The sequence below is a fragment of the Schistocerca gregaria genome, chromosome 4 (genome assembly GCF_023897955.1).
Source record: "Schistocerca gregaria isolate iqSchGreg1 chromosome 4, iqSchGreg1.2, whole genome shotgun sequence".
Lineage (NCBI taxonomy): Eukaryota > Metazoa > Arthropoda > Insecta > Orthoptera > Acrididae > Schistocerca > Schistocerca gregaria.
In genome coordinates this window covers 564,888,881-565,033,059 of record NC_064923.1, presented here as the reverse complement: position 1 = coordinate 565,033,059, position 144,179 = coordinate 564,888,881, and the positions used below count along the sequence as shown (strand labels likewise).

Here is a 144,179-nt window from a genome sequence, read left to right as displayed (position 1 = left end):
TGAAAGAAAACTGCCACCAGAAGAGTTTGTGCATATGAAACCCTGAAAGATTCAAAAATAGTGCAATGTAGAACATAGCCCACTGATAGAGAGAAAAAACACCACACTTGGGTAAAAAATAAATTACTACATTAGAAGAATGAAATGAAAAAGAAACTTGTCCCATAATACCATAAGGTAAAGTATAAACTCGCCCAGAAAACCCAATAAAGGATAGACATGAATTTTAGACCAAACCATCTGAGATTATGACATTATCTCAGAACTTTTGGAGATATACTAAAAATGTGAACCCCTCCCCTACCTACTAGCAAAAAACTATGCTGACGGATAAATGAGAAAATAAACCGACTGCAAGAAAGAAATTGTAGAAAACCTGTTATACTCATTCAGCCAACTTGTAAATTCTAAAAACTCACTGAAAAATGTTTACTGTAAATTTTGACACATTCGCTGCAACCACCCATGATCAAATAAATACTCCAACCACATGCAAGCAAAAATCGCAATTATAGAAGTAAGGAATTAAAAAGTAGATGTTGAAGGAATAGTCTGTGTGCTGAAATCTAGGAAACTACAGAAATATCTATGATTATAAAACTCCACCATCAACTAATTCAAATTTTATTCACGGAGAAAAATGTGGAGTATTGGAGTTCAACAATAATCCATCCAACATTGAAAAAAGGATATAAGACCAACCCATTTAATTGTAGAGAAATTCTCAATCTGGACTGCACATTGTAAATTTCATCTCAGATAAAAGGCAGCAACTGCAACTCTGAGAATACAAGAAGGATTTAGCAATAGAGACGCTGTTCAGACCACATTTTCAGCCTGAAACTAAAATTGGAAATCACAATTATAAAAATAAACAGTTCTATGTCTAATTCATAGCTTTAAAAGTGTCAAACGTTTGTATCAATAGATACACACTTGTAAATAATCCTCAGAGTATATGTTTTTACTTTCAAAGAAATAAAAAATAGTGAACTGATTTTAAGTGACACAAATTCAAAAGTAAAGTGCAAGGAATGTGAGCCAAAGCGCCCACAATAAAGTCTGGCTTAAGGAAAGGTGACAGATTATCCTCATTACATTTCAACATGACCCATGTACCACATGAATATTTGGCAGAAAGAAAATCCACCATAAGTAAAAATTGTGGCAAAACATTCTATAAGAATAATCTGTCTGGAATTTGCTGATGATATAATCTTCCTAGCCCTCATTAGTGTAGGTGTTTGTGCTCAGATTACCAGTCTACAAAAAAATCACCCAGAAATGGGGTTACAAGAATCACGTGACAAAACTGATATCTTGTTTATGAAACCTCCCTATATAATTAAAACTTTCATAAATGTTCAAACATGGTACTGAAATTTAAATGTCTAAGAGAAATATTTGTGACCAACAAGGATAAATAGAACCAAAAAATGGAAAAAGCTCTGTTTTTAATCTGTCAATGTAGAATGAGAAACACACTTGCAGGTGCAATACTATAAAACTGTAACTCTCTCAGAAGACACATTTGAAAGGCTCTGTTCCAAATTAAAAAAAAAAACAAATAAGGAGTGATCAGCTCCTCAAAATGGAAAGAAGCATCATTAAAACTTACATAAATAAAAATTGAAACTCTATTGACACTGTAACGTAATCTCTAAAAAGAAAAGAATTGTCTTTTTCTTTCTCATCTTGGGACTGCCAGAAAATAGGATCTTATAACAACCAGTGTTGAGAATCTGGGGAAGATGACGGTAGGTCAGCGGATCTGAGGAATCCAGCAATATCTCAAAGCAATTAACTTGATGTAGCAGATGCAAAGAATAAAGATAAAATTTATAACATTATGAAGACTCCTGTATTTTGAGCAGGAATCATACGAAGACTATATAGTTTTCACAGACAGAGCAAATGAGAACGTACTGAGTGGAACACAATAACCAGACGGTAAAAACTTCAAAGAACAAGTATGTGGAATAACTCAACTGGTCTAATGTGTATTTACAACTTTTTCTTCTCTTAGGGTGGTACACATAGGTTATTAAGTTCATACAGTGTTATTTGAACTAAATCACCACTATATGTTATGTCAAGATGTAACATATCTTTGTACAGGATCTACAATAGAGTAATATTAAAAAATTATAAATGTTGTAACTATTAGAACACAAAAGTAATGACAACAAAGTGTATCGTAAGAAAATAAAGCAAGTTGCTGGTTCTTGTATACCACAGATGTTTCTGGTTGATTCCATGTCTAAAACTGCTTAACCAAAACCCATCATTATAGGAAACTTTAAAATATTTTTCTGAATTAGTTCAAAGCCAGTTATTTGTATGGAAGAACTTGGAATTCTCAATGTTTTCTAATAAAATAATGTTGATGTGAAATAAACAGTGATTGACCAATTTTGGGAAGTTTTTATATCTTGCACACATTGCAGGAGGCTTTGTAATATCTTATTTCTGCGTTTGCATCTACATATATACTCCGCTAGCCATCAAGCGGTGTGTGGCGGAGAGCACAATTCGCACCAAAGTCAAATTCCCCCCCCCCCCCCCCCCCCCATCCACCCCTCTGTTCCACCCGCGTATTGCATGAGGGAAAACGACTGTCTGAAGGCCTCAGTATGAGCTCTAATTTCTCTTAACTTTGAATGTTGAAGATTTCGCTATGTGAAAGTTGGTGGGTATGCTCTACATCCACGACGCGGCGAAGATCGAATTTCGGAATTTAGTGAGGAGCCCCTTACGTTTAGCGCGTCGTCTATCTGTAAGTGTGTCCCACTTCAAACTTTCTATGAGATCTGTAACGCTCTCGCGATGGCTAAATGTACCAGTCACGAATCTTGGCACTCTTATTTGGACTTTCTCAATATCTTGAATCACACCCGTCTGGTAAGGGTCCCAGAAAGACGAACACTACTCGTAAGACTGGACGAACTAACCTGTTGTAAGCAATTTCTTTGTTGAAGGACTGCATCGCTTCAAGATTCTACTAATAAATCGCAATCTAGAGTTCGCCTTGCCAGCTACTTGTGTAATCTGATAATTCCAGTTGAGATCATTTTAATAGTCACACTCAAATACTTGAGGGATGTTACCGCTTCCAAAGACTGGGCATTTATTTTGTACTCGTACATTAATGGGGATTTTCGCCTTGTTATACGCAATAGGTCACACTTACTAATATTGAGAGGTAACTGCCAGTCATTACACCATGCATTTATTTTTGCAAATCCTCATTGATTTGTGAACAATTTTCGTGTGATACTACTTTCCTGTAGACTACAACATCATCGTCAAACGTCGTTGTCTATACCAACCATATCGTTTATGTAAATCGTAAGAAGCAGCGAACCTATTACGCTGTCCTGGGGCAGACCTGAAGTTACGCTTGTTTCTGTTAAAGTCACCCCATTCAGTTCGACATACCGCTTTCTGTCAGAAAAATTTCTATCCAACCGCATATGTTATCGGATAGACCGTAAGCGCGCACTTTTTGAAGCAAGCGACAGTGTGGAACTGAGTCGAACGCGTTTCGAAAGTCGAAAAATATGCCATCAACCTGGGAGCCGGTATCTAGAGCCTGTTGTATATCATGCACAAAGAGGGCCAGCTATATCTCGAATGACCGCTGTTTCCTAAAACCGTGCTGGTTTCTGCAGATGAAATTCTCAGAGCTTAGAAAGGTCATTATGTCGGAACACAAAATATTTCCCATGATTCTACAACAAATCGATGTCAGTGAAATTGGCTGGTAATTATGTGCATCCCATTTTCTACCCTTTTTATGGATTGCTATGACCTAGGCCTTCGTCCAGTCCCGTGGAACTTCATTTCATTAGTAGAGATATTGTTTCATTATGTTTTGATCTGTGTGATACTATTCTAAACAGATCTTGATTGATGGTGTGATGAGAAGATTTCCATTTCTTTTAAATATTGATTTGTGTTTTATTAATAATATCTTACAGAGACAAGGCATACTGCCTTGGCAACAAAGGGCTCATCTTGTAATTTTCTTAAAATTACGTATTCAGTTTCATTTCATACAAATTGTTACTTGAATCAAAAATATTTAATAAAAACAATACCACTTTTTTCATTGTTAATGTGAGCATTGACTATGAGATAATGAACTTTCAGTTAATTTATGAATGATACAGTGTTTTTTAATTTGCTTCTTTTATGAAATGCTATCATTCTTTATACCCGAGGAAATTTCTCTAGATGTTACATACAGCTGAACTCTGCATGGTGTACATTGTAACGATTTATTTTTGTGCATATTTTGAGCGTTGCCTCAAGATCTTATTTCATGACAGATGTCATCAGTAGGGTGAAACAGAAAATCCAACTGAGACATCTGTTACAATTACAAAGAATTACGTCTTGCCAGTGCTTACCGTCATGATTCATAGTATTACCGACAGTAACCCTTAAATTAGAAAGTACTAATCAAAGTTTTAGAAAAAACAGATTCCTCCTTCAGGAAGGAAAGAGATATTGGTCTCTAACCATTCATGGTGGTGTCTGATTGTACTATATCGTGTCTCCCTACCACTTTCGCACAAGACGCTCTGAGCATGTTTTTTAGGGAATTGACTAGTTTGAACCTGGGACCTGTTGCTGGTAAGGAGACGCCAGACCACACATGACATGTAGAATTCAGAAGAGTTCAGTGAGACTAGCGATGATATAACCAAATACTAAATGATCTCAGCATCAGCTCCACTGCACTCCCTGTAAAAGAATCTTAATACTAACTAAATATAGTGGAAAGGGTTCAAGGCTTTCCTATTTTTAGTTAGCTGGTAAAATAACGTCGAAAAAGCAGTTAAGTTTACCATTGGAAATTTTATTCTACTCACAAAACATCGTTAATAAATTGCACTATTGATAAAAGGAAATGTTTTAATACAGGATGGTAAAAACCAACTTCGTTCAACAAAAATGTGAACGAATATTCCCTGAGTGGGTTTCCAAGTTCTACAATCGATCGAAGGATGACCTATGCCATATCACATCTATAATCTAGGTTTAAATTAAGTTTCACAAAAGAGAAAATTATCAAAATGGTCCACAGTGACCCTCAATTATCTTTAATTACTTATCTAACCTGTCGTAAATTACAGTGGCTGATGTGGCTTCTCAATAACTATAAAACAGAAAAATCATCGCGTTTCAGATCTTTACTTCAAGTGGCAAATGTGAACACCATGAGTTTTCATTAACGATCGACACTAGTATTACGCAAAAAAAGGGGTGTAATAGAGGAGACTTCTGCAGTTCTGAGTGAAGCTTTATGCGCTCAAAACTGCGGCATCGCGTGCGTTCATTACCTTGTCGGTGTTTAGGCAGCGTCAGGGTGGCAGCGGCCGGCGGCACAGCTCCGCTCACATCGCCATCTCGGAAGCAACTCCCTAACTTCTCCTTACTACAATTTACCGAAGTTAGTTAAAAAAACTATCTGGCTATGTTTTCATCTGACCAACCAGTGTCTCAATGTTAACCTTAAGCTCCGCCTACAAAAATTCTGTCAATCCAATGAGAAACGTTATACTTCTCGTGGTGGGGCAATGTTTTTAAAGTTTGCAACGTAACAGAGACGCTAAAAAGTTTCACGCTAAAACCTGCAGCTGGTGTGGTCCTATTAGCGTTATCGTGAGATCTATACTGCTCTTCTGGAGGGCTCTATCTTTTAACATGGGCTGGGGAGTGGTCCTTGACATACGAAAAAGTCTCAAGCTAAAACTTGAGGGTGGTAGTGGCCCTTTTTGTGTTATCGTAAGATCTATACTGCTTTTCTGGAGGGCTCTAGCTTTTAACATGGGCTGGGGGTTGTCCTTGACATACCTGAGACGCGAAAAAGCCTCACGCTAAAACGTGCGGGTTGTATAGTTGTACAGGTAGGCTCGCGGCGTGGGTGCCCAGCCCCTCCCTTTTGTAGCTTAACACGGTTCTGCTCTCGGCTTCTGTCCTCGTTTCTCCCCTCGGAACTGCGTCTGCCTCACGGTGGGAAGGTACGACATGCGTTTAGGCATTCTTGTATTAGTCTGTGGTATTCCATTTGCTCACTCGTTACTCGTATTACTTTGGTTAATTTAATGTCACGATTTATTCGGAGCTATGTGACATACTACTAGATTTGCTTATCATGTCAGGGTTTTCATGTAAGGTGTTGGATTTACCTGACACCTTATAGGTCAGGTCAGTTTTAGAAAGGAGGCAGGAGGAGAGTACATCTCTGAGACAGTAGGAAGAAAAAAAAACCATCTGCTATCATTAATCTGTGTTTTATTGAATCTAATTATCGATAGTAATTTGTAAGAAACGTGTGTCTGCTATTTCGTCTAACTTTGTCTGCATCCAAACCACGTTTTTTTTCTTTGATTATTCTCAGATGTTCGCTTTTCCTTTTTTCCGAAACAGGTGCAGTCTTATTTTTTATTTATAATCCAGTCATGTTCCACAAAGCATTTTGCCATTACTCTTCAGAACGCTGTTCCAGCTGTCTTCATTTTAGAGATGTGCTCAAAACGTTACCGAAAAGTTTGTAATTTCGCGTGTTATATTCGTCCTGCCCCGCGATTTTTTCGTTGCTGTGTTGGTAAACATACGTAAATAGTATATGTACATTATTAGCCATATCAGATATTTATTCTGTTGTCAGCTGTAGGCAAGGTTCCATGTCTTCTGGTAGTACCGACAATTATTTATTTTATATAAAAATGGATCCAAAAATGCATATTAAATTTTGTTATACGAACAGAATTAGGCACAGCCAAGTTTTAGAAATATTAAATATTACCTTCGGCGAATCTGCTACGAGAAAATCAAGGTTTTACGAGTGGTAGAAGTGTTTCACGGAAAGCCGTGAAGACGTTGAACATGAGCCCCATGGATTCCCCAGTACATCAACAACAGTTGAAATCGTGGAAAAAACGAAAGAAATGATTTTAAAAATTCCTGATTATATTGGCACATCAGTTACCTCTTGCTGTGAAATGTTTTAGGATGTTACGTGTATGAAACGTGTGACAGCAAACTTCCCTCAGAAACTGCTGAATTTTTAGTAGAAACAGCGGCTGATGCTTGTTCGTGACATTTATTTTGCGAAAAACGACACCGTAACGATGCATCAGCCACCATATTTGCCAGAAATGGTTCGACATGATTTTATTCAGTTCCCAAAAATAAAGAAAACAGTTGACGGTGTAGTAATAAAGATAATAATAAGCGTATGGCATTTGGCGGTGGCGACGGCGACGGCGGTGGCGGACACGTCACGTGGCGGCCGACAGGGCGTCCTCGAAGGCGGCGGTCAGCGGGATCTCCAGGAAGTTGTGGAAGGTCTCACGATATTTGGCGTGTTGTTTTGCCTTCTTGTGCTCTTCCGACAAGTCCGTGAGGAACTGCACGCTGTCTGACTGCTTTTTGGTAATGACTGCGTGTGCAGTCTTGGCGAGTATCTACATCGTGGCCGTCCGTTTTGGCCTAGGGAACGGTTTCGCATCAGGGACGGTGAGAGCCGTGATTTGGATGTTTCTTGGGTCGCTTCTGTTTATGTGTGCTATTATTTTCTTGTTTGTCTCCCGTATGTTGCTGGTTGCCCTGCATAGGAATCGGTGTTCTACAGTGTCCATGACTGCCGCGTCGAATATGCCCCTGCCGAGCACTGGAGACGTTTGCTACGGGCTGATCGCCTTCATTAACGCAGTCTTGATGTTATTTGCGAGGCATTTCGCAGCAATCTTGTAGTCTGCATTCAGCAAAGTTATAGGCCTGAACTCCTCGATGTGTTTCGCTGCCTGTGTTTTTGGGAGAAGGATTACCGTTCCTTCCAGAAAGGACGCCGGTACTGCTGTCCCATTTAGGATTTCGTTCACCACTTCTGTCACATATCTTCCTACTAGGTCCCAGAGCTGACTGTAGAATTCCTTGAGGATGACGTCGGCTCCTAGTGCTCTGCCGTTTGTGCTGTCTTTGAGGACGGCTCTCACCTTATCCTCCGTCACGTTTTCGGTCAGTAGCGCCCGGTCTTGAATGGTCAAGAGCCGACGTGTCTCCAGCAGGATGTCTGCCGTTTCAGCATCGTCCGTCTCTTCGCTTCCGAAGAGCTTTTCGAAGTGGTTTTCCACGTGGTCCACAATTTCCCGCTTTGTGGACAGCTTGTTTCCGTCTTTATCGAGGAGTTCGGAGATAACCTTGCTGTTGGCCCTTTGCCTTTCCCTGACTAAGTGGTGCAGTGTGACAGGCTCATCCTCGACGACGCCGTGCGTTTGACTGCGAGCGATGACGCCTTCCATTCGCTGCCGTTTCATGTTGAGCAGACGTGCTTTTAGTCTTCTCACGCGCGTCAGGTACTGTGGGTCGTCAGCAGGGGCGTTCAATGCCTCCTTAAGATAGAGTGCGTAGAAGTCTGCTGTGCTTTTCTTCCAGTGTGCTTTTTCCGCGCTGTATCTGATCACTGCTCTTCTGATCGCTGGCTTGGCAAGTTCTGTCCACCATTCCATAGTGGAGTTGTATGCGTGACGTCTTTCTGAGCATTTCCCTACTGTCTCAATTTCCGACAGTAGTTTATCGTGTTTGAGGTGTTTTACGTTTAGTTTCCATCTCGCCTTTTGTCCAGCGGTCTTTCTTCTCGGCAGGTGGATTTTGGTTTCGTATGCGCAGTGATCGGAGAAAATCACTGTGCAGACCTCTACGTGTGATACAGAGGCGGCCAACTCTCTGCTCACGTAACCTCTGTCTAATCTGCTTTTTCCCCTGTTGTAGTGAAAAGTGAATTCTGTTTTCTCTTTGTTAAGCAGACGCCACGAGTCGTCCAGTTTTAGACGCCTTATGAACTCTTGCAGCTCCACGCATAGATTCGGTACCAGGATCTGATCTCCTGGCGCAGCTACGCAGTTAAAATCTCCTCCTAGCACAATGTTGGTGTCATTGTGCGTGAGAAGTTCGCAAATGCGTTCGTTGAAATATTGTCCTCTCGCCCTCTTGTTCTCTGAGCCCGACGCTGCGTATACGTTTATGAACAATCTTCCTGATATTTCTACTGCGATCCCGCTTCCATCTACCATTAGTTTTGGCTCCCCTGTCTCTATTTCTTCTCTTATCATAATCGCTGTCCCTCGTCGGGTTTCGGGGTCAATGTTGCTGATAATTTTGTATGCGGGTACCTCTTCTATTTGTGTCGTTACCACCTCCTGCAGGAGAACTACGTCTGCAGTTCTATGCTGCAAGAATTCTAATAGGGCTTCTAATTTTACTGAAGAGCTCATTCTATTGACGTTGCATGGGAGGATTGTGTGCGTTGTTTTACTTTGTATTTAATTTGAGGGGCGTCAGGCGCTTTGCTGGGGCGGGTCGGGTGAGCACTGTGGCCGGTCAGGCCGTAGAACGACGACCTCGGGTTTGCTGGTGTGCGTTATGGTTTTTGCGGGTGGTGCGTCTGATGATTCTCCATCAGATGTCTCCATCCGTTCTGCGTTATAGTGGCTCTTCCTGGCGCCTTTCCTTATCGGTTTTGTCGGCTTTTGCCGCTCTGTGTTGGTGTCCTTCCCCTCATCGTCCGACTCTTTCGGTTGTTGTTGTTGTTGTTGTTGTTGTGGTCTTCAGTCATGAGACTGGTTTGATGCAGCTCTCCATGCTACTCTATCCTGCGCAAGCTTCTTCATCTCCCAGTACCTACTGCAACCTACATCCTTCTGAATCTGCTTAGTGTATTCATCTCTTGGTCTCCCTCTACGATTTTTACCCTCCACACTGCCCTCCAATACTAAATTGGTGATCCCTTGATGCCTCAGAACATGTCCTACCAACCGATCCCTTCTTCTGGTCAAGTTGTGCCACAAACTTCTCTTCTCCCCAATCCTATTCAATACTTCCTCATTAGTTATGTGAACTACCCATCTAATCTTCAGCATTCTTCTGTAGCACCACATTTCAAAAGCTTCTATTCTCTTCTTGTCCAAATTAGTTATCGTCCATGTTTCACTTCCATACATGGCTACACTCCATACAAATACTTTCAGAAATGATTTCCTGACACTTAAATCTATACTCGATGTTAACAAATTTATCTTCTTCAGAAACGCTTTCCTTGCCATTGACAGTCTTCATTTTATATCCTCTTTACTTCGACCATCATCAGTTATTTTGCTACCGAAATAGCAAAAATCCTCTACTACTTTAAATGTTTCATTTCCTAATCTAATTCCCTCAGCACCACCCGACTTAAATCGACTACTTTCCATTATCCTCCTTTTGCGTTTGTTGATGTTCAACTTTCAAGACACTATCCATTCCATTCAACTGCTCTTCCAAGTCCTTTGCAGTCTTTGACAGACTTACAATGTTATTGGCGAACCTCAAAGTTTTTATTTCTTCTCCATGGATTTTAATACCTACTCCAAATTTTTCTTTTGTTTCCTTTACTGCTTGCTCAATATACAGATTGAATAACATCGGGGAGAGACTACAACACTGTCTCACTCCTTTTGCAACCACTGCTTCCCTTTCATGTACCTCGACTCATATAACTGCCATCTGGTTTCTGTACAAATTGTAAATAGCCTTTCGCTCCCTGTATTTTACCCCTGCTACCTTCAGAATTTGAAAGAGAGTATTCCAGTCAACATTATCAAAAGCTTTCTCTAAGTCTACAAATGCTAGAAACGTAGGTTTGCCTTTCCTTAATCTAGCTTCTAAGATAAGTATTGCCTCACGTGTTCCAGTGTTTCTACGGGATCCAAACTGATCTTCCCCAAGGTCGGCTTCTACTAGTTTTTCCATTTGTCTGTAAAGAGACCGCGTTAGTACTTTGCAGCCGTGACTTATTAAACTGATAGTTCAGTAATTTTCACATCTGTCAACACCTGCTTTCTTTGGGATTGGGATTATTATATTCTTCTTGAAGTCTGAGGGTATTTCGCCTGTCTCATACATCTTGCTCACCAGATGGTAGAGTTTTGTCAGGACTGGCTCTCCCAAGGCCGTCAGTAGTTCCAATGGAATGTTGTCTACTCCGGGGGCCTTGTTTCGACTCAGGTCTTTCAGTGCTCTGTCAAACTCTTCACGCAGTATCGCATCTCCCATTTCATCTTCATTTATTGTCGTCAAGTACATCGCCCTTGTATAGACCCTTTATATACTCCCTCCACCTTTCTGCTTTCCCTTCTTTGCTTAGAACTGGGTTTCCATCTGAACTCTTAATATTCATACAAGTGGTTCTCTTTTCTCCAAATGTCTCTTTAATTTGCTGTAGGCAGTATCTATCTTACCCCTAGTGAGATAAGCCTCTACATTCTTACATTTATCCTCTAGCCATCCCTGCTTAGCCATTTTGCACTTCCTGTCGATCTCATTTTTGAGACGTTTGTATTTCCTTTTGCCTGCTTCATTTGCTGCATTTTTATATTTTCGCCTTTCATCAGTTAAATTCAATATTTCTTCTGTTACCCGGGGATTTCTACTAGCCCTCGTCTTTTTACCCACTTGATCCTCTGCTGCCTTCACTCCTTCATCCCTCAGAGCTACCCATTCTTCTTTACTCTTTGAGTATGCGGGCAATTTTGTTAACAGATTTCTTGATGCTGGCCTCGCGCATCTCGCTAAACGTTTGTGGCGTGTTGCTGCTGGGTGAGGCCGTCCGGCTGGCCACAGCTGCTTCCTGGACGGGGGCGTCGACTTCCGCTACCTTCTGCCGGCGGGCGGCAGGGGAGGGGGCAGGTGCCAGGGCTGCGTCGGTCTCCATTGTGCTGTCGCCCTCCGAGTCCGAGCTGAGCTGGCGTTTCTCCCCGCGCTACCTGCCGTGGCCGGGACGGGGGCAGGGGTTGGCGAGCCGCTGGGCTTTGCGTGGCGGCGGCTAGCGGGGCTCCCGCTTCCGCTGTCGCTTCTGCGGCTACGACCGGCTCTACGGCCCTTCTCCAGCTACAGCTCCGGAGAAGCTGCCAGTAATGTTCTGTTGCTCAGCATTCGTATTTGGTTGCCGTGGCTCGGGACTCCGTGTGCGGGAAGCGAGAACGCTACCGCAAGACCAGGAGCAGCGTACTGACCGGGTTTTAGATTACATTATATTAATACTAGTTCCATGGATCATGAATACGATATTACGTAATGATGTGGAACGAGTCAAATTTTCCAATACATGACGTAATTAAGTTAATATAACAAGTTTAATATTTTTTTGTTTTTTAAATTTTTTTAAATAATTTTTTTTTCTTAATTTATATCTAAAAATTCCTCTATGGACCATTCTGGGGTGTACTTAGCAGTCTTCAAAAGGGAGGTAAGAAGGAAATGACAAGTATTTTGGACAGGTCAGGAAAACTGCTGGTGAATCCTGTGGATGCCTTGGCCAGATGGAGGGAATATTTTGAAGAGTTGCTCAATGTAAGTGAAAATACGATCAGTAATGTTTCAGATTTCGATGTACAATGGGATAGGAATGATGATGGATATAGGATCACTTTTGAGGAAATGGAGAAAATGGTCATTAGATTGCAGTGCAATAAAGTAGCTGGGATGAAATTAAGTCGGAACTCATCAAATACAGTGGAATGTCAGGTCTTATGTGGCCACACAGGATAACTGAAATGGCCTGGGAGTCGGGACAGGTTCCACCAGACTGGACAAAAGCAGTAATCACACCAATCTTTAAACAAGAAAACAGAAAAGATTGTAACAACTACAGAGGTATGTCTTTAATAAGCGTTGTGGGTAAAATCTTCTCAGGTATTGTTGAAAGGAAAGTGCGAGTATTAGATGAGGAACAACTGGATGAAAAACAGTGTGGGTTTAGGCCTCTTAGAGGTTGTCATGACCAGATCTTTAGCTTACGGCAAATAATGGAGAAGTGTTACGAGTGGAACAAGGAATTGCATCTATGCTTTATAGATCTAGAAAAGGCATATGACCGGGTTCCTAAGAGGAAGTTATTGCCTGTTCTACGAGATTATGGAATAGGAGGCCATCCTTTTCAAGCAATTAAAGGTCTTTACATGGATAGTCAGGCAGCAGTTAGAGTTGACGGTAAATTGAGTTCATGGTTCAGAGTAGTTTCAGGGGTAAGACAAGGCTGCAACCTGTCTCCACTGTTGTTCATATTATTTATGGATCATATGTTGAAAACAATATACTGGCTGGGTGAGATTAAGATATGTGAACACAAAATAAGCAGTCTTGCATATGCCGATGACTTAGTTGTGATGGCAGATTCGATTGAAAGTTTGCAAAGTAATATTTCAGAGCTAGATCAGAAATGTAAGGACTATGGTATGAAGATTAGCATCTCCAAAACGAAAGTAATGTCAGAGGGAAAGAAATATAAACGGATTGAGTGCCAAATAGGAGGAACAAAGAACAGGTGGATGGTTTCAAGTACTTAGGATGCATATTCTCACATGATGGCAACATAGTGAAAGAACTGGAAGCTAGGTGTAACAAAGCTAATGCAGTGAGCGTTCACCTACGATCTACTCTCTTCTGCAAGAAGGAAGTCAGTACCAAGACTTACGTTATCTGTGAACCGTTCAATCTTTCGACCAACTTTGTTGTATGGAAGCGAAAGCTGGGTGGATTCGGGTTACCTTATCAAGAAGATTGAGATTACGGATATGAAAGTAGCTAGGATGACGGCAGGTACTAGCAGATGGGAACAATGGCAGGAGGGTGTCCACAATGAGGAAATCAAAGAAAAACTGGGAATGAACTCTATAGATGTAGCAGTCAGGGCGAACAGGCTTAGATGGTGGGGTCATGTTACACGCATGGGAGAAGCAAGGTTACCCAAGAGCAGTAGAGGGTAGGAGGAGTCGGGGCAGACCAAGGAGAAGGTACCTGGATTCGGTTAAGAATGATTTTGAAGTAATAGGTTTAACATCAGAAGAGGCACCAATGTTAGCACTGAATAGGGGATCATGGAGGAATTTTATAAGGGGGGCTATGCTCCAGACTGAATGCTGAAAGGCATAATCAGTCTTAAATGATGAGGATGATGATGATGATGGTGTTAATGTCTTATATGTATCTACTACTTTCACAGTAAATTCGATACATGTATGCTTCAGACATTGTACTATTAATTTCACGAAAGCCTGCCTTTATACTGATTTCCACTACTGTATTAGTAACGTAACTCATAAACTCATTCACATCAGTCAGTACGTCCGACCACATTGAACCCTAAGATGTAAAATTTATGATCTTCATTTATATCGTAGTATGTCCGTTTTCTCTGAGGTATTCATGACACCTTCTAGGTCGTCACCAAGGCACAAGTGCCCAAATCTATTGTAGCAAGTACTACTGCGCTCACCAGGCCGCGCCTCGCCCCTGCTGTGAACCGTCGCTGCAAACGCAGTACCAGCAGAGATCATATCGGAGTGCGCACAGTGGATTCCCTCTACATAAAATGTTTGTAATACACACGGCCATCTTTCGCCAGCGTGAACTTCCTCAATGATACATAGGTCATTCTTAGGAACAACCATGTTACACTACATTGCATTGATGAATTAAATTTTCTAGATCTATAAAGCATAGGTACAATTCCCTGTTCCACTCATAACACTTCTCCATTATTTGCCGTAAGCTAAAGATCTGGTCCTGACAACCTCTACCTGGCCGGAGTGGCCGTGCGGTTCTGGGCGCTACAGTCTGGAGCCGAGCGACAGCTACGGTCGCAGGTTCGAATCCTGCCTCGGGCATGGATGTGTGTGATGTCCTTAGGTTAGTTAGGTTCAATTAGTTCTAAGTTCTAGGCGACTGATGACCTCAGAAGTTAAGTCGCATAGTGCTCAGAACCATTTGAACCATTTTTTTGACAACCTCTAAGAAGCCTAAACCCACCCTGATTTTCATCCAATTGGTCCTCAACTAATACTCGCACTTTCCTGTCAACAATGCCTGAGAAGATTTTACCCACAACGCTGATTAAAGAGATACCTCTGTAGTTGTTACAGTCTTTTCTGTTTCCATGTTTAAAGATTGGTGTGATTACTGCTTTTGTCCAGTCTGATGGAACCTGCCCCGACTCCCAGGACATTTCAATTATCCTGTGTAGCCATTTAAGACCTGATATTCCACTGTATTTGATGAGTTCCGACTTAATTTCATCCACCCCAGCTGCTTTATTGCGCTGCAATCTATTGACCATTTTCTCCACTTCCTCAAATGTGATCCTATTTCCATCATCATTCCTATCCCATTCTACCTCGAAACCTGAAACATTACTGATCGTATTTTCACCTACATTGAGAAACTCTTCAAAATATTCCCTCCATCTGGCCAAGGAATCCACAGGATTCACCAGCAGTTTTCCTGACCTGTCCAAAATACTTGTCATTTCCTTCTTACCTCCCTTTCGAAGACTGCTAATTACACTCCAGAATGGTTTTTCAGCAGCTTGACCCATAGTCTCCAACCTGTTTCCAAAGTCTTCCCAAGATTTCTTCTTGGATGCTGCAATTATCTGTTTGGCTTTGTTTCTTTCTTCAGCATAACTTTCTCTGTCTACCTGAGTTCTAGTATGTAGCCATTTTTGATACGCTTTCTTTTTCCTTTTACAGGCTGCCTTGACTGTATCATTCCACCAAGCTGTTTGCTTCATCCTACTTTTACACACTACTGTTCCAAGACATTCTTTAGCCACTTCTAGTACTGTGTCCCTGTACCTTGTCCATTCCTTTTCCAATGCCTGTAATTGTCTACATTCAACTAACTGGTACCTTCCTGAGATCGCTGTCATGTACTTGTGCCTGATTTCCTTATCCTGAAGTTTCTCCACTCTTATCCTCCTACATATGGACCTGACCTCCTGCACTTTCGGTCTCACAATCCCAATTTCACTGCAGATTAAATAATGATCAGTGTCATCAAAGAATCCCCTGAATACACGTGTGTCCCTCACAGCCTTCCTGAATTCCTGATCTGTTATTATATAGTCAATGACAGATCTGGTTCCCCTGCCTTCCCAAGTATACCGGTGAATGTTCTTATGTTTAAGAAAGGAGTTTGTGATTACTAAGCCCATACTGGCACAGAAATCCAGGAGTTGTTTCCCATTCCTGTTGGAACCGGTGTATCCACTGCGGCAAGGCCTTTGCCACAACTGTTGAAGAAAAGGAGAGAAAATGTCATACTCTGTTTACATCACAATAATATGTGTTGTGTTCAGAGAATAAAAGGAAGGTATTTTTGCAAAGAATTTTAGTTTGCCATTAAAAATGTTATTCCCTTAAAAATAGTCCGCATTAGATATACACAAATGCCAGCGCATTTTCCAATCCCTAAACACTTCAGGAATTCAGTCTTTGAGATAGGCATTAGCTCTCTCGGCTTTGCGTTTTGCTATCCCCGTAAAACGACCGCCCTTGTCATGTTTGGTTCTGTGTGTGTGCGGTGACTTGGCTGTAACTCTATGAGTACAGAACATCGCACGGCAGATCTGTCAGTGTGATGTGGTCTGAAGTTACCTTTGATCGTTCTTCTTTCAATACAGAGACCTTTTAATTTTGTTCTCGTGGTCCAGTTACTTCATACAATAGCCGTGCGCGATTTTATTCCTCTTGATTTCATATCCGGGCCGGCCGGAATGGCCATGCGGCTCTAGGAGCTACAGTCTGAACCCGAGCGACCGCTACGGTCGCAGATTCGAATCCTGCATCGAGCATGGATGTGTGTGATGTCCTTAGGTTAGTTAGGTTTAATTAGTTCTAAGTTCGAGGCGACTCATGACGTCAGAAGTTAAGTCGCATAGTGCTTAGAGCCATTTTTTTTCAAATCCGGCAGGGTGTTTCACTATTTCCAACTTCTTCAACGATAATATTCTGTATCTTTCCAACTATTTACATCAGTTGTGAAGACAGATCCAATTACAGTGGTGGACATCAATAAAAAGGCATGAATATTTGCAAGAAAATTAAGATTGCCAGTTGGAATGTTTGTGCACAATGTATATGCAATAGTATGAGATACAGTCTACCGACAAAGGCAGTATAATGGATCGCATTTAATGTCAATAGTACAGTGTACGACAAGGCATCAATTATTCAGGTGGTAGAAGGTGCGGTATTAGTGTGTGCGTACATGCCGTTAGTGCAGATAGGGAACAGATACTATTAGTGATAGTGCATATTTTGTACATAAAGTACGATTGTGACAGTGCCACGCGGAAAACAGTTATGTGTGATGGAAAAGTAACAGTGAAATGGGACTCTCTAATCGTCAAATAGCCAGGAAGTTGAACTGTTAAGTACAATGACTGATAATTTCGACAAATTGGGCGCACGATGTGGACAGAATGGAAAATATGGGCAAAATAGAAAATTTTCAGAGGCATAGAAATGGTTGCTTTTGTGCACAGCAAGGGCTACAAACCGCTGTTCATCGCAGTTTGTGCTGATTTAGATTTCCCATTAGCTGCCAGACGTGCAAGACAAATTTTGTCCCATGATAAACACCTTGCACTCAAGAAACGACTGCAGAAACCCGCTCTAGCACACAGACATAAAGAGGCTAGATTAGAAACTGATGTAAGACATACGTCACGAAATTCATAAGGCGATAAAGTGATCTTCAGTGGCACAAATTTTAATGTAGATGGACATGAAGGATTTCAGTATTAATGATATTATGCGAGAACATAACAGGTGATAAAAAGAGCAGAAACTTTAATGATGGAAGTATAATGATTTGGGCAGCCTTCTGCGTTAAAGTTAAGTCACGCATTGCTTGGTAGAATACTAGAATGAACTCTTAACATGTACGTTGAGATGTTAGAGACAGAACTGATTTCAGTGTATGAAGACATAGGGAACGATAGTCTAATGTTTCGACGTTATAATGCATCTGTGTATGTTTCTGCTACATCCGAAGAGTGGTTTGAAGATAAAGATCTCGATGTCTTGCCCTGGCTTGCGCTTAGGCGCGTAGATAGGATTTTAACCCTGTGGAGAACCTTTAGGGAATACTTGCAAGAAGTGATCATCGTAATAGAAGGCACTCTGAGGGTCTATATGAGTAGAATAAAGCAACACGAGAAAAGTGGGTTACAATTCCACTGTAAGAACTACTAACCCTAACAGAAGTACCAATAATGCAACAGTGAGTGCCTCACTGCAAGTTCTATCCAGGAAACGCAAATCCATATTTTCTACCCGTGTTATGAAAGAAAGTATGTAATTTCGTCATGATTGTTAATGTCATGTGGCCATGGTGTGGGTTCCTGTAGTCATGTCCTAGTTCATGAACCACGGGCAACGTATGAGTGGCCAAGTAAGTGGTCCCGACAGTCGAGATACCAGTTACTTTGGAACAGGGCTGGGCATCTCGGACATATTCTGAGTCGTGGTCACCTTTGTGCTCATACGGGAAAGACTATCAAATCCACCGGTTAGTCCCTCAGCCGTTGGGGGTAAAACCCAATGGGACTCGGGGCAAGTAAGGCTAGCAACCTGCTTCGCTGGTACTTTACATATGATGCTGGCAATAATCAGAACGAAATGCCTCGGACCTTTGGAGGTGACGGAGTTCCACCTCTAACTGGCAAACCAGGGACTCCTAAGATACGACTTGGCAAACAAATGGTAATGAAATGGGGAGCTATTAATATCAATGGAGGCTACTCTCGGAAGAAGGTAGAGCTGGCAGAGGCTGCAAGTAAGATGGGGCTGGACGTTTTAGCTGTTAGTGACATTCGGTTAAGGGGTGAGAAAGAAGAGGAAGTCGGAGAATACAAGGTCTACCTGTCAGGAGTCAAAGCAGGAATAGCAAAATGGGGCGTAGGGCTTTACATCAGGAAAGAAATGGAACCCAGCGTAGTTGCAATGAGGTATGTAAACGAACGACTGATGTCGATAGATTTGACAGTGTCTAGCAAGAAAATTAGGATTGTGTCAGTATATTCGCTTTGTGAAGGGACAGATCAAGATAAGATGGATACTTTTTATGGGGCGTGGTCGGCCCTTGGGTGGGTGACCATCCAGGCCGCCATGCGCTGTTGTCATTTTTCGAGGTGCACTCAGCCTCGTGATGCCAATTGAGGAGCTACTAGACCGAATAGTAGCGGCTTCGGTCAAGAATACCACTATAACGACAGGGAGAGCGGTGTGCTGCTGACCACACACCCCTCCTATCCGCATCCTCCACTGAGGAGGACATGGCGGTCGCATGGCCGTGGTAGGCCACTCGTGGCCTGAAGACGGAAAGCTTTTATTTTCTTCAACAGTTACTTTGTTTGAAATGTTGTTTAGTACTAACTGAATTACACTGAGGGGCCAGAGGGTGCTGGGGGGCAATAAAGTGATAATCTTTCATTTCTGATTTACATGTCTTACCCATTAACACATACTGGTTTGCGTCACTAACATGCGTTTGTTTTGTTCTCCTGACTGTCTTCGAATATTATAGTTTTCCAGATTTTTTTGTCAGAATGATATTGGTAACAACATTATACGTATTAAAAAGTTACAGAAACATTGTTGATACAGATTCCCTCGTCGTATAATGCAAGGCTTATGGTTCAAATGGCTCTGAGCACTATGCGACTTAACTTCTAAGGTCATCAGTCGCCTAGAACTTAGAACTAATTAAACCTAACTAACCTAAGGACATCACACACATCCATGCCCCAGGCAGGATTCGAACCTGCGACCGTAGCGATCGCTCGGTTCCAGACTATAGAACCTAGAACCGCACGGCCATGCAAGGCTTAATTTCGGACGGAACGCGCCGGAATGGCGTACTAACACCTCCTAAAGACTTTTCTTTTAACTCTCGAACACGCGGCACCGGATATTTGAAATAGCACACTTATATTCAACGGCAACGTAAATATGATTTGTCGCTGTGCCGGCACCAGTGAACGTGACAATGACTGACATATTATAGTGGCGTTCGTGTTCAAATATGTTGCTCATTTGTAGTAATGACTGTGAACTTAGATCAGTTCAATAGTAGTTGAAGGAAAATTACATTGAAAGCATTTACTAAACATCTCACTCCATGTCCCATATAGCATGATGCTTTTCTTTTCCTAACTCTTCAGAAAGTCTGGACTGTACGTGTGTACATGACCCCGAGGCCTAGGAGTATCTACACCGTCATCCCCCCTTTTCCCTCCCCCCCCCCTCCCCCTTGAGGACGCCTATGTGCCGGACATACGTTCACAGCGGAGCTACAACGCAACTCAAGGTCCGTACAAAAATAAGGTTGGTCAGAAAGCGCTCTGTGCTGCTATTAGCTGACGCTGTGACGTCACTACGGAACAGCGTCTGCCTCGGGAACAGCGCTATAACGTGTGCATTTGTGCGATGTATTTGTGGTACGTTTTAGTTTCTATTATTGATATTCTGCTATTGCTAGAATGTTACCTCTACATCAATAACTTAACCAGCTTTTAAACAGACACTGATGATTTCAAAACTAATTCAAGCATCTATCGAATCAAAACATCCAAAAAAAGAAGCGCATAGTACAGTCTGTTTTTGAAATTTTCTCTCAAAGTAAATGTTCGAAATGAGCTTTCAATCTTCTAAGCTACTCTACGAAAAATTTTAACGTGTAAACAAGACATTTGCAACGCTCATTTTCCTTTTGTGTTCATCACAAGTTCAAAGGAACTTCAACTAACAGGTAGACACTGTTGTTTTCACAGCAGAAATTACACGTGTTCCTTATTTGTAGAAGGCTTTTGAATCAGCGAAACTAAATAGAAAGTCCTTCAAAATACCTGGTTGCGACTGAAACTGCAGTTTAACCAAGAACGCAGGGTTGACGCTGCAGGTAGAGAATATTCGAATTCCTTACTGATAAAATTGTAACTTTGTTACGAAACGGTGCGCAAAGAAATTGACTCTCGGAATAATGTCCTGTTTGACCCATAGACTCCGTTTTCGCCACTGTAACAAAGTTCTGATTTGATAGGGTGAAAATATTTTCCCCAGTGTTCGACTAATTTCACGAGACACAAATGCATTTTTATTTCTTTCTTCATCGTGAAGACGCCGCTTCGTGGATGACAACAGACTTCGAAGATCTTGCAATTTTATGTACACGCTTTTCATACGAGCATTTCTCCCCTGTAATGCTACTACTTAATCTTGTGTACTGGCTTTATCTGAATCAGTAGAAATAACTTCATATTCCATCATCTTCATCTTCTCTTCAGGTATTAGACAGGAATTGCCTGTTACGGTACCCATCTCTGTCGTGGTCTTCCTGTCCTTTCTCCCACGGTACTTATAATTTCTTGCCTTTAAGGGAAGTCTCTCACTCTCCATTCTTTGTACATGTTCATTCCATTTTATTCTGTAATCTCGAATTTTATCATTGAGGCTAAAGATTTGCAGCTCTTCTCTAATATATTGATTTCTTAGCCAGTCTTCTCTTGTTCAGCCTTTAACACCTCTTAAGGAATTTCATTTCTTGTGCCTGAATCCGGCTTTCTTGCTTCCTGGTAATCACCCATGTCTCACTTCCATTGACGTGGAAACTGCAACAGTTTTGTAAAATTTAATTTGAGTGTCTTTCCTGGTTTTGCTTTTTAGGTTCCTGTTGATTGTTCCACATACCCGACTGAATTTACTAAACTTAATTTCAATATCTCTGCTGCAGCCATTTGTCAGTTCTCATCCGAGGTAACTGAAATGGTTTACTTGCTCAGCCAGCCTGGGTGGCCGAGCGGCTCTAGGCGCTTCAGTCTGGGACCGTGCGACCGCTACGGTCGCAGGTTCGAATCCTGCCTCAGTCATGGATGTGTGTTATGTCCTTAGGTTAGTTAGGTTTAACTAGTTCTAAGTTCTAGGGGACTGATGACCTCAGATGTTAAGTCCCATAGTGCTAAGAGTCATGATACTTGCACTAAAATCTTCTGATCTAGCACTATTTTGGTTCTGATTGGTTCTTTCCCCATGAAGGCCATTGTCTCAGCTTTTTCTTTTGAAATTTCCATGTTAAATTTTGCACTTATTTGTTTTAGCAAGTAGATTCCTTTCTGAACGTCATCTTCCTCATCTGTTAAGGTCATTCCATCATCAGAATATAGTAAATTATTTTAAAGAATCTTCCTATCTATGTAGATACCTTTCTGAAATTCTGATTTCCATATATGTATTATTGCAGTAGTGTAGATGTCGAAAAAAGTGGGAGAGATACAACAGCCTTGTCGTACCCCTTTGTTAATTGGTACCTCATTAGTTGTTTCACCATTGAGACCTGGAGTAATATTTGTGTCTTGATATAAACTTTTTATCGCAATTACTGTAAGCTTTGGATATACGCGATTCGTCATTATTTTTCGAAGTTTGTCTATTGACATTGCCAAAAGCTTTTGTAAAGTCAATAAAAGAAATGTGTGTTTCTTTATTATACTCTCTCCGTTTTTCTATTATTTGCTGTACAATAAAAATTGCATCTATTTTGAAGCATCCTTTCCTAAAACCCATTTGTTCCTCATGCAGTACTGCTTCTGCTATGTTTTTAAGTCGAGTATTTAAAATGTTAGCGTACACCTTGTATGCCGAGTCAAGTAAACTTATTCCTCTGTAGTTACTGCATAGGATTCTATCTCCTTTTTAAAAAACTGATATCACTTTAGCTGTTTTCCAGTTTTTGGGAATACTCTTCTTCTTCCACCATCCATTGAAGAGGTGTAGCAGTCGTTGGTGTAGCATCATTCCTCCATATTTTAATAATTCAGCATGAATGCCGTTTTTTCCTGTTGCTTTTCTCTTCATAAGTGATGTTAGTGTAGATGTTAATTCGTCAGACTGTATTTCATCTAATCCTTTCTCGTCTAGTTGTTAACTTCACAGTCAAATGTTCATTTATCAGTGCTCTTCTTCCGTGGTGGAAACTTTTGCAAAGTCACTATGCTTCTTCTACGGATCTCACATCTGTCGAAAGGTTCCTTTTTTTCTTCCGCCCTATGTGTGTGCTAGCATTGACACTAATAATACAAGGCAAATTACACGAGAGAAATGCAACACTCTTAAGCACTCGTTTCCGCAGTATGTTTAGCACTCCATAACATATTCAGTTTCTCTGAAACGTCGAGAACACTTGCAACATTCACAGCGGTTTTTCTATAGCATTTCGACAGCTAAATCCTTTGCAGACCTGCTTCACGTGGGAAAGCATGAAGCACTACTTCCGTACCTTTAGTATTGCGACTGTAAGAATTAGTCAAGAACAGCACAACCTGGTGTTGTTTGTACACACTAACAACACTTACACTTGCAGATAATCCGCTATGCAAAAGCAGCTAAACGAAAACGGCAACACTCACGAAACCACACAGCCTCCCCAACATTCAAATATGGGCGCGAAGTGTTCCACCCTGACAACATGCGTACAATGTCAGAAACGCATCTGCTTCCGTGCAGCGTTTGCTGCGCCGCTCTGAATACAACTGTTTGAATGTTGCAGCTGACAGCACTTGAACACCTGACATCATAGTCACGAAGACCACCGACTTGTGCCGATATGTACCGAGCGGAACCCCTATTGAGTTTATTGAATCATGTAGTTTTAGTATTTTGATTATAAGAAATTACTTTTGATAAAACTCAATTTCAGAACAGAATTTTGTAAAAAAATGATTTCTCATTTAAGTTTAACACAAATTTTCATAAATCGATAGTTGTGATTTATATGGCTGTAGGTGAAGGGGATAGGGAAGATTGTATGCTTGAAATGGTGTTTCCCGACACCTAAAAGTCTAGAAATTAAGAGCGGGTATAATGCCTGAAAAATACGTTCTGTCATGCTAGAGATTACTTTCTATGTCGAAATCCTTACGCTTCTGGAGCGAGAAGATTGTATTTGTCTGCAGAGCAATTACAGTGTTGCAAAAAGTTAATGACGACAAAATCTGTGAAAGTTGAACATATTCCTGTTATTTATTCTAAGTATGTATTCTTGTATGTGATATCTACCGTGGCGCCATAAGCTAACGATGCCAGACCGCACTGTAGCCACGGTAACAATGAATTTCAGACAAACTGCAAGGCAGTAGCATATAATTTAAGCACTCTGAAACTGAATCAGTAAAATTAATGACGTTGCAACTGAAAATTAAGAGCATGTTAAGAAATAAGAACTTTTCGCAACGTCTGCAAGATGATACTCATTTAATATCAGTTTTAACAATAGAAATAAGTCATAAATTGTCATACACCTTTTAACTAAACACACAATTATTCAAAACCAAGAAAAAATACATGTAAACAAAGCAAATGCAGTATAGGGACCATGGATACATCACTCTTAGTCCTACTGCAGCTTCACAATTTTTGTGACATGTGGTTGGCATATCTAGCTACACTTTGTAACATCGAACATAAAAATATAGTTTCTCAAACAATGCAGAAATGAGGACAATTTAACGCAGCCATGGAAATCTCACCACCTGAAAATTCTGTCTGCTGTCGAAACTAGTTCCGCCTCTTTGTTGAATCGAGACGAACGTAGTAAACATTGGCCACGTAAGTGCACGCCTGTTAAACGAACTTACAACATCTAGAAGCACTTAGAATAACAAGCATATGTCAACAGTAGGTTTTCCTTAAAGAAATGCTCAGATATGCCGCCATCTGCAATAAATGCAATTCTTACTGATTTTTTATTGGCAACACAGATAGTTACCTCGAATCCACTTGGGCAAAATATTCCAATAGACGCTAAATGAATCACTAAAACAGTTACTTAATTATAGTAATCGGCTGTGGCACGAGCGGAGCTGACAATTCTGTCGTATTGGCCACCGCTTGCCTTGTAACTCAACAACACAGTCTAAGAAGCAGTTTCGCCTTCCTGATTTGTGGATGTAAACTTGATACCAATAATAATGAAGCAATAGAGACTTTGTAGACTTCTGAAATCATTGATACTGACAGAATGGCCCGATTCTCTCGAGAAGACGAAAATGATACAATATTGCATCACTCACGTAAAAAGTGTCACGGAAATAAGAGAAGAACACGAGTATGATAACCTGGAACCCGAGGAAATGTTTCCTTCGCTTTTGTATGTTTCGCCCGGATCTAGTTGTCGCAGGGCAGGATAAGCGGCGTGAGGTAGGGTGAGTGCTTGATTCCGAAAGAGATGCCGAAGTCGTTGGTTTGGCAGCAGCGTATGGGCGGCGGCAGATACTTGGCCGGACCGGGGGTTTCAGGCCCGCCAGGGGGCGGGTACACCTTGTCCGGCATCGTGTAGGCGGGCGCCTTTGGCCTGATTAGGTTGACTTCGCCCACGGTGTAGTCGGCCGGGCCCGGCCATGGCCGGTAGATCCAGAAGCGTGGGTACTGCGACCTGTAATCAGAGGAAAGAAATATACTAATTTACCTTCCACACCTCAAGGATGTTGAATAACACAAAAAATCTTAAACATATTTTCACTTAAGAGGTAATATCAGATTCGTACCCCCCTCTCCCCGCCCTCCCCCATGAACCATGCACCTTGTAGTTGGTGGGGAGGTTTGCGTGCCTTAATGATACATATACGAGTAGCAATACCGTAGGTGCAACCACAATGGAGGGGTATCTGTTGACAGGCCAGACAAACGTCTGGTTCCTGAAGAGGGGCAGCAGCCTTTACAGTAGTTGCAGGGGCAACAGTCTGGGTGATTGACTGATCTGGCCTTGTAACATTAACCAAAACGGCCTTGCTATGCTGGTACTGCGAACTGCTGAGAGCAAGGGAAAACTACAGCCGTAATTTTTCCCGAGGGCATGGAGCTCTACTGTATGGTTAAATGATGGCATCGTCTTGGGTGAAATATGCCACAGATAAAATAGTCCCCCATTCGGATCTTCAAATGGTTAAAATGGCTCTGAGCACTATGGGATTTAACATCTGAGGACATCAGTCCCCTAGAACATAGCTACTTAAACCTAACTGGCCTAAGGACATCACACAAATCCATGCCAGAGGCAGGATTCGAACCTGCGACCGTAGCGGTCGCGCGGTTCCAGGCTGAAGCACCTAGAACCGCTCGGACTCATTGGGGGGCTCATTCGAATCTCCGGGCAAGGACTACTCAGGATGACGTCGTCATCAGGAGAAACAAAACTGGAGTTCTACAGGTCAGTTTGTGGAATGTCAGATAACTTAATTGGGCAGATAGGTTAGGAAATTTAAAATGTATAGGTTCAAAATAGATAGAATTAGTGAAGTTCGGTGACAGGCGGAACAGGACTTCTGGTCAGGTGAATACGAGGTTATAAACACAAAAATCAAATACCGGTAATGTGGGAATAGGTTTAATACTGAGTAAAAAAAAAAATAGGAAAGCGGATAAGCTACTATGAACACCATAGTGAATGCGTTATTGTAGCCAAGATAGACATGAAGCCCACACCCACCACAGTAGTATACATTTATATGCCAACTAGCTCTCCAAATGAGGAGGAGATTGAGGAAATGTATCATGCGATAAAAGAAATTATTCAGATAGTTAAGGGAGCCAAAATTTAATAGTCATGGGAAACTGGAGCTCAATAGTAGGAAAAGGAACAGAAAGACAAGTATTAGGTGAACATGAACTGTGGGAAAGGAATAAAAGAGGAAGCCGCCTGGTAAAATTTTGCACAGAGCATAATTTAATAATAGCTAACACTTTGTTTAAGAATTATGAGAGAAGGTTGTATATGTGGAGAGATCTGGAGACACCAGAAGGTTTCAGGTGGATAATATGACGATTAGACGGAGATTTAGGAACCAGGTTTTAAATTGTAAGACATTTCCAGAGGCAGATGTGAGCTCCAGAGGCAGCAATTTGAGGAATGGGACTTGGATAAACTGAAAGAACAAGAGGTTATAGACGGTATCAGACGGAGTATTAGGGAACGATTGCCAGGAAAAGGGGAAAGGAGTACAATAAAGAAGACTAGGTAGCTTTAAGAGATGAAATAGTGACGGTAGCAGAGGATCAAGTAGGTAAAAAGAAAATGGCTAGTAGAAATCTTTGGGTGACACAAGAGATATTGGTTTTAATCGATGAAAGGAGAAAATATAAAAAATGCAATAAATGAAACTGGAGAAAGTGAATACAAACGTCTAAAAAATGAAATGGACAGGAAGTGCGAAATAGCTGAGCAGGAATGGCTAGAGGACAGCTGTAAGGATGTAGAATCATATATCACTAGGGGTAAGATAGATATTGCCTACAGGAAAGTGAAAGATACCTTTTGGGAAAAGAGAACCACCTGTGTGAATATCAGGAGCTCAGATGGGAAACCAGCCCTAAACAAGGAAGGGGAAGCAGAAAGGTGGTATATACAAGAGAGATGTACTTGAGGGCAATGTTATGAAAATGAAAGATGACGTAGAGGAAGATGAGAAGGGAGATATAATACTGTGTGAATAATTTGAATTAGTGCTGAAAGACGTAAGTCGAAACAAGGACCTGGGAGTAGACAACATTCCGTTAGAGCTACTTATAGCCTTGGGAGAGCCGCCATGACAAAACTCTTCCATCGGATGGGCAAGATGTATGAGACAGGCCAAATACCCCAGACTTCAAGAAGAATATAATAATCCCAATTCCAAAGAAAGCAGATACTGACTAGTGTGAAAATTACCGAACTGTAAAGATCAGTTTGGATTCTGGAGAAATGTTGGAACACGTGAGGCAATACTGACACAACGACTTCTCATAGCAACTATTAATCAAACTGCGTGCATATGGAGTATCATCTCAGTTGTCTGACTGGATTCGTGACTTCCTCTCAGAGAGGTCACAGTTCGTAGTGGTCGGTAAATCATCGAGTAGAACAGAAGTGATATCTGGCGTTCCGCAAGGTAGTGTCATAGGCCCTCTGCTGTTCCTGATTTACATAAATGATCTAGGTGATAATCTAAGCAGCCCCTTAGATTGTTTGCAGATGACGCTGTAATTTACCGTCTACTAAAACCGTCAGACGATCAATTCCAATTACAAACTGATCTAGAGAGAATTTATGTATGATGCGAAAAGTAGCAATTGGCACTAACCAACGAAAAGTGTGAGGTCATCCATATGGGTACTAAAAGAAATCCGATAAATTTTGGGTATACGATAAATCGCATAAATCTAAGGGTTGTCAATTCGACTAAATACCTTGTTTGTTGTTGTGGTCTTCAGTCCTGAGATTGGTTTGATGCAGCTCTCCATGCTACTCTATCTTGTGCAAGCTTCTTCAGCTCCCAGTACCTACTGCAACCTACATCCTTCTGAATCTGCTTAGTGTATTCATCTCTTGGTCTCCCTCTACGATTTTTACCCTCCACACTGCCCTCCAATACTAAATTGGTGATCCCTTGATGCCTCAGAACATGTCCTACCAACCGATCCCTTCTTCTGGTCAAGTTGTGCCACAAACTTCTCTTCTCCCCAATCCTATTCAATTCTTCCTCATTAGTTATGTGATCTACCCATCTAATCTTCAGCATTCTTCTGTAGCACCACATTTCGAAAGCTTCTATTCTCTTCTTGTTCAAACTATTTATCGTCCGTGTTCCACTTCCATACATGGCTACACTCCATACAAATACTTTCAGAAATGACTTCCTGACTCTTAAATCTATACTCGATGTTAACAAATTTCTCTTCTTCAGAAACGCTTTCCTTCTCGTTGCCAGTCTACATTTTATATCCTGTCTACTTCGACCATCATCAGTTATTTTGCTCCCCAAATAGCAAAACTCCTTTACTTCTTTAAGTGTCTCATTTCCTAATCTAATTCCCTCAGCAGCACCCGACTTAATTCGACTACATTCCATTACCCTCGTTTTGCTTTTGTTGATATACCTAGGAATTACAATTACGAGCAACTTAAATTGGAAAGACCGCGTAGATAATACTGTGGGGAAGGCGAAACAAACACTGCACTTTGTTGGCAGAACACTTAGAATATGCGACAAACCCACGAAAGAGACAGCCTACATTACACTTGTCCACCCTCAGCTGAATAATTCTGCGTGGTGTGAGATCCTAACCAGGTAGGATTGACGGAGGACATTGAAAGGGAGCAAAGAGGGGCAGTTCATTTCGTGTTATCGCGCAATAGGGGTGGGAGTGTCACTGATATGATACGCGAGGTGAGGTGGCAGTCACTGAAACGAAAGCAGTTTTCTTTGCGGTGAGAACTATTTACGAAATGCGAAAATATTTTGTTGACGCCCACCTAAGTAGGGAGAAATGGTTATAATAATAAAATAAGAGAAATCAGAGCTCGACTTGAAAGATTTAGGTGCTCCTTTTTCCCACGCGCCATTCGAAAGTGGAATGGTAGAGAAGTACTATGAAAATGGTTCGATGAACACTCTGCCAGGCAATTCAGTGTAAATTGCAGAGTAACCATGTAGATGTAGATGTAGGTTAAGGAAAGGAAAACCTACATTTATAGCATTTGTAGACTTGGAGAAAACTTTTGACAATGTTGACTGGAATACTCTCTTTCAAATTTCGAAAGTGGCAGGGGTAAAATACAGGGAGCGAAAGGCTATTTACAATTTGTATAGAAACCAAATGGCAGTTATAAGAGTTGAGGGGATGAAAGGGAAGCAGTGGTTGGGAAGGGAGTGAGACAGGGTTGTAGCCTCTCCCCAGTGTTATTCAATCTGTTTATTGAGCAAGCAGTAAAGGAAACAAAAGAAAAGTTTGGAGTAGGTATTAAAATCCATTGAGAAGAAACAAAAACGTTGAGGTTTGCCGATGACATTGTAATTCTGTCAGAGACAGAAAAGGACTTGGAAGAGCAGTTGAACAGAATGGATGGTGTCTTGAAGGGAGAATATAAGATGAACATCAACAAAAGTAAAACGAGGATAATGGAACATGGTAGAATTAAGTCGGGTGATGTTGAGGGTATTAGATTAGGAAATGAGACACTTAAAGTAGTAAAGGAGTTTTACTATTTGGGCAGCAAAATAACTAATGATGGTCGAAGTAGAGAGGATATAAAATGTAGACTGACAATGGAAAGAAAGAAGAGAGATTTGTTAACATCGAGTATAGATTTAAGTGTCAGGAAGTCCTTTCTGAAAGTATTTTTATGGAGTGCAGCCATCTATGGAAGTGAAACATGGACGATAAACAGTTTAAACAAGAAGAGAATACAAGCTTTTTAAATTGTGATGCTACAGAAGAATACTCAAGATTAGATGAGTAGATCACGTAACTAATGTTGCGGTATTGAACAGAATTGGGGAGAAGACAAATTTGTGATACAAGCGGACCAAAAGAACGGATAGGTTGGTTGCACACCTTCTGAGGAATCAAGGGATCTCCGATTTCGTACTGGTGGGAAGCGGTGGTGGTGGGGGGTGGAGGGGGAGGGGGTAAAATCATAGAGGGAGACAGAGAGATGAACACAGTAAGCAGATTGAGAGGGATTTAGGTTGCAGTAGTTACTCGGATATGAAGAGGCTTGTACAGAATAGAGCAGCATGGATAGTTGCATCAAACAAATCTTTGGATTGAAGACCACAACAACAACAACATCTGTCATATTACAAAACAAGCACATGAAGAATACATTGAAGTGCATTGGTAACTCCAATACTATAGTAATAATTCATCAGCAAAGAGAAAAATCAGCAGACAACACTTACTTACACTGACTACATAACTGCACTGAAGATGTACAGAAGTTTGATCTTATGTTATACTCATATTATTCGATAGTATTAACAACATATCCATAGTAGTCGGTCTACTAAGAAATTCAACAGCGGCGTAGAAGAAGTTGGCCACCAAAAAATCCTTTAGGTTCCTAAAATTAACTTTGTTAGTAGTTTCATAGCTGTCACCAACTTATTGAAAGTATGTATTCTTGACTAATGGGACCTTTCTGAACCAAAATAAGTGGCTTTCATGTTTATGTAGGTTATTAATTCTAGTACTGATATTATGAGCTGAGCTATTGATTTGAAAAAGACATATTTACGAAAAGTTTCTTCACATAATAAATGTGTTGGGAAGCAGTGGTTCGTACTTCAGTTCCTTGAGCAGGCCTTTGTAGGATATTCTTTAGTTAATACATAATACATACCTTTGGATTCAGAGTTTAACTTGACTTGATGAGTTACCTATATCTAACAACACAGTTGGTTGAAGTTAACCATTGTGTTGGGTCAGTATAAAAAGAGTGGTACAAACTTATCCAAAAACTACAGAATTACTGAAACTGTAGAGTAAAACAAGCAATTTTTCCATTACATTAACAATTATGGCTACAATAATGGTAGTTCAAACATGTCATATCACTGGCTTGATACGGTTTTGAAAACAAATAACAGACTGGCGCCTTTTTACTGAATTATGGAAAACCATTTGACATTGTATTATGCAGTATCTTAATAAACTGTCACAATATGGAATTATGGGCAATGGAACAGTAGACAAATAGTGGTCAGAATTTGAAATAAAAAATCTGATTTTTCTTAATATAGAATAAGGTTTCGACAATGTTATGTGTTGGGATTTTTCCTGGTGTGCTTTTGACTTGCCAAGAATTTTACAATTTAAAGCTATGATTTTTGCAGATTAAGTCATTCTATGGAGAAAGACTTCACCATGAAAGGAGCAGGTAAGCCGTTCAAGGGTAACTCACCAAAGTTAAATTTTACTAAAACTGAAAATATACCCTTTCTCCCCTTCAAGACTACAGACAGTAATTTACATTTGAATATCCAGATAGAAATGGCTTGTAATAAATTAACAATTTTAGGGTACTTAATACAAAAACTAAATAGTTTTATCATTCAAGAAGTCCTTACTACTAATTCTACTTTTTTCATACACATTTCATTAATGAGCAAATTTTGCTGGTAGTAAGAATATTTTCCTCTTGCACAAAGAATTTGTAGCATACATTTCTGGTTTAAGAAGGACAAGATCTAGCAAAAAATTCTTCGTTTAAGATAAAATATTTTCTGTTCAATTTTAACACAACACAGTTTATCCTCTATGGCATATGGCAAAGAAAAAGCTCATGTGTGTGAAATCAGTGCCAAGTGTCAACAATTACAAAACCAATAATAGAAACACTATAATTGCTCCCTGGGAAAACTTCCCAAAACCAAAAACAATTCTGACGTGTTATAGCAAATTTTTTGCTAGCAAAGTACCACAAAGTGTTAAGGGGATGATAAGAACAAATTTAAAATGTCAACTGAACTTGTGTAAAAAGAAAGGCCTTCCATAATACCAAAAATTCATATTAAATTGTCTAAATGATGTAATTATTCAAGTGTGGTGCGAGTCAAATCTTGTACAGCCTAATTAATCAGTGCAATATTTAAGTGTAAACTGTCATATGCAAGTCAAGTGAGTTACATTATTGTGAAAGGGGAACCAGTCACCAAACTGATTAAAAGTTTTAATGATTTCATTCGTTACAGTCATTAGCGGTTCCAAGTAATAAGTTCAGCTTCAGACTGCCATAGCACATTAATCAGGCATACTGCTGATCATCTGTTACTTTTCTTTCCTTTTGTTGTCATAGTGTGCCACAGTGAAAAAGACAAACACTGGAAATCACAGTGAAAGCAAATCACAGTGAAAGCGATTTTAAGCGTGATGTAAAAATAAATACGAAAATATATGTCTTACGAACCTACTATGGAACTGATCTAATCGTTTCTAAGGAGAATATACACGCATGTAGCTCCAAAATACAAGACATGTTCAGAATGTACTTTTTCGATAAAACTGGCTGACTGATTTCAAGGACAAGAAGTTGGCAATAGAACGCACTCTCGTTTGTCTCAATTGGCTCAAAGCTCATGTTGAAATGAGTATCCTCCGACTTACGCCAACTCCGAGGTGAGGAGCGTTACCCAGGTTCTTCTTGCTATAGGAAACGGGCCGTTCCAGATTTTTAACGACATCAAAACCATTTAAAGGGATGGTGTGATGAATCTTACTAAAAGGTACAGGTGGAATTGCGAGTTTAAAGTTGGGAGAACGGATTCTCATGATAAAAAAGGAATGGACGCTGCTCAATCATGACTGATGAGATGGTGAACAAGATCAAAGAAATGATTCGTGGTGACCATCGATCGACTTTGGACGAAATGAACGCAATGTTTCGAGAAATCTCCACATCTCATCTACGGAAATCATTACTCATACAGTTGGTTCTCGAAAATTGTGTGTGAAATGGGAAACAAAGCACCCCACAGATCAACACATAGTCGATCAAAATCACATCTTCATGGGAGTTTCTCGAGTTCTTCTAACGGAAAAGTGAACGTAACTGACTTTTTGTGACTGGCGTCGAAACGTGGGTGCCTCAATACAACCTTGATACGATAAGGCAATCAATGCAGTGGCGACATCCTTCCTCCTCATCAGCGAAAACATTCAGAACCGTTCTCTCTGCTTGAAAAATCATGGCCTTTCTCTTTCGGTACCGTAAAGGGATTCTCTAGTTGAATTTTTGTTCTGGGACGGAAGAATTAATGCTGTGAGGTTCTGCAGAATATTAAAAAATCAAAGAGAACGATACAGGACAAAATAAGAGCAATATTAACGAAGGGAGCGTGTTTGTTGCATTTGTTGATCTGCCACCTTCAAATCTTCATCTTTTCACCTCTCTGGATTTGTTTATGAGTGGAGAAAGGTTGTCTAACGAAGATGACGCTCTGATGTCTTTAAACAATGGATCAAACTGATGGAAAGACACATTTTTTGTCGAAGGTATCATAAAGCTCATTCCACGGTTCACAATGCGCATCGAGAACGAATTCGACTACATTGAAAAACAGTGTCTGAGATATAGCTGTGAATTTGTATATTTTCGATTTTAAATAACAGTATTCTTCATTTCTCAACATGCCTTTCAAGACACAAAACTACTTTTAAAATGACATTGTCAAATAATATTTCAGTATCGAAAAACGGTACTATGTGTGAATGGTATCCAGTAACCATATTTTAGTGGTTCGCAGCAACATATGTACGTAGAGACCTGACATGACAAATACAGCATAGTGAACACAGTCAACTATGAACTGGCCTTCACTGCGACTGAGCTGTCACAAGGGAATGATGAGCAAGAGGTCAATGACGTACGAGAGACAATCTCGTCCATGCAGGTAAAGAGAGGGTGATTGGAGAGTACAGAATTTCCCAGGCACAACAGCAGCCATGAGTATACTAATGGAGTCTGAAGTGTAAACACTGAGAATGGCGGAAAACCGACTTCATCCAGAATTGATATCAATAATGTCTACCAGTCTACCATTAATAGCTAGCTTCAGTGAAACCAAGAACACTATTTCAAAGTGAATTACAAGCAAGAACTTTTGGTGTAAAGGGCTAATTGATCTCACAAAGATTTCTGGAGTTATTTGTATTATAGAATGTATAATTAGATACTTTACTAAGAAAGCAAATCAGCCAAACACAAATAGATACAGTAACCAGCAAGGCGTCAAGAAACATACTTCTGGAGCGCTTATTATTACTATTATTTTTATTTCTTAAGCAGCCATCAAATGCAGTAACCTGATAACGATCTATGATCATTAATCCATAACTAATTAAAAATAGAGAACATACAGCAACAGCATGAAGTACAACTGATACAGAGTGATAATAATAAAACTGTACATTTACATATTCGTACATGTTTTGTGTGACTTCTAATAGCAGAGGTTTTATAATGATATTGTTGTGGAAATGGGCAAACAATACAAGATACAACTGTGAGGTACTGAAAGATAAGGATATTTTAAGAACACTAAATGGTAAGTTGGCCTCTGCCAGTTATAAGATGCTCATTTCTAGACTAGAAATGTAACAAGTGTGAACTAATAATTAAGCTTTTTCTAGAGTACCTAATGTAATAAGAATTATGTTGTTGGTACGGTTTTCATCGACATATCAGTCTAATCATATTAATGTATTTAGAGTTATTGTAACGTCTGTTGTCTAAATTTCATGAAACTATTGTTTAATAATCTACTGAGAAGGTTAAACACTTGCATACATAATGAAAGAACTACAAGTATGAGGAATGTATGAAGGGACATGGAGAGACAAATGTTATGAGGGCAAATCTGTGTTCTTCTGGGTGGCATTACAACCACATATGTTAGCTTGACCTAGCATGAATCCTGTTTGTGGGGTGTAATAAAGTATATATTCTTCATTAATAACAGTCGTCCTCCCAAATGCTAGTCCAGAATGCTAACAACTGCACCACCTCGCTCGATTTGTGTAGAATTCTGTCAGCAGAAATCAGTAAGTTAAACCAAATTTTAAAAACTGCCTAATATTTTGAGTATCGTCTCCTCCCCCCCCCCCCCCCAAAGAAAAGCAAAAAGATCCAATCAACAGCTGCCTCCTGTTCTTTAATTTAAGTATCTCATAGACTTTCAAGTATTATTGTATTATTTCAACATGATGTCCGTTGCAGTAATTTTACTGAATGTATTTTGAATTAAATAGAAAGATATTGCATTGCTCTGTAATATTCAAAATTTATTCAACCAGAAGTACTTTTATTTAACTTAGTCTGACATTTTAGAATCATTTTAAAGTCACTGGAATAAGCATATTTGATTCGATTGCTACTTTTAGCTTGAGGGTTTTAGGTAAATTAGTTCTCCTCTTTCTTTCCATGAGCTTGATACCATATTTTCCTCTTTACCTTTTTCACTATATGTTTACCATGGATGACAAGAATGTTGATAAGATACAGAGTGTCAGTTCCTCAAGTAACACACTAATACTGTCATTCTTTGATATATATCAAATCTGGAGACTAAATTGTTTCAGTTTTCCACAATACAGAAGTCATAAACAAAAATGATAGCTGATTCTTTGTTTCATCGATGTTCCTTAGTGTGCCTCAAAATGTATAATACTTGGTAATTATAAGAGATGATGTGAGAAGACAGAACAACAATTTGGTATGAGCAGCAAATAAAAGAAATAAAAATACGAAAAAGTTATGTTGTGTAGATGTCATAGAACAATTTTGAATCTAAAGAAAAGTGTATACAAAAACTAAAATAGTATGTAATCAACATTTGGAAAAGAAAGCAACGCACATTAATGATGAAATTGTAGATTTAACTTGTACTGAGGACAGCTGCCACCTCTGGTTTTGTGAGTTGGCAAAGACAAAGAATGTGAATGCAAAATACGAATTGCAGCAACAGGGTGATCTGCAGTGTACCTCAGGATCTAAATTCGTTGTCAGTGATATACTCTATATTTAATACTTGTCATTAGGATTCCAAATAAACCCTGCTTAGTGGCTGACAGCCATTTATAATTATGTACTGAATCTGTTGTCGTCAATATTTGCATCAAATTTTAAAAAAATTCTAAACAAATAAGTAAATTCACTAGACAAATTCAAAGTTTTTGTATTAAATAAAAGATAAATATATGAAAAGTACTTTGGTACATCATCTATGAAACTTCTATGTGGGGTATGGTGGGGGGGGGGGGGATGATATTGTATATCTATTATCGCAGTACCACAGTGTAAAATGTCTGTTGTAGCTTCTCTAACAGGAGTTTGTTGACATAATCTGCGGTGAATGCACGTCGGTTAGCCAGATCCAGGACAAATTCAGAATGTAATTTTCACTCTGCACTCGGCAGTCGCTGATATGCAACTTCCCGTCAAATTAGAACCGTGTGCCGGACCTAGACTCAAACTTGGGACTTTTGCCATTGTCAGGCAAGTGCTCTACCGACATTTTTTTTATTTTTCATTTTGTTCGTAATGGTTCTTGTCATTTTGTCTGAGCAGATGCCACAGGACATCCCTTTATGATCATCGTTGATATATCATTTTTTTTATTTTTTTTTTTATTTTACAGAGGGCAGCCAGCCATCTGAGCGAACACGCTGAGCTGCCGTTCTGGCGTCCAACTGAGTTACACAAGCACGACTCACGACCCGTCCTCACAGCTTTACTTCCGCCAGTACCTGATCTCCTACCTTCTAAACGTCACAGAAGTTGTCCCGCGAAACTTGGCAAGACAGGCACTCCCCCAGGAAAGGATACGCAGAGACGTGGTTTAGCCACAGCCTGTGTGAGGTTTCCAGAATGAAACTTTCATTCTTCAACGAAGTGTGTGCTGATATGAATCTTCCTGGCACATTAAAACTGTGTGACGGATCTTGTTTCGAACACACGACTTTTTCCTTCTGCGGGCAAGTGCTCTACCGACTGAGCTATCCAAGCACGACTCATGACTCGAAACGTACTCGAGAGCTCAGTCGTAGAGCACTTGCCTGCTAAAGGCAAAGGTCCCAAGTTCGAGTCTCTATCCGGCACACAGTTTTAAATGTCAGAAAGTTCTATGACAAATTGTTTCCTGTACTTTGAATATTCACCATTAAATGTTCTAATGGTCCCATACTGATGAACAGTGTTCATGATCAATTGGAGAAGAGAGTTTGGTAAGAGTCCTTCTTAATGATATTATACAGGGTGAAAAGTATTTAAACCGACAAACTCTGGGAGGTTGTAGGGGACATCAAAACAAATATTTTTCCCTAATGTCATTTTTTCCTATGAGGAGTATTTAAACCGGTAGAGGAAGATTTCTCTGGCGGCAAATTAATTAAACCGACAAACACTTTTCCATTTTTTTTATGACCGAGAGACAACACATTAACACAACCCAATTTGAATTACATTAGATTTTTAAAACTGCCTCCATTGACATGTAAACAAAGTTTACACCGTCGGATCATGTTCTGTCTGACACAGGCAAAAACCCCAGGAGTATCCTGAATTGTTCCTGCTGCTGCTACTGTCCGGGGAACCAGACCCTCTTCTGTTGCAACAGGAGCTGTGTAAACAAGGTTGCGCATCTCTCCCCACACAAAAAAATCCAGAGGGGACATATCTAGAGATCGAGCAGGTCATGGTACAGGATCATCTCTGCCAACCCACGTTTTTGGGAACCGTCGGTCCAGGAATCGACGCACACGACGACTGAAATGTGCTGGCGCCCCGTCATGTTCGAACCACATGCGTTGTCTTGTACGGAGCGGGACGTCTTCCAGCAAGTCTGGAAATGCTCTGGCGAGAAAATTGTAATAGTGCCTGCTATTTAATGGCCTAGGTAGCAGATATGGCCCAATTAAACAGTCCCCAACAACACCGACTCACACGTTAACGACGAATCGCACTTGTTGTTGATCAATCCTCTGTGAGGCTCGTTCGTTGTGTTGCACTACGTAGTACGCTCCAACCACATCAGAGTACTCACTCCAGGTGTGTCGCTCCATTAGTAAACAGAGACAATGCACTACTACACTGGTGGACAGCAGTTGCCTACAACCGAAGAGCGTAATACGCCCTCTAACAATTAAAGATCGTAATACGGCCTCTAACAACTGAAGAGCGTTGTACAGCCTCCACCAGTTTGAGTAATACTCATAGGAAAAAATGACATTATGAAAAAATATTTGTTTTTTTGTCCCCTACAACCTCCCAGAGTTTGTCGGTTTAAATACTTTTCACCCTGTATATCTTGAAGTTTTCTTACAGGAATTTTTTTGGCATCTGTTCTCCCCACAATTAGGACCATACGGTTATCCCACCAAAGACGACTTTTGGGCGAATGTATCTCGTTATTTGGCAAGTGTGACTGATTACAGTATCTGCGTTTCAGACGTCACTGGTTTTCGTCCCCTGTTTATGTGATAAGCAGAAGATGCAGGCACTCACAGGGAATAGGAGGGGGCGTTGGGCTTGTAGATGACATTCTCGCCGATGACTACCGGCAGTGTGTAGGCGTTGGGCGCCGGTGGCTGCGTCAAGCTGCGCTGCTTATGGCGGTCGTTGAGGCTGTAGTGCGGCGCGCGGTTTGTCTTCAGCACTGGGACGTCCTCCACGCGGTACGCCATTGGGCCCGGGCTCTTCGGCATCGCTGCACACCAACACTATGTGGCATAAACACTCTTCAAATGCAATGCTCTCACACAATTCGAGTTTCATTCACAGGCTATACGCAATATACGATGATAACGAAATTAATGTACACATTGAGACATTGCCTCATCAGTAACTCTTGTAGCTAAGATGTTGTGCTCCTATTATGTTTAGAGATATCACAGAGGCATCTGTGTGGCTTCACTGGCATTAAAACTTAAATTTTAAACGACTTACACTGGCTTTACACATCTGATTACATAAATGGCTCTACAAGAACAACAACTACATATAAATGGATATGTGAAACTCCTTCGCCATAGCTACGAAATGCTTAGAAAAATTTGAACCAAGCTGGATACACATAAGACTTAATACCAGGGGACAGTTATGCAGGGGGTAAGACACGCCTAGCACCACTATTTAAAGGGTGGAGGTATGGATGAGAAACAAATAATATGTACGTATAACTCTGGAATGCCTGGAATAATTACATCCAAAATACACTACTGTCCATTAAAATTGCTACAGCGCGAAGATGACGTGCTATAGACGCGAAATTTAACCGACAGGAAGAAGATGATGTGATATCCAAATGATAAGCTTTTCAGAGCATCCACACAAGCTTGGCGCCGGTGGTGACACCTACAATGTGTTGACATGAGGAAAGTTTCCAACCGATTTCTCATACACAAACAGCAATTGACCGGTGTTGCCTGGTGAAACGTTGTTGTGATGCCTCGTGTTAGGAGAAGACATGCGTACCATCACGTTTCCGACTTTGATAAAGGTCGGATTGTAGCCTATTGGTCGAGATCCAATGACTGTTAGCAGAATATGGAATCGGTGGGTTCAGGAGTGTAATACGGAACGCCGTGCTGGATCCCGACGGCCTCGTATCACTAGCAGTCGAGATGACAGTCATCTTATCCGCATGGCTGTAACGGATAGTGCAGCCACGTCTCGGTCCCTGAGTCAACAGATGGGGACGTTTGCAAGACAACGTTTGCAGCAGAATAGACTATTAGCTCGGTGACCGTGGCTGTGGTTACCCTTGACACTGCGTCACAGATAGGAGCGCCTGCGAAGGTCTACTCAACGACGAACCTGGGTGCACGAATAGCAAAACGTCATTTTTGCGGATGAATCCAGGTTCTGCTTACAGCATCATGATGGTCGCATCCGTGTTTGGCGACATCGCTGTGAACACACATTGGAAGCGTGTATTCTTCATCGCCATACTGGCGTATCATCCGGTGTGATGGTATGGGGTGCCATTGGTTACACGTCTCGGTCACCTCTTGTTCGCATTGATGGCACTTTGAACAGTAAACTTTACATTTCAGATGTGTTACGACCCGTGGCTCTACCCTTCATTCGATCCTTGCGAAACCCTACATTTTAGCAGGATAATGCACGACCACATGTTGCAGGTCCTGTACGGGCCTTTCTCGATACAGAAAATGTTCGAATGCTGCCCTGGCCAGCACATTTTCCAGATCTCTCACCAATTGAAAACGTCTGGTCAATGGTGGCCGAGCAGCTGGCTCGCCACAATACGCCAGTCACTACTCTTGATGAACTGTGGTATTGTGTTGAAGCTGCATGGGCAGCTGTACCTGTACAGGCCATCCAAGCTCTGTTGGACTCAATGACCAGGCGTATCAAGGTTGTTATTACGGCCAGAGGTGGGTGTTCTGGGTACTGATTTCTCAGGATCTATGCACCCAAATTGCGTGAAAATGTAATCGCGTTTTTCCGATGAATACCCGTTTATTTCTTCTTGGTGTAGCAATTTTAATGGACAGTAGTGTAGTTCATACATGCCTTACAAAACTACTAGGAAAAAATAGTATGTGTAAAACACTCCTAAACCCTTTATAGTAGGAGCAAAGGAGAGAAGGTGATAAGAAAAAAAAATTGAAAACGACCAACATTAAAGTCGAATGTAGGGTCTTTGGTCTTAGCACAATTGGTAACAGATCTGTTAGTATAAGAAGTACCCTGTGCCACGACCCATAAGGTGGCTTGCAGGTCTCGTAAAATTTAAGGATAAGTCGCAAATCACTCGTAGGATCCCCGTCCACGTTCAGTTCTCCTGAGAAGGGTTTTACTAAGACTCCAGAGGTCGTCCAAATTCAGTTGTCGACGATATCTTATCAGCCTCCAAATCCCTCATGAAACTCTCCACCTTCTCAAAATTCTGCCCCAGTTACACTAACTGACAATAACAGTGGAGCACCCAACATAATCGGATGTCAATGTAATTTAGTGCATGTACACACCGCACGCAGGTAGGTGAATGTTATAATTCTCTGTAGCAGGTGAAACGACGATCGGAGTTAATTAGAACTGTCCGTGTTTAGTGTTGTTATTAGGCCTGGCAGGGTATATGAGAGGGCGTGAACAGCTTCAGATGTCGAGTCATTACTGTGAAGGATACGGAGATGCAAAGTTCTCATATGAGACAGCGTTATCAGCAAATGACAGAGTTTGAAAGGAGCCTCATTGTGAATCTTCATTTGGCCGACTGGTCGAATCTTGCAGCATCCAGATTTTTGGACCGATGTTGCACGGGAACGTGAGGGCAGGCATGCTCGCCATCAAGATTCCGGTCCACCACGTCTGACGATCGCTACGGAAGATCGCTGTATTGTGCACCAAGGTCATCGTAACACCTTCACATCCTCACCTGCCGTCCGAGAACAATTAATGGACTCCCTGCAAAATTCTGTGTCGTACCGCACCATTGGTTGGAGACTAGCAGCAGTTCAGCCGGCCGCTGGTGGCCGAGCGGTTTTAGGCGCTTCAGTCTGAAACCGCGCGACCGCTACGGTCGCAGGTTCGAATCCTGCCTCGGGCATGGATGTGTGTGATGTCCTTAGGTTAGTTAGGTTTAAGTAGTTCTAAGTTCTAGGGGACTGATGACCACAGCAGTTAAGTCCCATAGTGCTCAGAGCCATTTGAACTATTTTTGAACCAGTTCAACTAGGCGATTACCATCCAAAGCGCATGCTGTTCTAACACAACACAAACGGCTGCATTTGGAGTTGTGGCGTGACCGGGAAGCATCGACTGCTGGTGAATGAAGTCGCATTGTGTTCAGAGATGAATCGTGGTTCTACACTACTCCGAATGACCATTGGTGGCGAGTATGGTGGCGACCTGGGCACAAGTCCCATTATTTCAATGTTTTTGAGAGGCACAGCGGTGTTACTTCTAACGTCACGGTGTGGGGAGTCATTGGGTATGACTTAAGGCCACGGCGAGTAGCGACAGACGAAACTCTGACGTCGCAACGCTACATCACAGACATCTTGCGTTCTCACGTGTTACCTCTCACTTGACTACCGTGGTATTATTTTTAAAAGGACAATGCTCGCCCACGCATAGCGTGTCTCTATGAAGTGTCTGCGTGATTTTCAGGTACCCCCTTGACGAGATAGATCCCCAGACCTGTTCCTGATAGAACATGTGTAAGACCTGCTCGGTTTTCAGTTCATCCCAGTGCCCGTATCCAGTATATCATGAACCAGTTACAATAGTTGCGGGCCAGCCTGCCTCACGAGAAGAGACAATGGCTTTATGAACCCTTCCCAAAGGAATCAGTGCATGCATCCAAGCCACAGTGGGCACAACGTCAAATTGATAGTGGGTTTATAGTACTAAGTTCCTTGCGTGTTTCACTCTATTTTGTGATCACTGAAATAACGTCACATATCCTCACAGCCCCTGAAGTTTTAATTTCGTTTTCTCCTCCCCTACTGGGTGTTTCATTTTTTTATTTTTATTTTTTTCCCAGGCAGTGTATACTATCGTAACGAAGTACACCAGTATCCTGCATAATCCTTGGTGCTGTCCCCTGCATTCTTTGTAGCATTCCTTTACCGGTTCTGCTTCTATCCAGAGTCTTTGGGTACATGTGGCCTCTCTCCTAATGTTATGGAGCATTTCCACGAAACTCAGAAAAATTTTATGTTTCTTTGCATAACTATCTCAGACCGTAATTCTTCTTTTACTCTCTTAATCTTCTCAAAGGAGAGGTTTACCTGTTTAGAAGTTCGTGTTGAGTTGCAATTTACATATTGGCTTTGATATGCTGTTGGGTTTATGTGGCACAGAAAAAGAGAGTTCCAGGTTAGATCACAGATATATTAGAAGTGTTTTATTGTGATGTTGAGTGTGAACGGAAGTACACAAAACGGCTCACAAAGTTAACCTAAGTAATGTTCTTAATATTTATGAAAATATTGTTTAAAACACAACATGCACTAGTAATGTGCTTTCCGATGTTCAGTCAAGTTGTGGATTAAAATTTACTTGTACACCCGAAAGCACGCCATTTATCAATCACGCCGAGAAAATCAGAGATCACCACGTACACAGACTGTAGATGTGATGTTAATCGCGGGGACGTAGAACACTGAAACCCAACAATGTGAAACGACAGACAACATCCAAAAATACCATCCCTAAGGCTGGTCCTGCTCCAGCACGTTGTTTGCTTACTCTAGGTATGGGTGATATTAAGAGTCGACTAATTGACCATTTGGAGTCAGTAATAATATCGATTACTTGTACGTTAATAATTCGTTATTCGATCATTGTTATGCTAGGTCTTAATTTGTAGGTCTACAAAGCATTCACCTACAATAATTTTTGTGTGATGAAAAGGTTTGTTTTCCAAAAATTCGAGTGATGCTATCGCACTTATATTTGTCTTTCTGTAACGAACAGTAGTTGCTCATTTTCATGAAATACAACAATTTTTATTTCTGGATTTTAACTACTTTTACTTCTCAAATATTACCATATTTAATAATGTATACAATCGCGTAATTTAAAGAGAATTATCATAAAAGAACTAGTGTACATGTCGTCTACCAAGTGTACGCCTATTTGGCGAGTATGTGCGGGTATCAATCATCGATTTGGTCGTGCTATATCGAGCAAACGTGTTACTTGTACGGCTTCGGACCCAGCATGTGCGCAGCCTAGGGTGTGTCTATACTGTAGCTTCGCTGCACAAACATCGCCGGCGTGGCCAGAAGGTTATGAAGCAACCCCACTGATAAGGAAATGGTCGATCCGACATTTCGAAATCTGCCCTGAAACGTTTTATACAGGAAGGATACAGGAAGGCGTGGGAACAGGATCGATATTCACCTAGATGAATGGGGGAAACCGCCTGAAAACCACATCTACGCTGGACGTTTCACTAGCCCTCGTCGGTGCGTTCCCCTGAATCCCGAAAGCGCCGCATTAACGCGCTCAGCTATCCGGGCAGGCTCTCAACAGTTTTATTATGATAATGTAAATGTAGGCTAACTTAAACTGCATTATGAAGATAAAACATATCGGTTGTAGATGTGGCAGAGATGCCATACTTATAACATACATAAGATATTGATTGTAACTGTACAGCGACTGAAACATATGAAAATGTATGGTTGCAGTAATGTTACGCTAATTCTCACTCTCTGAAAACGGATCCACTTCTGTCACCTGAGAGAGTGAGAGAGAAGGGAGAGGGGGAGAGAGAGGGAGAGAGAGAGAGAGGGAGAGGGAGAGGGAGGAGGAGAGGGAGGGGGAGGAGGAGACTGCAACACGCACACACAGAAATGAATGGCGAATGCGAAATATTTTACCGGTTGCAAACTGCATCCCAAATAATTACTTTGAAACTAAATAGTCCACGTGCACGCTTGAACACAAGCGAAATTCTTTACAGAATGTGATACTGTAGCTCCTCACCTTAATTACGAGGGCCACTCCAAAAGAAATGCACACTATATTTTTTTAATCCACCTCTTATTCTACATGTTTGAAAGTCTTACTGTGTGTAGATACATGCCTTAGGAACAATATTTTCATTTCTCCACATAATTTCCATCCCTCTCAACTGCCTTACGCCATCTTGGTACCAGAGCCTGTATACACGCACGGTAAAAATCTTGACTAACCTGTTGGAGTCAATGTTTGTCAGCGTGCACAAGGGAATCATCATCTTCAAACCTTGTTCCACGAAGAGAGTCTTTCAATTTCCCAAAGAGATGATAGTCACATGGAGCCAGGTGAGGACTGTAAGGCGAGTGTTTCAGTGTTGTCCATCCGAGTTTTGTGCTCGCTTCCATGTATTTTTGACTGACATGTGGCCGTGCATTGTCGTGCAACAGCAAAACATCCTGCTTTTGCCGATGTGGTCGAACACGACTCAGTCGAGCTTGAAGTTTCTTCAGTTTGCCACATATGCATCAGAATTTATCGTGGTTCCACTTGGCATAATGTCCACAAGCAAGAGTCCTTCGTAATCGAAAAACACCGTAGCCATACATTTTCCAGCAGAAGGTGTGTTTTTGAATATATTTTTTTTTCTTGGGTGAATTTGAATGATGCCACTCCACTGACTGTCTCTTCGTCTCTGGTGAAAAATGATGGAGCCATGTTTCATCACCTGTCACAATTCTTCCAAGAAATTCATCTGTACCATTGTCGTACGGTTCCAAAAGTTCGCTGCATACTATTTTTCTTGTTTCTTTGTGAGCCACTGTCAACATCCGTGGAACCCACCTGGCACAAACCTTTTTTAACGCCAACACTTTCAGTATTCTGAAAACACTTCCTTCCCCTCTCCCAACTTAGCGTGACAATTCGTTCACTGTGATGCGTCTGTCAGCAGTCACCAATTTGTTAACTCTCTGCACATTGTGTGGAGTGTGTGCAGTACCAGGATTGCCGCTGCGAGGACAATCCTCAATATTGCCGTGCCCGCTTTCATCACGTAACCTGCATGCCCACCGACTAACTGTACAGCAGTATCTCCATACACCTTTTTCAACCTCTTGTGGATGTTTCCCACTGTCTCGTTTTCATAGCACGGGGGTTCTACGACAGTACGTTGCTACTGACGAACGTCAAGTGTAGCAGTTATCTTGAAGACATGCTGTGACGATGCCATTCACGGGAACTGGTTGAACTAAGTTTGAAAACAAGCGGGAAGGAAGTATCTACACACTGTAAAACTTTCACACATGCAGAATGAAAACTGTATTTTTACAAAAATAGTGTGCATTTCTTTTGTAGTAATCCTCTTATCAGCATTGGGTGCTAGACCTACGAGAAAGTCAGGACGGGGGTCGTACGTAACAGCACGTGACACTTGAGAACTAAAATGAGTGCCAGCGACCGTTTCCAGCGGGGAGCAAGTATTTCAAACGAATTTATAGTTCTTGACAACGTGTTTAAAGGCATACAAGTTCTCGATAGCACACGACAAAATTAAAACTTTTAGTGGGTATATTTTCAATTAAATACTGGTTTCTCGTGTGGCTCTCACGGAACGGGACGTTCGCGAATTGCGACTGATAAGCCGACTAGAGTGACGTCACAAGCCAGTTGCTGGACCCACATGTCTCGATGGTCCCGACTGGGTGAGAATGACGTCACTTTGCGATATGATGTACCAGAAAATAAAAACTGCTGTACGAATGAACTACCATATTCAGCTGAAATCCGCAATAATTTTTACGAGTGCGAGAATGTATAATTTTTTTTGACTGTTGTATTATTTTCTGTAAAAGGCGATGCGAGTGATAACAGTACGAACCAAGGATTTTTGCTGATTTAGAAATTAACTAGTACAGACGTTTTAGGAACTATCGAAGAGAGTACCAGTATTGGTAACCATTAAGGATAGTTTTTTTAAGTATTTTCCTTAAATATGAGGAGATTGTATTGGAAGAAGTCTTTCAAGAAAGCACCTGTATGATTTTCTGAATACATTTCAAGTGATTTAAAGGAACAAATGGACTTTATTTCCTTTTCCATATATTGGCTTATGTGGATATGAGATGTCGGAGCCTGTGTGATTTTGTTGCTGAAGTAACTTCTGTACGGAACCTGCTCATATGGTTAAGTCATTGAATGCTCAATTTCATCCATGATCTGCATTGCACCTACATTAAGAGCTAAGTCATTTTACCAACATTTTACGGATCTGCCATAGCGCTACTGATACGATCCGCTGTTTCCCTCCAGCGGAATAAGTTTTCTTACAGCCGAGCTGAGGCGAAAGAAGCCACGAGATCAACGGAGACTGCCGTCGCATCTTCAGCCACAGCCTTTATTTTTGTGAGCTTAAAGTACAGTTGTAGCAAATACTTGGTTCTATAAAAATTCAGAATAATAGTTGAAATCAGATATTGAGTCATTTGAAGGGCTTCGAAATAAACTTTATAACTATAATAATTAATCCCAGCTAACTTTCTTTGCGCAAGAGCACATCGAAATCATAATTCTAAATAAATTGATTAACTCTTTGGTGTTTTCCTCCATATATAATAATAAATTAAATAAATGAATAAATAAATAAATAAAATTTATAATAATCGTCCACTAGTTGACCTGCTCTCGCTTTGAATGTGCCGTATGCCGCAGTGAATATACCGAAATGAAACTCAGTGAAATAAAAGTTATTAATTTATTGAATATTCATTTTTACCTACAAATTTTCACATTAAATGTTGAAAGTGTCCCCCCTGTTGTGGAATACGCAATTCAATTCGTCTAATCATGTTTCGAAACACAAGCTGTAACATTTCTTCTGTAACAGAAGCAGTGAAAGTGGATTTGCAGTTTTCAATTCATCGATGGATTTTGGACGGTTCTTATACACAGTTGCTTTCGCTGCACCCCAGAAGAAAAAGTCAGGTGGTGTTTGGTCAGGCGATCGTGGACGCCAAAGTACCTGTGAAATTATACGAACACCAAAAACATCAGCAAGCAGTGACATTGAAACGCGAGCTGTATGCGCAGTTGCGCCATCTTGCTGAAAATAACCGTTCAGTATTTCACTTAACACATTTCTTACTGATTTTTTTTGGACTCATGGACATTTTATCGGAAATATCGAGTAGTTTATCCTCAGACAAAACGCTAGGTCGGTCACTTCTCGGTACGTCTGTCACTGAAACCGTACTTCGAAATTTGTTAATCAAATCTCGCACAGTATCGTGACGTGGGAGTCTTGCCTCCGGGAAAACTGAACTAAATGTTGAACGAACTGAAACTGTGTATTTACTGCCAGCTTTAAACACTTGTTCGACTAAAAACACACGTTCTTCAATGGTTAACATTTTAACAGTGACAAAAGCGGAACAAACGAACAAAGAAACTAAACTGAAACGTTCACGTCAACACGTAACGACACACACCAACGATACTACTGACGCTGGCTGAGATAAACGAAACAGAGGAATGTTGGGAGAGTCCAGTTGAAGGGAAGTAACCCAGACTGGCGAACAATCATACGGCACTGCGGAGAGATTTTTGATCACCCCGTGTATTAAAGCGAGTATTTATAATCACACTTTTTTCAAATTAATTATGAGGGTCAGTCAAAAAGTAATGCCTCCTATTTTTTTTTCTACGTTTAATTGTCAGGAAATTTAAATACAATTACATAGGTTGAAAACCACAACATTGAGGATCATTTTGTCATTTTTCAATGTAATCTCCGCCCATCTCTACAGTTTTGGTCCATCTTTGAACAAGGGCATGTATCCCAGCACGGTAAAAATCACAGCTCTGCTTCCTAAGCCATTGACGCACGGATGTTTTGACAGCCTCCTCATCTTCAAAATGAATCCCACGATGAGCTTCTTTTAGTGGCCCGAACAGATGGAAGTCTGATGGTGCCAGGTCAGGGCTGTATGGGGGATGAGGCAAAACTTCCCATCCAATTTTGACAATCTCGTCAGAGGTGTGACGACTGGTGTGTGGTCTTGCATTGTCATGCAAAAGAAGAACATCTGCCATTGATTTTGTTGGGCGAACTCGCTGAAGACGTGCTTTAAGTTTTTTGAGGGTTGTGACGTATTGAACAGAATTTATTGTGCATCCCTGCTCCAAAAAATCAACCAGAATCACACCCTCTGTATCCCAGAAAACTGTTGCCATAACTTTCCCTGCCGATCGCACAGTTTTGAATTTTTTCTTCCTCGGCGAGCTTGTGTGACGCCACTCCATTGACTGCCTTTTTGATTCGGGTTCAAAAAAATGCACCCATGTTTCGTCCACGGTCACAATTTTTTTCAGAAACTCATCTCCCTCCAAACGGAAGCGCTGCAAGTGTTGGGAGGCTATTGTTTTCCTTGCCTCTTTATTCTGATCGGTTAACATTCTTGGAACCCACCGTGCACAAACTTTTGAGTACCCCAATTGTTTAATAATCGTGATCACACTGCCTTTACTAAGAGAAATAATGCGACACACTTCATCTGCAGTCACCCGACGGTCACCACGAATGATGTCATCAACTTGCTGAATGTTGTGTGGAGTCACTGCACTCACCGGCCTGCCGCTCCGCTTTTCGTCAGTCAACGGTGTTTGCCCTTCAGCTTCCTTACAACGACGAACCCATCGTCTAACAGTGCTTACATCCACTGTCACAACACCATACACCTTCTTCAGCCTTTCATGAATGCGTATGGGCGTTTCACCTTCTGCATTCAAGAATTCAATCACACAACGCTGTCTCAAACGAACATCGATGTCGGCCATCTTACAAACTTCTGCTGTGCTGCCACCTGTTGACACAGAAAGTTACTACTGCAGTGGATTGCAGAAGGTTTGAGGAATGGCGCCAAATTCAAATTTTTCACTTAACTTAATTTTTTTAAGTAGAAAAAAAATGGGAGGCATTACTTTTTGACCGACCCTCGTATATTGTATTACTAAGTTACGAAATCCATTCTATCCTCTGGAAGTGATTCCTTGATCAATCAATCAAGGTTGGGGACATTGCCTTCACCAGACCTCGAAGCCAAGGCCTCGAGGTCCAAACAGGAAACTAAGGATCAATTCTTTACTAGTACCTACAGTGATTCAACAATGTTTACAATATACTGCGACGTTAGCTGATGACGTGGCTATGTACTTACAGAGCGGCTCGAGCGGCCAGCGCGCCGTGTACTGGGGCGTGCCATCCTTGCCGAAGCGCGTGTAGTACTTCTCGATGGTGTAGCGGTTGGGCGCGGGCCTCACTCGCCGGTCCACCAAGGGCGGCTTGGGTCGCATCGTGTAGTTGGGCGCGCGGTACTTGGTGGGGTCATGGCCCTCGTAGCCCACAGTCGACGGCAGCATCACCGCCGCCGGCCCGGGGCCTGCAAATAAACTAATAGTTATTTCCATTTCCCAGGAAGCAGAGCAGTCTCCTCTCCGAGAAACCAATTCTCGGATATGCAACCGGATGGGTGTATTTGGCTGACACAATAATTCGAAGCCTGTGAGCTGCTACTCAAATATAAAAGGGATGTAACAGGCTTAATATCCCCCCTCCCCCTTCTACTAGGTTGTCAGCAATGGGTCCGCTCACAGCGGCTCGTGAGTGTCCGCCGCTGAAAGAGATTCGAGGGTTGATGGCCTGTGTGAGATTCAACCGCACACCGCCTCTGCTCTAGTCGCAGGCGGAGTGCAGACTCCCACGTCTTGATGAAGTAGCATCCTGCCACCTTGTCAATGAGGTTTTATATCTGCCTTATGTCGACATCCTCCTTTACAACATTTTCTCAGAAAAATGGCACCTACACCATGATTCGAGCGTTTCATACCATCTCAAAAGATATGAGAGTCTGTGCTTAACCTTTTAGGGGAGCAGAGGCAGTGTGACGTCGAATCTAATACACAGTCCTCGGGGACCAAGATGAACTCTGGAATACTCTCGTGGATGGAAACGATGGACGCGACCTGGGGAATCTCGTGGGGATCTACAAAAAGGCTTGATCTTATTTTAAATTCTTTTTGAGGGTTTGTAAATAGGTTATTAACACTGCAGACATAAGAAGCAATGTTTTAGTACAGAATATGTCATTTAAGAGTAACGATACGTGCACAGAAAACAACACAGACGTTAGAATAGGCCTATAGGCAGCAAACTAGATTCCATATTGTTAGTTATCGATGAACAGTATTAAGTGTTTAGTACATAGAACTAGTGTTCAGAGAGGGGAGGGAAATCCTCGTACTTGGGCAACCTTGTTCGGTATCAGATTCATGACGTAAGTTTGTATCAGTGTTACTTCTCATCAGTTGTAGCAATTATCTGTTGGGATTCATGTTTACGTTTTTTCCCAGTCGCAATCGAGTTTTAATTTGTAGCCATGGAAGATGTAAGAGGTCTTAGTTACTTTATTGAGGAGCGCTTAGTGACAAATGTGTGGGTGCACTAACAACACATAAGGCAGACAATGAAACATATTATGGGAGTATGTGAGCTACCGCCCATTTGGCCTTCCGAAATGCCTCCACGGAAGAAGAAGAAGTAAATATGCCAGAATTCGAATCAAGAACAGTTGCCACCATGAGTAACATAGAAGTAAATATCCTCGAAGTAGTAAAGCAACTTAAATCACTTAATTAAAGAAGCAAGTCCTCCGGTCCAGACTGTAAAAAAATTAGGTTCCTTTCAGAGTATGCTGATGCATTAGCTCCACACTTAACAATCATATACAAGCGTTCGCTCGACGGAAGATCCGTGCCCAAAGACTGGAATGTTGCACAGGTCACACCAATATTCAAGAAAGTTAGTAGGAGTAATCCACTGAATTACAGGCCCATATTATTAACGTCGATATGCAGCAGGATTGTGGAACTTATATTGTGTTCGAACATTATGAGTCGCAGGTTCGAATCCTGCCTCGGGCATGGATGTGTGTGATGTCCTTAGGTTAGTTAGGTTTAAATAGTTCTAAGTTCTAGGGGACTGATGACCACAGCAGTTAAGTCCCATAGTGCCCAGAGCCATTTTTTAACATTATGAATTACCTAGAAGAAAACGGTATATCGACACACAGTCAACATGGATTTAGAAAACATCGTCCTTGTGAAACACAACTAGCTCTTTATTAGCATGAAGTGCTGAGTGCTATTGACAAGGGATTTCAGATTGATTCCATATTTCTCGATTTCCGGAAGGCTTTTGACACTGTACCAAACAAGCGGCTCGCAGTGAAATTGCGTCCTTATGGAATATCGTCTCAGTTATGTCACAGGATTTGCGATTTCCTGTCAGAGTGGTCACAGTTCGTAGTAATTGACGGAAAGTCATCGAGTAAAACAGAAGTGATTTCAGGCGTTCCCCAAAGTTTTGTTATAGGTCCTTTGCTGGTCCTTATCTATATAAACGATTTGGTACAAACAATCGCTGTTGGGCTAAGAAAAGCCTACCTATCATAGTTTAGGCGATTTGAGCTCATAAACAATGAGATACGTGAAAAACTTCCGAATCATGCATGACGCTTAAATATGTTATTCCTGTGCTACGAACTATATTAGCAATAAATTTCGCAGATGTTATCCACATATGCCGCTAAGTGCACCTCACAATTATATCCTGCTCCCACACATAGTTGAGCAGATGCTATGTCAAAATACAACTGTCTGCCTGTTGGCCTGAAATTTGGTAGTCTCGGTACATTTGGCGCTGTGGAACTCTAAATATTGAATTCCATGATAATTTTCGAAATAGAATATCCCATGCGTCCAGCTCCAACTAATATTCCGCGGTCAAAGTCTGTTAATACCTGTCTGGTAGCCATAATCATGTCGAAAACCTTTTCACATGGATCACTTGAGTATAAATGACGATTCCGCCAATGCACTGCCCTTTTACACCTTATCGAAACGATATTGCAGCCATCTGTATAAGTATATATCGCTATCCTATGACTTTTGTCACCTCAGTACAGTATCCCTACTGCGTCGCGTTTCCTTAACGCCACCACGTGAAATTTAGTATCGCGCTGAGCAGTGTATGACGCTAAGGTTCTATTCCTATTTAAACTCCATGAAATAATATGTGGTTTACTATTTTCTTAGACTTATTGCAGGAAGAAAGCAGTAAATATCTTTTATCGCTCAAGACTGGCCAGTATAACGAAAAACGTACCGAAACATAACAACATAAATACGGAATGAGGGGACTTTTAAGAATTCTGTAACAAAGTTAGCACACGAAACTCTAGGGAAGGTAAAATGATATAAAGACAGCGGATTAAAAATTTCTAACGAAGATACTGATAGCTTTTGAAGTAAAGGAAGCATCTTGTCTTCGAGTGTTGCAAAACCCAACGAATTGAAACGAAAGGAGCCATAAAAGAAAAATAACCAAAGAGAGAAGAAATAAGGAGTATTAAATGACAGACTTGGGTAAACACATGAATCACATACACGGTGTTTAAAAATGTTTCTCACATTCAAACAGGACAGCTCTAATCAAACCTAGAAAAAGTACTATAAACATATGTCCGAAACCAAATAATTGTTGAGGTATGGGCCACTTTGTCCTATGGTAGCTATCTACCTATTGACAAAACAAGAGGTGCTCCTTGTGGTTGCTGTGCACTCTTCAGATGCGTTTACACCTGCACGCCTTGCGGCTCCTCGTCTTGCGGCTGTAGCCCACCTCACACGGGAGTAGAGGCACGCATGTAGGTGCACGCCTCTTCCTCCAGAAGTGCGCGCGTGTGACTCCATTCACACCTGTGTTCACACTGGGCGCATCTACTTCCGTGTGGGGCAAGCTACACCCGCACGCCGATGAGCCGCAAAGTGTTGTAAGTAGGCTGTTTAGGTTTCTATGTTGGTAACGCCACGTAGCGCTCTGTATGAAAATCACTGACCGTGCTGTGTGCAGTCTGTGGCTGGTTTGCATTGTTGGAACGTTTACTATTGTAATGTTGGGCAGTTGGATGTGAACAGCGCGTAGTGTTGCTCAGTTGGAGGTGAGCCGCCAGCAGTGGTGGATGTGGGGAGAGAGATGGCAGAATTTTAAGAGCGGACGAGCTGGACGTGTGTCCGCCAGAAAGAGTAAATTTGTAATGCTGGATATCATGAATTGATATATATATTATGACTTTTGAACACTATTAAGGTAAATACATTGTTTGTTCTCTATCAAAATCTTTCATTTGCTAAGTATGCCTATCAGTAGTTAGTGCCTTCAGTAGTTTGAATCTTTTATTCAGCCGGCAGTATTGGCGCTCGCTGTTTTGCAGTAGTTCGAGTAACGAAGATTTTTGGAGGTAAGTGATTCATGAAAGGTATAGGTTATTGTTAGTCAGGGCCATTCTTTTGTAGGGATTATTGAAAGTCAGATTGCGTTGCGCTAAAAGTATTGTGTGTCAATCTAGTGTTGATCAGAATAAGTAAAGAGTGAAATGTCTGTGTACGTTCAGTTCTGCTCAGTTGTTTAAAAAATCAAATAACGTAAGGGGTTTATCAGCACAGTAATTCATAAACTTTTCTAAGGCGACGTTTCAGCGTACAGGTGTAAATACATCTTTACACATCCTTCAGCCCTCCTTTTGAATTATGGACTCGGAACGTACATGGTTACCCTCGGATTTGCTCACTTATACGGTTCACACACTTGTATAACACGTACACATTGCCAGTGGGCGTAGAATACACCAGTGCCTTTAAAAATCTCCGTAGCCAGCGATACAGACCAGGTGACTGGGGGGCCACGCTACTAGATGTCAATCGCTACTTAAACGTTTATGTTACGTTCTGTAGTACGAGGCGAAAAAATTCGTGTAGCGCCCAGTCGTGCAATAAATCACATCCTTTGTCTTTCTGTAAGGGTAGCTTTCACCAATAGCGGCGAATTTTGTAGGTCAGAAACTAGTAACAAATGTGGTTTTGTAGTTTTCGTTGATGACTTCCGATCATTCCGGGTTCAATTCTCAGCCAGGTCGGCGATTTTTTTCGAGTGGGAGCCGTGTGTGTGCGTGTGTTGTCACCGTCGTGGAAGTCGCCGAAGTAGCGTCAAATACGAGAAAGACTTGCATCAGGCGGGTGAAATTCCCCGAAGGGGATTCCAGACCAGGTATGTCATTCGAATATTTTACTTTTTTTGTTATAAACAACACCTGTTTATTTGTGTGCGTAGACCTGCGAGTCTGTCACCTAAAATTCCCGCCACGCACGGAATTAAGTCGGACCGAATAGTTTGCTTTCATGATCGCTCGAGAATTTGCGTCTGCATTGCCCATACGAGGTTATTGTGGTAATTTATTATCTCATTCTGTGTGAATCCTGCGTCGTTCGTAAATGAATTTCCAACTGTGAACTGCTTATCTACATCACTCTCGCTTAGAATCCATTGGCAGAACTATAGTCGGCAGGGTGATTTTGCGCTCTGAGACTGCACTGTAATCGAATGGACACAACAGCCATACTGCCCGTGCACAGCTGGCCACTCACGATTATGTTTTGTGCAGTTATAAGCTCCAGTTCTTCGCACAGCTGTTTCATGATCACCATCTCCTCGACGAAAGCCTCGCTCCTTCATATCCGGCGTGCGAACTGTGCTACGTTTATCGCAACTCCTCGTCCTTGTCGCTAATGATTACGCGCCTACGAGCCAGAACAACCCGTTCAAAATCTTTGTCGGAAGGTGTGCGTGGCTGAGGATGGTGTTCGGCGTACACGCCTTGTCATGTAGATTAACGCCGTTAGCTAAATCACAGCAGAATACCGCGAGGAGCAATAGGTCCGCATTTCATTGTTTACATTGTCCACATTCCATAGAATTACTAATGTTGTTCGCATGCCAGCACAGCATCAGAACGATACGTGCAGAATGGCTGATGTAGGAAACTGTAGTATTTACTATGTATGACAACAGCATGACAGCGACTGCGACCCTTAAACCAAATCTATTTTGAAGATACAGGGGCTGGACAAAAATGTGGAAACACCGCCAGAAATGTATGCTTGAACATGAACGCAGATTCTAACTAAGCCTGCAGGTTGCACTGTTGTGTTTGATCACGAACGGCATCTGTGCGATGTCCTCCATACTTTGAAAGTGTTAGGCGTGGTCAGAACAGTGTTCAGTTTAGTTGTGAGTGCATTATGTCGCAGCTAAGTGAATTCGGACGTGGACAAATTGATGATGATCGTATGATGAGAGCTTCAGTAATCAAGGGTGCCGAAGTGTTTGGTGTTTCAAGAGCACTATGTAGAAGGTTCGCACCGCGTACAGAGAAAACGGAAAAGCAATCCGCTAAGACGCAACGCGGACAAAAGAGTGTGCTGAGTGATCGTCACTAAGGTTGTAGGACTGTGGCGAAAAATAAGAGGACGATATCCGCAAAAGTTACTGCAGAACTGAATGTCGCACTCCAGAACCCTCTGAGCACCAAAACAACACAAAGTTGGAAATTGGTAGGCAAGATGGAATTCCAAAACCAGTCATCAGTGACGCCGATGCCTGTAACAGGAAAATATGGCACCGGAGCCATAAAACTTTTACTATGGAGCAGTGCAAGAATGTCACTGGGCCGGACGAGTCTTGTTTCACACTGTTTCCAACTTTTGGCTTAGTTTACGTCCCAAGGGTGAAACATGGCGTGGGTTCGGTGATGGTATGGGAAACGTTATCTTGGTATTCCATGGGCCCTATGGTTTCTCTACAAAGTCGCATTACAGGCAATGATTATATGACCGTTTTGGCTGATTAGGCCCCTCCCATGGCACAATGTTTGTTCTTCAATGGCGGTGCTGTGTACCAAGACCACAACACTTCTGTTCACACAGCTCGCCTTGTCCAGATTTGGTTTCGTGATCACTCACCTTATTTGCCGCAATTACCCTAGTAATCACAGTCTTGAGATCACAATATTATTAACGATTTTGTGAACTACTTTGCAGAGATGGGTGGCTGATCGTTATTCAACTCCATCCTTGTTACCTGAAAGTGACACCATTTTGCAGGAAGAACAACACTCCTGGAAATGGAAAAAAGAACACATTGACATCGGTGTGTCAGACCCACAATACTTGCTCCGGACACTGCGAGAGGGCTGTACAAGCAATGATCACACGCACGGCACAGCGGACACACCAGGAACCGCGGTGTTGGCCGTCGAATGGCGCTAGCTGCGCAGCATTTGTGCACCGCCGCCGTCAGTGTCAGCCAGTTTGCCGTGGCATACGGAGCTCCATCGCAGTCTTTAACACTGGTAGCATGCCGCGACAGCGTGGACGTGAACCGTATGTGCAGTTGACGGACTTTGAGCGAGGGCGTAAAGTGGGCATGCGGGAGGCCGGGTGGACGTACCGCCGAATTGCTCAACACGTGGGGCGTGAGGTCTCCACAGTACATCGATGTTGTCGCCAGTGGTCGGCGGAAGGTGCACGTGCCCGTCGACCTGAGACCGGACTGCAGCGATGCACGGATGCACGCCAAGACCGTAGGATCCTACCCAGTGTCGTAGGGGACCGCACCGCCACTTCCCAGCAAATTAGGGACACTGTTGCTCCTGGGGTATCGGAGAGGACCATTCGCAACCGTCTCCATGAAGCTGGGCTACGGTCCCGCACACCGTTAGGCCGTCTTCCGCTTACGCCCCAACATCGTGCAGTCCGCCTCCAGTGGTGTCGCGACAGGCGTGAATGGAGGGACGAATGGAGACGTGTCGTCTTCAGCGATGAGAGTCGCTTCTGCCTTGGTGCCAATGATGGTCGTATGCGTGTTTGGCGCCGTGCAGGTGAGCGCCACAATCAGGACTGCATACGACCGAGGCACACAGGGCCAACACCCGGCATCATGGTGTGGGGAGCGATCTCCTACACTGGCCGTACACCTCTGGTGATCGTCGAGGGGACACTGAATAGTGCATGGTACATCCAAACCGTCATCGAACCCATCGTTCTACCATTCCTAGACCGGCAAGGGAAGTTGCTGTTCCAACAGGACAATGCACGTCCACATGTATCCCGTGCCACCCAACGTGCTCTAGAAGGTGTAAGTCAACTACCCTGGCCAGCAAGATCTCCGAATCTGTCCCCCATTGAGCATGTTTGGGACTGGATGAAGCGTCGTCTCACGCGGTCTGCACGTCCAGCACGAACGCTGGTCCAACTGAGGCGCCAGGTGGAAATGGCATGGCAAGCCGTTCCACAGGACTACATCCAGCATCTCTACGATCGTCTCCATGGGAGAATAGCAGCCTGCATTGCTGCGAAAGGTGGATATACACTGTACTAGTGCCGACATTGTGCATGCTCTGTTGCCTGTGTCTATATGCCTGTGGTTCTGTCAGTGTGATCATGTGATGCATCTGACCCCAGGAATGTGTCAATAAAGTTTCCCCTTCCTGGGACAATGAATTCACGGTGTTCTTATTTCAATTTCCAGGAGTGTATATACGATTCTCTTGAAAATCATAAAAGACCTGTATTTATCCGTCCGGGCCGACTGGAAGCCGTTTAGAATAGCTACCAGCTGTTTTTTTTATCCCGTATTAGGCATGGTTGAGTTTTTGTTGTTTTCGTATTTTTGTCCACCTCTTGTATGTTGCCGATACTTTCATAGCATACTTTCATAGTGTTCCGTCACATAGAAGATAAATTAATGGAATATTTGCATCACCTTCATTCCACTCATAAGAGCATTTGCTTCACTATGGAAATAGAGAAAAATGGTTCTTTGACTTTCTTGCGTGTCTTGGTTAGACGAAAGAATAATGTCTCTCTGAAACATTCAGTTTATCGTACATCCATTCGTACCAGTCTGTATTTGCAATCCTAAAGTTGTCATCATTCGCCGCAAACTATGATTGTGCTTAAAACACCTGGACACACAGCTCACATAGTCTTCGATCCAGTGAATTTGCCTGAGAGGTCAGCCTCCTAAATACAGTACTCAGAGAAAATGGATATTCTACCCAACAGATTAACAGGCCACTCTAAATAAAGATAGGCAACGACCTTGCCGTCGTTCCCGTCAGATCACCGAAGTTAAGCGCTGTTGGGCGTAGCTGACACTTGGATGGGTGACCATCCGGGCCGCCATGCGCGGTTGCCATTTTTCGGGGTGCACTCAGCCTCGTGATGCCAATTGAGGAGCTACTCGACCGAATAGTGGAGGCTCCGGTCAAAGACAACCATCATAACGACTGGGAGAGCGGTGTGCCAACCACACGCCCCTCCTATCCGCATTCTCTGCTGAGGATGACACGGCGGTCGGATGGTCCCGATGGGCCACTTGTGGCCTGAAGACGGAGTGCAAATTAAAGACAAAAAACAGTAAGTGGATAAAGAGGCCAGTACGCCGGCAAAATCCTTAGCTTTTCTTCCCTTTGTTGGCAACATTTAATTCAAGATAGCAAGAATCCTCCAGAAATCTCACGTTAAAGTGGTTTTCCATCCACCATCTAAAATGTCAGAACTCCTGGGATCAGTGACGAATGATTTATAATTGCAGAAGGCTGACGCCTGCAAAATAATTTGACAATGTCGTTCGGCTTACACATATCAAACCACGTGCTGTATGAAAGAATACCACACTGTACTCATCTTATGGAACCAAACCAATCTGCTGTTGCTGAACACTGTATCTCCACCGGACATTCAATGGAGTATGATAAAACAGTAATTTTGACCACAACTACTTCATTTTGGAACTCCATTATTAAATAACGCGTGGAAACACGCACTGAAGAACATCAGAAGAATTGTGATAACGGTTACGAGTTGGATAATGTGTGGAACTCCATCGCTTCCACGGTTTGCACCAGACATAGAAGACAGAGTACGCTCAAGGCAACGGCGAACGACAACCCTCAGGAGAGCTGAGTTCCGCAAATTCCACCAGCGAGGGCGCTTCCCACCAGGCTGTGTGGTCAGCCACCAATGTCTTAATGGAAGCGAGGAATGCGTACAACGCGCTAACGGGACGGGGAAAGTCTTCTTTAGTCTCGATGGCTCATCTGAGAACGAATGGAAGGTGCCCAATCGAAATACCGTGGATTGTAGTTAACGATCTCTGTGAGCCCAAAACTTGAGCAAACTGTACCACAGTCGGAGGACTAAGTACAGAGACAAACAGTCAGTAAGGAATCAACAGTGAACGTGAACAAGAAGACAGGTTTACCGACTACTGGCAGTTGTGAAGACAAGTAAAACTGCCCATATTATTAGCAAGTACTTGTTTCCGAATTTTTGTTTGTTCTACTTTTGACCAGTACCCTTTCCTGCAGGATCTCCATGGGAAACAGAAGAGAGGATAGAGAACATGTAAGTCATTTATCATCTAGGAGAAGAATAACATCACCTTGAGTCCCATGTCTGCAAAAGAATGGTTACAATACTTCACTGATCTCTGGGCTAATAAGAATTAAAAGGGTCATTCCATGTCAAGTCAACCAGGCCAGAGACCGATGGCCCTAGCAGTCTGGTCCCTTCAATCCCACAAACCAACCAACCATCCAGGCCATGACACCCATTATCTAGTTGTGAACTGGGATTTTGTATACTGCTTTTGTATCTAATATCATGAGCTTCTACCAATTTTTATTGCTTTATTTACACTCTGTTGGTAGCAGTTACTGAAAGTGTGATGCAAAGCGTTACTTCAAAGCCAACTGTAGAAATTCGAAAACTGGCTGCAGTTTCTAAACAACAAATGGTATGCTGACAGTTTTTTCCCTCTTTCTGACATGTAGTTTCTGAAAACATGTTTGAATTCTCCAGTCAAATTTTTGCAAATTGATTTTATTTCATTTTATTGTTGAATTAGAAAAAATATTTTAGACTTCCCCCCCCCCCCCCCCACCTCTGGACAACAATGAAAAAATTAGAAAATGATCTATAAATAATAAAGTCTTATCACACAAAAAATCAGTTTTGTAAAATGAATGGCACTGGGAAAAAATTATATATATATATATATATATATATATATATATATATATATATATATATATATATATATATCCTGGAGGGAAATACAATTCCTACCCAAGAGACATTAAGAACATGAGTCAACATAACAATATCCAAATTGAACAAAAATTGCAATATATGAAACAAAATTACACATTATAAAATATAGGGCAACTTTTACATTACATGACATATGAACACTTTCTTACCTGTGTCATAACCAAATTAACTCAATGTAAAAATACACTGCGTTTTGTTCATAATATTTAAGCATTTTCCAAAGCCAATATTGTCAACACTGCACAAAACGCTGGGGCTGCAATCTGCATTCAAGTTGATTCGGAACTACACACGTGACGAGACACTTTGGTGCTTAGATAATAATTTTTAGTATGACAACCACTTTTCTTCCACCAACTTTGGGGACTCTTTGCCCAGAGAATAAGTACACCCTGTTGCTGTGGTGATATCAACTTCACACATAATATGAGAGAAAGAAACATCACAAACATCATTATTGGGCGAATAGAAGGATGGGGATGATCCATGAGGATGTTTAAACCTTACTGTAACATATCCTTCTTCACAATTCATCTTTTCAACAATTCGCAAATACCAAGAAGAGTCATATGCACATGCAACATAGGAGTTGGGCTGCACAGTGTATTCTCGCATTAGTGGCGGAAGTCCATCTGTGAAATCATACACTATATTAAAATGCATAATTTTTTTGCCCCAATCTTGGTTGGTGATATTGGTACAATGTGATGAATAGATTCTGCTCCAGGAATTGTTTTTGCACTTGTGAAGCGCAGAGAAAGATAATGTCTGACTTGTACTATTTCATCTTTTGAAACAAAGAGAACTGAAATGCCTCGCAGGTTCTCGAGACAGAATTGAAATGCCTGTGAAGCTGTAAGTATTTGGTTTTTATAAATTCTTTGCAAACTTGTTTTTGTGACAAGTCTTTTAACAGTTCCGACAATACCATCTCAGGGAGATTTGTCATGGCTGGTAGCAAAAAAGGAAGGGCTGCACTTTATGTCGAAGTTACGTACAAGGTAGCAGATATTTATGAAAATTTTACAATTTTTATATTGTGCAGTACAACCATCAGTGAAATATTCAACATACGCAAGATGAATTTCTGGAAATTCACACTTAAAAAAATTCAATACAGTCTTCTGAGTCTCGTACAGCAAACAATATTATGTTCTAGATCATCAGAAACAATACAAGTAGTTTTTGCATGTAACTGTTTGTCCTTTTTGTAATATGTATGGGCAGTGTGAAGAGTGCAGTTGCCATTGTTCCAATGGTATCCCTGTACTTCATCTTGAGCAACAAAATTGAGATCTTCACTGAAATTCATTAAAATTAACACTGATCCTTCATCAAGTGTTTCCTTCTTCATTTTCAGATAATCAGATTGTGATTGAGAAATTAAAGTGTGTGGAGTGAGTTTTTCAATTTTCTTAATTAGTGTGTCAAAGAATTCTGTGAGAGAAGTGATTTGAACACTAAACGTCATTTTATCAGTTGATACCCACAGACTGTACTGAACCATCACATCAGGATCATAGTCTTCTATTTCATTTTCTATGTGGGTTTGAAGCAATGAACTGGTGGGGCATTTTTCACACAGACGAAGCTTACAGGCTCAGTTATTTATATCAAATGTTATTACTTTAATTAGATCGTCGTATGTTTTTTTAATAGAAATGGAATTTAGAAGCAATTTAACATTTTCACCATGCACACACATGCGGTATGTGTTCCTGATGATCCTACAAGTATACACTGTTTTGGTCGAAGAGAAGTATATTTTGAGAATCCTATTTTGTCTTCAGGATACTTTTTATCGAGAGAATACAGTTCAGTTAAATTACTTAAAACAAGACGCTTTTGTTCATAGGTGCTTTTGCTGGTGCTCACTTTGTCTTTTTTCCCAGGCATTATTCTTGTGTTTTCGTCATCCAAATAAAAACTCTTTACTTCTTGAACTTTGTCATGTGGCTACGTCTTTCCCCTGTTCTCCTCAGCCATCGGTAAAGTACCCTTCTCCATTAAAAGAGCTCTTGCATGTCGTACCAAATATTCAGAAACCTGAAATTTGGAACTGACTTTGTTGAGGCCAAGTTGGCGGCACAAGAGTAAGTAGCTGCATTTTTTCACGATTATTTGTGTATTCAATTTTCTGTTTGACTTTGTTCATGAGTTCATAATGATGTTTTGCCTTTCCTTCCAGTTCTATTAAATCACTGGTCAGGGATAGTGCTCGCATCAGCAGCCAGCTCCACTTGATATGTATGATTCCAATTTTCGTTTGGGTGCTGCATACCGACTATGGCAAGCAACTGAGTGCAGCTTTGCAGGAGATACTACTAAGCTAGTTAAGCTAGTATTGAGCACAGATTTTTCAGGAGTCTGCACCTTTACATTACTGTTATTTATATAGTCTGGTGATGAGACGTCACTTGCTTGTTTTTCGTTAATAAGTTTGATACCGGCTGGGCACATTTTCTCCCCAGGAATAACGCTAAAGCCTCTCATTTTGAAGATCTTTGCCTTTTCTAAACTAAATTCACCCAACCCAAATGAAACAGATCGTTTATGGCACTTGAAAGGATCACAGCAAATTTTCTTATGTAGAGAGAACCTGCGCAGGTACCTGTTTTTGTGTTTAACACTTAAATCACAGTATCAATGACTGTTGCTTCGCCATAATAACAAGTTCTTGTTCTTCACTGGTCAGTTCATTCACACAAGTCAGGGCATTATCACATACAGGCTGTTACAAAAAGGTACGGCCAAACTTTCAGGAAACATTCCTCACACAAAAATAAAGAAAAGACGCTTAATTTTCATGTTAGAGCTCATTTTAGTTTCGTCAGTATGTACTGTACTTCCTCCATTCATCGCCAGTTGGCCCAATTGAAGAAAGGTGATGTTGACTTCGGTGCTTGTGTTGACATGTGACTCATTGCTCTACAGTACTAGCATCAAGCACATGAGTACGTAGCATCAAAAGGTTACTGTTAATCACGAACGTGGTTTTGCAGTCAGTGCAGAGTTGTCAGATGCCCATTTTATGTATGGATTAGCACGGGGCAATAGCCGTGGCGCGGCACGTTTGTATCGAGACAGATTTCCAGAGCGAAGGTGTCCCGACAGGAAGACGTTCGAAGCAATTGATCGGCGTTTTAGGGAACACGGAAGATTCCAGCCTATGACTCGCGACTAGGGAAGACCTAGAACGACGAGGAAACCTGCAATGGACGAGGCAATTCTTCGTGCAGTTGACGATAACCCTAATGTCAGCGTCAGAGAAGTTGCTGCTGTACAAGGTAACGTTGCCCACGTCACTGTATGGAGAGTGCTACGGGAGAACCAGTTGTTTCCGTACCATGTACAGCGTGTGCAGGCACTATCAGCAGCTGATTGGCCCCCACGGGTACACTTCTGCGAATGGTTCATCCAACAATGTGTCAATCCTCATTTCAATGCAAATGTTCTCTTTACGGATGAGGCTTCATGCCAACGTGATCAAATTACAAATTTTCACAGTCAACATGTGTGGGCTGACGAGATTCCGCACGCAATTGTGCAATCACGTCATCAACACAGTTTTTCTGTGAACGTTTGGGCTGGCATTGTTGGTGACGTCTTGATTGGGCCCCATGTTCTTCCACCTACGCTCAATGGAGCACGTTATCATGATTTCATATGGGATACTCTACCTGTGCTGCTAGAACATGTGCCTTTACAAGTACGACACAACATGTGATTCATGCACGATGGAGCTCCTGCACATCTCAGTCGAAGTGTTCGTACGCTTCTTAACAACAGATTCGGTGACCGATGAATTGGTAGAGGCGGACCAATTCCATGGCCTCCACGCTCTCCTGACCTCAACCCTCTTGATTATCATTTATAGGGGCATTTGAAAGCTCTTGTCTACGCAACCCCGGTACCAAATGTAGAGACTCTTCGTGCTCGTATTGTGGACGGCTGAGATACAATACGGTATTCTCCAGGGCTGCATCAGCGCATCAGGGATTCCATGCGACGGAGGGTGGATGCATGTCTCCTCGCAAACGGAGGACATTTTGAACATTTCCTGTAACAAAGTGTTTGAAGTCACTCTGGTACGTTCTGTTGCTGTGTGTTTCCATTCCATGATTAATGTGATTTGAACAGAAGTAATAAAATGAGCTCTAACATGGAAAGTAAGCGTTTCCCGACACATGTCCACATAACATATTTTCTTTCTTTGTGTGTGAGGAATGTTTCCTGAAAGTTTGGACGTGCCTTTTTGTAACACCCTGTATATGCTGGTCCAAGAAAACACTGCCTACTTGTACTTTCCATACTGCTTCACTCATAAAACCAATATTTGTCGTAAGTAATTCAAAAGATGATTGGTGTAACCTAAAAATATCTGTGTAAAACCATTCTATCCCACTGTTTCATTACAATAGTATTTCACATTATCATCGTAACATTTGGGGACTTACTTTTGTTTTGGAATGATAGTTAAAGACTGCAGGAATTGAATTTTTAACCAATAATTGACTCGGGTACAACTCAGTACAAGAGCTCAGAAGTGCATGCTTAGTGAACACCTGATTCAAAACAAAGGAACTGGATGATGCAATACGTGTAGTGGCAATAAAACCGTGTTCTCAGGTATGATTTGTTCCTAGGGAAATCCAGTGTAGCCAACTTCAGCAATTTACTGGTGACATGGTAGTCATGAATTAGCAATTTCAATATTTCTTTTACAATAATGTTGTTTTTCACACTTCCCACTATTTCTACAAACTGATTCTTTTTGTGTGACATAATGGAATATTTATAACAATATGGAAAAATTTTCAAAGGTATCTATGAGGAGGCAATACTTTAAAAAATTATAATGTCCATGCTTGGTTGCTGTTTAAAAGAAATTATTTACAGTTTTTCTGAGACGTTGATGAGGACTAAAAAAAACTAAAAATTCCTCTTTAACTAAAAAAAATCAAGCTTCCACTGCAAAAACTGTAGGAACTATTGCATTTTTAAATTATAAAGGAGCTCGTCTATGAAAGCCTGAATCTATACAACTTCTTTTTATCATAAGTGAAAAAGTAATTGACCTGCAACATTTACATTTTGTAAATGTGAATATATCTAAGTAAACTTCTACTGCTCAAAATTTCAAGGATTTGCATGACGATGGGTGTCATTTTCTAAAATTTCTGGGTGATTTGACGTGGAATGGCCCAAAATCCAATTGGAGAGGGTAAAACAGCAGATATAAGTACTAATGTAGATCAAATTACTACAAATGGATTAAATACAGCTTCACCAACACTAAGAAATGAAAAGGTCCCGGGATGTGATGCTGTAAGTTCTGTAGTGGTTAAGTATTTGTGAAAACAATGGAAGATACATTTGTAAGGTTTTAAACTCTTGTTGCAATTACCTATAGGTGGTGGAGAAATTAAATGCAGCATTAATGGGCCCTATATTGAACTCTGTAATACCGACGACAGCCACAGGATGTGGCTTCACGTGTTACCAAACGGTCCGCGCAAGTGACTCGCTGTACACGGAATAATGTGGCAGTCTTCGAGCGGAAGCAAGACGCAAAACTAGACGCTACGAAGCAAAGTACATATTCCCCGCCATTCTTTTGGATCTGCAGTTTGGACCGGCATTTACTAAGTTAAAAGTACGTATTTCTGTTTAGCTGTTATTCTGAAACCAAAGAAAAATCCGGATAATGAATTATAATTTCAGGGAAAAGAAATAGTACTCTGACTTGTGCCGAAGACAGCTAGGCATTTGAAAGAGTAATTGAACGGAACTAACAGTGTCTCTCAAGGAGGATATAACATGGAGATCAACTAAAGCAAAATATGGCTGCTGGAATGTAATCGTATTAAATCAGGCAATTCTGAGAGGATTAGACTAGCAGTTGCGACGCTAAAATTAGTAGACGAATTTTGCTACTAAAAGAAGGGATAGATTGATAGGACACATCCTGAGGAAAGAAGGAATTGTCAGTTTGGTAGTGGGAGGAAGTATATGTGTGGGTGTGGAGGGGAGGGGCGGGGGGAGGGGAGGAGTAGAAATTGTAGAGGGAGACAAAGGGGCGAATATAGTAAGCAGGATCAAATTGATATATGTTGCAGTAGCTATTCAGAGATGAAGAAGCTTGCACAGGACAGAATAGCGTGGAGAGCTGCATCAAACCAGTCTGCTGACGGAAGATCAGCACAACTTGTATTTACTGTTATGAGCGGTCTATTTTTAGCTACAATTTTGTTACAAAGCACGAGTGCTTAAAGAAACGGAATATCAACAGATGATACTTATCGTTTAAATAACACATGCTCTTACACCGAAAATCCAAAGAAATTGGTACACCTGCCTAATATCGTGTAGGGCCCCCGCGAGCACGCAGAATTGTTGCAACACGACGTGGCATGGACTCGATTTATGTTTGAAGTAGTGCTGAAAAGAACGAACACCATGAATCCAGCAGGGATGTCCATAAATCCGAAACAGTACGAAGGGGTGGAGACCTATTCTGAACAGCACTTTGCAAGGCATCCCAGATTTGCTCAATAATATTCACGTATGGGGAGTTTGGTGACCGGCGGAATTGTTTAAACTCAGAAGAGTATTCCTGGAGCCACTCTGTAGCAATTTTGGACGTGTGGAGTGTCACATTGGCCTCCTGGAATTGCCCAAGTCCGTCGGAATGCACAATGGACGTGAATGCATGCAGTTGATCAGACAGGAGGCTTATGTACGAGTCACCTGTGACAGTCGTATCTAGACGTGTCAGGGAATCCATACCACTCCAACTGCACACGTCCCACGCCATCACAGAGCCGCCACCTTCTTGAAGAGTCCCCTGCTGACATGCAAGGTCCATGGATTCACAAGGTTTTCTCCATACCCGTACACGTCCATCGGCTAGATACAATGTGAAAGGAGACTCATCCGACCAGTTTCCAGTCATCAACAGACCCATGTCGGTGTTGACGGGCCAGTCGAGGCGTGAAGCTTTGTGTCATGTAGGCATCAAGGGTACTCGAGTGGGCCTTCGGCTCCGAAAGCCCATATCGATGATGTTTCGTTGAACAGCTCGCACGCTGACACTTGTTGATAGCCCAGCATTGAAATCTGCAGAAATTATTTGTAGTCTTACCAGACAAAGCTACATTTAGCAAAAGTAATGAAAAGTATCTATGACAGAACATTTATTATAATTTTTAAATAGAGTGACGCAATCTGAAATGCGCAACGGTGGACTCTTCTCCTACTCTCTTTAATTTAAATGTTGACTTAGAAATAAATGACTACCAAATACTTAAAAAAATATCGCCACTCGAGACAATATGCTTTTTGCAGAACCATGTGATTTTAGGAGAGACAGAAGATGATTTACAACCTAGGCTGTACCTGCTTGTGAGACTGATAAGTGTCTACAATATTTCTACATCAAAAACAAATGTGACGGCATGCAGAAAATGTGAATCCGTTACGGTCAATGCAGTCATTAATAACAAAGTAATGGGGCAAGTTAACAGATTCCCTAAGCATGGGTATGACATAGTGACAAATCAAACGATGTTGTAACTACAAAGCTACTGAAATACCAGTACCTATTTGATGAAATAAAGTGACGTTTTAAAAATAGTGGAAGAGATGGGTTACTTACACTATATTACGAATGAAAGTACTAACGTTGTTGCTTAGATGTGGATTAAAGTCACTTACTAATCGACAGGTCAAAGGGAGAGAAAGTCCAGGGATGAGGTTTCCGAGCGCTGTAGTTGACTACACATTACTTGATAGGAAGAGAGATGAAAATATCAGAAAAGTAGTATATTTAAAATGAATGAAGAAACAATGAAGTACAGAAAAAGTGGAAAAAGCTTTTAAGAAGACTGCAAGAAACCAGAAGAACAAAATCACTATGGAACTATGAGTTAAAAGAAAGGAGATCGTGGAGCAAAGACAAGACAAACAGAGCACTAACATACTTGAGGGCGGAACAGACCAGGAATGGTTTAATTTTTGATGTTGTTATTGATTAAAATGATGAATAACATACAATCAGTTTACAACGGATTTGTGAACTGTTGTTCGTAGGGCTCCCACGAAAAAATGGAGCATAGGGGGGAGGAAATTCTTAAAAGTTATAAATTAGTTGCAAACAGCATAGCATACGTGCAACTAAGTATGAAGCTGCATACACATTGACTTCAAACTTTGATCTCAATCTGAAGTTTTCCAAGACTTGTGAAACACACTTGACAAATCGAACAAATGTTAAATGTATCGCTATTCTAAATTGAGCTATCCGAAAAGAAAAATGAAACTGTTTCTCTCCAATATGTAAGACGCCACAGATGAAATCACGGACGCATAAAGTAATGAAACTAAGGCTACGACAACTAAAATTGATGTTGAAATACAGCTATAATTATTACCCAATGATGATTTGCATCTACTTCATTAAAACATAAACAATACGCAGGAAAAATAGTACGAGAACATTCAATGGGCTTAGAATATATCAATGCCTTTGAAGATCCGCATAGGCAGACATTTAAGGGATTTAAATCAGACGACCGAGCGGTCATGGAGTGGATGTCCTCCACGAGTCAGAAGCTGATTAAACATTTGTGTTAAATATTGTCGTGCAAGACATAGAAAACCAAGTAGGCCCCGTCGTACATGAATTATACTGAATGTCTTACAGCTAGAGTAAAATTCTCCAACATTGGGGTAAATTAGGACATTAAGGTGGGAGCTGGATAAGTGGAAACAAGCAGACGTTATTGAAAGTTTCAAAAGGAGCAAAGATTGACTGAAAAAGGAGTAAGGAACACAATAGCATACGAATGCGTAGCCTTTACAGATGAAACAGTGAAGGCAGCGGAGAGGGTAAATTGGGGAAAAAGACAAAGCCCAGTAGAAATCCTTGGATGACGCACGAGATCGAAGTCGGAATGGCTAGATGAGAAATGCAAATATGTAGACAAGTGCATAAGTAGGGAAAAGATAGATGCCGCCTACAGGAAACTTAAAGAGACGTTGGGATAATAGAGAAGCAGCTGTGTGTCTATCAACACCGGAGATGCAAGCCAATACTAAACAAGAAATCTAAAAGTGGTAGGAATATATTTTGGGGCTATACGATGTAAATAAATTTTTAGTTCACGTTATAGAAAGGGAAGATAAAGTAGCGAGCAAAATCTGAAAGAGGAGGGAAAGACAGTCGAAAAAAGGTTCCTAGTGTAGTTAACATTCCCTCAGAACTATTGACAGTACCTTGGGAGAGGCAGCCTGACGGGGAAAAATTAAAAGCTTTGAGGTTTACTGATGGCATTATGAATCTGTTAGCTACTGACTTGGAAGAACAACTAAACGGAACAGATTGTGTCTTGAAAAGACGTTATAAGATGAAGATGAACATCAACGAAAGTAAAACAAAGGTAATGAAACATAGTCGAATTAATTCAGGTGAAGCTGTAGGAATTAAAGCAGGAAATGAGACACAAAAAGTAGTAGATAAGTTTTGCTATTTGGGTAGCGAAATAACTGAAAATTGCCGAAGTAGAGAAGACATAAAATGAAGAATGGCTACAGCACTTAAAGTATTTCTGTAAAAGAAGAATCTGTAACATCTATCACAAATTTAAGAGTCAGGAAGTATTTGCTGAAGGTATCTGAACGGAATGTAGATCGGTATGGAAGTGAAACGTGGATTATAAGCACTTCAGACGAAAAGAGAGCAGAAGCTATTGAAAAGAGGTAATGCGGAAGAATACTGAAGATTAAATGGGCGGATCGGATAACTAATGAAGTGGTACTAATCTAATTCAGAAAAAAGAAATTTGTGGTACAACTTGATTAAAAGAAGGGATCTACTGGTAGGACACTTTCTCAGGGGTAAAGGAATTGTCAGTTCTGTAGTGAGAGGAAGTGTGTCTGTGTGTGGGTTCAAATGGTTCAAATGGCTCTGAGCACTATAGGACTTAACATCTGTGGTCATCAGTCCCCTAGAACTTAGAACTACTTAAACCTAACTAACCTAAGCACATCACACACATCCATGCCCGAGGCAGGATTCGAACCTGCGACCGTAGCAGAGTCGCATGGTTCCGGACTGAGCGCCTTAACCGCGAGACCACCGCGGCCGGCTGTCTGTGTGTGTGTGTGGGGGGGGGGGGACTGAAATTATAGGCGGAGACCAAGGGACGAAAACAGTAAGAATGTTCAAATGGATGTATGTTGAAGTAGTTATTCGGAGATGATGAAGCTTGCACAGAACAGAGTAGCGTGGAGGCCTGCACCAAATTAGTCTTCGGACTGAAGACCACAACAAATTGTTAAACGTCTGTTACCTTAAGAAGAAATGTTTACAAAACAATCGAGTCATGTGTGATGTTAAGGATCCCATACACTTTCAGTATTTATTGCACATTAATATCGGATCAATATATTGCGTTAATTCGCTAGGCCAAGACCGGAAAAATATTATTGCGCAATACGAGTGCGAAATGCGACCGTCGCGAACATGTCGGCGCTCGACGACGTAGAGCTCGCATGTATTGTGACTGCAGTCGCTACGTGCTGCAGAAGAAAAGCAGGAGGAAGTGGCAATGTGCGGAAAAGGGTCTTAAAAGGCGTTGTACACGCGGCCGCACTAACATTATAAGAGAACTTGCAGCAGAGCCAGATCAGATTTCGTTACACCTTATGCATACTGGAGTGTGCGCTGATATCAAACTTCCTGGCAGATTAAAACTGTGTCACGGACCGGGACTCGAACTCGGGACCTGTGCCTTTCGCGGGCAAGTGCTCTACCAACTGAGCTACCCAAGCACGACTCACGCCCCGTCCTCACAGCTGTATTTCTGCCAGTACCTCGTCTCCTACCTTCCAAACATTACAGAAGCTCTCCTGCACACTCCGCTGCAGAGTGAAAATCTCATTCTGGAAACATCCCCCAGGCTGTGGCTAAGCCATGTCTCCACAACATCCTTTCTTTCAGGTGTGCTAGTTCTGCAAGGTTCGCAGGAGAGCTTCTGTAAAGTTTGGAAGGTAGCAGACGAGGTACTGGCAGAAGTAAAGCTGTGAGGACGGGGCGTGAGTCGTGCTTGGGTAGCTCAGTTGGTAGAGCACTGCCTGCGAAAGGTCCCGTGTTCGAGTCTCAGTCCGGCACACTAAATCTGCCAGGTAGTTTCAAGCAGTTGTAGTGTTATTTCTCTGCACTTAAACTCTTTCGTCAAATATCTCTACAGCTAGTCACTGAACAAGTATTAAATATGTTATGAAACTACATTACCGAATGCACTTCAACAGATGATTACTTTCACTTGTTTTTCCTGTTGTATTCAGATTCATATGGCGTCGCTGTATCAATTGTTTGCATGTTCGGCAGGATAAGACTTGTTCTGACCTGTATTGCACAATACCACCCTTACATGATGCAATATATTGCGCAATACATTGAGCGAGTGTCATATTTTTAAACCTCAGCAGGGTCCTTCGACATATTGTGCAAACCGTCAATTCCGCTCTCAGACGATGAATGCAATGCTCAGTATTGCGCAATAAATATTGAGCGTGTGTGGGCCCCTTTACACTTAGAATATGAGCCGACAGCTTGTATTGTAAACTTGAATTTACTCACTTGAAACGTGTAGTTCAAGTACAGTAGACCATTTAATTAATATAAACTTAAGGTAAATTATTGAAGATCAACAAATTCATAACCTCGGTATGCCCTCAGTATCGAAAATGTGATGAGCAGCCAACAGAATATTCCGTCACTGTTGCATAATAATTTCACAGGTATTATAGATTTGTACCACTACCATTCAATAAGTACGGTGGAAGTACGTCTTGATACGCTAATTATTCTATGAAACATTAGTGACAAAAAATTACCGTCCACCTGTTTATTTTACATTTTTAGATTTCTGACAGCCACCTACATAGTTCAGGAATAATGGCGGTTCAATATTGTGTGAGTTTCCTTTATTCGTCACATCAAAATTATTTAACAGTGTGCCAGAAATCTGTGCTTTGTACTCAAACGTGCGGTAAGGTTTGTAAAAGCTGACGATTTGAAAGGAAATTATTTTCCAACCTGGCGGTACTTACTCCGAGGGTTAATACAAAATTTCATGAGGGATAAAAACAAAATGACTACGAAACTAAATTATTAAGTTATTAAATTTTTAAAATATCTTCACTATTATTACTGTTTCATAAGACTGCGATTTACCAATAATTTTTCAGTATTAACGTCAACGGTGACACAATGTGGTGTATGTTACAGGTTGTGAACGAATGTATGGACAACATCTTCATCACACTGTCCACTCACTGTACACATACTTTGTACATTACTATTATTATTAGGGGAGGTGGTCAGATACAAAGCAACGGCAGCCTGACGTCTTCCAATTTCTGTCAGTTCAGAACTAAGGTCTAGCAGTGAACTGCTTTATAAACAATAAATGTAGTGCACACATTTTAAATTAGGTGATTTTAAATGGGAGTGCAGAGTACGGATGAAGCAAGTGTCGCTAAAGAGAAGGGTGGTGCAGAGGTAGCATATTTTATAAGAATTGTCCCTCCTCATTGTGGATAGTTAGGAGTTGTAGTTAGGGCTGGCGACGCACTGAGAACTGTTCTCTTTCAATCTAAAGTTTAGTCAGATGCTAATATTGATTATGGTGAGGGGAGGGGTACTAATTAATATCTGATTACACTAAGGAGCAGTGGAATCAGAAAAACTGAAAACCACTTAGACAGTCAAGGCTATCCTATTACCATGAATGCTTCCAAACGATCACCAGCGAAACTAAAAAATATCCTGCAATGTAAGGTTTATAAGTGAAACACCTACCAGCCACACGTATGGTTTAAATAGTTTTAGTTGAATCAAACCATGACCAATCTCGGATTCCTTACAAATCCATCTACAGATGTTTGTTACAGCTTCCGTCGTTTTCCTGATAGATTTATAGCAATCCGAAACCGGTTATGTTTTGATTCAAACAAATCTCTGTAAACCCCACTTGTAGTATTACAGCCACGGTTCTCAAAATGTATTTTCCACACTATAGCATCCTGCACCTCTTCTCGCTTTGGAATAGGGGTTGACCAAGCGGTATGTGGCAGATGTCCTGTAATTACAAGTAGACGTCCACTCAACATCAAGACTACACTATTTACAAAAGCAAGGCGCCAATAGGAAGACGAATACTAAGTATCGACGCACAGTAAAGGATAGTATTATGGGAAAACACAATCAAAAATTCCTTCTAAAACCACGTTTCACACAATTAAAGCGAAAAAAAATTGTGCTCTCTATAATACACATGAGCTTTATCTTGAGTCTGTACCGAATAAAAGAAATAATTTGTGTCGGAATAACAATAGGAGACGTATTACCTGCTGTCTTTTGTGTCTGAATCTTCGACCAATGTTTGTTAACAAAAAATCGTTAACGAAAAATCGCCTTCTGAAGATCCTGAGACAAAAGCTAACGCACTAGATGACAAGAAGGAGCAACGAAAGCCCAGACAATAGGAGACATAAATTACGTCTTCTTCAGATATTTGTTGTATTGAAACCAGCAAACTGAATCTTTAAAGCAGTTAATCAGATATGATCAATCATTACCCATAAATATGGCAATTTTCCTTCATCAAATTCATATATTAATTGAAAAGAAAGAACAATTTTTTTCTTAAAATTAATCTACTGTTAAACCCGTACAGCCACAGAAAATCTGTTAAATATAAAAACGTGTTTGTATGACCTATAGTTCAAAAGGTAATTTAAAAAATCCTGTAATAAAACGTCTGTTGCGCATTTAATTTTCTGAGAGTATTCAAATACTTCCTTGAAATACGTGATTAATTAATTTTCTGTTTGTCTACATGCTCTAAACCCTAACGTATATGTTTCACCAAGGCACATGGCAATAAAATAAATTTACCTCGATTTCTATTAACAGGTGGTAGTGGAGTTTTCTCTGGCGTAGGCATGATTCTCCTTAAATTTTCTAACCACGAAAAAATGAAGGAATACAGAAATTTTAACTGAAAGTAGCCGAAAGGTTGGACTGTGTTTGTAACCAGGGAAACTTCAAACAAACCAAGCCATTACCAAAGATAACACAATGTCGTTAAAAAAAAGATGGTATTATTTTTTGTCGTGCCCGAAATAATCTGTTGCTGCTATGGGTCGATGTGTGTAATTTACAAGATTGTACTTGTTGGACGCACATGTAACAGCAAATTGTTTTACGAATTAGATGGGAAATGTGCAAATCGTTAAAACCGGAAAAAAAGTTCACCGATTAATGTGACATCGAGTACATGCTTTGAATTGGATCTTCCTTGATATAGACACAAACCGTGTAACGCTCGTTTCACAACAATTCTTGGAAACGTGACGTCTTTCTGACGTCAAACAACATCGACGACCGCGCGATCGGCTATCGTTAGCATTCGATACGAGCCTCAAACAACATTTCAAGCGTGCATACTGGAGAACTATAAAAACACGCCATTCCTCGAATGATTTATTTTAATTATTATTATAATAAAAGATACGTAATGATTTATTAACTGTTAATGCCTTTATATAATAGCCCTCTCTTAGGAGTGAGTTATTACCGCCAATAATTTACAAATTAAGAGTGAATCACACTTGTTTTATAATTTTCGGTATGTCGTTTCAATGTAATGGAGCATTGAAAGTTTATCACAAACACATCACCATTATCATTAAATGTCACTTAATATCGCATCAACGATACAAGGCTTCAAGATAGAATATGATAACTAAGACAGGAGCGACACATTACATAGTTAAGTAATGAACAATGTCGTGGTTTCTGCAGCCAAAAGTTGTTGGTTCACATCCTATTAAATACATTTTTGTCAAGTTAGCATTGTTAACATGTTAGGTTTGTTTCTTATGAATGTAATACAAGTATGTTGTGCAATATTGGATATTATTTACATTGAGTCTGATCTGAGAACGAACGATGAAATAAATATTTAGCGATTTCCGAGTATGTGGTTAGGCAGGAAACTAAGAGAACAGATTAAATTGCTGCGAGTGAATCGAGGAGCAATAATACAGTATTCATATTCTTCCTTGGCACAAAGTCGACATCCGATCATGTAGTCGTGAATACTGCGCGTGATGACAAAATGATATCACGTTTGCGGAATCGTGATGAGACGAGCATTACCCACACAATTCATGAGCGTAAGCGCATAGTGCCATCCGCCTTCTTTTTTTACCTCCATGGCCACTACGCTGAAACGCCTACGCTTTCGGAATGACGAGAAAGGCACATGGTTTGCACTGCTGACATGCAGACATAAAAGCGTATAATACGTAAATAAATTGTTACACAGAAAAATATAAAACACAATTACAAAAAATAATTACATATGTTTATCAAATTTTCGATTCTACGTTTACATCTATGCAAATTGTTGGTGCTGCATTAATTCATCGTAGTAGAGTTTTGAATGACTTGTAAATTTGTCGTTTGAAATTTATAATAGCGCCCTTTGAAATTACAGTGCTTTCATTTTCACCTGAGAGTGAAACAGGTCCTTTAATTTATCTATATAAATCCGTCTAGTACATAATATCAATCTGAGAAATTTCACTATTGCTTCTGCAAATATTATAGCTCCAATTTTCCGCTACGTATTGTTTTATGTGTGTATTGTTTTCCAAACACCATAAATCGCAAACAAAAACTCAACATAAGGAACAGAAAAGAGAGAATCCAGAATCCAAGTACACATTCTCTACGTAAATAGAACTGGCCCGCCAATAGGACAAACGTCTAAATCACCTACGGAACTTTTGAACGACTTCTTGGGCAGATGTATGCATAGCACACATATTTCGGCTCTGCCGCATGGTCAGTGCGTTTTATTTTCCTTATTAAAAGTAGATTATATTGAAAAACGAATACATCAAGATCTTATTATCATTGTCAGTTTCACAGCATTTTTTTTCAACATATGGACCTCAGCGTCATATTTGTTTATGTGTGTGGTAGTCTGCCTTAACGACAAGGGTATTTACTTTAGGGAATACTTTCACTTCACACATTTTCCGCATCATAATCCTACGCTTATGAATGAGATTACTAGTGAGAGTGTTTCGCAAGTACACTAATCGAGATAAGTTAACTTTATACTTTTTCTCCACAGTCCACTACCACGTACTATGCTTGTTTTGCTTGGATCTCATCGTACCACAACAAGCTAATAACCAAATATAATTTTCAGATTATTAATCAGATTAATGGAGATGATACGGGGCAGAATTTTTCGTTTTGTTGAAATTATTATATCTATTGACAGCTCATCGGTTAAACTCTTATTTAATGGAGTGAAAACATTTATTTCTTGGACTATTAACAGCCAACACAACAGACAACTGATAACGAAATGGCGGTATCCCTAAAATGATTTAGTTAAACAGAATGTTGATGGCTGTGTCTGAGTCGGACCTCAGTAACAATATCGGTGGATAGTGCTTCTAAGCTCTCTGTACAGAGATTGGTTATATGTGGCAATATGGATACAGTACGCTGAATAGCAGAAGAATAGGAAGAGGTGTCCCGTTTAAAACGATAATAATTGTCGTCGAGGCTATATTCTAAACATTGTAAAGCGCGCTACTTTTTTCTGAAAACTTAATATGTTCTGGTAAATTATGTGTAATATGAATTCTAAGCTTCTCGATGGCTGAAAATGAAGAAAATAAGAGGCCTATGGTTGCTGCTGCCCAGAAGGGTAAGTCACTTCCACTAGCCAAGTTCCGTAGCAAGAGTGAGTTCCGTTATCGAGACCGTTAGATGGATTTGTGGTAGTATCGTTAAGGAAAAGTGAATAGTTTGGTTTCTAGCACCTGATGCTGTAATTTCGTTCGCTGGCAAATTTTTATTTTCAGTTTTAATTTATCTCTAAGAGGCTATACCTTTAGGATTTCTTTGGCGGGTACATACAATGAAGAATTGAAAAAGAAGCGTTTGGCAATTAAAGCCTTACAGTGATGAAGAGTGAGAACGTGCTCTTTTGTTTAACCACAAAGGAGCGTTACGTTCTATATGCATTATTGTTACTGTACGTCCGATGGTTTTCCCAGTGTCCTACCAAGGTATCGAAGCGTGCCATTAGTTTTACCCTCGACTTGGTCTAATTTAAACGTTCTACTTATTATTCCCACACATTAGTACTAGTAAGATATGTCTGATATAGTAGTTATGTCTCATTAATAACATAGTCAGATACAAGTTGCTACATTTTTCGTTTTATGAATTGCACTTCATTATGTTTCTCCATATTTAGCGTCAGCTGTCGACAATTACGTAATCCTGAATGTTTGTTTAAACCTAACTAAGAATTATTATATCAGATAATACATCGTAGTAGATAACACCCTCATCTGCAATAAAACTGCGATTGGAGAGACATTCACTTAGTCATCCACATACATTTGCCATAAATTAAATAAAAATCACGGAAAAAGCCATAACTGTGACGGACATTAGGAAGTTTCCTCAGAACCTCATGATCACAATATAACATACTTAGAAAACTGGCAAATACAAACTATTAGCGTTGCAATTCGCTTACGTCATCAGCAGGGTTGTTACAAATCTTTTTTATCCGTTATTGATTGCGAGTGGCAGGTGTTTCACAAAAATCGAAATACCGATTCAGTACTCCATGAGACGTTTCATCAGTTGTACTCGTATATTTTTTTCGTGTTCGTATTTCAATTTGTTTCTCTCACATAACGTCTCGCTACTCTTATGCATTCGTTCTCATAATGCACGTCTCAGAACACCGAAGATAAGGTGTTACAAAGAATACATGAAGAAATACAGCAAGTGACGAATTTTCAGCTATATTTACGCCGAAACGACCCTCACTCTTTTTCCAACTTCAGCTGTTCTAGTAGAGGCACATAGCTATCGTCAGTCTTAGTATGTCACCTGCCTTTAGAATGATGGAGTTGACCCGTGCAAAATACGTGGGGCATTCCAAACGTAAGGGTCATAAAAAATATATTCGTTAGAACAATTTTCGATTGCTTGTTTCAGTTTCCTACAAATCTGCTACAATATAAAGAACTTTCAGGTGTGAGCAACTACAGTTTAGAGACATTGTGAATAACAACAAAAACATTCAAACCTTGATGGACGTAAGGTCCAGCAGTTACGGAAAACACCGTTTTTTCCACGTTTTTAAACATGTTTCAATACCTCTGTGCCATCATCAGTGGGCTTCTGTTTTATTTAATCTGTAATGTGAACATTTTTGCTAAATGATTACAAAATTATGTCGATATTTAGTTCAAACAACAATTCGTTTCTTTTTGTTAGCACCTTGGCTGTTTTTCCGGACCACTTATGTATTATTTATTACAGGTAGCCTGTCATCTGCAACCAAACGATGTTGATGAGCAGTTTTGTAGGGAGTTAACCTATCTTTTTATGCTCTAAACGTAATTTAGTTTGTCACGATATTTCACACCTATATTCATTTTTGTGTGGCAATCCCTTTTATCTCAGCATCATGGTGAGGTACTGTGAAGCACACGTAAACTTAACACTCATTTTCACCAAATAAGATCGTAAAAGCACTTAACAATTCACCAAAACACACTGTAATCTTGTTCACCGGTGAGTTTGACACCAAATTTGAATTTTGTTTACATTTCATCTTTCTATGTGTGTGTGTGTGTGTGTGTGTGTGTGTGTGTGTGTATGTAACCTTTTTAGCTGTTTGTGTTGTCTTTTTTGTAAAGTTCCTTTAACATGTTAAATAGTGTGCCCTTGCAGAGTGTAGTGTATTGATTCATGACCTGTTTTCCTTCTGCTATTGCCTTCTGTATGTGGCAGTTTTGGCCAGTTTGCTGTATAGGCTGTGACTGGGGTTTAGTATTGTTTCTATTGTAGTTGGGTGATGATTGTGACCACCTAATAGTCCACAATCACCACCCAGATACAATAGAAACAGACTTGAGAATACTAAAACCCAGCCACAGCCTATACAGCAGACTGACCATTGAGAAAAACTTCTACAGACAGAAGGCAATAGCAGAAGGAAAACAGGTCATGCATCAATACACTACACTCTGCAAGGGCACACTATTTAACACGTTAAAGGAACTTTACAAGAAAGACAACGCAAACAGCTGAAACATCTACACACACACACACAAAGATAAAATGTAAACAAAACTCAAATTTGACGTCAAACTCACTGGTGAACAAATGAACACGGACTGGGCTGGGACACACAACAACCACAATTACAATGTGTTTTAGTGAAGTGCAAAGTGTTTTTACGACCTTATTTGGTGAAAATGCGTGTTATGTTTACGTATGCTTAACAATACCTCACCATGATGCTGAGAATAAAAGGGCCTGCCACACAAAAACGAAAGTAGAAACGAATATAGGCGTGAAATATCGCGACAAACTAAATTACGTTTAGATCATAAAAGGATAGGTTAATTCCCAACAAAATTTCTCATCAACATTGTCTGGTTGCAGATGACAAGCTACCTGTAATAAATAATACACAAGTGGCCCTCAAAAACCATGCAAACTGAGTGTGAAGGTACTAACAAAATGAGACGAATTGTCGTTTGAACTAAATATCCACATAATTTTGTAAGCACTTAGTAAAAATGTTTATATTACAGATTAAATAAAACAGAAACCCACTCATGGCACAGAGGTGCTGAAACATGTTTGTAAACGTGGAAAATGTGTGTTTTGCATAACTGGCGGACCTTACATCCAACAATTTTAACTGCAAACACGGTAAACACGCAAACACAAGGAGCTGCATATCCAGATGATGAATAGCCTTTCAACCCTTAGTAACAATCCAAATTATGATAATAATCTTAACAATTAAAAAAGTTTAGCAAGAATGATAAGGTGTCTCCAAAAGCCGCATAGCTGTATCAAGTTCCATTATTCGCAACTACTGGTGTCACGTCAGTATAGACGTATCTTCAGGTTTGTCTGCCTAGAATACACATCAATGCGTGAAGTCGAAAGGTCTTCTACAGCTAGTGTCTACCAGATCCTGTAATATATCCTTAGGGGTGTTATCCGTTAAGCTAATTTTCAATTTTTTTCCGTTCTCGACGTTTTGGTTCCATACTAGAGTATTATTTTTTGGGTGATATTTCCTATGTATTCATGGTGCTATCTCTAAACTTTAGCGAAATTTTAGCATTTCATCCCAATTTAAAGTAGTGTCCTATTCATTATTTGTTTGTACCCCGCTTTTTTCTAGGCCTGGCTCATTGGCAGTCATGCTTTGTACATTTTAATAAACATCTTTTGGGTGTACTCAATTTAATACGACAATCCGCCAATGTGGTTGACTTTTAACTTGGGATAACTTTCCGAATGCTGGGACTCTTGTAATTGACCATCTACATTATGAAAATATAACCATTGTAATTACCATTGTTTTTAGTTAAGTGTGAACACTATGTTTCTGTATTTCTAACATTTCAAAAGTTTCGCACAGTTATTTGTATTCTTGACAGATAAACCTGAAGATGGACGTAGAAACCGGTAGTAGCGAGTAAAGTACCTTCATGCGTCTATGCGGCTTTTGGAAACACCATCATTCTAGACTTTTTCAATTGTTATAATTTTTATGACAATTTGAATGGCTATTGAGTATTGAAAGCTTTTCTATTGTTTTATTCGGTATTCTATGTAATCTCCGTTCGGTTCCAAGTACTGTTCATAATTTTGCACTAGGTTTTCCAAACTGTCCACATAGAAGTTTCCTGCGTACTTGTCAGAAACTGAAGCAGCTGACGACAGTGATGTTGTGTTTCTCGTCAAGGTGAAACAGTTTACCACCAAACCATTGTTTCTAGTAGCGCGTGTCCGGGAAGTAAGGACGAATTTGAATTTTGCGCCATTTTGTCACATGACGGCTGGTAGCCCTAGTTTTTTCATGTTTGTTATGTGCGATCCTTCCCATTAGTAGCCTAATAGCTTTTGTGTGGTGAGCATTGTTATTTGATGTTTATTTTTGTCATGGAGCAGATGACAACTGAGCGAACTATCCAAGTGATGACAAAAACTGTGATTACAAAACCAGTGAAAGTCCCACGGCAACCGTTTGTGAACTGCATGTGACACTCGGACGTAATGCTGCTCCAACTGAATCATCAATTCGGGAGTTAATCCGGAAGTTTGAGATCACGGGTCCTGTCTCAAACGTTAAGGAAACAGGACAATCGTGTTCAGTTGGAACACAAGCAAACTTTGCTATCATGCGTGGCAATGTGAAGATCGGATCGCCAACGAGCTCATCACTGGAATTTATCACTAAGTTCACTGCACAGAGTCGTTTCAAAAGATCTGAAAATGCATGCGTACAAGATTCATCTTAAACAAGAGTTGAAGGGTGCAGATCATGGAAAGAGACATCGATTTGCTCAGTGAGTCTTGGCGGAGAACGAGAACTTCACAAAAAGAATAATTTTCTCATCAGATGAGGCGCACTTCCACCTAGTTGCGAACGTCAGTAAGCAGAATCCTCGAGTGACTGTGGAGAATGAGATGTACCCACAACTCACGACTGTGTGGTGTGCGTACTGGCCAGTTGTTTTGAAAATGATGATGATCTGTGAACAGCGACCGTTACTGAAACATGCTTTCTGATTAGTTTTTCCCTCTTATTGGGAAAAAAATGACGATTTTTGGTTCCAACAAGATGGTGCGACAAGTCACACATCCCGTGAAACGATAGCTCTACTGAATGAAAAGTTTCCTCAAAAAATTCTCTCTTTGCTTGTCAACCAGGAATGGCCTGCCAGATCATCCGATCTTAACGCCTTATGACATTTTTGTGGGGATTTGTGAAATCAAAAATGTACGCGAACAAACCACAAACAACACAGCAATTGAAGGATGAAATTAAAAGGGTTATTAACGGTATCCCACCAGTGTTTGTGAACGCGTCATCGAGAACCTCAGTGATCGCTTTGCTCGTTGCCGCACGGCCTAGGGTGGGGATATGTAGGATATAATTTTTCGTACACAAATGGGAGAAGTTACTTAATGCGTTTGTAAAAGAATAATTACATATCCAATAAATTTTGTATGCACTTTAATATTCGTCTCTACTTCCCGGCAACCCCAAAGTAAACGCCACTGACTGGCCGACTGCTGCCTACAGGGCAGTTCGAGAAGCGATCTATGATCGTGGACTTGGGATCATCAAGTTAACAACCCCTCCAGCTGTTAACGCCAGGAGATGAATCCTGGTGGTGCCGCTGCTTCTTTATTCAAGCAGCTTCTGATTTGGCCGAATAGAGCCCGTACCAGACCTTCCATCCCAGAAAAAGTCTGAGGACTTACGGGACATCGAATACTACTCCTTTCTCACTGGAGGCAGCAACGCTAACTTTTTTTTTTTTTTTAATGGCGTTTACGTTCCTGGCCCTTTAGCCACTCGGCTATAATACTGGCTGGGTGCTACCTTTGTAGAGTGGATGGTCGATACGATCCCAACAAAAATACTGAATCTAGATCCTGGTAAGAATTTTTGGTGCCCATCTCGCACATAATCTTTGAGTTCCGTGACATTCCTATAAATAGCAAAGCGTCCAACTCGAGGAAATTCATTAGCCAAAGCATTAATCGTGAACCACCGCTCAGGTCGCAGTTTTTCGTTCAATTGTTACAAGATTTCATATGTCTTGATGTTGGACCTACCACTCCGATCTTCATCTTGCATATTTGGACAACCGCTTTGAAAGTCTCGGCACTGTTGTTTGCTTTCACTCAGTCAGACCACTGAACTAAAACAATTCGCGAACAATCACTACATGGCGCTGCATTCGTGTAACTATTTTCAGGCCTGGCAACATATAAATATGAGCAAAAATTATAATGCCACATAACATTTTAATTAACCACCCTGGTTTCTGAGTCGGACACTGACGTCTAATGCACAGTGGAGGTGCATTTTCTATCACAGTGCGTGTTGATAGCTCACTATTTCCATTTTATTCGTGACAACGGTACACTGCTGCCAAAAAGTGGGTACTTCTTTTATTCTCCTTACAGCACGATCCCATAAAAACATGTAAAGTATGTAGCACTACTACTGATACTGCTTATGACAATCTGTTATGTTGCTTGTACGCAATCCAAAATCTCTGCGCCGTTGGCTCAGATAACTGTTCTATAAATTATGTCATATTACGTTTTGTGTTATACATGCAGTTTTTGCTCTGCTAATGTTGTCTTAGCTTAGCTTTCTTTCTGTTGGTGGTTTAAGCTATTAAAAGATTACTTTTAAAAGAAACTAATCCTATATATCCCCATCGTGGTATGCCAAACTACGATTATGGCACCAAGTGTCGTTTCGCTTAAATAATTCCATGTGGAGCTTTTACTACGAATTTTTGTGGGGATGACATCCCTTATCCCTACACACGTCTGTAGGCTCGTAAAGTTCCTAATGTGTTCTTCTTACAGAACTACACCACACAGCTACGTAGGCCTCGCTTCATTGATAAAAATTCAACGGCTGGCGTCGGGTTACGAGCCCCATCTGTCGCCCTTGTCACGTCCACCTCCAATATTCAGGGGACAGACAACACTCAGACACAGTTTAACTTGTTATTTCGCTCTCACTTGCTACCTTCGGAGTTGCTGGTTCACAAGTTCCATTTATTCGTGAAATCACTGGTTCACCATATAGGTTCCCAGTGAACCAAACGTGAAACAAAAACACGTTCGCAATGTAAACAACAAACATTCCGTTGACTTAAAAATACAGCTTCTATAAAAAGTGGTGACGACTATAGCAAATGTGTTCCGTGCAAAATACCAGGCCCAATTCATTTTTGGAAGTCTGAGCTGTTTTTTATCATGGTCAACTACTCCACGACACACTGAGCAGCATGCGTTATAAATGACATATTACTGGCAGAAGGCCAACTTCGGCAACAATAAATCAGAGTGAAAATTATATTTCTCATATAATGCTAGCTCTTTAGGTGTTAAATAATTGCTTATAATAATGTTGTTGTACCATTTGCTAGTGGCGGAGGGTGAATCGTTAACAGTACCAGCAACTCATGTTGGCAAACGTAACAAAAATCAGTAAATAAACGTCGGCCGTGTACCCTGAGACGACAACAAATGGATATAAAAGCCTCAACAATTTTTAGCAACATTGTTTTCCGTACATACTACGGAGAAAGATCTCTTGGATGTGGAGAGAAATGAACAGGCACTGAACAGGGAAGTGGCCAGCCAATGGGCTCATAACCCTCCACCCCTCCAAAAAAAAAGTTAGTACGAGCAATTACGTTTTACTTGTATCAATTTCTATATTTCACAGCTAACTTTCGGAGAATAAAATAACATGAAAACAAGGAGTCCACAAAATGCGGGGGAGTTCTACAACTTACAAGCTAGCTTCAACACAGGATAGTTTTCTGTTGGTTGCATGAGGGCGTGCCCATGTGGATGGGCTTGTGGCCTGAACGGTAATATTCCAACCAGTTCATGGAACACAACTAGTGATTAGTGTATTGCTTTGTCTTGCAAAGTATCGCAAATATAACTCGAGCGCAGAACTGTGGTAACAAGAGCCCATGGACATTTCGTTACATCACAGCTAACACAAACATGTGAAGTATATAATTTATTCAGTAATAATGATAAGAAGAAGAGTATCGTGTGAACAATGGCTGGGCGTAAGTCTCTCTATTGGACGCCACTTAGGCGACTTGCGTGTCCCAGAAGATATCCAACAGGGGAAAGGGGACAAACAGTTTAACGTGGAATCAGAAACATGTGCCGTTCCTGATGACTCCTCACTTCGTTGACGGATGAAGGCCAGATTAAAACGAAGGTAAAATTTCCGTGGTCTGACCGTAATTCGATCGAGCGACTTCTAGGTTTCCAGACGTCCTGGCGCACAATCACGCCTACAATATGTAGTAACAATCGATAGTTATCTACGGCTATTCCACTCGCATTCTTCCTAAACGTGATTCCTAAATGTCTCAGTACAGTAACTGGCAGGAGGGGGCCGACAGCGTCCATCCCGAGACTGCGTCCAGTATGCAGCACTGCCGACTTGTTGATGTTCAGAAGACTGCCCACAGCCTGTACATACAAATCGATCCAGTTTAGTATGCTTCATTGCAGCTTCGAACCAGCAGTAGCAGGTCGTCGGCGTACGCCTTATAGCAGAAGCTGATGTCTCACAGGGTGATACCAGACAGCCTGTTCTCAAACCCCCGAAGAGTGGTTCGAGTGCGACTGCATAAAGGTAGGTAAAAAGGAGTTAACCTTGTCCTAGCGACTTCGTAATGGGTATCTGGCCCACCGTCCATCTCTTACGTGGACGTGAGAGCTGGCAGCTACCAGAAGGCGCCACAAAGTGTCGATGAGCCCTGGGGGAAAATCCATACGATCCATCACGTGTAGAAGATAGTTACAGGGCACTCCATCGAAGGTCCGATACAAATCGATGGAGACATTCACCGCTGTCATGCCGCAAGCCGAGGCGATCGCTATTTAGTACCTGCAGCTGCCGGTGGCCTTTTGGATGTTGGCATCTTCCCACTGTGACGTATGTTCCGGGGCAAGGATCATCGGCAATGTCTTCTTAATGCGGCCTGCCAAAATCGTTGCGAAAATCTTGTAGTTGGTGCTCAAAATTGTAAGTGGCCAGTAGTCACTGACTGACTGCCCTCCCGCTGGCTTACGTGCCAGTATGAGAAGTCCTTCGACTAACGCAGGCGGTACAGTTCAGTTCGGGGACGTGAGTTCTCGGAACATGGTAACCGAGCGAGGCACCCTAATGCCACGGAAGGTCCTGTAAAAGTCGACTGGTAATCCATCGGGCCTTGGAGACTTATTGACTGCACTTACATCCAAGGCTTATCCCATCTCCTCAAGCGAGACTGCCTCCATCAATGCCGCCACTGTTGCCATGTCGGTAGTGTGTATCACCTGCTTCCCCTGTAGCCTCGTTATTTACTGTTCTTTTCCTTTTATTGTGGTTGCTTGGGTAGTACAAGAGCAACCGTCTCGCGTCAAAGGGCGTGTAATCAACTGTCCGCAGTGTCGGAACATGTTCGCCACAATGCGGTGCCTGGTTGGTACTTCTGTAACCGTTCAGTCGTGTCGTCACGAGCAGACTACAGCGCCTTCTAATTGCTGCTTCGTCAATGATGGCATGTGAGATTTCATTCGGTGTCGTTCTCGATGTTTGTATGGCAATGAGGATAGAGCGTCGAGGTCTCTGAGAGCCGCGTAGTAAGAGTTCAGGGTCTGCCAGTGCCACACAGATGCGTCTTTGCCAAACAGGGTAAGTATCTTGCGCATTGCTGGTTTGGTGCAGAGGAGCCATCACGCCCATGTCAAGAGATATCGGGTGTGACATTATCCACAATTGGCCCACGTTATGGCGACCTGCCAACGGCAGTCCGGGTCCTGAAAGTGCGTTAAATCTATCTTTCAAAGGCCGTTGCTATGCCAGACTTGTTAAGAATGGAGATGCATCGTGGAGGTACAGGCACTGTGATCAGAGAAGGCCAGAGGCCATGGTTCTGTGGAAACTCCCTAAGACATTGTTACACATATATACGATCCAGTCGGCTCGCTGAACAACTGATAAGATGCGTGTGTCCAGAACTTTCGCTGTGTATCTTATCCCATGTGTGCAAAAGTGAAGATCATGAATCACCTATACTCACTTCTGGACAAGGCGCGTAGTGCAGAATTTGGTTCTTTGGATGGAGGATGCAATTAAAATCACACTGTGTTGAAACCGTCCTAGCAAAAGGGAGACGATGTCAGCGGATAGAACCTAACCCATTTGCAATGTTTGGTGGTGCACAATGGTGCGTAAGGATTAATGAATCGGGTGCCGAGTGTCGTGGCCGCTACTCCTCGAGCGGAGGGGAGATATATGATGTCGATGGCTTCGATATCGCCATGCACTAAAATCGGCACGTCGCTTTCTGTCGTACCACCAGGCATCATGTACACTGCAAAGTCGGCTCCTGTGGCCCGCATTGTTTCTCTCGGGAACTGGATCTTGGCAGGAGAGCTAACCATGTTGACATTCATCGATGCCAAGCGGTAAGCGTGAGGTGCGATGGTTGGGCAGAGTTATCCACGATGATGGTGGAGAGAATCGGACATAGCAAGTGACGTCACACGCCGCCGACTGCAGCCCTCCCTGTGGTTCCGACTGGATGTTCTGGCGGCACTCAGCAGGACCCGGATCGGGGTTCTGCTCGGTCTCGGTGTCCTCAGCCCACGCTATGGGGGCGGAAGTCTGTTCATGTTTCATAAGGTTGTAGTGATTGGTAGGAAGGGACGGAGTTCCTTCACAGCCTGCACTGAAACCTTCGTGTTGATCATTGTTCGCTGCAGAGGACTGGAAGATGGACGGCGCCTGCCCCGCCGTCCGTTCTGCGGGAGTGGAGTCAGTGGCCATGGTGTCAGCCTTTGGTCGGCGTCCTGCAGCATCAATTTTTCTTCCTTCGGTGACTGGGAGCTGCCCTCTTCCGACATGGTTCTGCAGCTTCGCTTTTGACATTTCAGTGAACATTTTTTGGTGCGTGGCCTGCCGTGTTGGGCGACAGCATTGATTCACGCCTTTCTGGCAAAAAGGCTTCTGTCGGTACAATAAGTGCATCGATAGCTATCCTGCTGTCGGTGGTACCTGCTGTGTTCAGTGGTATCGATGGCTTTGTACGGAGGTCTGCTACTGGCCAGGCTGACTGACCAACCAGGCGTTAGTCCGCGTTTTTGGTACTGCAACGTCGGTGTGTTGTGTTTGAACAGACGCAGATGTCTTGAGTGCCGCCGCATAAGTTACTGGGATGATTGTCCAATTGGTGGAGACGCCACGTCCTGTAGTGGAGGTTGTGTGATCTAATGCTGAAGACACTCAGAACATAGGTGACCTTCCTTGCCGTGTTTGGAACACGTTTTAGGCTGACCGTAATAAATTACTATGGCCCAGCAGCTTCTTATCTGGAAGTATGATGGTACGTGTCGCCATAGTTCAGTGCACACCTGGCGTACTCCATCGAGGATTGAATACGTTTTAAATTTGGTCCACTTTTCTGCCACGTGTTCTTGTACCGTACTGTAGGCTCGGAGAGCCGCCATGACGTATGCCAACATTTCCGTCAAAGTGGCGGAATCGGGGTCCTTGTTTCGTCTCTCGAAGAACGTTGTCGAATGTAGCGTCGTTAATAAGTCCATATTACTTTCGATCGAAAAGTGGATGCCGACGATGTCGTCAGTCTGGATCTTGGTCTCCTCCTTTAACAAGCGCTCGACATCGAGTGCTTTTGATCTAGTAAAGTCGTTTCTAAATGAGAATTTCACAGTTTATTTCCTGTATTGATTCGCCATGATCTTGTCAAGCTACGGCGTCACATTTGGATCGGCCAGAGGAAGTAAACAAGGCGAGCGTGCTAGCGCTGCAGGCGGGAAAACGTTAGCACGTTCGCTCTTCTCGGCTACTAAAACTGGACTGATTTGATCTGTCAGCAGTCCCCTGGCTGGTAATGATAGATTAGCTATTCCATCTATCCATACACCGCTACATTCATATCAGCAGTGTAATGCAAATACCTACTTATGATAATTGCACCTACTATTTATATTTACCTATCTATATCTATCAGACTGCATCGTCGTATGTTGTATCTAGGGTGATACGTGACACTTCCGATGAGGAGATGAGGCAACTTATTGAGCAGTTGGACGCTGACGAGAAGAGGCGGTTTCAAGAAGCGACACAGGATAGTGAAGAAGACATAGACGGCTCAGATGTTGAGGATGAAGAAGAAGTCGTGGAAGTAACTGAGAGTGATAGCAGTTCAGAGGTTTCTGAAGAGGAAGCAGATAAAATGGAAATTGATGATCATCGGACAAGACAAGGAAACTATTTGGTGCAGCAAACCCCTAGTGAAAGCTGCTTCAAGAGTACCAACGAAGAATATCATCAACATTTTCCCAGCCCAAAGCGGATTTGCAGTGATACTCCGAAACCCAATGATGCATTCCTCAAATTCATAGGCCTTGACATTATTGATACAATTGTAGACTGTACCAACGCTTTTATTGCTAACAAAAGGGACGAATTAAAATACTCCGGAGATCGGGACTGTAAGGACACTACACGGGATGGGATTATGGGTATTTTGGGTCTTTTATTCCTAGTTGGAGTGAAGAAGGGGAATCGTGCGAACTGCAGAGAGCAATGGAAAGATGATGGAACAGGTATGATGATCACAAGGGCGACATGCAGTTACAAGCGCTTCCTATTCTTGCTTCGATCAAAGAGGTTTGATTATGTGTGTACAAGAGTGGAGAGAGAAAAGACTGACAATATTTATAACAGATTTTTGGCCAGCTGTAGGAATAATTGGTCATGGTGAATTTACAATAATTGATGAGATGCTGTTCGCGTTTAGAGGTAGATGTGGTTTTGTCCAGTATATGCCTAGCAAACCAGCCAAATATGGACTGAAATATTATGCAATATGTGACAGTAAAACATGTTATACATCAAATTTCGAGGTGTACTGTGGAAAGCAAAGGCCAGGTCCTAGGGATGTATCACATAAACCCTACGATGTAATTCGTAGACTTTCTCAAGATATTCAAAGTTCAACAGGAACACTACAATGGACAGCTACTACACTAGTGTGCCATCAGTTGATATCCTTTTTAACAAAGGATTGACTGTCATTGGTACCCTCAAAGCCAACAAAAGAGAAATCCCTCCCGAATTTATCTCAAAATCACGGGAAATCGGTTCAAGTCCTTATGGATTTTAGTACGACAAAACACTTGTTTCCATCCAGGCCAAGCGAAGGGAATGAGTACTCCTACCGACTATGCAAGACCGCAAAAAGTTACCGATGAAATGACGGGTAAACCAGTGGTCAACACTGATTGTAATTTCACCAAGGGAAGTGGCGATACAGTCGATAAAATGTGCGTTGCTTACTCAACTGCACGGCAAACAAAGAGATGGCCTCTAAGGACTTTTTTCAGTGTTTTGGACCTGGCTGGCATAAATTCACAAGTGGTGTTTCTCTAAAATAACCCCGAATCCACGATACGCCGTCGCGACTTTCTCAGTGAATTAGCGCTCGAATTTTTAGAGGCGCATTTGAAAAGGACGACTCAGATGTGCACACTTCGAAAATGTATCCGACTGTTTCTTGTAAAATACCGCGAGCTACCCCAGCCAAAGCCGCGCGGAATTATCCGAGCGGTCTAGGCGCTGCAGTCATGGACTATGCGGCTGGTCCCGGCGGAGGTTCGAGTCCTTCCTCGGGCACGGGTGTGTGTGTTTGTCCTTAAGATAATTTAGGTTAAGTAGTGTGTAAGCTTAGGGACTGATGACCTTAGCAGTTAAGTCCCATAAGATTTCACACACATTTAAACATTTTTGAACCCCAACCAATTGCAGCCCCAGACGCTGCAAAAAGAAATGGACCATGTTATCTATGTGGAGGAAAAAAGTGTAATCGTACAACTATCATATGTAATGATTCTAATCAGTTTCTTTGTAAGAAACACTCACGACATATTGCAACGTGGAAAGATTGTAACACGTTTGAAAATCCTGCATTCTAATGTTTTCTATTTATCTCGATTTTCAAGACAGAAAACCTTACGAACCTGCAAATTATGTTCTGACCGGTACTGGTCTATTCAGTTACTGTACTCTTGCTCAATGTTGTTTATTCTGATAATGTTCTCAGCGTAAGCCGCTATCTACTTTTTTGCTTGTCAAATTCTGGTCATATTTTGTTATAGATTTGATTTATAATCTCCTAGGTTGTTCGCAGATGATGCTGTAATTTACCGTCTAGTAAGGTCATCCGAAGACCAATATAAGTTGCAAAGCGGGTTAGAAAAGATTGCTGTATGGTGTGGCAGGGAACAGTTGACGCTAAATAACGAAACGTATGAGGTGATCCACATGAGTTCCAAAAGAAATCCGTTGGAATCCGATCACTCGATAAATAGTACAAATCTCAAGGTTATCAATTCAACTAAGTACCTGGGTGTTAAAATTACGAACAACTTCAGTTGGAAAGACCACATAGATAATATCGTGGAGAAGGCGAACCAAAGGTTGCGTTCCGTTGGCAGGACACTTAGAAGATGCAACAAGTCCACTAAAGAGACAGCTTACACTACACTCGTTCGTCCTCTGTTAGAATATTGCTGCGCGGTGTGGGATCCTTGCCGGGTGGGATTGACGGAGGACATCGAAAGGGTGCAAAAAAGGGCAGCTCGTTTTGTATGATCACGTAATAGGGGAGAGAGTGTGGCAGATATAATACGCGAATTGAGGTGGAAGTCATTAAAGCAAAGACTTTTTCGTCGCGGCGAGATCTATTTACGAAATTTCAGTCACCAACTTTCTCTTCCGAATGCGAAAATATACATAGGTAGGAATGATCATCAAAATAAAATAAGAGAGATCAGAGCTCGAACAGAAAGGTTTAGGTGTTCGTTTTTCCCGCGCGTTGTTCGGGAGTGGAATGGTAGAGAGATAGTATGATTGTGGTTCGATGAACCCTCTGCCAAGCACTTAAATGTGAACTGCGGAGTAATCATGTAGATGTAGATGTAGAAATTGGCTGTATTCAAAAGGTGTACGTTCTTTCTTGCAAAAGGTTATGTTACCACAGACAACGAAATATATTTTCACTTTAGTTACTTGCGTTTGATATTTTATAATTTATTGAGGAACAATTTCCAATTTACATTGAAAAACTACATTATATTGAAAGACTGTAATATGCTCAAAAATCAACTATATAATTAATTCAGTTCGATATCGCGATCTGTTTCTAATGATTTTACCTACATTACATCGAAAACAGGGCTGCTACATGAGCGAAAATTTGATTTTCTGGAGGGAGCAGTCAGTGCCGCACGCGCCCGCTCTTGCGAGTTTCATAGGCGCTACCACAGGTTAAGAAGTCTTCGGGCCACTCACATACCTTGGAACCTAATCTACATACTTGTACCTTCGTCATGAGTCACCTGTGTGACACTTTGTCAAACACTTTACGGAAATCAAGGAGTATGGAATTTGCCCTCTCCCCCCATCCATGGTTTTTCAGAATATCATGTGAGAAAAGGACGAGTTGAGTTTCGTACGAGCGATGCTGCCTATATCCGTGCTGATTCGCAGACAGAAGCTTTTCTCTCCCTATCCCAAGAACCAATATTCAGTGAATACTCTAGAAATGTATTAGAAGCCCCCTTACGGATCGTTCTCTTACGGAAAGCAAAGGCGAGATTAGAGTAATTAAACCGCGCACGTAGAAAGCTAAGCAGTTATTCTTCGCACGCTCAAGACATGTAGGAACGACAAGAAATTCTAATATGCGATATATGGGAACAGTTCTGTACCATGTGCTTATCATTGATGTGCAGAATATGGATGTCAATGTAGATGTAGATGTCTCCAGAAACTACATTTACCCATGCCTTTCAATAAATGTTAGCATAATGTTGTGTGTACGTGAAGCAGATAACTGGAAGTGTAAGGAGGATTCCCTCACAGATGTTCATACAAATAAACATATGTGGTTTACCTAATATCAAATGACCCATAAAATTGCGGTACTGTCAGAACTGTAAGTCGTGTATAACCAAAATTAGCTGAAATAGTATGTAACCAGACCCCCCCCCCCCCCCCAGATTCTTTGCAGAATCGAACTACCACGTACAAAACAGCTTCAGATGTCTGATTACCTTACAAAGGGATTGATGTGTTAAACATTTGACGTTAAGCACGTAAGCGAGAAATAGTTTAGAAATGGTTTGCAGTTGTGCTTAAAGTCTGTTGGAAGTCGCCAAGTGCTCTATTATTAAACACTGGAAGAATATCGTCTGTGTCATTTGCTCTCCATCATAAGCAAAAACAAGGTTTTTATACATATAAATGTTTATGACATCAAACTCCTGAACTACAGGGTGGTCAGAAACAGTCCATAAAGCTTGTAAGGGTGTTGCAGGGTAGGCTGTGCTGAGAAATAATTATTAAGAAAAAAATTCGATACGTTGCATCATTTTCGAGTTAATTAGTGTTGAAGTAGACCTATCAGGCAGTTGCGCACACTAATACAAACGGACCATCACATACAGTTTGCGTCAGTTTTTCTTAGAGTAGATGATAGCGAACGACAGTGCTCATACTTTGTCTTGGACTCGATCCTTACTGCGGTCCGATGTCCAATTTTTGTGTGGCTCTGTTCTTCAAAACGAAGAAACGACACAAAACTACACCGTCCTTGGTGTGTAGTTTGAATTTGCAGTTTATTGGCCTGATTGTCTCACTTAAAGTGTGATTAACTCGGAAACAGTAAAACGCATCGAATTTTTTTCCTTAACAATTCTTTCTTATCGCAGCCTACCAAGCAACTCCCTTACAAGCCTTCCACACTGTTTCCAACCACACTGTATGTGTCGTACAGTGACATAATTTTGCAGGTACATTTAGGTGATATAAGTAGATACTGTTTGAAAAATGTGTTTCGAATAGAGTTGGTAGTAAAGAAGTTATAAATTAAAACGTCATACCTGATGTTCAAGTTTTACTGATCGCCATTTTTAGCTGAAGCTAGATTTTCACCCATCTAAATGCCTACCGCGTCATATCTCCTGAACTATGTGTCGTAGAATGATATACTTTTTCAGGCACATTGCTAATAGAGTCCGTAGCAAATACGTAATAAATTAAATCTTCATTGCTGATACTGAGTTTTACTGCTTGAACAGCGAAAATCTAGTAAGGATAATTTTTTTTTCCTGTTATCATTTCGTCAGGGATTTCAGCAAGATAAGGTTTCTTAAAGATTTGAAATTATATGCAAAATGTTTTTGGAAGTTGCTAAGTGCTGTCATTCTTAAATACTGGATGAATAAAGACATGATATTTGTGCGCCGTCAGTTACACTGCCTGAAGACAAACATAGAGCTCTAAATGTAAAGATTGTCTTTCTGCGTTATACTTTTCATATTAGATTATACATCTTAATGAGTGGATTATGACAGTATTTTAAATTCTTAAATTCGGTCGGTAATTACGTTGTTGTTGTTGTGGTCTTCAGTCCTGAGACTCGTTTGATGCAACTCTCCATGCTACCCTATCCTGTGGAAGCTTCTTCATCTCCCAGTACTTACTGCAACCCACATCCTTCTGAATCTGCTTAGTGTATTCATCTCTTGATCTCCCTCTACGATTTTTACCCTCCACGCTGCCCTCCAATACTAAATTGGTGATCCCTTGATGCCTCATAATATGCCCTACCAACCTATCCGTTCTTCTAGTCAAGTTGTGCCACATACTCCTCTTCTCCCCAATTCAATTTACTACTTCATCATTAGTTATGTGATCTACCCATCTAATCTTCACCATTCGTCTGTAGCACCACATTTCGAAAGCTTCTATTCTCTTCTTGTCCAAACAATTTATCGACCATGTTTCACTCCCATACATGGCTACACTCCATACAAATACTTTCAGAAACGACTTCCTTACACTTAAATCTATACTCCATGTTAACAAATTTCTCTTCTTCAGAAACGCTTTCCATGCCATTGCCAGTCTACATTTTATATCTTCTCTACTTCGACTATCATCAGTTATTTTGCTCCCCAAACAGAAAAACTCCTTTACTACTTTAAGTGTCTCATTTCCTAATCTAATTCCCTCAGCATCACCCAACTTACTTCGACTGCATTCCATTATCCTCATTTTGCTTTTGCTGATGTTCGTCTTATATCCTCCTTTCAAGACACTGTCCATCCCGTTCAACTGCTCTTCCAGGTCCTTTGCTGTCTCTGACAGAATTACAATGTCATAAGCGAACCTCAAAGTTTTTATTTTTTCTCCCTGGGTTTTAATATCTACTCTGAATTTTTCTTTTGTTTCCTTTACTGCTTGCTCATTATACAGATTGAATAACATCGGGGAGAGGCTACAACCCTGTCTTACTCCCTTCCCAACCACTGCTTCCCTTTCATGTCTCTCGACTCTTAACTGCCATCTGGTTTCTGTACACATTGTAAATAGCCTTTCCTCCCTGTATTTAACCCCTGCCACCTTTAGAATTTGAAAGAGAGTATTCCAGTCAACATTGTCAAAAGCTTTCTCTAAGTCTACAAGATAAGTCTTTCTACTAAGATAAGTCGTAAGGTCAGTATTGCCTCACGTGTTCCAACATTTCTACGGAATCCAAAGTGATCTTCCCCGCGGTCGGCTTCCACCAGTTTTTCCATTCGTCTGTAAAGAATTCACGTTAGTATTTTGCATCTGTGGCTTATTAAACTGATAGTTCGGTAATTTTCACATCTGTCAACACCTGCTTTCTTTGGGATTGGAATTATTGTATTCTTCTTGAAGTCTGAGGGTATTTCGCCTGTCTCCAGATGGTAGAGTTTCGTCAGGACTGGCTCTCCCAAGGCTGTCAGTAGTTCTAATGGAATGTTGTCTACTCCCGGGGCCTTGTTTCGACTCAGGTCTTTCAGTGCTCTGTCAAACTCATCACGCAGTATCGTATCTCCCATTTCATCTTCATCTACATCTTCTTCTATTTCCATAATATTGTCGTCAAGTACCTCGCCCTTGTATAGACCCTCTATATACTCCTTCCACCTTTCTGCTTTTCCTTCTTTGCTTTAAATTGGGTTTCCATCTGAGCTCTTGATATTCATAAAAGTGGTTCTCTTTTGTCCAAAGGTCTCTTTAATTTTCCTGTAAGCAGTATCTATCTTACCCCTAGTGAGATAAGCCTCTACATCCTTACATTTGTCCTCTAGCCATGCCTGCTTAGCCAATTTGCACTTCCTGTCTATCTCATTTTTGAGACGTCTGTATTCCTTTTTCCCTGCTTCATTTACTGCATTTTTATATTTTCTCCTTTCATCAATTAAATTCAATATTTCTTCTGTTACCCAAGGAGTTCTACTAGCCCTCATCGTTTTACCTACTTGATCCTCTGCTGCCTTCACTACTTCATCCCTCAGAGCTACCCATTCTTCTTCTACTGTACTTCTTTCCCCCTTTCCTGTCAGTTGTTCTCTTATGCTCTCCCTGAAACTCTGTACAACCTCTGGTTTTTTCCGTTTATCCAAATCCCATCTCCTTAAATTCCCACCTGTTTGCAGTTTCTTCAGTTTTAATCTACAGTTCATAATGAATAGATTGTGGTCAGAGTCCACATCTGCCCCTGGAAATGTCTTACAATTTAAAACCTGGATCCAAAATCCCTGTCTTACCATTATATAATCTATCTGACACCTTCTAGTATCTCCAGGATTCTTCCATGTACACTCCTGGAAATTGAAATAAGAACACCTTGAATTCATTGTCCCAGGAAGGGGAAACTTTATTGACACATTCCTGGGGTCAGATACATCACATGATCACACTGACAGAACCACAGGCACATAGACACAGGCAACAGAGCATGCACAATGTCGGCACTAGTACAGTGTATATCCACCTTTCGCAGCAATGCAGGCTGCTATTCTCCCATGGAGACGATCGTAGAGATGCTGGATGTAGTCCTGTGGAACGGCTTGCCATGCCATTTCCACCTGGCGCCTCAGTTGGACCAGCGTTCGTGCTGGACGTGCAGACCGCGTGAGACGACGCTTCATCCAGTCCCAAACATGCTCAATGGGGGACAGATCCGGAGATCTTGCTGGCCAGGGTAGTTGACTTACACCTTCTAGAGCACGTTGGGTGGCACGGGATACATGCAGACGTGCATTGTCCTGTTGGAACAGCAAGTTCCCTTGCCGGTCTAGGAATGGTAGAACGATGGGTTCGATGACGGTTTGGATGTACCATGCACTATTCAGTGTCCCCTCGACAATCACCAGAGGTGTACGGCCAGTGTAGGAGATCGCTCCCCACACCATGATGCCGGGTGTTGGCCCTGTGTGCCTCGGTCATATGCAGTCCTGATTGGGGCGTGAGCGGAAGACGGCCTAACGGTGTGTGGGACCGTTGCCCAGTTTCATGGAGACGGTTGCGAATGGTCCTCGCCGATACCCCAGGAGCAACAGTGTCCCTAATTTGCTGGGAAGTGGCGGTGCGGTCCTCTACGGCATTGCGTATGATCCTACGGTCTTGGCGTGCATCCGTGCGTCGCTGCGGTTCGGTCCCATGTCGACGGGCACGTGCACCTTCCGCCGACCACTGGCGACAACATCGATGTACTGTGGAGACCTCACGCCCCACGTGTTGAGCAATTCAGCGGTACGTCCACCCAGCCTCCCGCATGCCCATTATACGCCCTCGTTCAAAGTCCGTCAACTGTACATACGGTTCACGTCCACGCTGTCGCGGCATGCTACCAGTGTTAAAGACTGCGATGGAGCTCCGTATGCCACGGCAAACTGGCTGACACTGACGGCGGCGGTGGACAAATGCTGCGCAGCTAGCGCCATTCGACGGCCAACACCGCGGTTCCTGGTGTGTCCGCTGTGCCGTGCGTGTGATCATTGCTTGTACAGCCCTCTCGCAGTGTCCGGAGCAAGTATGGTGGGTCTGACACACCGATGTCAATGTGTTCTTTTTTCCATTTCCAGGAGTGTATATAACCTTCTTTCATGATTCTTGAACCAAGTGTTAGCTATGATTAAGTTATGGGTAATTACGTAGAATATTTAAAATCAAATTTTTGTTGTCCCTGTGAGCCGTTTAGACGGCCGCGCGGAGTGGCCGCGCGGTTAGAGGCACCATGTCACGGATTGCGCGGTCCCTCCCGCCGGAGGTTCGAGTCCTCCCTCAGGCATGGGTGTATATGTTGTTCTTAGTATAACTTAGATTAAATAGTGTGTAAATCCAGGGACCGATGATCTCAGCACTTTGGTCTCCTAGGAATTCACACATTTTTTTAGATAGTGAACCTTCAACTGGCATTCGGTAGAGGGTTGTGGGTTCCACAATAGTAGCGTAACAAAGAGTGTGATCGAGTTAAACATATAATAAGTTGAGAAGAGATTAAGATATTTACTGGCGGTATGGTTCTACAAGTATGGTAACTCAAAACGTTTTTTGATTTATTTTATTTATTTATTTATTTATTTATTTATTTACAGTCCTAATACACCTCTATATGCCCACTACCAGCGCGGCCTGACATACATCTGATCTGTATTCTACTTTTCTCCAAGTGTTCTCTAGCATTACAGGTATAACATTTGCGATAGCTGCGCGAATGCGATGGCGCAAATCTGGTAGATCACGAACTGGTGTCCTACACACTTGATGCTGGATAAACCTTCACGGAAAAAAAAGTCAAGTGGCGTAATGTCTGTGCTTAACGAAGCCAAGCAATCGGACTACATCTCCCGGTCCAGCGATCTAGGAACTCGTGATGCAAAAAATGTCTCGCAATGTTCGCAAAATGGCATGGTGTGTCATCTTGTTGAAATATCACGTTAGTAGGAAGTTGTGACACAGAACAGAGCTCCGATCTGTCTACATTTTCATCCATTTTTACCAGAATTCTCTCTCCGAATGCTTTCCATCGTGGTCTGCTCTCAGGTTTGATTTTTGTGACGAAGCTGCAGTTTGTACGCCCGTATGCGCAACTTTTTATGGAAGACATCTTGTACATGCACACAAGGTACCTGTAACTGCCTACCTGCTTGTAGGATTGACTTAATGACGGCTCCGCTGGAAGGACGTACGAATTAACTCAACAGCACCCCCCTGGAACTGCATGCTTGGCGTTGTGACCCGGCATCGAAAGTAAACTCCCAGTTTCTCGAAGCGCCTTGTCCCATTTCTTAATAATTACGTAAATGTTAATATCGTCAGTTGGTCCCAGCCCGCACCCACACCGAAAACAACGACGTTGTACCGGTTAACAGACTTAAGCTCCGCGGGAGAAAGCACACGGAACACCTTCTACTGTGGAATGCACATGGCTACTGACGCGCGTTTAGGTTAACAAGGTCCTTACACGCATACGCACGCGGCACCAGCTGCAGCAAGCAAACGCAGGAACATTTTGAGTTACTATACTTGTAGAAGCAGACCACCAATACGTACAGGGTGTCCAGAAAAGGGCTCCCTGATTTCAAAATTAAATATCTCGAAAAAAATCGATAGGGGAATGCAGTGAACGGTATGTTTATTGTGAAAGCTGTAAGAAGTTTTTAAGCAGTTTGAAATAATAGTTACAAAAGCTGTTAACAGATGGCGCTGTACGCTGTACAGCTCATATCAGCATACGTAAGTGAAATAATCGTATGAAAACAATCTTTGCAAACACAATTGCACATCACAATGTTTTCAAAATGTTGATCATTGGCACTACAGAGGTGGCCAAATTCGCCATCACATTTCGTAGTGTCTCAACCGAAATGGATTCACATGCCACAGAGATCGCCGATTCAAGGTCGTCCAGTGTGGCGGGATGCTTCGGGTAGACCATGTCTTTCACTGTGCCCCACAAAAAAAAAGTCATAGGGAGTCAAATCCGGAAAATATGGAGGCCAATCCATGCCTGCACCAGTAAATTTAGGATATTCCAAAGCAATTACTCGATTCCCGAAGTATTCCTCAAGAAAGCGAAACACTTTGTTCGGTCCGATGTGGTCGGGCTCCCTCTTGCATAAACCATCCGTACCTGGTCGATCCTCTAACGCTTGCTGTGTGGCGACAAATTGTTTCAAAATTGCAACGTAACGTGCACCAGTGACCGTTTCTCGAATGAAAAAAGGGCCAATAATGCCTCTGCTGCACACTGCAGCACACACAGTAACTTTAGGAGATAACAGGGGTTTCGCTTCATACCAATATGGCTTTTCGGAACCCCAAAATCGTCAGTTCTGCTTATTCACGTATCCATTCAGGTGGATGTGTGCTTCATCTGTAAACCAGATGCAGCCAACATCAAATCCTTCACTATCAATCATTGTGAGCATCTGATTGGCAATGGCAACCCTTTGTTGCATAGCTCGTATGGGTATGGCCTGGTGCGTTTGAATTTTGAATGGAAACATGTGTAGGCTCTTTCTCGGTATTTTCTGCGTGCTGGAACGCTTCAAACCAGGCTCAGATGCAATTCTACGGACTATGACATTTGATTTCGCTGAATAATTCCAGAAACTGTGGCGATATTTTCAGGCGTAACTGCGGTTTGCTTGCGGCCAACATGCCCCACTAGATCATCAGTTACGCTGCCTGTTCGTTGAAATTTTGCGGAGAGCGTACGAATGGTTTTCAGATCGGGTCCTTTTGGAACATTAAATCGTGCTTGATAACTTCGCCTTGTTGCCGTAGGACTCTCTTCTAACCTGTGGTACTCTAGCACCAGAAAAACGCGCTGTTCAATGGAGTACATGGTTTTAATCTCTTTCTTCGGTACGCTAACCTCCTTTCACGTTTCAATATTCATGAAGAGGCAAAGTTAGTTCTCTTTGTTGATGATAAAAGTATAGTAATCACACCTGAAAAACAAGAATTAAGTGATGAAATTGTCAATACTGTCTTTCAGAAAATTACTAAGTGGTTCCTTGTAAACGGACTCTCACTGAATTTTGATAAGACACGGTACATACAGTTCCGTACACTGAATGGTATGACGCCATTAATAAATATAGACCTTAATCAGAAGCATATAGCTAAGGCAGAATATTCCAAATTTTTAGGTGTGTCCATTGATGAGAGATTAAATTGGAAGAAACACATTGATGATCTGCTGAAACGTTTGAGTTCAGCTACTTATGCAATAAGGGTCATTGCAAATTTTGGTGATAAACATCTTAGTAAATTAGATCACTACACCTATTTTCACTCATTGCTTCCGTATGGCATCATATTTTGGGGTAATTCATCACTGAGGAATAAAGCATTTATTGCACAAAAGTGTGTAATCAGAATAATAGGTGGAGTCCACCCAAGATCATTCTGCAGACATTTATTTATTTTTTCAAACTGCTGTATAGACTTCTTACAGCTTTCACAATAAACATGCCGTTTACTGCATTCCTCTATCGATCTTTGTTTTCGAGATATTTAATTTTGAAATCAAGGAGTCCTTTTCTGGATACCCTGTATCTCAGTTACATCTCGAATTATTACATTTTACATTTTTGTATGCTTAACCCAGACACTCTGTATAGATTTTACGATGGGAGCCAAAGGCATGGCAGTCTGTTGCAGTCTCTCCGTTAGGGATCATGTACGCAGTCAAACTGTGCTCGTAGAGCTGAAAATGCTTCCAGCGAGCCTGAACCTCACTGTTGCAGGGCCGGCGCCGAACGCTTACGGGCTGCCGCCGCTGGTGGGCTACGACAACCATGACGTCACCAAACATCGGATGCCCGCATACACCATGCGGAAGGCGCTGAAGAGGGCGGTGTGGCGCCTGGGTCCAGGGCCCAAGTACGCCTTCCAGAGGAACCTCACACGCTACGGGCCCAACGGCACGCCGCAGTACTCCATGGCCAAAAAGATACGCCCACTGCGTGAGTACAGGCTGTGTTCGCTGTCGAGTAATCTTCACAAGATAGACTTGCTTCTGTACACCAGGAATACATTTTGCGGGATGAGCTTAGGAGGCAGCTGCTCGATGCAACGCTCTATATTTGACATGTTGTTCCAAGTATTGTGATTAAATAAGTGTCAAATTAATAAGCAGAAACACTTGTTACACACATTTCTAGAGAAATGACGTATGTTGGTAACTTACTGTCCTTTGAGATGAGATGCATTCTGTGTATATCAACGCATGTGTGGCATACTTTTAAGTTGCTGTGCAAGCGTTACCTCAATGTGTGCTTTACGTCTGAGTTTTGCTCTGAGGGCCCTCTGTGGTCAAAGCTCGCCTTATCCATACCAGATCTATCTTCTTCGTTCGGTAAAACTGCAGATATACTTCGTTTGCACACAACACCACAACCAGGATTCCATGTGACATCCAGCGGGAAACGATCATCCTGACTGGTCATGTTCTACGACAGTGGTATCTCCACTTATTCCTTGGTTATGATCTCCTAAAACTTCGACGTGTGGGTCACAGTTGTCGTTTCTTGACAGTCAATCAAATGACCAGCAGAAATGATTCCAGAATGAGATTTTCACTCTGCAGTGGAGTTTGCGCTGACATGAAACTTCCTGGCAGATTAAAACTGTGTGCCGGACTGAGACTCGAACTCGGGACCTTTGCCTTTTGCGGGCAAGTGCTCTACCAACTGAGCTACCCAAGCACGACTCACGCCCTGTTCTCACAGCTTTACTTCCGCCAGTAGAGCACTTGCTCGCGAAAGGCAAAGGTCCCGAGTTCGAGTCTCGGTCCGGCACACACTTTTAATTTGCCAGGAAGTTTCAGCGGAAATGGTGTTCAGCAGTAACGGATCTGCTGGCATGGATGAGACCAGTACACTGCTGGTGATCCACAAGGCCATCCTGAAAAGTGCGGTTGTTTAGCTTTGTATGGGGTGAGGCTGTTAAGACAACCCATCCCAAATATATGAAGAACGCGAAAATACAGAGAGATTCGGTTTTCGTTAAGTGATACCGGAGAATGTTGTCAATTTTCTGATGTTAGTACTTCTTAACGTTTATAGCGGTTGTGCAGGAACGGCTCCTGTTGGGAGCTGCTAAGGCGGTGGGCGAACGTGTTGGAAGAAATTATCCCGACACCTTTTTTTTTTAAATGAGGCCATTTATTGGTAGTAAAACCAACAGATGTGAATTCAAATGTGCAACATGAGTCAGGCCTGGTTAGGCGAGGATGAACCAAGACGTAGTGGTGGGCGAAACATAGTTCGCAGCAAAATTAGGCGAAGTTAAAGAAACGTGGTCTCTGCCATTTGTACAAGTTTGAATGGTGTGGCAACTACAGAAACAAAGTCCCTGGCGCCGCAGCACCGGGATGAGAAGATTATGTTCACAGCTACAGGCCGCTCAGCAGAGGAAGCGTTTCGACCGACGGTTGGCAGGGTACCTCCAGCACGGCCACGCGGTTTCCTCCGTCCTGATTGGTCAGGACCCAAGAAAATCGCGGGGGAGGCATGGAAAGTTTTGAAGTGTGGCCTGGTCAGCTTCGCCTAAGCGGCATTACCTCATCAGCACACAAGTGAGGCACGTGATCACGATTGCCCACCACGGTGCTGACTTGCTGATGCCAGACCATTGGATGAGAAGCTGAAGCTACCACGTAATGTTTGACTGTAAAAAGAAAATGAAATAAACCTTTTTGTTGTGTACATAGTTCCGCGTAGTCAGCGCGTACGCAACTTTCCCACTAGAGCGCGCCCCACTAAGCACAACAGCGCAGATGCTGCGCTCGTCCATCTCCGCACTACGAGATGGCGCTGCCTTAGAGATGGACCAAATTCTGCTTCCGCCGATCCGCGTATTAATATGTAACGCAAGCCAATGAGATTGCTGCTAACGTAGAACCTTTTCTCCTCGCGGATCACACTCGTGCAGTGATACCTGAACGCGCGAGTTATTAGAACGAGTCTACAGACCTACGATTAGTCAGTCTGCGTTTGTCTGTACCAGTCTACATTAGTCTGTACCAGTCTATAGTCAAGTTTCAGTCCGCACCTAAGAAGATTATCATATTCCTGTACATACCCATGAAGAGAAATGTATAGGCACTTTGTCAAGTATCAGAGATATGTGAGAATAAGGTTAACTTACCAAGACCAAAGGAACTTCAGATTGTCAATTTTGGTCACCGTCAATCTGCTACTCTAAGTGTGCAAGTGGCATTTCTATCGTCTGACCTAATGGCAGAAGATAAACACGCCACGATAAGACCACGAGACATATTGCTGACACTCGCCTACTTCGTTAGAGCGACAAGTCAAATAATCTGATGGTGTGTGTACCGAAGGTCTTACAGTACACACACCACACTTTTGAAAGAAAATAGAGATAAAATCCCCTACTATCTGGCTCAACCTTAGACAGTCGAATAATGGCACCTACCTTGTGTCTTCATAGTAGAGCTTCCGAGGAGGACTTCGAAGATATAACATGTGTGGCTGTTGGTGAAATAGTAAGATAGTAACAGCACCGCAAACCATTCTTCACTGAAGGAGAAGAGGTCACACAAAAATATTCCATGCTGTACTAAATTTAGCAAAAACGGAACTAAGGTATGGATTGTGTGTTTACCTGTGTGTTTGTAGCCCATGAGTCCGTGCTCTGCTGTGCAGCATCAGACAGGTTTCTCGTTAACCTACACAGACTTGCACAATGTTACCACAAACAGAAAAGTGAATAAGGTTTTTGTTTATGGTGAATGTTGCCACACTGTGGACCAGTGCTGCAGATTCATAATAAATGTATCCTTATCGTGTCAAGTCCTCATGATCTGTCCTTGCAAACATTATCAAAAATTGACGGAAGTGGACACGTAAGAAAGTAAATACGTCAACGCAAAGGAACACAGATCACTTTAGCCGCATTTGAGGACTGAAATAAGTCAATGCCCAAATGTGACTAAACACATTCAAAACCTTCGAATAAGTATTTGTATGGTCGCTATGTGACGTAAGGTGTCTGTCCTTTCGGACATGTCACGTATATTTTTTTGCGCCCTAAAAGAAGACACAGCAGACAATCGTATATGTATGTATCAATACTGTTCAACGAAAAAAGATACATTCTTTTAGGAATGCGAAATGGTGTGTAGGGAATTTGAGTCGGGAAGGAAGCGTGTTTCAATGGCTGAGGCAGTCGGCTTTCAGGCGTGGTCGCTCGCGAATCAGCTCTGCGCGCCGGACAGCGCTCCACTAACAGAGTTGCTAACTTCCGTGTCGAATATTGTACCCCATGGCGCACTCTTATCGCCGAGCGACACTTAGAGTTACAGTCCAAGCCGAAAATCCACGAATAGGCGCTTATGAAGCCGAACTATTCATTTGCGTCGAGCTGTGCCTGGAACCACAAGAAGTGATAGGTATTCACTCCTCTATCACCGGCAGCATCGTCTACATTAAAATGATAATGAAGACAGGATACACTGACGTAGTTGGACAATACGCACACGAACTAAAGTTCAACGGTCTGACGGTTACATGGGGGGAGGTGGAGACCACTCTGGCTTCGAGTGTTTGAGCTCCTTTTGAGGTGCCCCAAGACGTGGTCGTTGAAGCCTTCTGACCCTACAGTAACTTTCTGGTCCATATCACGGGAAAATGACAGACATTCAGAACATACCACATGTTAAATGGTGTCTGATAGATCAAGATCGAGCTGTCCAAATACGTAGTATCCTATCTGCTGATAGGATCTGTGCGAGCCGTCTTCATGTATGATGGCCAAACGTGGTCATGTGCAAGATGTGGACAAGAGGGCCATGTTAGGTCCGATTGTCCCCATCGCCGTTCGCTCCAGATCCCGGCCAGTGATGCAGCCCCAAAGCGGCAGTTACTTCTTTAACAGACACCTACGCCAGCGCCGTGCACAACCCCCTTCGACTAGTCGAAGCAGTTGGTGCGTTGTTGCATGACCAGGGCGAAAACATCACTTCAAGATGCGCCTGTTCTCCCAATCACACTGCCGCTGAGAATTATGGTGTAGATGTGACCTAACTGGCACCATCTGCTATGATAGCGACGAGACAAAGAACTCCACAGAGCTTGATGTTCAGCCCACCCATCACAATGCACATCAAACCGAGTGTGGTGCCTATCTCTGCTTTTCTCCAGATAGGTAAAACGTTGATCGATGAATAACCGCATTCCGACGTGGAACAGTACCTCTGAAAGGAGCAGTTATAGATCAGATAGGGACACTGGCTCACCCATCAGAGAGTGTCCCACAGTGGCGTCCTACCCAGTTTCCACCCAGTGATTGCAGCCACAGTGGCTGCGCCAGATGCTCACGCCATCTAGATATCTCCGCAGGATCTCCATGCAAATAGTGGAAGCATGTCCACAACACTACCGCATCACAACAATGAATCTGGCCACAATTCAAGCTCCGCATTAATTGGAAATATTCAGAGACATCATTTATCCTGTAATTTCTTAAACTTTCCCGGCGATTTGATGACAACTCGTGGAAATCGGGTTTTCTGCCGGATATCAGCGTCTTCCAAACACGATATTTCGACGTCATTACTTGACGCCTTCATCAGGTGTTCCCTGAGACTGGCTGCTTGCTGGACCGGGTCGCATATTTATGCCTGCCCGGTGCCTGGTGTTCTGTTTGCCGTTCCCTAGTCGGTCCGCGCCCGCTAGCCGCGCTATCCTGCCGCTCTAGGTGTTCTCTATTCCGTCCGCGCCCGCTCTGGCCGTCTCCAACTGCGGTCGTGGCCTCCTGGTGTTCCCTTCTTGGTTCATGCCCGCAGTGTGCGGATGTCTGAGGCTCGTTGTTGGTGTTGGAAACATATTTTCTCCGGCATTGCTTCAGCAGTTCAAATGCCGGGTTCCATGCAGTGCTTAGCTGGTATCCTGCTTCCCGGTTAATCAAGTTTTGTGCCATCTTTATCTCTATAGATTCAGTGATGACACTATCCCAGAACCTGGGGGTCTGGATCATGACCTTGGTGTTCTCATAATCCATGGAATGTTCCAATTCTAGGCAGTGTTCTGCTACTGATGATTTTGTGGCATGCCTTAGCCTGGTGTTCCTTACATCTGATTTCCACCGTTCTAGTCGTTTGGCCAATGTAGGACATACCGCATTCACAAGGAATATTGTAAAAGCCAGGCTTCCTTAAGCCCAGGTCATCTTTGAATGTTCCAAGTAAAGCCCTGATTTTGCTAGGTGGGCAGAAGACACTCTTGATGTTATGTTTACTTAGTATTCTGCTGATCTTGGCAGAGACAGGTCCGGCATACGATAAAAATGCCAGTTTCTTGATTTCTTCTTCTTGCTCGTTCTCCGGTGTATCCTGACGTCTGGTGGGATGTAGAGCTCTGCGGATGTCCCTGGATGAGAATCCGTTGTTAGCAAACACTTTTTGAAGATGTTTAAGTTCCCCTGCCAGGCTGTCAGTGTCAGACAGTGTCTGGGCTCAGTGTACGAGTGTTCTAAGCACCCCGGCCTTTTGTGCTGGGTGGTGGCAGCTGTCGGCCTGTAGGTATAGATCTGTGTGTGTTGGCTTTCGGTACACACTGTGGCTGAAGGTGCCATCCGCCTTCTTCTTCACCAGGACATCCAGAAACAGCAGCTGACCATCCTTTTCTAGCTCCATGGTGAATTTAATATTCGGATGCCTTGAGTTCAGGTGGTCCACGGAGTCTTCCAGTTTTTCGTGACTGTGTGGCCAAATGACAAATGTGTCATCAACGTATCTCAGGAAGCATGTTGGCTGGTAAGTGGCAGTTGTAAGAGCCTCGTCCTCAAACTTCTCCATAAACAGGTTGACCACTACTGGTGACAAAGGGCTACCCATCGCCACCCCTTCAGTCTGTTCATAGAATTGACCTCCACAAAAGAAGTAAGTCGATGTTAGAATATGCTTAAACAGATCCAGCACAGCTCCATCAAACTTCTCACTGATTAAGTCAAGCGTGTCCTTAAGGGGCACTCTGGTGAACAGGGACACCACGTCAAAACTGACCATTAAATCTGCATCTGAGAAACGCAGGTTTTTAAGACGTTCCACAAAGTCTTGTGAGTTGCGAATGTGGTGTGCACACTTCCCCACATATGGTGCCCACACTTCCCCACATATGGTGCCAACATTTTCTTGAGATATGTAGCAGCTGGGTAGGTGGCTGCCCCAGTATTGCTCACAATGGGTCGTAGTGGTACACCCTCTTTGTGGATTTTAGGTAGTCCATAGAGTCTGGGTGGGACTGGTGCCTTGGATTTCAGTTGTTTGATAACTTTCTCAGGCCAGCCAGTTTCCTTCAGCAGAGACTTGGTTTTTCTGTCCACCCTGTCAGTTGGATCCTGTTCTAGTGGTTTGTAAGCCGGGTCTTCCAGAAGTCGCCGGATCTTCAGGTCATAGTCACCTTTCTGCATTTTGACTGTGGAGTTCCCTTTGTCTGCTTTGTCAGTTTTGACGTGGTGTCCCTGTTCACCAGAGTGCCCCTTAAGGATACGCTTGACTTAATCAGTGAGATGTTTGATGGAGCTGTGCTGGATCTGTTTAAGCATATTCTAACATCGACTTACTTCCTTTGTGGTAGCCCCTTGTCACCAGTAGTGGCCAACCTGTTTATGAAGAAGTTTGAGGACGAGGCTCTTACAACTGCCACTTACCAGCCAACATGCTTCCTGAGATACGTTGATGACACATTTGTCATTTGGCCACACAGTCACGAAAAACTGGAAGACTTCCTGGACCACCTGAACTCAAGGCATCCGAATATTAAATTCACCATGGAGCTAGTAAAGGATGGTCAGCTGCTGTTTCTGGATGTCCTGGTGAAGAAGAAGGCGGATGGCACCTTCAGCCACAGTGTGTACCGAAAGCCAACACACACAGATCTATACCTACAGGCCGACAGCTGCCACCACCCAGCACAAAAGGCCGGGGTGCTTAGAACACTCGTACACTGAGCCCAGACACTGTCTGACACTGACAGCCTGGCAGGGGAACTTAAACATCTTCAAAAAGTGTTTGCTAACAACGGATTCTCATCCAGGGACATCCGCAGAGCTCTACATCCCACCAGACGTCAGGATACACCGGAGAACGAGCAAGAAGAAGAAATCAAGAAACTGGCATTTTTATCGTATGCCGGACCTGTCTCTGCCAAGATCAGCAGAATACTAAGTAAACATAACATCAAGAGTGTCTTCTGCCCACCTATCAAAATCAGGGCTTTACTTGGAACAGTCAAAGATGACCTGGGCTTAAGGAAGCCTGGCTTTTACAATATTCCTTGTGGATGCGGTATGTCCTACATTGGCCAAACGACTAGAACGGTGGAAATCAGATGTAAGGAACACCAGGCTAAGGCATGCCACAAAATCATCAGTAGCAGAACACTGCCTAGAATTGGAACATTCCATGGATTATGAGAACACCAAGGTCATGATCCAGACCCCCAGGTTCTGGGATAGTGTCATCACTGAATCTATAGAGATAAAGATGGCACAAAACTTGATTAACCGGGAAGCAGGATACCAGCTAAGCACTGCATGGAACCCGGCATTTGAACTGCTGAAGCAATGCCGGAGAAAATATGTTTCCAACACCAACAACGAGCCTCAGACATCCGCACACTGCGGGCATGAACCAAGAAGGGAACACCAGGAAGCCTCAGCCGCCAGAGCGGGAGCGGACGGAATAGGGAACGTCCAGAGCGGCATTGGAGCGCCACTCGCGGGTGCGGACCGAGAAGGGAACACCAGGAGGCCACGACCGCAGTTGGAGACGGCCAGAGCGGGCGCGGACGGAATAGAGAACACCTAGAGCGGCAGGATAGCGCGACTAGCGGGCGCGGACCGACTAGGGAACGGCAAACAGAACACCAGGCACCGGGCAGGCATAAATATGCGACCCGGTCCAGCAAGCAGCCAGTCTCAGGGAACACCTGATGATATCGTGTTTGGAAGACGCTGATATCCGGCAGAAAACCCGATTTCCACGAGATGTCATCATTTATCCTGCTGATAGCGATGTTGCCTTCCTCCAAGAGATGTTTGCAGCAGATTTATGTGCTCTCACTGGCTACACTGCCAACATACCTCACGCCTCTGATAGTGGTAGCGGGGTGGTCACCCTCCTGTGCACAGGGCTCCCCACTGAAGATGTGGTGTACCTTACTAATGCTAGGGGTATGGTCCTAACACTGTTTGGCGTCCATATCCTAAATGTCTATCACTGTCCAGATCCAGTCAGTGTCATGAATGACACACGTTCTTCTTTTCCGACAAGGTATCGCCGCTTTTTGAGGATCCCCTGGATTATCTGGTCCTTGGTGGGGACTTCAACTCCATCCAAGGGCCCACTGATCAACTCCCATGACATTCCTTGTGTGCGGCCCTCTCTGTTATTATCGAATGACTTCAGCTTATTGACACATGAACGAAGATTCGTGGCACCTGTGCAGGTTTCACATATTATACGGTGCATTCGTCCAGTCGTCTCGACCGTATGTACCTCACATGCTCCCTTGCTGGCGACAATCGACTTGCCGAAATTTGAGGCTTTCCTCCGCCACGAGGCCTACATCTGTGATGTTTCCCTCACTTGCCAACGGCTGTGGCACAGTCGTGGCCTGTGGAAATTAAATATTGCCCACCTGACTGCCGACAGATGGTTGAGGATGCATGGACCCTCTGTCGTCGATGGCGCCCCACCTACACATCCAACCTATCCTTGTCGCTATCCTGCATAAACCAGTTCTACGAACGGCATTGATGGGATATGGCAAAGACGTCAGCGCTTTACTACAAGCACCATTGACTTTGACCTTTTATTACACGATCCTACGTGACTGCACTTTGATAAAATTTTCTCCTGCCCGTCAGGTGACAGTACATTAGCTAAAGTGTACATCACTTTACTCACATGGCACTTGGAAGGGACCATTGTTAACCTGTTGTGAATCGATGCCCTCAACAGTGCCTATTCCAGCCACCTTCCTTCATGGGGTAATTATCAATGTCCCTAAACCATATGTACGATCGCAGATCTGTGATTACAGGCCTGTCACTCTACTCAACAGCGACATGAAAATTTTGACGCGTTTGTTGATGTCACCACTGAAGAGAACAGCACTATATGTCACGTCCCTCGATCAGACATCCCTGTGGGGTGACAATAATATTAGTACAGACCTTTGCCGTTACAGCGACATGATTACACTCACCAGGTCGTGACATTTGCTTGCTTGACTTCAGTCAGGATTTAGGCCTTGTCGACCACACCTTTTTGATGATGGTCCTCCAGTGCATGGGTTTACCGGCTCATGTAATAACAGCGAAGTACGCGTCTTGCGTGGCGCGACTTCAAGAATACTCTATAACAGACGTCTCACTCCGCCTATCGCGATCGCGCGCTCTGTCCGACAGGGTTGTCCACTTTCCACGACCCTGTATGCTTTGGTGTCAGAACCCGTATTCCAGGGACTTCGCCAAAACCTGGTGGGTCTGCCATTGTACAGTCCCGCTTCTGTTGTACAGCCTGTGCTGATGACCTAGTCTTCTACCTATGCAGTGTAGATGATGTCTGCGCGGCTTTGACATGGGTGGCGACATACGGTGAGGCATCGGGCAGTTCTCTTAAAGTTTCCAAATCGCAGGTTCTGTTCATTGGAGAGAGCGTACCTGAGTGACGTATAGCTCCTCTAAGCGCGGCCACCCCTGTTTCCTGCTTGGGCGTTGGTTTTACGAATGATCTTCGTCGTTCGGCGGCAACAAACAGCAGATGTCTCCTCCAGAAGCTCAGGGCTGGACTCGTTGATCAACGGCGTAGATGCCTTGCGCGATGCGTGAATGTCTACCACGCTCCTCATACCCCTCACATGACCCAACTGAGCCCAGTCCCAATTACCCTCACCCATCATATGTTGATGGTGATGGGATTCTTTATCCGTACCAGGATGTTATTCAAAGTTCAGTATCCTTACCTTTCCCTTCCACGTTAGCTTGATGGGGTGCCTTCTTCCACGTGCCAGTCAGAGTTATGGCACTTTTGTTAGCTCTCAATTAAAAGTTCGGGGCCATTGTCCGACAAGTCTCACTAGACTGCTTTTACATGAATATGAGCTGGTGTCCATATCAGTGCCAGTCATGTTATCAGAAATTCCACCACTCCCCTTTTATCGCTTTTGGAATTCCTTTATGGAAGTAAGTTACATCATCCAGTCCTAATCACTCCCACGAATACTCTGGACAAAGACTGTACATAGTGAGTTACAAATGCATCAGCCCCACATTCCAATCGAAAATTAGTTTCCTCAGGTCATATGGCTTCCTGTATGGAAAGTGGAGCAAGCAGGCTTTCTCTACATCAGCGTCCAATCCGCCTGTTATATCGCCGTCAATTTCTAACAGGTGAACCAATTTCGTTTGCACCGACCACCCTAAGCATTCACTGTAGTGTGGACAACACAGACGCCCATCAATTCTCATGTGGTCCGTCGTCTGGAGGCTCGCGCAGCAGATCTTGGCTTGCATTACCCGACGTGCTCAGATCACTTTCCGGACGTGTTATTCCCTGACGCATTTCATTACTCTGCAAAGAAAACTTACGCCGTGAATTGGAGACGAGAAATCGTAACTTGGTTATTGGAAGTACCTTAATTATGGACACTGCGCAATTGTTCGCAACTCCAGATATATGCACTTCTTTTGGAATTTTGTATGAAGCGCCTTTCACGACCAACCTTCCGACTGCAACGTCCAAGCCATGAAATGCTGCCGTTTATTTTGCTGACATGATTCTCTGAACGAACTACAAACGGAATATCCACAAAAATTTCGAGAAGGCACATTGGGACGTTCCACCGTTAGAAGGCGCAAGCCACTCCCAGAATTTTGGTACTTAGAAAAAAGGAAAGAAAGTCCCTACTCAATTCCTTTCATTTTCATCACTCCCCTGTGTGTTTTCTTCCCATAATAGATTACTCGTTTAGGGATAGGGCTTGGTAGGTTCCAGGGACTGAAGAAGTGCAGTTCGCTTTTTATTAGCACACAAGCGGCGGTGGCAAGTAGATCTTCTTTTTTTTTTGTAGTTCCCTTCCCTGTGCAGTTGAGAAAAGAAAAAGTCTTTAGGGGGAAAAATAAGACCCTCATCGAGTCGCTTTTTTTTAACGTTGTTCATTCCTTACTCACGAGTATTGGGCAGACTGATGTAGGACCTAGAAAAAGAAATGCGATTAAGGCAACCTCTCGCGTTAAGCGTGAAACCCGCTCGGCGTGGCCGCATGGTTTGAGGCGCCATGTCACGGGTTGCGCGGCCCCTCCTGCCGGAGGTTCGAGTCCTCCCTCGGGTATGGGTGTGTGTGTTGCTCTTAGCATGAGTTAGTTTAAGTAATGTGTAAGTCTAGGGACCGATGACCTCAGCAGTTTGCTCCCTTAGGAATTGACACACATTTGAACATTTTTAAGCGTTAGATACGGGTTCGAGGTCCGTTGAAGCACAAATTTTCACCTCTTACCTCTGAAATATTTCAATGGCCAAATTTTGTTAAAGTAATTGAAAACCTTTGAATAACTGGTGAATAACGTCGGAAGTTCCATGAAGATTACTGCGGATGTTGCTACTGTGTACAGAGAAGTCTTGGCGTAGAAAATTGTAGCGAAATATAGGAAGGCCTGCAGAGGACTGACACTTGGTGCGTGGATTGGCAGCTGATTCTAAACATATATAGGCAGAAAGATCCACTACAGTATGATGACACGTTTGCAGAACAATCACTGGAAGCAATCACATCCATAAAATGTATAGGAGTTACAATGGGTTAGAAATAACAGCCAACCAGTTGTAAAATACGGGTTTATTGAACCTTGACGATGGTTTCGACGATTTTAAAACCGCCTTCTTCAGAAAATATTGTACGTTAAATCACATTATCTATAGCTAACGTGCGAGTCGTTGACTCTGTCTATACATGTCACCCATCTAATCACCATGTAAAATACGTACCTCGTCTGCTACCTTCCAAACTTTACAGAAGCTCTCCTGCGAACCTTGCACTACTAGCACTCTTGAAAGAAAGGATATTGCGGAGAGATGGCGGAAGTAAAGCTGTGAGGAGGGGGCGTGAGTCATGCTTGGGTAGCTCAGCTGGTAGACCACTTGCCCCTGAAAGGCAAAGGTGCCGAGTTCGAGTCTCGATACGGCACACAGTTTTAATCTACCAGGTCATCTTGAAAAGAGTAAAAACAAATTGCCCAAACTACGCAAATTTCATGGAACAATCGTATAAAAAAAGACATGAGAAGGAGCTCGAGACTGCCGGAGAAACAAAATCATTTTCAGTGTGGATACCCGAAAATGTGCTTCGGCAGTGGGAACACTGAAGATTTTGGGGGAAGAACGATTGTGACATCCACCTTGTTCAGCAGGTTTGGCGCTCTCCTACTTCCACCTAGCCCCTACATAGAAAGGAAAGTGTGGTCGGGAAACGATTAGATTCCGGTGAAGAGGTTACAACAGTGGCAGGTGATGGGGGTGCCCCTGTAGGATACAACTGCATTCACTCACCGGCCGTGCGTACGCTGCCGCAGCACCTAGCTGGCGGGTTCAGCTCGTATCGCACGTAGATAACACGTGCTGCGCGTGTGTTGCCCACGAACTGGTGCCGTCTCCAAACTCAGACTCGTTTTCTTTCGTCTCTGTCACTGGTAGCGCAAACGAATAACTCGATAGGAATGGAAGGCTAGTCGCTTAACAACGTGTCTCATTAACCAATGAAACTAGATGTCAAGGATGTCATTCCAGATCACTACCTAAAAAAAAAAGAAAATGAAGCATCCAGTACACATGATCGGATGTCAACATGTCTTCGTATACGTACACATCATCGGCGGTTGAGTTGCAATTCTCTGTGACATGTAGAATGGCCACCAGAGTATCTTAGCGTTGCTCGTGTATTATTGTTGTTACTAGGCTTGGTAGAGAATATAAGGTGTGTGAACAGTGTCAGATGTTGAGTGGTGACTGCGAAGAGCACGGAGTTGCCACGTACTAATGTGAGGCAGCATCTAACAGAGTTTGAAAGGGCTTGTGGGTCTCTATTAGACTAACAGGTCGAATCGAGCAATATCCAGATATATGGGACATTCGTATGTGACATTGGGCTGTGTTAGGACGTCAGGGCAGGCTTACTCGCCATCAAAGTTCAGATCACCACGTTTGAACACTAGAAAGGAATATTGTGCACCAAGCGCACCCAAAACCGCTTCACATCTGCATCTGCCACTTGAAAACATGTAATAGGCTCAGGGTGTCATTAAAATCACAACATGACCGTTTTTGTTTGGAGTGGTTCCATGACTGGGAAACATAGACAGTTGATGGATGGCGTTCAGTGATGAGTCACAGTTCTACACTACTCCAGCTGACTATCGTTGCGAGTATGGCAACGACTTGGGGGGAGGTCCCATACTTCCAATGTTATGGAGAGGTACGGTGGTGTTACTTTTGGCATTATGGTGTGGGAAGCTGTTCAGTATGACTTGAGGTAATGGTTGGTAATAATTGAGGGACCTCTGACGGCACAACGGCACGTTTCAGAGATCGTGCATCATCATTTGTTACCTCTAATGTGACAATATCATGATGCCACTTTTCAACAGGACAATGGTCATTCGCGCATGTCACTTGTCTCTATGCACTATCTGCATAATAATGAGATTCTTTAATGGCCAGCAAGTTGCCCAGATGTGTCCCTGACAGAATATGTTTAGGATCAACTCAAAATCTACCTCATTCCAGTGCCAGCATCCAGGATATAAAAGACCAGTTGCAACAGTATTGAACTAGCTTTATGACACCATTCCCAACCAAGTCAGTGCATGCTTTCAGTCCAGAGTGGGTGCAACATAGTTCTGATAAGTAGGCTCCTACTGCCAAGTTCTGCGTAAATTTGACTCGTTGTAATCTTGAAATAATGTTACATACCCTCTCATCCTGAGACTTTTATTTCGTTTTGTCGTTCCTCTCTGGGTATTTCACTTTTTTCTCAGACAATGTTTTTAATTGTGATAACGGCACTTGCTGCTCTGCAATTTGCGATACTTTACAGTTACAAACAAGGGCCATCGCCAGCAGCCTGTGCTGCCAGACACGTTATCAGTGAACTTGTGAAAAAGGACACCTTGTGTCTTGCAGTGGTGAGACGCAGTTCTAACCTGACTGGATCATACCATATCTGCATGCTGGCCCAAATTAAACTGAACTTCCCCGAGCCCACTCGAATACAACTGCTATGGCGAGATGCAGTAATGCAGGTGACTGTGGGATAACATCCAGAAAATTTCTATTGTTTCTGATGTCATGCCAAGGCTGTTAGCCTGTGGTACCAACAACCATCATCACATAAATTTTGCGCAGAAGCCTAACACACAGGGGACAGTTTTCCAAATGACAGACAACCACGCTCCGACCATCCACCAGAAGGCAACCCAAGCGCCACTAGAGGCCACAGCCGGACGGAGTGGCCGAGCGGTTCTAGGCGCTACAGTCTGGAACCGCGCGACCGCTACGGTCGCAGGTTCGAATTCTGCCTCGGGCATGGATGTGTGTGATGTCCTTACGTTAGTTAGGTGTAAGTAGTTCTACCTGTAAGTTCTAGGAGACTGATGACCTCAGATCTTAAGTCCCATAGTTCTCAGAGCCATTTGAATCATTTTGGAGGCCACGGGCCACACATGCCTATTTTCTTCGGCAAGACACGTGATCGAAAGTAGGTCCAGCTGTGTCCTAGCATCGAATAGTATTTAGGGCAGAACTTGGGCCAGACCAGACCAGATCACTCTGAGTAAGCTTCCTGGGCCAGGCACTAATTCGCAAAGATTCCGTTAATCAGGATTTACACACAAGAGCCGCTTCCTCGACATCACTGCCATTCACGTCTGACTTCACAGCTGCACGACCTGCAGGCTTGTAACGTGGCGGCTGAGACGCTGCATCCACTGCCAGCACGTTCAGGTGATATAAGAGCTGTAGCACTACGGCAGTGCGGCGAATTCTTGTTGTAGGTGCCAATAAAAAATAAATAGCGTAACAAGTGCGTTTGAACATGAACAACTGCATGATATGCTTTCACATAACCTTGTTACTTCTATGTGTAATTTATACCTAACTGCTGATTATCTGCGAAACGTAATACTGGTACTCGGATCTTCCTCCCATTAACAACACTTCTTATACCCAGCATTTGAGGGCACAACGATTCTGTCAGGTGCTGATAACACAGGTCTGAAAAAAAGAGTCAGCTGCATGAGATATTTTTACTGAATTATATGTTTTAGACTGCGCTGATTTCAGAAGTTATGTCCATTTTTTTCTATAACATAAATTTTTTTTGCGAATTCAAACACAAGAAATTGGTAAAATCACTCGTTTATTCAAAATTATGAAACATAATATTTTTTTACATCCAATGAAACATTATTTTGAGACATATAGTAACAATATTATACTTATTCATGTTTTTCATGAAACCTTTTCTTCTTTTCCTTGATACTTCGCCGAGTCCTTTCCCGATTTCCATCTTTAGCTTCCCGCTTAACCATCCAACAGTAGTCAGCAAGCATAGTGATATCCCATCTTCCTTGGTACCGTCTCTCGATATCACGGACATCCTGGTGAAACGCTCCCCCTGTTCTTCACTGTAAGCTCCCAGGTTTTCAGGAGCAGGAGAACTGTCTATGTGGGATTGTAAAAAATGTACCTTCAAGCTCATCTTGCAGCCTTGAGCTTCGTATGCTGCTAGCATCGGTTGAACAATGGTTTTGTAGACAAGATCCTTAGTATTTCCCAAAAACTTTCACACTACATCCTTGAACGATACCCAAACTTCTTTTTCCTTGCAATTCATACTTTCCACAAAGACGGTGTCCGTTAAAAGTTTTATTATATCGGTGCCAGTGAAAACTCCCTCTTTTAACTCCGAGAATTTGGCACATATATGTTTGAAACAGTCCCCATCCTTTTGCAGCGATTTTACAAATTGTTTCATCAACCCCAATTTGATATGGAGAGGGTGCAACAAAACCTTTTCTGGTGGTACCAAAGTAGTACTGATAACATTGTTCTCTCCAGGTTTTAAAGTTTCTCGAGGTGGACAATAACTTTTAGTCCAGTGCTGTTCTCTGGCTCTACTATCCTGCAAGCATAAGAAGGAAGGGTATTTAGAATAGCCTGCCTGCCGACCCAAAAGCATCGTGAGTATTTTGAAGTCCCCACAAACCATCCATTGATGGTCCTGATATTTGATTTTTTTTCAGGATAATGGCCAAATCGTTATAGTTTTCGTCCATATGCACAGAATATCCCATCGGAAGCGATGAAAATTTATTTCCATTGTGCAATAATACTACTTTAAGACTAGTTTCGGATGAATCAGTGAATATGCGCCATTCAGATGAGTCACACTGCATATCAAAGCAACGCATGAGTCCTTCCACATCATTGCAAAAAACTAAATTTCCTTCTTTTGAGAAAAACTGGGTAAATTATTTTTCTCGGTGTCTGTACCATGAAAATGAGGTGCTAGATGATAAAAGGTTTTTATTTTTTAATCTGGAACCTAACAGTTCGGCTGCATCTTTTGAAAGACCTAAATCTCTTACTAGCTCATTGAGCTACTTTGAGAAAATAGTTGAGGCCTTTCATCTACGTCTGAAGAAAAATCTGAACTTGATTTACCCTGAGGAGGTAATGTAACTTCGTCCTCCAACTCACTCGGGTATTCACCCAAACTGGAAGGTGGCTGTGGGATAGGTATTTCAGAGCTATGAGGCACTGGACGTGTAGCTGAGTCAAGGTTAGGGTAACTTATGCTTCTTTTGTTTTTTTGAATTGAATCCCTTTACGTCAACTGAACAGGAGTAGCAATCAGTGGTATGGTTTTCCTGCTCACGCCATATCATAGGAATTCCAAATCTAAATACATTTTTCTTACCCTTAAAGCACAAACGAAGATCTTCTTCACATCTTCTACACACCTTATGCGGGGCCCATTGTTTATCTTGATCAGCAGGTTTCGATTTAAAGTAAGCAAAATAAACTTTCGTCACAAAATCACTTATGTTTCTCTGTTGACTTTTAATAGTGTTTTCACTACAGATAAAAACTGTTTGGAGAAATAACACAACCTCTTGTAGCCATGACTAGACAGAAACAACCTCACTGTTCATTTGAATAGAAATATGTCTGCTGAGAGTTTCTCTCCATTTCATGCGAGATACAAATCGTCATTTAACTTGTCGCAACACGATAAAACTGAACGATAAGATTCTTTGCATTTCTTCTGGCGCCCAAGAATTCATGGTAAAACCTGAAAGTGCTAACAAAGAATAGTTAACATTGTAATTTTTTTAAATTTAAGTTTATTTTATCAATTATAATTGATACACTTTTTAATAATTATTAAATTTAAAAAACCACATAGGTTTATTACTAATGAACATAAATACAGCAATATACATGAAAACCTATGTGATAGAATTTTTTGAATATTTTTCCTGTTTATGGGATGTCAAATCCATAACAAAACGTTAAAAAAATCCTATGCCGTTTTTAGTCGCAGACCTGTGTAACACTCCCGAACATGAGTACATGGCATCTCCGTGTCCTTCATAGCGATCGCTCAACATCTGGCACTGTTTACGCAACTAGCACTAAGGTGTCAAAAGTCATGGGCTAACGATATGCACTTATACAGATAAGGGTATTACCATGTACTCGAGGTATAAAAGGGCAGTGCAGTGGCAGAGCTATACTCAGGTGATTTATGCGAAAAGGTTTCTGACGTGGTTAAGAGCGCACGACAGGATTTAACATACTTTGAACGCGGAATGGTAGCTCGAGCTAGACGCATCGGACATTCTATTCGGAAATCGTTGGCGAATTCAATATTCCGAGATCTTTAGTGTCAAGACTGTGCCGAGAATACCAAATCTCAGGCATTACCTCTCACCACGAACAATTCAGTGGCCATCGACCTTCATTTAACTACCATGAGCAGTGGCGCTTATACAGGGTGTTACAAAAAGATACGGCCAAACTTTCAAGAAACATTCCTCACACACAAAGAAAGAAAATATGTTATGTGGGCATGTGTCCGGAAACGCTTACTTTCCATGTTAGAGCTTATTTCATTACTTCTCTTCAAATCACATTAATCATGGAATGGAAACACACAGCAACAGAACGTTAGCGAGGATACATGCATCCACCCTCCGTCGCATGGAATTCCTGATGCGCTGATGCAGCCCTGGAGAATGGCGAAATATATCACAGCCGTCTACAATACGAGCACGAAGAGTCTCTACATTTGGTACCGGGGTTGCGTAGACAAGAGCTTTCAAATGCCCCCATAAATGAAAGTCAAGAGGGTTGAGATCAGGAGAGCGTGGAGGCCATGGAATTCGTGCGCCTCTACCAATTCATCGGTCACCGAATCTGTTGTTGAGAAGCGTACGAACACTTCAACTGAAATGTACAGGAGCTCCCATCGTGCATGAACCACATGTTGTGTCGTACTTGTAAAGGCACATGTTCCAGCAGCACAGGTAGAGTATACCGTATGAAAATGGTTCAAATGGCTCTGAGTACTATGGGACTCAACTGCTGTGGTCCTTAGTCCCCTAGAACTTAGAACTACTTAAACCTAACTAACCTAAGGACATCACACACATCCATGCCCGAGGCAGGATTCGAACCTGCGACCGTAGCAGTCGCGCGGTTCCGGACTGAGAGCCTAGAACCGCTAGACCACCGCGGCCGGCTATCCCGTATGAAATCATGATAACGTGCTCCATTGAGCGTCGGTGGACGAAACTAAAATGAGATCTAACATGGAAATTATGCGTTTCCGGACACATGTCCACATAACATCTTTTCTTTATTACGTGTGAGGAATGTTTCCTGAAAGTTTGGCCGTACCTTTTTGTAACACCGCGTATAGACTTGTCAGTCAAATAACTCAGTAATCGATTCGGATGTACGACAAACGTATCCGTTAGGACAGTGCGGTGCAATTTTGGCATTAATGGGCTATAGCAGCATACGACCGACACGAGTGCCTTTGCTAACAACACAACATCGCCTGCAGCGTCTCTCCTGGGCTCGTGACCATATAGGTTGGACCACAGACGACTGGAAAACCCTGGTCTGTCAAATGAGTCCCAATTTTAGTTGATAAAGGCTGATGGTAGGATTCGAATATGGCGCAGACCCAACGAAGTCGTGGACGAAATTGTCAACAAGGCACTATGTAAGCTGATGGTGCTACTTAATAGTGTGGGCTGTGTTTACATTGACTGGACTGTGTTCTGTGGTCCAATGGGGCTTATCATTGACTGGAAATGGCGATGTTCGGCTATTGGGAGACCACTTGCTGCCATTCAGGTTCCCAAAGAACGATGACAATGCGCCACGTCACTGGGCCACAATCGTTTGTTATTGGTTTGAAGAACATTCTGACAATTCGAGCGAGTGATATGGCCACCCAGATCGCCCATCATGAATCCCATCGAACATTTGTATGACATAATCGAGAGGTCAGTTAGTGCACAAAATCCTGCACCGGCAACACGTTCGCAATTATGAAGGGCTGTGGAGACAGCATGGCTATTTTTGCAGGGGACTTCCAACGACTTGTTGAGTCCATGCCACATGGAGCTGCTGCAGGCCGCTTGGAGTGGCCGCGCGGTTAGAGGCGCCACGTCACTGACCGCGGGGCCCCACCCGCCGGAGGTTCGAGTCCTCCCTAGGGCATGGGTGTGTGTGTTGTTCTTAGTATAAGTTAGTTTAAATAGCGTGTAAGTCTAGAGACCGATGACCTCAGCAGTTTGGTCCCTTAGAAATTCACACACCTTTCAACATTTGAGCTGCTACACTACGCCTAGCAAAACGAGGTTTAGCACGATATTAGGACATATCCCACGACTTTTGTCACCTCCGTGTATATATCCGTACAAGCCGAGTAACAACAATGAACACGAACAACACTAATGCAGTTTGGTGTCCATTCCACCTGTCACAGAGAGTTGCCACTGACATGTCATCGATATTAATGTAAGACGAGGACCTATACTCCAATGTGTTTTTATCTAATTTTTTTATATGCCGCAATTGCGTTAGTAGACTGTTTAGCGTTTTAAGGGGGGTAGGACGCCAAACTGTCCGACTTGGAGCAGGAAAGGCACCACAGGACATTTTAATTTCCATTATCTATACTTTTACAAATAAATTCATAAAACTTTGTCAGCATGACCAAGAAGGGTTCAGGATTTACGCTCATAGCAGTAGAAATTCAAAAATATAACAAAATATATTTTTTTACATGTGAAATGTCATCATTTTTTCACTTACTATTGGCTGCATTCGTTGCTATAGGTACAATTTTCTTCATAAGTAAGGGAGATTCTTCGTTGAATTTTGCACAGCATACAAACCATACCTACAGGTGTATGAAAGTCTAGAATTTTCCAAATCTATTAAAAACTGTGCTAAAAATTGAGATAATTAACCATAAAATTTGAGTTTTTTCTAAACATGAAGTTTAAAATGCAGCAGCCCATTCATTTTTTAATTAATTAAGTAAATTCTAGAGTTTCATACATTTGTAAGTATGGCTTGTATGCTGTGCAAAATTCATCGAAGAATCTCTCTTACTTGTGAAAAAACGTGTACTTATAGCAACAAATGCAACCAATAGTAAGTGAAACAATGATGAAATTTCACTCGTAAAAAAAATTTATTTTGTTATACTTTTGAACTTACATTGCTATGAGTTTGAATCCTGAATCCTTCCTGGTCGTGTTGACAAAGTTTTAAGAATTTATTTGTAAAAGTATAGACAGTGGAAATTAAAATGTATGGTGCCTCTCCTGCTCCAAGTCGGCCCGTTTGACGTCCTACCCCCCTTAACCTCTTGAGCTGAGGTTTACTACTTGATAATGAGATCACTTTCTCTCGAAACACTTTGCTGACTTGTGTCTAGGCCAAAAATACGGTTGAATTCTGCCAAATATTACTGGAAAAAGGTGACTGTACTGCATCCCATCATGATACGTTAAACTCCCACGCTCTGACCCTGCTGTGTGCCGCAGCGCGCCTCAACGTGCCGGGCCCCCCCGCCTACCTGACGGAGGAGGTGCCGCCGATGCGGACGGACCGCGCGCCGGCCTACAGCCTGGGCGACCGCACCAAGCTGCGCAGCGAGGACTTCAACCCGGCGCCCAACGTTTACGTCTTGCCCGAATACCTGGGGCCCAGCCAGCCAATCAAGACGTCGGCACCCGCCTACACCATGTGAGTGCCGAGATCTGCTCTGCTGCCCCGCTGGCTTGACACACTATTTATGCATATTGCTTCACTGCTCACTGACTACTTGCTGTACGCCGGCGAACCTCACCCCCCCCCCCCCCCCCCCCAGAACATCTCTGCTTAACTGCTCACAGTAGCCTGCCCCTACTTACAACAACAACACACACACACACACACACACACACACACACACACACACGAGCGCATGCGTACATACGAGGACGTGCTGAAAATTAATGGCCGAATTTTTATGTGAAAACACTTAAAGTTTTTTAAGTAAAACAGATATTATTAACAGTCCACATCTTTTTCTTCATGCCTACATACTCGTACAAGGGTCACTCCAAAAGAAATGCACACTATTTTCTTTTTAAGTCCATCTTTTATTCTACATGTTTGAAAGTTTTACACTGTGTAGAGACATCCTTTAGGAACAATATTTTCATTTCTTCACATAATTTCCATCCCTCTCAACTGCCTTACCCCGTCTTGGAACCAGCGCCTGTATACCCGCACAGTAAAATTTTAGACCAACCTGTTGGAGCCACTGTTTGGCAGCGTGCACAAGGCAGTCATCATTTTCAAACCTTGTTGCACGAAGAGAGTCTTTCAGTTTCCCAAAGTGACGATAGTCACATGGAGCCAAGTCAGGACTGTAAGGTGGGTGTTTCAGTGTCGTCCATCCGAGTTTTGTGATCGCTAACATGTTTTTTGACTGACATGTGGCCGTGCATTGTTTTGCAACAGCAAAACATCCTGCTTTTGCCGATGTGGTCGAACACGACTCAGTCGAGCTTGAAATTTCTTCAGTGTCGTCACATATGCATCAGAATTTATGGTGGTTCCACTTGGCATGATGTCCACAAGCAAGAGTCCTCCGGAATCGAAAAACACCTTAGCCATAACTGTTCCAGCAGAAGGTGTGGTTTTGAATTTTTTTTTTCGCAGGTGAATTTGCATGATGCCACACCATTGATTGCCTCTTCGTCTCTGGTGAAAATTGATGGAGCTATGTTTCATCACCTGTCACAATTCTTTCAAGAAATTTTTCTCCACCATTCTCGTACTGTTCCAAAAGTTCGCTGCATACCATTTTTCTTGTTTATTTGTGAGCCACTGTCAACATCCTGGGAATCCGCCTGGTACAAACCTTTTTTAACGCCAACACTTTCAGTATTCTGGAAACACTTCCTTCCCCTATCCCAACGTAGCGTGACAATTTGTTCACTGTGATGCGTCTGTCAGCAGTCACCAATTCGTTAACTCTCTGCTCATTGTCTGGAGTGTGTGCAGAACGAGGCCTGCCACTGCGAGGACAATCCTTAATATTGCCGTGCCCGCTTTCGTCACATAATCTGCTTGCCCACCGACTAACTTTACTGCGATCGCCGGCCGGTGTGGCCGTGCGGTTCTAGGCGCTTCTGTCTGGAACCGCGAGACCACTACGGTCGCATGTTCGAATCCTGCCTCGGGCATGCATGTGTGTGATGTCCTTAGGTTAGTTAGGTTTAAGTAGTTCTAAGTTCTAGGGGACTGATGACCACAGATGTTAAGTCCTATAGTGCTCAGAGGCATTTGAACCATTTTGTACTGCGATCGACAGCAGCATCTCCATACACCTTTTTCAACTTCTTGTGGATGTTTCCAACTGTCTCGTTTTCACAGCACAGGAATTCTGTGACAGCACGTTGTTTCTGACGAACGTCAAGTATAGCAGCCATCTTGAAGACATGCTGTGACGGTGCCACTCACGGAAACAGGTTCAACTAAGTTTGAAAACAAGTGGGAAGGATGTATCTACACACTGTAAAACTTTCACACATGCAAAATGAAAACTGTATTTTTACAAAAGTAAATGACGATCGAGAACAGTGAAACCAAGGAGTCATGTTACAGGTGTCGCAACGCTCGTTTGTGTTCTGGCTTTGACATGTTGAAGAAGAGGGTGCTCCATGGTATGTAGAACTCTTCGAATTCAAAAGTCAATTACGCTTTCTTACGCACCGGCATAGTTACATCACACACCACCACGTTACACGTCACAATTCGGAACCCTCTAGCTGCATAGGGCTGCAAATACGTAGACATGAAGAATAAAGATGTACAATGGTAGCAGCGTATTTTTTATCTAAAAATCTTTTAAGAGTTTTCACATAATGAATTGGAAAACATTGCTTTTCAGCACACCTCGTTATTGAAACTTCTGATGCTAGCTAACAGCTACGTGGCAAAAGCTGTAAAAAAATATGCACAACTACATCCCAGGCAATACATTCATGGAGTACAATGTGGCAAAAACATGACATGCTGTCAAACCACAAATGCATGAAAACAGGCCATCTTCTAAAACCCATCATCCTCAGGAACCACATAAGATTCGACATAGTTAGCGAAAATGTACTGGTAAAAATAATAAAAACACTCTAAAACCAGAAGAAATTGGCAATGCTACACAAAAAGGCACATGTACAGTCGGAAGAACGTACTTAACACCAGTGGTGCAATATTTTGTCGTATCTCACGACAACAAATTTGCAGTGTTACAAACCAGCCTGAAACTAGACCAGTAACATCATTGCTCGACGTAGGAATACGCGGGATATGTGCTAGCAGATGACGCTGCTAGATGTAGGCGTAAATGCTGTAAGCAGTACACATCAGTATCTTTTGTAATGAAGTATTTTCTGTTATGTAGAGAGCAAAACAAAATTGTAAATACGAGGGCGTTTTGTAAAGTAATGCCTCCGAAATTTTAATGTGAAAATGCACAGGGAATTGCCGTAACGTTGCAAATGCATGTCAGCTCGGTGTAGAAAATCCTACGAAACATACTGCATTGCTATCCAAACAAAATCATCCATGTTCACCAGTTGCTTCCTGCTGACCTGCCAGCAAGACAAACGTTCGCTCTGGAATTTCTTGCTCGCATGGAAGTCTACAATGAATGGCCAGGGAACACTCTATGGACAGACGACGCCCATCACCATTTCCAATGACATGTCAATACGCAGAATTGCAGAATATGGGCAACGGAAAACCCCCACGCACGTCACCCGGTACCACTTCATTCTGCAAAGGTAACTGTGTGGTGCGAATTGACAGCATCGTTTATTGTAGGTCCGTATTTTTTAGAGGAGATGAGTTCTGCTGGTCCTGTTAACTGTACCCTCACTGGTACGCGTTATGAGATTCTTTTTCACACCAACGTCATTCCAACCCTTCAACAGCGTGGATGTGTCGGTATTAACATTTTTATGTAAGACAGTGCTCCTCTGCACATTACGCAGCCAGTGGAGCGGCTGCTGCAGAAGCATTTCGGAGATGATGGAGTTATCAGTCCTCGTTTCCCTACATCCTACCCGTCCATATCACCTGACGTAATCCGTGTGACTTTTGGCTGGGGTTTATCTGATAGATATTGTGTTCAGTTACGAACCTAGCTGAATTGTAGGCACGCATTATGCAACACATTCTGGACGTGACCCCCGAGACAGTCCGTTCTGCTGTGAGACTTGCGTTTCTCGATTTCAGTTTGTGGCAGAAAGCAGCGGACAGCATATCGACGGTTTCTTGGGGTAGTCTAAAGAACAGTTAGAAACAGATGTAATTTTCCTTTTTTGCGGTTTTGGGTCTGGAACAGTTAAAAACCGATGTCATTTCACTTTTTATGCCGTTTTTGGCCGCTGGTCAACTAAAAACCGATGACATTTGCCTTTTATATGGTTTTCGGCCTGAGGATAACCGACTTTTTCCATCCGATTTTCCATGGTGAATAGGATTACCTAGTTCACAGAGCCACAATTGTTGATTGCCGAATTTGTGCAGTCATGAACATTGAACAGTGCGGTTTGTGTAATGTTCAACGTCAGATTGCGAGTCATCTGTCATTTACGTTAAGATGCTTACAGGGCTAGCTACTTGTAAAATTTTCGTTAAATTTTTTGTGTTCCATGACGCTACCCGTCGCGTCAGTAATATGCTGCTTACATTTGACGTCGATCTGAGCAATGGTTATCTTTCTATTGCGTTGTAACTGGAGCTTTAAGTATGGACTCTCTGTATACTTATATACAGTACATTACACTGTACACGTTACACTGGAGTGACAAAAGTCGTGGGATACATCCTTATATCGTGCTCAGTTTCCTTTTGCCTGGCATAGTGCTGCAGTTCGACGTGGCATGGCCTCAACAAGTTGTTTCTAAGTCCTCCACAGAAATATTGAGACTGCTGCCTCTATAGCCCTCCATAATTGCGGAAATGTTGCCGGTACTGGATTTCGTGCACGAACTGACCTCTCGTTTATGCCCCATAAATGTTCGATGGGATTCGTTTCGGGCGAGCTGGGTGGCCAAATCATTCGCTCGAACTGTCCAGAATGTTTTTCAAATCAATCGAGAAAAATTGTGGCCCGGAGAAATGGTGCGTTGTGCTCCGCAAAATTTCCATCATTGTTTGGGAACATGAAGTTTATGAATGGTTGCAAATGGTCTCCGAGTAACCGAGTAACTGCAGGCCATCCGACCAGGCCACGTTTTACAGTCGTCTAGGATCCAATCGATATAATCACGAGACCAGGATAGGTGCTAAAAGCAACGTGTGCTGTTAGCAAAGCCACTCAACTCGGTCTTCTGCTGCCATAGCACATTAACGCCAAATTACACCGCAATGTGCTAATGGATAAGTTCGTGTTACGTCCCACATTGAGCTTTGCGGTTATTTCATGCAGTGTTGCTTGTCTTTTAGTACTGAGAACTTCACGCAAACGCCGTTGCTCTCGGGCGTTAAGTGAAGGCGTTGTCCGTGGTGAGGGATAATACCTGAAATTTGGTGTTCTCGGCACGCTCTTGACACTATGGATCTGGGAATATTTCCGAAATGGAATGTCCGATGCGTGCAGCTCCAACTACCATTCAGCGTTCAAAGTCTGTTAATTCTCGTCGTGCTGGCATAATCGCCGGCCGCTGTAGCAACGGTCGGGCATGGATGTGTGTGCTGTCCTTACGTAGTTCTAAGTCTAGGGGACTGATGACCTCAGATGTTAAGTCCCATAGTGCTTAGAGTCATTTGATCCATTTTTGAACCACCCATAATCGCATCGGAAACCTTTTGACTTGAATCACTTGAGTACAGAGGACAGCTCCGCCAATGTAATGCAATTTTGTACCTTGTGTACGTGATACTACCGCCATCTGTATACGTGCTTATAGCTACCACATGACTTTGGTCGTCTCAGTGTGTATCCCAAGTCCGCTATCCTCCCTACCTTCAGCCAGTCAGTTCGTAGTATTAGAAAATGGTAAGCAGCTAACGGCTAACGCATAATGCCTAAAGTCTGATGGTGTGTACAGGTGTCCGCAGCTCGTAATCGTGCGGTAGCGTTCTCGCTTCCCACGCCCGGGTTCACGGGTTCGGTTCCTGGCGGGGTGAGGGATTTTATCTACCTCGTGATGACAGTATGATGTCCTTATGTTAGTTAGGTTTAAGTAGTTTTAAGATCTAGGGGACTGATGACCATAGATGTTAAGTCCCATCGTGTTCAGAGCCATTTGAACCATTTTTTGTGTACACGTGCTGCCAACATTATGTTCACTGAGTACATCATATGCGCAGCGTATACCTCACTAGTATACTTTCGGCTGACATCAGGATAATAGCAAAACTTCTTCTTTTATATTCTGATTTTTTTCCCGTACATGTGAGCCAGATTTTGAGCTTATGAAAATGGAAGAATCTTATCCTTGGTGTATGAGTTGAAAGTTAGGAATATTGCATTTTGCCTGCACACGGCAGGATGGCAGTTGTGCTTGCTTGCAGGGCGAGCCGCGCCAAGCCGCTGCGGCCAGACATCGGGCCCGGACCCGCGCGCTACCCGGCCGTCGACATGTCCGTGTCCCGCAAGCGGCCGCCCGTCTACAGCGTCGTGGGCCGCAACTACCCGCCGGGCGACCGGGGCATGAACCCGGGACCCGGCGCCTACCTGCCCGAGTACAACCGCGCCAAGAACCCGCCCAGCTTCTCGTTCGGCGTCAAGCACTCTCCCTATAAGCGCACCCCCATGGTCGAGGCCGACAACGAAGTCTGATCAATAATTCACCCTGCTGCAAATCACGATGGCCTATCTCTGTTCATTTCATTCTGGGAGTGTGTTTACACTAAACTTGATCACACAACGGATCCCAACAACTATGAGCGTTAGAACACAATGCTTTCGTACTTTTTAGTCGCCCACAAATATTCTAGACTGAATGGATTACGAACGTAGTATAACCAGCGGAAAAATGCACCTATGGGAGCGCAAAAAATGCAGATATGTTCCTGGTTATTTAAAAGCCTCCGACTGATAAGTGGGGTACCTATTGCCTCAGTCTACTTTCCTGAGCACCTTTAAAAACTTTCCCAAAAAAATTTGGTGTCCGAACATAATTGCGGTTTTTTTATGCTGAGGGAGAAGGAGAGAGTGGCAGTGACAAAGAGACGAAAAAGTAATAAATACTGGAAGATAGTAGACAGTGGTTGTGGTATAGAGAGGGCGAAAATGGCAGTGGAACACAGTAGGCAGTGAGAGAACACTGCTGGAAAAAGAGTGAAGAGATAGTGTGAGGGAGGAGGGTGGGGTTAGGTGGTGGAAAGAATAAAGAGAAATGAAAAGTGGAAGTGGGTGAGAGCTAGTGATAATGAGAGAAAGAGACACTGACAGAGAGGAACAGAGAGATAGTGACAATGAGAAGAGACGACAGCAGTAGGAAGGAAGGAATGACATATTTTCTGTAATAGAGAGCAAGAGGAATACAGTGACTATGAGACGAGACTATAGTGGTAGGACAGAACGAAGGGGACTGTCAAAATTTTTGTGCTTTTTTGTCTACTTTTTCCGATAGGAGCATTTTTCCACAGTTTCCCTAATTTTCCCTGCTGCAGCAGGGCATGTAACTCATATGAAAAGAACTGTACCAGTCACTAAAATTTAGATAGTTTACTTATATGAAATTGAAATAACACAAAACTAATTTTACACCCCAGGGCAGATTTTATGTGCAAATAATTTTGATTGTGCTTTCGTACTGCAGCATTGTGCTTCTAGGATAACGGAGACTCTTTACAGTTTATTTCCCCGCGCTACGTCACTTTATAAAGTACATTTTCTCCTCATGGCAGATTTCACGAACGTAATTTTGAAATTCTGTACCTCGGAAAAGGAGTAAGATATGAAGAATCTAACATTCTGCATGGTGTCTGTTTGTTTTAAGTCGTGTCTCCCTACCACTTTCGCGCAACGACGCTCTGAGCGTGTTTTTTTAGGGAATTGACTAGTTTGAACCTGGGACCTGTTGCTGGTAAGGAGACGCCAGACCACACATGACATGTAGAGTTCAGAAGAGTTCAGTGAGAGAAGCGATGATATAATCAAATACTTAATGATTTCAGCGTCAGCTCCACTGCACTCCCTGTTAAAGAATCTTAATACTAACTCAATTTAGTGGAAGGGGATCAAGGCTTTCTTATTTGTAGTTAGCTGGTAAAATAACCTCGAAAAATTAGTTAAGTTTACCATTGGAATTTTTATTCTACTCACAAAACATTGTTTATAAATTGCACTATTGATAAAAGGAAATATTTTAATACAGGATGATAAAAAACAACTGCGTTCAACAAAAATGTGAACAAATATTCCCTGAATGGGTTTCCAAGTTCTACAATGGATCGAAGGGTGACCTATGCCACATCACATCTATAATCTAGGTTTAAATGAAGTTTCTAAAAGAGAAAACTATCAAAAATGGTCTACAGTGACCCTCAATTATCTTTAATTACTTACGTAACTTGTCGTAAATTACAGTGGCTGATGTGGCTTCTCAATAATTATATAACAGAAAAATCATCGCGTTTCAGATTTTAACTTCTAGTAGCAAATGTGAATATCACAAAGTTTAATTGACGATCGGTACTAGTATTACACAAAAAGGGGTTGTAACAGATGATACTTCTGCAGTTCTGAGTGAAGCCTTATGGCAGCACCGTGTGCGTTCATTACCTTGTTGGTGTTTAGGCAGCGTCAGGGGGCGGCGGTTTGGCGCAGCTCCATGCATCTCGCCGTCTTGGAAGCAACTCTCTCCTAACTTCTTCTCACTACAATTTACCGAAGTTGGTTTAAAAAAAGGTATCTGGCTGAGTTTTCAACTGACCAATCAGGGTCTCAATGTTAACTTTGAGCTCCGCCTACCAATATTCTGTCTATCCAATGAGAAACGTTATACTTTTCGTGGTGGGGCAATGTTTTTAACGTTTGCATCATAACAGAGACGCGTATAGTCTCATACTAAAACTTTCAGCTGGTGTGGTACTTTTAGTGTTATCGTAAGATCTATACTGTTTTTCTGGAAGGCTCTATCTTTTAACATGGGCTGGGTTGTGGTCCTGGCGGTGAGCTGGCGACGTGGGTGTCCGTCCCTTACTGTAGGACCTCCTAGCCTACACGACTCTGCTCTCGGCTTCTGTTCTCGTTTCTTCCCTCGGAACTGCGTCTGTTTCATGGTGGGAAGGTATGACATGCATTTAGGCGTTCTTGTGTTAGTCTATGGTATTCCATTTGCTCACTCGTTGATCGTATTACTTTGCTTAATTTAATGTCAGGATTTATTCGGAGCTATGTGACATACTGCCTTATTTGTTATCATGTCAGGGTTTTCATGGAAGGTGTTGGATTTGCCTGACACCTTACAAGAAAATTTTCAAGATTTTTAGATATCCGGATCTTAGGATTTATCGTATAAATTACAGCCATTTGCTGCACATAGCTGTCTGGGTATCCGTAACTGGTTTTTTAAAAGTTGAGCAATTTATTGCGGTTATTCATTATTTAGATTTCGCTCCTACCTGATTTTAAGTGTAGAAGTAGGGTAATTTGAACCTCTGTATCTCGGAAACCGATAAAGATATCATGAAATTTTTAAGGATGTTCGAGATCTACTTTTTAGGAATATATCGTAAAACCTTCAGCCATATGCCGTGCATAGCCATCCTGGAATCCTCGGCTGGGTTTTGGTCCACTTATGACAAGGAAAATATAGTAAAAAAAACACCTTTTTTTGGAATTTTCCGAAGAACCGCCCATGAGTTAATGGTGCATCCATAAGTCCCATCAACCCCACCGAAGACCACATCAAATGCAAAAAAGAACCAACCGATTTGCTCCGTTTGCCTAAGCAGGAGGAAGTATGTAATGTTCATACTTTGACCCTGTACTGCAGGGTAACGACACAGACAATCTTTCTGTTGCGTATGCAAATGGCCCCTAGCCCAAGGGCTATACAAAACACTTGACACTACTTGTTTATCACCGACAGAACTCGACGTATGAGCACCAGAAAATCCCCTTTTTGTGCTGTCGCATACGTACCGAAATGTGATCAAAAGTATCTGGATACCCCCACAAACATACGTTTTTCATGTTAGGCGCACTGTGCTGCCACATACTGCCAGGCACTCCATAACAACGATCTCAATAGTCATTAGACATCGTAAGAGGGCAGAATGGGGCGCTCCCCGGAACACACGGACTTCGAATGTGGTCAGGTGATTCGGTGTCACTTGTGTCGTACGCCTGTACACGAGATTTCCACACTCCTAAGCATCCCTAGGTATATTGTTTCCGATGTAACAGTGAAGTGGAAACGTGGAGGGACACGTACAGCACAAAACCGTACAGACCGACCTCCTCTGTTGACTGCCTATCGCCGATCACCGACAGTTGAAGAAAAAAATGGCTCTGAGCACTATGGGATTTAACATCTATGGTCATCAGTCCCCTAGAACTTAGAACTACATAAAACTAACTAACCTAAGGACATCACACAACACCCAGTCACCACAAGGCAGAGAAAATCCCTAACCCCGCCGGGAATCGAACCCGGGAACCCGGGCGTGGTAAGCGAGAACGCTACCGCACGACCACGAGCTGCGGACGACAGTTGAAGAGAGTCGTAATGTGTAATAGGCAGACATCTATCCAGACCATTACACAGGAATTCCAAAATGCATCAGGATCCACTGCAAGTACTATGACAGGCGGGGAGTGAGAAAACTTGGATTTCGTGGTCGAGTGGCTGCTCATAAGCCACACATCACGCCCGTAAATACCAAACGACGCCTCGCTTGGTGTAAGGAGCGCAAACATTGGCTGACTGAACAGTGGAAAAACGTTGTGTGGAGCGACGAATCACGGTACACAATGTGGCGACCAGGTGGCAGGGTGAGCGTATGACGAATGCCCGGTGAACGTCATCTGCCAGCGTGTGTAGTGCCAACAGTAAAATTCGGAGGCGGCGGAGTTATGGTGTGGCCGTGTTTTTCATGGAGGGGGGCTTGCACCCCTTGTTTTTTTGTGTCCCACTATCACAGCACAGACCTACATTGATGTTTTAAGCACCTTCTTGCTTCCCACTGGATGAGCAATTCCGGGTGGCGATTGCATCTTTCAACACGATCGAGCACCGGTTCATAATGGACGTCCTGTGGAGGAGTGGTTACAAGACAATAACATCCGTGTAATGGGCTGACCTGCACAGAGTCCTGACCTGAGTCCTGAAGAATACCTTTGGGATGTTTTGGAACGCCGACTTCGTGCCAGGCCTAACTGACCGACACCAATACCTATACTCTCTGCAGCACTCCATGAAGAGTGGGCTGCCATTCCCCAAGAAACCATCCAACACCTGATTGAACGTTCACCTGCTAGAGTGGAAGATGTCATCAAGGCTAAGGGTGGGTCAACACCATACTGAATTCCAGCATTGCCGATGGAGGATGCCACGAATTTGTAAGGCATTTTCAGCCACGTGTCCGGATACTTTTGATCACATAGTGTAGTTACCTCTTGCGCGAGAAAAACGTTCATCACTCGAGTTCGCCCTAGAGTATGTGGAAAAATGGCGATATGCATTTCCTTGTCACCACTGTGTCAGTGTACTCGAAAACCTCTTTGTGGTGCAGAACAAGAGCGGTTGGCATGGTTAATGAGAAATAAAAGAGGGTCTCCTTCATCACGATGATGAATTTAGGGTCGGGACACGTAGCTGATTACATTAGAAAATTCATATAAAATTTATTTGAGACATGACTAACATCGAGGGTTCACTTCTCATTCCCGAATGTCATAAACATCAGTTGTTGCGAAGTCATGAAGAAGAAATATTAAACGGGATTGCTTCCCAGCACAATCTTACCAGAGTGTATGAACCATCCACCTGACGGAGCATACAAATATCAGAGTGCGAACTCTTGAACGGTGTTACTCCTGCAGTTTAGTAGCTGCGTATTAGACAAACTACGTCATATGCTTAAATTATTACACAGTTTGCGAAATGAGCATTACATGTTACTTCAGTTATAGTATTAACGTAAATTTGACATTGAACATGCGTCATATGGTGAGGGATGTCTACTACGACCTGCATTTTATAGCAGAAAAAGTTACTTATAGTTCTCAATAGACCAGTTAATAGCAATGCGAGTTTTACCGTGGCAAACAGCGACAGTAGTTAACATATCACTTCACCTCAAGAGCACTACATCATCGAAGTTTACGATGTAACCTCATTAATTGTACATATACTGCATTACTCTGGGCCGCACGGGGTAGCCTTGCGGTCTGGGGCGTCTTGCCACGATTCGCGCGACTCCCCCGTCGGAGGTTCGAGTCCTCCCTTGGGCATGGGTGTGTGTGTTGTCCTTATCGTAAGTTAGTTTAAGTTAGATTAAGTTTAAATAGCGTGTAAGCCTAGGGACCGATGACCTCAGCAGTTTGGTCCCATGGAACGTACCACAAAGTTTCAATTTTTTTTGCATTACTCTTTGTAAACATTGGAATGAGATCGTGGGTAGGGAGAACACAGTGAAGTTTCCTTCATCTTCTACTTAGGGGGTTTACAGCGTTCACGATTAAAATATGGCAACTATTACTTGTAATGAATATGAGATTAAATTTTGCCTGTTGAACACTTACATTGACTGTCTAGACTGTAAAGTTTTGCAGCAGCTAGAAGTGGCACGACGTCTATAAGCTGTCGATGCAAAATTGCTCTTCGGATCTCTAGTTATCTGTTCATGTCGGTACCCTTCGCGTCGACTCTTTTATGTTTACGACTGCTGTCAACTTCTGTGATCTAACAGTCGTAGCACCATAGCAGTGCAGCGTTTCGTGTTGTGTGTGTCAACTCAAAAATAAATAGCGTAACGAGTGCGTTTGAACATGAACAACTCTATGATATGTTTTCACATAACCTTGTTGCTTTCGTGTGTAATTTATACCATAGCTACTGATTATCTGCGTGCGCACACACTTAAAGCGGCATCTATACATAGCAGACAGATAATGAACCCATCTGTATGGGGCACCAAAAACCGGATTTCGTAAAACGATTTCCCAATACTGCTTCTGGATGGTCATAAAAACACTTCAAAATTGCTTCTGGAAATCCGCTTCTAGGTGCCTGTTCTACAAGTCCGCAATCGATTATTGCTACCATGTAAATGCAACGGGTTTTGAAACGTGCTGGGTTGTCAAGTTGCGTCTTGTTTTCAGAATATTCGATGAATAAAAACTTATTGTGCAGTAAAGCAGAAGCAGAAATATTAGACTGAGCATGAAGCTGTCTACCTGTAATATTTAAATGAAGCGAAATAACGATTGTGTTGACTGAATCAGAAACTGCATCAACTGTTTTCCAGCCGCCATATTTGACTGGGCTAGCAAATCCGCTTCAGGCCTTAAAATGTAAACACGATAGCGAAAAACGGTTTCCGAAATTCGGTTTTCGTCTTCCGGAAGACGTGTCGCATGTAAACGTAGTGAATATTTCCCCTGTTACGTCCTTTCTCAACGTAGCGAGAAGTTCTCCTTCCTGCTTTCTCCACACGTCACATTCCTCTGAGGTCCAATCTTAGCTCCGACAACTTATATCGACTTGTATCAATATCCGCAGAGCGAAACTATGGCGTCTGAGATCACTAAAACTTGAAATACACATATAAAAAAGTGTTGCATTACCCCGGTTCCCAGAACTCCAGAAAATAGACGTTGACTTTGGATACTCTATCACAGACACAGTCGCTTTGACTGTTCAGAAAGTTAATTAAACCCACCCAAAGTTGTAAACAAACATGTGTGAGCAGCGCCTATTAGACGGAGGGGGCCAGACAGCCGATCAGTTCCAGTCATTCCACCAGGAAGAAGGTACACGGCTCGTATTGTCTGTTGTTCAACCATGCTTAGACCGTCAATACCGCGGATCCATGGCATCCGCACTGTTACTTTGTGCCAGGAAGGGCTCTCAACAAGAGAAGTTCAAAAGTGTGTGTGAAATCTTGGGACTTAACTGCTAAGGTCATCAGTCCCTAAGCTTACACACGACTTAATCTAAATTATCCTAAGAGCAAACACACACACCCGAGGGAGAACTCGAACCTCCTCCAGGACCAAAAAGGGAAGTGTCCAGGCGTCTCGGCGTGAACCAAAGCGATGTTTTTCGGACATGGAGGAGATACAGAGAGACAGGAACTGTCAATGGCCTGCCTCGCTCAGGGCGCCCAAGGGCTACTCCTGCAGTTGATTAACGCTACGTACGAATTATGGCTAGGAGGAACCCTGACAGCAACGCCGTCATGTTGAATAATGCTTTTCGTGCAGCCACAGGACGTCATGTTACGACTCAAACTGTGCGCAATAGGCTGCATGATACGCAACTTCACTCCCATCGTCAACAGGAAGGTCCATCTTTGTAACCACGACACCATGCAGCACGGTACAGATGGGCCGAACAACATGCCGAATGGACCGCTCAAGATTGGCATCACCTTCTCTTCACTGATGAGTGTCGCATATGTCTTCAGCCAGGCAATCGTCGGAGACGCGTTTGGAGGCAACCTGGTCAGGCTCGACTCCTTAGACACACTGTCCAGCGAGTGCAGCAAGGTTCCCTGCTGTTTTGGAGTGGCATTATGTGGGGCCGACATTCGCCGCTGGTGATCATGGAAGGCGCGGTAACGGCTGTGCGATACGTGAATGCCATCCTCCGACCGATAGTGCAACCATATCGACAGCATATTGGCGAGGCATTCGTCTTCATGGATGACAGTTCGCGTCCCCATCGTGCACATCTTGTGAATGACTTCCTTCAGGATAACGACATCGCTCGACTAGAGTGGCCAGTATGTTCTCCAGACAAGGACCCTATCGATCATGCTTGGGATAGATTGAAAAGGGCTGTTTATGGACGACGTGACCCACCAACCACTCTGAGGGATCTACGCCGAATCGCCTTTGAGGAGTGGGACAATCTGGACCAACAGTGCCTTGATGAACTTGTGGATAATATGCCACGACGAATACAGGCATACACCAATGGGAGAGGACGTGCTACTGGATGTTACAGATACCGGTGTGTACAGCAATCTGGACCACCATCTCTGAAGGTTTCGCTGTATGGTGGTAAAACATGCAATGTGTGGTTTTCATGAGCAGTAAAAAGGGCGGAAATGATGCTTATGTTGGTCTCTCTTCCAATTTTCTGTACAGGTTCCGGAACTCTCGGAACCGAGGTGATGCAAAACCTTTTTTGATGTGTGTATAAGAAACATGGCTTTAATATCGTAGTGATTGTCAAAACCTTGAAGACTTTCAATGCTTTAGACTTTTAGAGTGTCTCGGGGGTTCATTTGTATTGATGTAACAACAATATACGAGGGTGTTTGATAAGCCTGGTAAATTTCCATGAAAGAATGGAAAGTTTTTCTTGGTAAGCCTGATTATTTCAAGAATCAAATAAGCGTACGGTGCATTGTTGACAGCCATCTGAGTTAGTCGATGTGCTGACTGAGATTTAAAATGGGGAAAACCGAGTTTCGTGTAGTTATTAAACATTTTCATCTGAAGTGTTTGACTACCGTAAACATCCAAACAGAAGTGGATAAATTTCCGAGTGCAAAAGTCAGCCAAAACCGTGGACAAAGTCGGTGAAAGTGCACCGAAGAAGGCAAAGACCATTTTGTCAGCTGCTAAGATGATGGCCACTGTTTTTTGGGATTATCCAGGAAGTACAGAACCATGACTGGACTCTGTTATGCATCATTGTTGGACCGTTTGAAACTTCCGTTGACTGAAAAAGACCAAGTTTGGCACACACAAAAGACCTCTTTCACCAAGATAGAGCACCATCCCACACGTCAAATTCTCATTACTTTACATTTCACTTCGGTAAGTGCTCTATTTTTAATAGACAAAGTAATACGTTTGCATAAAATGGACACCGCTGTTTTCATTTTCAATGACATTTCACAAAATATGATTGTTGTGTTTATGATGCGATACCTTATCGATGCTTATTCCCTTGAATTATATTCTCATTACTTTACATTTCACATCGGGCTCTATTTTTAATAAACATAGTAATACGTTTGCATAAAATGGACACATTGCGAAAGCTTCTATTCTCTTCTTGTCCAAACTATTTATCGTCCACGTTTCACTTCCATACATGGATACACTCCATACAAATACTTTCAGAAACGACTTTCTGAAAGGTGGAAGGAGTATATAGAAGAGGGTCTGTATAAGGGCGATCTACTTGAGGACAATATTATGGAAATGGAAGAGGATGTAGATGAAGATGAAATGGGAGATATGATACTGTGTGGTGAGTTAGACAGAGCACTGAAAGACCTGAGTCGAAACAAGGCCCCAGGAGTATACAACATTCCATTAGAACTACTCACAGCCTTGGGAGAGCCAGTCCTGACAAAACTCTACCATCTGGTGAGCAATATGTATGAGACAGGCGAAATACCCCCAGACTTCAAGAAGAATACAATAATTCCAATCCCAAAGAAAGCAGGTATTGACAAATGTGAAAATTAACGATCTATCAGTCTAATAAGACACGGCAGCAAAATACTAACACGAATTCTTTACAGACGAATGGAAAAACTAGTCGAAGCCGACCTTGGGGAAGATCAGTTTGGATTCAGTAGAAATATTGGAACACGTGAGGCAATACTGATGCTACGGCTTATCTTAGAAGCTAGATAGAGGAAAGACAAACCTATGTTTCTAGCATTTATAGACGTAGAGAAAGCTTTTGACAATGTTGACTGGAATACTTTCTTTCAAATTCTGAAGGTGGCAGGGGTAAAATATAGGGAGCGAAAGCCTATTTACAATTTGTATAGAAACCAAATGGCAGTTATAAGAGTTGAGGGGTATGAAAGGGAAGCAGTGGTTGGGTAGGGAATGAGACAGGGTTGTAGCCTCTCCCCGATGTTATTCAATCTGTATATTGAGCAAGCACTCTAGGAAACAAAAGAAAAATTCGGAGTAAGTATTAAAATCCATGGAGAAGAAATAAAAACTTTGAGGTTCGCTGATAACATTGTAATTCTTTCAGAGACAGCAAAGGACTTTGAAGAGCAGTTGAACAGAATGGATAGTGTCTTGAAGGGAGGATGTAAGATGAACATCAAAAAAAGCAAAACGAGGATAATGGAATGTATTAGAATTACGTCGGGTGATGTTGAGGGTATTAGATTAGGAAATGAGACACTTAAAGTAGTAAAGGAGTTTTGCTATTTTGGGAGCAAAATAACTGATGATGGTCGAAATAGAGAGGATATAAAATGTAGACTGGCAATGGCAAGGAAAGCGTTTTTGAAGAAGAGAAATTTGTTAACATCGAGTATAGATTTAAATATCAGGAAGTCGTTTCTGAAAGTACACTCCTGGAAATGGAAAAAAGAACACATTGACACCGGTGTGTCAGACCCACCATACTTGCTCCGGACACTGCGAGAGGGCTGTACAAGCAATGATCACACGCACGGCACAGTGGACACACCAGGAACCGCGGTGTTGGCCGTCGAATGGCGCTAGCTGCGCAGCATTTGTGCACCGCCGCCGTCAGTGTCAGCCAGTTTGCCGTGGCATACGGAGCTCCATCGCAGTCTTTAACACTGGTAGCATGCCGCGACAGCGTGGACGTGAACCGTATGTGCAGTTGACGGACTTTGAGGGAGGGCGTATAGTGGGCATGCGGGAGGCCGGGTGGACGTACCGCCGAATTGCTCAACACGTGGGGCGTGATGTCTCCACAATACATCGATGTTGTCGCCAGTGGTCGGTGGAAGGTGCACGTGCCAGTCGACCTGGGACCGGACCGAAGCGACGCACGGATGCACGCCAAGACGTAGGATCCAACGCAGTGCCGTAGGGGACCGCACCGCCACTTCCCAGCAAATTAGGGACACTGTTGCTCTTGGGGTATCGGCGAGGACCATTCGCAACAGTCTCCATGAAGCTGGGCTACGGCCCCCCACACCCTTAGGCCGTCTTCCGCTCACGCCCCAACATCGTGCAGCCCGCCTCCAGTGGTGTCGCGACAGGCGTGAATGGAGGGACGAATAGAGACGTGTCGTCTTCAGCGATGAGAGTCGCTTCTGCCTTGGTGCCAATGATGGTCGTATGCGTGTTTGGCGCCGTGCAGGTGAGCGCCACAATCAGGACTGCATACGACCGAGGCACACAGGGCCAACACCCGGCATCATGGTGTGGGGAGCGATCTCCTACACTGGCCGTACGCCTCTGGTGATCGTCGAGGGGACACTGAATAGTGCACGGTACATCCAAACCGTCATCGAACCCATCGTTCTACCATTCCTAGACCGGCAAGGGAACTTGCTGTTCCAACAGGACAATGCACGTCCGCATGTATCCCGTGCCACCCAACGTGCTCTAGAAGGTGTAAGTCAACTACACTGGCCAGCAAGAACTCTGGATCTGTCCCACATTGTGCATGTTTGGGACTGGATGAAGCGTCGTCTCACGCGGTCTGCACGTCCAGCACGAACGCTGGTCCAACTGAGGCGCCAGGTGGAAATGGCATGGCAAGCCGTTCCACAGGACTACATCCAGCATCTCTACGATCGTCTCCATGGGAGAATAGCAGCCTGCATTGCTGCGAAAGGTGGATATACAATGTACTAGTGCCGACATTGTGCATGCTCTGTTGCCTGTGTCTATGTGCCTGTGGTTCTGTCAGTGTGATCATGTGATGTATCTGACCCCAGGAATGTGTCAATAAAGTTTCCCCTTCCTGGGACAATGAATTCACGATGTTCTTATTTCAATTTCCAGGAGTGTATTTGTAGGAGTGTAGCCATGTATGGAAGTGAAACGTGGACGATAAATAGTTTGGACAAGAAGAAAATAGAAGCTTTCGAAATGTGATGTTACAGAAGAATGCTGAAGATTAGATGGGTAGATCACATAACTAATGAGGAGGTATTGAAAAGGATTGGGGAGAAGAGAAGTTTGTGGCACAACTTGACTAGAATGAGGGATCGGTTGGTAGGACATGTTCTGAGGCATCAAGAGATCACCAATTTAGTACTAGAGGGCAGCGTGGAGGGTAAAAATCGTAGAGGGAGGCCAAGAGATGAATACACTAAGCAGATCCAGAAGGATGTAGGTTGCAGTAGGTACTGGTAGATGAAGAAGCTTGCACAGGATAGAGTAGCATGGGGAGCTGCATCAAACCAGTCTCAGGATTGAAGACCACAACAACAACAAAATGGACACTGCTGTTTTTTTCATTTTCAATGACATTTCACTTGAACTTTTAAGAAGTCATTGTGTCATGGTGTCATTTCTGAGAAAATAACAACAATTTGTAACAAATAGGTCTCATGACGGGAAATGATTCGTAATGGCAAAGGCATCAAATAAGTGGCAACCCGACAGGCATTTTCACTGATGGGTGTACTCTTGACACTGCATCCCTGTTGTTCACTATTGTCCATAAATCAAAGAAATAACACAGAGATTGCTATCACTCAAAACGATCCATCGAATGTGATGAAACTTAGACTAAGTGTATTGGTGAACTATGCTGTTTTACAAACGTAACACGAAAGCCTACACTTGTAAATGTAGGCCTCACTTTACTTATGAGAATTGTACGATCAGAATGACAATTTTTCATTTGTTTCATTGTATCTAACGTTGAAATCGATCAGCCAAGTGTGGTAAGTGTGGATACTGTAACAGATTAGTTACAAAGGGAGTGTTTGAAAAAAAAATGAAGGTTATCGTTTCATTGGGGCGATTTTAATGGAGAAGAGAGAGGGGTGATCAGTGCGGCTCTTCCAAGGACTTGTAGGTTATGACGGAAAGGCCAGAAAATTGAACAGGAGGCGAAAATTGGCGCCTGGTGTTCTCAACTATTTGTTGGATGTATTCAAATATTTTTCTTCCCCTACAGATTTTACGCTTTACAGTTCCCTCTAGTACCATGGCTCTTAATCCCTGATGCCTTATAAACACATGTCCATTCTTCCTGTTCCTACTTCTTGCCAGTGTTTTCCATATCTTCCACCATTCACCGATTCTGTGGAGAGCCTCCTCATTCCTTATCTCATCATTCCATCTAACTTTCAACATTTTTCTGTAGTATCACACCTCAGACGCTTCAGTTCCCTTAGGTTCCGGTTCATGTTCATGCAGATACAATATGGATAAAGAAGGAGCTGTCAAATTCATAAAAAAGGGATCTAAATGTAAAAACGTCGAAATAAGTACATTCTGCATAAACGAGGATATAGACGTATGTGCTTGTGAGTTACTGTTGGGAAATGTATTATTGGTGTTTGTTACCATATACAGGTCAACATTGGATAACTGAGAAATTTTCATGAGAATGTTTGATGAATTATTGTACTCTCTGTCGACCAGAGGCAATGGCATCGCCACAGTGGTTACACCGGCTCCCTTGAGATCATCGAACTTCAGTGCTGTCGGGCGTGGCCGGCACTTGGACGGGTGACCATCCAGCCGCCATGCGCTGTTGCCATTTCTTGGGGTGCACTCAGCCTCGTGATGGCAATTGAGTAGCTACTCGACCGAATAGTAGTGTTGCCGGTCAAAGTAAACCAGCATAACGACCAGGAGAGCAGTGTGCTGACCACGTGCTTCTCCTATCTGCGTCATCAACTGAGGATGACACGGCGGTCAGATGGTCCCGATGGGTCACTTGTGGCCTGAAGACGGAGTGCTCTCCAACAGAAAGAAATGTGTAGTGATTTTAATATACGTTCTCGAACTATCTGATAGGAAAGTGATCTAGTGGTGCTTTTAGTCACTTATAATTTGATCTCAGTCATAAATTTCCCTTACTGAGTTGCTTGAGATAGTATGAGTAATATGCTTATAGATAATGCGTTCATTTAACAAGCAGAAGTTAAAAATGCATATGCCCATATAGGGTAGTAAATGGATTGTCAAATCACAGTACATCTTTAGTCATGTTACATTGCTCAAAGTGCAGTTGAGAAACAGTCTAAAAAAACAGGGAGGCTGAAAGAAAGCTTAAAAATGTTGACTGGGATGAAGTTTACAATGAGCCTAGTGCTAACTCTAAATTGAACTTATT

At 42.5% G+C, this 144,179-nt stretch overlaps 2 protein-coding genes across 2 annotated transcripts; one reads left to right on the top strand and one right to left on the bottom strand.

Annotated features, from left to right (window-relative positions):
• Window positions 1–24,118: 24,118 nt before the first annotated feature.
• On the bottom strand, window positions 24,119–74,870 carry LOC126365795 (outer dense fiber protein 3-like). The gene is made up of 4 exons (XM_050008377.1): window positions 74,663–74,870; window positions 49,845–50,066; window positions 38,701–38,902; window positions 24,119–25,317 (listed from the first exon to the last, which is right to left on the bottom strand). Exons 1-4 carry the CDS (start codon window positions 74,709–74,711, stop codon window positions 25,050–25,052), a joined length of 741 nt encoding a protein of 246 aa, XP_049864334.1. The 5' UTR covers window positions 74,712–74,870; the 3' UTR covers window positions 24,119–25,049.
• Window positions 74,871–77,263: 2,393 nt separating this feature from the next.
• Window positions 77,264–129,891, top strand: LOC126365796 (outer dense fiber protein 3-like). The gene is made up of 4 exons (XM_050008378.1): window positions 77,264–77,501; window positions 102,074–102,292; window positions 123,489–123,690; window positions 129,523–129,891. The coding sequence occupies exons 1-4, from the start codon at window positions 77,450–77,452 to the stop codon at window positions 129,788–129,790; spliced, it is 741 nt and encodes a 246-aa protein (XP_049864335.1). The 5' UTR covers window positions 77,264–77,449; the 3' UTR covers window positions 129,791–129,891.
• Window positions 129,892–144,179: the final 14,288 nt, after the last annotated feature.

What these genes read in the sequence shown, in the direction of transcription:
- LOC126365795 (XM_050008377.1), bottom strand. Translation starts at nt 74,711, where the DNA reads ATGCCTACGCCAGAGAAAACTCCACTACCACCTGTTAATAGAAATCGA. An exon ending in ACCTGTTAATAGAAATCGAG is followed by an intron (nt 50,067 to 74,662) that starts GTAAATTTATTT and finishes GTTTATTTGCAG; the next exon opens with GCCCCGGGCCGGCGGCGGTG. An exon ending in CTGGCCGCTCGAGCCGCTCT is followed by an intron (nt 38,903 to 49,844) that starts GTAAGTACATAG and finishes GTTGGTGTGCAG; the next exon opens with CGATGCCGAAGAGCCCGGGC.
- LOC126365796 (XM_050008378.1), top strand. Translation starts at nt 77,450, where the DNA reads ATGGCTGAAAATGAAGAAAATAAGAGGCCTATGGTTGCTGCTGCCCAG. An exon ending in CAAAAAGATACGCCCACTGC is followed by an intron (nt 102,293 to 123,488) that starts GTGAGTACAGGC and finishes TGTGTGCCGCAG; the next exon opens with CGCGCCTCAACGTGCCGGGC. An exon ending in TCGGCACCCGCCTACACCAT is followed by an intron (nt 123,691 to 129,522) that starts GTGAGTGCCGAG and finishes GCTTGCTTGCAG; the next exon opens with GGCGAGCCGCGCCAAGCCGC.